The sequence below is a fragment of the Macaca mulatta genome, chromosome 3 (assembly GCF_049350105.2).
Source record: "Macaca mulatta isolate MMU2019108-1 chromosome 3, T2T-MMU8v2.0, whole genome shotgun sequence".
Taxonomy (NCBI): Eukaryota; Metazoa; Chordata; class Mammalia; order Primates; family Cercopithecidae; genus Macaca; species Macaca mulatta.
In genome coordinates, this window is record NC_133408.1 from 188,928,155 (window position 1) to 189,057,828 (window position 129,674).

General features: G+C 48.0%; 4 protein-coding genes across 5 annotated transcripts; 2 read left to right on the forward strand and 2 right to left on the reverse strand.

The window, feature by feature from the left end:
- Positions 1–1,335: 1,335 nt before the first annotated feature.
- On the reverse strand, positions 1,336–24,057 carry ZNF425 (zinc finger protein 425). The gene is made up of 4 exons (XM_015135224.3): positions 22,426–24,057; positions 13,956–14,082; positions 8,718–8,876; positions 1,336–4,140 (listed from the first exon to the last, which is right to left on the reverse strand). The coding sequence occupies exons 1-4, from the start codon at positions 23,473–23,475 to the stop codon at positions 2,186–2,188; spliced, it is 3,291 nt and encodes a 1,096-aa protein (XP_014990710.3). The 5' UTR covers positions 23,476–24,057; the 3' UTR covers positions 1,336–2,185.
- Positions 24,058–41,268: 17,211 nt separating this feature from the next.
- LOC144340013 (uncharacterized) lies at positions 41,269–45,171 on the reverse strand. The gene is made up of 2 exons (XM_077997641.1): positions 43,483–45,171; positions 41,269–42,710 (listed from the first exon to the last, which is right to left on the reverse strand). The coding sequence occupies exon 1, from the start codon at positions 44,548–44,550 to the stop codon at positions 43,624–43,626; it is 927 nt and encodes a 308-aa protein (XP_077853767.1). The 5' UTR covers positions 44,551–45,171; the 3' UTR covers positions 41,269–42,710; positions 43,483–43,623.
- On the forward strand, positions 43,834–73,883 carry ZNF398 (zinc finger protein 398). 2 transcript variants are annotated; one of them, XM_015135226.3, is made up of 6 exons: positions 43,834–44,144; positions 51,253–51,648; positions 63,106–63,232; positions 63,765–63,878; positions 67,586–67,699; positions 69,777–73,883. In XM_015135226.3, the coding sequence occupies exons 1-6, from the start codon at positions 44,121–44,123 to the stop codon at positions 70,928–70,930; spliced, it is 1,929 nt and encodes a 642-aa protein (XP_014990712.1). In that variant the 5' UTR covers positions 43,834–44,120; the 3' UTR covers positions 70,931–73,883. The 2 variants fall into 2 exon arrangements, with proteins under 2 accessions (XP_014990712.1, XP_014990716.1); XM_015135230.3 differs by having other exon boundaries at positions 51,253–51,625.
- Positions 73,884–86,552: 12,669 nt separating this feature from the next.
- LOC710270 (zinc finger protein 282) lies at positions 86,553–117,511 on the forward strand. The gene is made up of 8 exons (XM_001098866.5): positions 86,553–86,761; positions 89,337–89,756; positions 97,746–97,872; positions 98,414–98,533; positions 101,856–101,975; positions 103,942–104,055; positions 105,280–105,393; positions 115,081–117,511. The coding sequence occupies exons 1-8, from the start codon at positions 86,597–86,599 to the stop codon at positions 115,914–115,916; spliced, it is 2,016 nt and encodes a 671-aa protein (XP_001098866.4). The 5' UTR covers positions 86,553–86,596; the 3' UTR covers positions 115,917–117,511.
- Positions 117,512–129,674: the final 12,163 nt, after the last annotated feature.

Sequence of the window (129,674 nt, forward strand, 5' to 3'; positions counted from 1 at the left end):
TACTCAGCCCCATGCTTTTGCTTCAGCCACTCAAGGTAATATCTCTCAATGACATTTATAATCCTTTTCTTCTTCGACCTCTTTCTGTAGCATGTGGTACCGTTAGGTACTCATTATCTTTTTTTTTTTTTTTTCATTTGTTGAGAGACGGGATCTCACTCTGTCACCCACGCTGGAGTGCAGTGGTGCGAACATGGCTCACTGCAGCCTTAACCAGCCTGGGCTCAAGCGATCCTCCCACCTCAGCCCCCAAGCAGCTGGGACTGCAGGCACACACCACCATGCCCTGCTAATTCTTCTATTTTTTGTAGAGATGGGCTTTCGCCATGTTGGCCAGGCTGGTCTCGAATTCCTGACCTGACCTCAGGTGATCCACTCACCTTGGCCTCCCAAAGTGCTCAGATTACAGGTGTAATGTCTTTATTTTCACATTGTTTTATTTTTAGTTCTGAATCTACCTGTTAAACTGTTGGCATTTCATTTATCTGATCACTGGCACTTTTTGTTTTTTGAGGTGTACCACATAAATAGCAGCCTATTCCCTACCCACAGAACTGTCCCAACTACAGGTGGCACCTTTTTCCTCTTCGTATACATGCTGTGATTCTTGTAATGACTTTGATCCCAGCAGATTCTGACTTCGGTAACTGGGGACCACGTTTTGTGCAACACACAAGATTTATGAAGGCACTCAAACTTTAAGGAAGACTGTAAGTTCTCTTAAGAGTAATGTCAAAGGCTGGGCGCAGTGGCTCATACCTGTAATCCCAGCACTTTGGGAGGCCGAGGTGGGCGGATCATGATATCAGGAGATGGAGACCATCCTGGCTAACGTGGTGAAACCCCGCCTCTATTAAAAATACAAAACATTAGCCAGACGTGGTGGCAGACGCCTGTAGTCCCTGACACTCGGGAGGCTGAGGCAAGAGAATCGCTTGAACCCAGAAGGCAGAGTTTGCAGTGAGCCAGATGGCACCCCTGCACTCCAGCCTTGGTGACAGAGCAAGAATCCATCTCAAGGAAAAAAAACAAGAGTAATGTCAAAGATTGACAGTCTGGGAGACAGATGAGGGTTTGCCAGAATAGCCTGGAAAATTATCTTATAATGTTAGATTGGGCCACAGGGCAAAAAAAATAGAGTGATACCACAGACTGACAGTATTTTTTCCTTTGGTATTTTCCTCAGAGACCCTGTTAAGTACAGTTCTTTGAGAACTGACGTAACACTGTCAAAAATGTAGGGGGGTTAGATAAATAACACTGCCTGTTACTCACAATGGTGGATTTTTAGGTGATTTAAGTAAAATTCAGAAGGAAAGAACACATGGGTAATCGTTTTAACAAACGAGATAGTGGAAGACATTTATTTTTAGCATTATGGAAACATTCCAAGAAGCAGATGCCCTCTCACCATCTGAGAGAAAATGAAAATCCACTATGAGAGAAAACTGAAGGCTTTAATACAGATTTAAGTAAAATGGCGTGGTAATGGAAAAGCTGACTGAGGAGTATGTTCCTGCCTGTAACATTTCTTCACTCAGGCTGTGGTTTCTGAATTTAATGAAGGGATTAGTGGATGACACTGAAGAGATCTGTTGGACTAGCAGATCAGTATAAATGTTTCCTCCATGACTGGCAGGTCTTTCCGATGAGCATTATTGAGGGAGATGTCTCTTTGACTGTCTTTGACCGGATTATTTGCAACTTTTGTCAAGGAGCTATCGGGGGGTTCTGCAGACCACACATCCAGCCAGTGTGTCTATAGCCAGTATTTTGTGATTTTTTTTTTTTTTTTTTTTTTTTTGTGAGACAAGGTCTTGCTGTGTCACCCAGGCTACAGTGCAGTGGTGTGAGCATGGCTCACTGCAGCCTCTACCTCCTGGGCTCAAGCGATCCTCCTGCCTTAGCCTCCCAAAGTAGCTGGGACCACAAGCATGCACCATAACACCTGGCTGACTTTCGTATTTTTTGTAGAGAGGGAATCTTGCAATGTTGCCCAGGCTGGTCTCAAACTCCTGGGCTCAAGCGATCCTCCCCCCTGGGCCTCCCAAAGTGCTGGGATTACAGGCGGAAGCCACTGTGCCCCATCTTACCCTGTGAATCCTTCAACCTGCCTCAACTCAAGCCAACAGAGCTGCTGGCACCACCTGAAAGCTGTGGTTGCCTGACTACCGCATGGCCTGACCTAGAGGCTGGAGGGCTTCTCCTTGGCATGCACCGCAATGTGGGTCTTGAGCGCCCCCACGTACGTGAAGCTCCTTCCACACTCATCACAAGAAAAAGGCCTCTCCCCACTGTGAAGGCACAGATGGGCCTTCAGGCTTCTCTTCTGGAGGAAGCCTTTGCCACACTCAGGACACTGGAAGGGCCTCTCTCCACTGTGCGTATACAAGTGGACCTTCAAGCTGCCCCTGATGCAGTAGCTCTTGTCACACTCCGGACACTGGAAGGGCTTCTCACCGCTGTGGACTCGAATGTGTTCTGTGAGCCGGTACTGTTGAGTGAAACTTTTGCCACACATCACACAAGAGAACGGCTTTTGACCACTGTGCTGCAGCAGGTGGCTTTTCAGATTTCCCTTGAGGCGGAAAGTCTTCTGGCATTCAGGACACTGGTAGGGCTTCTCGCCGCTGTGCAGCCTCTGGTGCTCGGTGAGCTGAGACTGATGCGTGTAGGTCTTGCCGCACTCACTGCACGCGAAGGGCTTCTCGTCCCTGTGCATCCGCTGGTGGAACTTCATGGAGGCCTTCCAGGAGAAGCTCTTGTCGCACTCGGGACACTGGAAGGGCTCCTCGCCGCTATGAAGCCTCGTGTGCTCTGTGAGATGCGCGCGCCGGCGGAAACTGCGGCCGCACTCGGCGCAGGAGAACGGCTTTTCCGTGTTGTGGACCTTCAGGTGCTGCGTGAGCCGCGACTGCTGAGAAAAGGTCTTTTTGCACTCACCACAGGGAAACTCCTTCTGCCTGTCGTGGACTCTGGTGTGGCAGGCGAGCTTGGAGGGCCGCGTGAAGCGCTTGCCGCACTCGGCGCAGGGGAAGGGCTTCTGCTCGCTGTGCAGGCGCTGGTGGGCGCGCATGGCGTTCCTCCAGAAGAAGCCCCTGCTGCACTCCGGGCACTGGAAAGGCCTCTTCCCGCTGTGCTGCAGCCCGTGGGCTTTCAGGCTTCTCTTGAGGCGGAAACTTTTGTTACACTCGGGACACGAAAAGGGCTTCTCTCCCGTGTGAACTCTGATGTGCTCGTCCAGCTTAATCTTGTAGATGAATTTCCTGCCGCATTCATCACAAGAAAACGGCTTTTCCTCGCTGTGCGTCCTCTGGTGGGTCTTCAGGGCAGCCTTCCGGGAGAAGCTCCGGCCACACTCGGGACAGTGGAAGGGCCTCTTCCCGCTGTGCTGGGACAGATGGACCTTCATGCCCCTCTTCAGGCGGAAGCACCGGTCACACTGCGGACACTGGAAGGGCTTCTCTCCGCTGTGCAGCCGCAGGTGCTCCGTGAGCTCGCACTGCTGCACGAAGGCCCGGCCGCACTCCCCGCAGCAGAACGGCCGCTCCCCGCGGTGCAGACACAGGTGCTTCTTCAGGTTGGCCCTGTACCGGAAGGTCTTGTCGCACTCAGGGCACGGGTAGGGCCGCTGGCCGGTGTGGACAACCTGATGAGTGACGAGGCTGCCCTTCAGGAAGTAGCTCTTCTCACACTCACTGCACTGGAACCGCTTCTTCTGACACAGGAGCCTCTGCGTCCGCCTGAGTTCGGACTTCCCTCTGGACGTGTTTCTGTACTTAGGATATCTGCGGAGCTGGCTCTTGGAGTGGCTCCGTTTGTGCTTTAGCAAATCCCTCCTTACTTGGAAGACTTTCCTACAGACATAGCAGGAGTAGCATCTTGGCCCTGTGGGAATTTCTAAGCGCCCTGGGGTCTCCCGAGGCTTGTGCCGCAGGTCTTTCTTGTCTGGATCAGATGCTGTGATGCTGACTTTTTTATTTGGAATCTCTGTTTCTTGGAGACTTGGAGACTGGAAGGTGTCTCTTCGAGCTGATAAAATCTTTCTCTCCTTCCCTGGTAAGGCAGCACCCAAGTCCTGTTTTTGAGGACCATTTAAACGGCAATCCTCTTCTTTTGTCCTGAGAGTTCCTTCGTGATCTGGAGCGGAAAGAAGTATCACTCTCATCAGTGATATGTCTACCCTATAATTGGGTTTAAGGGCTGCCTTTTAAACTTTTTTTTATTATTTTATTTTATTATTATTTGTGATAGAGTGTCGCTCTGTTGCCCAGGCTGGAGTGCAGTGGCGCGATCTTGGCTCACTGCAACCTCCACCTCCCGGGTTCAAGCAGTTCTCCTGCCTCAGCCTTCCGAGTAGCTGGAATTATAAGCGTGTGCCGCCATGCACGGCTAATTTTTTTTTTTTTTTTTTGAGACGGAGTCTCGCTCTGTCGCCCGGGCTGCAGTGCAGTGACGCGATCTCAGCTCACTGAAAGCTCCGCCTCCCGGGTTCACGCCATTCTCCTGCCTCAGCCTCCCAAGTGGCTGGAACTACAGGTGCCCGCCACAGCGCCTGGCTAATTTTTTGTATTTTTAGTAGAGATGGGGTTTCACCGTGTTAGCCAGGCTGGTCTCGATCTCTTGACCTCGTGATCCACTCGCCTCAGCCTCCCAAAGTGCTGGGATTACAGGCATGAGCCACGGCACCGGCCTAGTCTTCTCTGTTTTCTAAATGTGATGGATTTGTTCCTACCTTTGAGCTTCAGTTTATGTATGACCCCTACTGATTCTTTTTTTCTAACCAAATCTGCCCATTTTTTGCTATTTATATCCTAATTCCTTTTAGAGTCCTCCTGGGATATTGCTGTCTTTCCCCTGCTCCTCTCCTCTAAATCTCTATAGCACTGAAGTAGGGATTACTTACTATTTTATTAACTCATATGCAACTTTTTTTTTTTTTTTTTTTTGAGACGGAGTCTCACTCTATCGCCCAGGCTGGAGTGCAGTGGCGCGATCTTGGCTCACTGCAAGCTCCGCCTCCCAGGTTCACACCATTCTCCTGCCTCAGCCTCCCGAGTAGCTGGGACTACAGGCACCTGTCACCATGCCCGGCTAATTTTTTTTGTATTTTAGTAGAGACGGGGTCTCACCGTGTTAGCCAGGATGGTCTTGATCTCCTGACCTCGTGATCTGCCCATCTTGGCCTCCCAAAGTGCTGGGATTACAGGCCTGAGCCACTGCGTCCGGCCGCAATCTCATTTTATAGTTGACTAATTCAACTATGTATAGTTCAATATAATTGGCTAACTTAATTGCCATGTCAGTAAGATGATCAACATCTAGAGTATAACAATTGTTTTATTCATATGTATACATACACATACATTATATAAAGATTTTGCCCTCGCCTAAAGTAATATTAACGTACTCCTATGACTGTGGTAGGCATTCAATATTGGTTAGATGAATGAATGGACGGTGGCAGTGAAATGAAACTCTTGAGAATTCTTTATTTACTTTTTTTTTTTTGAGACGGAGTCTCACTCTGTCACCCAGGCTGGAGTGCAATGGCACCATCGTGGCTCACTGCAACCTCCGCCTCCAGGGCTCAACCAATTCTCCTGCCTCAGCCTCCTGAGTAGCTGGAATAACGTGCCTGCCACCACGCATAACTAATTTTTGTATTTTCAGTAGAAATGGGTTTCACAATGTTGTCCAGGCTGGTCTCAAACTCCTGACCTCATGTGATCTGCCCTCAGCCTCCCAAAGTTCTGGGATTATAAGTGTGAGTCACCGTGCCTGAACAGAGAATTCTTTTATCCTGTTGTTGGGGCTTGGACACACTTCCTGGGCTCAAAGTCTCCTTCTTCAGAGGACTCCTTGACTCCCAAGAACTTAGAAAAGCATTCACGCAGCTGGGCCCAGTGGCTCATGTCTGTAATCCCAGCACTTTGGGAGGCCGAGGTGGATGGATCACCTGAGGTCAGAAATTCAAGACCAGCCTGGCCAACATGGTGAAACCCTGCCTCTACTAAAAATGTAAAAACCAGCCAGGCGTGGTTGTGGGCGCCTGTAATCCCAGCTACTCACGAGGCTGAGGCAGGAAAATTGCTTGAACCCAGGAGATGGAGGTTGCAGTGAGCCCACACGGTGCCACTGCACTCCAGCCTGGGTGACAGCGTGAGACTCCGTCTCAAAAAAAAAAAAAAAAAAAAAAAAAGGAAAGCATTCACGCACTATAAAAAGTGAAATACTGGCTGGATGCAGTGGCTCACGCCTGTAATCCCAGCACTTTGGGAGGCTGAGGCGGGTGGATCACGAGATCAGGAGATCAAGACCATCCTGGCTAACACGGTGAAATCCCGTCTCTACCAAAAATACAAAAAAATTAGCCGGGCGTGGTGGCACATGCCTGTAGTCCCAGCTACTTGGGAGGCTGAGGCAGGAGAATTGCTTGAACCCAGGTGGCAGAAGTTGCAGTGAGCCGAGATTGTGCCACTGCACTCCAGCCTGGGCGACAGAGCGAGACTCCATCAAAAAAAAAAAAAGGCCGGGCGCGGTGGCTCAAGCCTGTAATCCCAGCACTTTGGGAGGCCAAGACGGGCGGATCACGAGGTCAGCAGTTCGAGACCATCCTGGCTAACACGGTGAAACCCTGTCTCTACTAAAAAATACAAAAAACTAGCCGGGCGAGGTGGCGGGTGCCTGTAGTCCCGGCTACTCGGGAGGCTGAGGCAGGAGAATGGCGTAAAAACCCGGGAGGCAGAGCTTGCAGTGAGCTGAGATCCGGCCACTGCACTCCAGCCTGGGCGACACAGCGAGACTCCGTCTCAAAAAAAAAAAAAAAAAAAGTGAAATATTCCCTTATGTTACAAGGAATTCAAAAGGAGTTTTTTTTTTTGTTTGTTTTTGTTTTTGTTTTTTGAGATGGAGTCTCACTCTGCCGCCCAGGCTGGAGGTGCAGTGGTGCAATCTTGGCTCACTGCAAACTCTGCCTCCCGGGTTAATGCCATTCTCCTGCCTCAGCCTCCCGAGTAGCTGGGACTACAGGAGCCTGCCACCAAGCCTGGCTAATTTTTTGTATTTTTTTAGTAGAGACAGGGTTTCACCATGTTAGCCAGGATGGTCTCGATCTCCTGACCTCGTGATCCGCCCACCTCGGCCTCCCAAAGTGCTGGGATTACAGGCGTGAGCCACTGCACCTGGCCTCAAAAGGAGTTTTAACCCAAGTTTTAAAGTTCTGTACAATAAAAAAATATTTTGTAGAAAATTAGAGGGTTTTTCATTTCTGTATATTCAAATGGACATGGCAGTGTGACAAGGAGGTGGTTTTTCCTCTCAGGGTTTTGACAAATGGATCCCTTGCTCTTTTCTTTTTTTTTTTCGAGACAGAGTCTCACTCTGTCACCCAGGCTGGAGTGCAGTGGTGCAATCTGGGCTCACTGCAAACTCCGCCTCCTGCATTCCAGCAATTCTCCTGCCTCAGCCTCCCAAGTAGCTGGGATTACAGGCATGCGCCACCACCCCCAGCTAATTTTTGTATTTTTAGTAGAGAGGGGGTTTCACCATGTTGGCCGGACTGATCTCGAACCCCTGACCTCAGGTGATCCACCTGCTTTGACCTCCCAAGGTGCCAGGATTACAAGCATGAGCCATCACACCCGGCCATCCCTTACTTTTACAGGAATTCTCATCTTCTTCCCAGGATTTGTTTTTTTTTTTAATAACATATATCACCATACCAGGCATGGTGGCTCACGTCTATAATCCCAGCACTTTGGAAGAGCAAATGGGTGGATCACTTGAGGTCGGGAGTTCAAGATCAGCCTGGCCAATATAGTGAAACACCATCTCTACTAAAAGTATCAAAAAATTAGCTGGGTATCGGGCGCGGTGGCTCACGTCTGTAATCCCAGCACTTTGGGAGGCCGAATTGGATGGATCACAAGGTCAGGAGTTCGAGACCAGCCTGGCCAATATGGTGAAACTCCTTCTCTACTTAAAACACAAAAAAATTAGCCAGGTGTGGTGGCAGACACCTGTAGTCCCAGCTAGTCTGGAAGCTAAGGCAGGAGAATCCCTGGAACCCGGGAGGCAGAGGTTGCAGTGAACTGAGATTGCACTGTTGGGCTCTACCCTGAGTGACAGAGCAAGACTCTGTCTAAAAAAAAAAAAAAAAAAAAATTATATATATGTGTATATAAAACTTCTTTCTGTATGAAAGTAATACGTAATAAAGTCTCACATTTGCTACCCTCTTTTTTCTTTTTTTTCTTTTTTCTTTTTTTTTTTTTTTTTGAGATGGAGGCTCGCTCTGTCACCCAGCCTGTAGTACAATGGCACGACCTTGGCTCACCACAACCTCCTCCTCCCAGGTTCAAGCGATTCTCCTGCCTCAGCCCCCAGAGTAGCTGGGATTACAGATGCCCACCACCACACCCGGCTAATTTTTTTGTATTTTTGGTAGAGATGGGGTTTTACCATGTTGGCCAAGCTGGTCTGGAACTCCTGACCTCAGGTGATCCATCCTCTCAGCCTCCCAAAGTGCTGAGATTACAGGCGTGAGCCACCGTGCCTGGCCACATTTGCTACCCTCTTGAGTGAAGAAAACTAACACTTTCCATCAAAACAACTTTTCTTATTGACTAGATCTAGCCAGGTATCCGAAAAGAAAGATTCAAGAAACAAGGCTAGGAAAATTAAATAATTCATGACTTTAAATCCATCTTACTCACCAAAACATGGCAACTTTCCAGTATCCTTCATGTCCAACTGTTCATCAGTAGGAGGGCTAGTTGTCCTTCTTGTTTTATCTAAGCATCCCTGTTCTCTGATGAATAGCATTCTCCCTTGTTCCATCCATGTGATCAAATCTGGCTTGGAAAAAGCATACCCTGCAAATAGAGTCCACACAGACTTTAAGTTTACTGCATACTTAAATAATTTTTTTGGCCAGGCGTGGTGGCTCATGCCTGTAATCCCAGCACTTTGGGAGGCCAAGGCAGGCAGATCTCTTGAGGTCAGGAGTTAGAGACCAGCCTGGCCAACATGGCAAACTACGTCTCTACTAAAAATACAAAAATTAGCTGGGTGTGGTAGCACATGCCTGTAAAACCAGCTACTCGGGAGACTGAAGTGCGAGAATCACCTGAACCTGGGAGATGGAGGCTGCAGTGAGTAGAGATCGTGCCTCTGCACCACAGCCTGGGCAACAGACCGAGATTCCGTCTCAAAAAAAATTATTTTAAAAAATTATTATTTTTTTATTTTTTATTTTTTTATTTTTTTTGAGACGGAGTCTTGCTCTGTCATCCAGGCTGGAGTGCAGTGGCCAGATCTCAGCTCACTGCAAGCTCCGCCTCCCGGGTCTACGCCATTCTCCTGCCTCAGCCTCTGGAGTAGCTGGGACTACAGGCGCCCGCCACCTCGCCTGGCTAGTTTTTTGTATTTTTTTGGTAGAGACGGGGTTTCACCATGTTAGCCAGGCTGGTCTCGATCTCCTGACCTTGTGATCCGCCGGTCTCGGCCTCCCAAAGTGCTGGGATTACAGGCTTGAGCCACCGCGCCCGGCCTTTAAAAAATTATTATCATTATTATTTTGTTTTTGAGATAGGGTCTCACTCTGTCACCCATGCTGGAGTGCAGTGGCACAATCTTGGCTCATTGCAACCTCTGCCTCCCAGGGATCAACTGATCCTCCCACCTCAGCCTCCTGAGTGAGTAGCTGGGACTATAGGCAAGTGCCACCATGTCCTGCTAATTTTTTATTTTTATAGAGATAGAGTTTTGCCATGTTGCCCAGGCTGGTCTCAAACTCCTGGGCACAAGCGGTCTGCCTGCCTCAGCCTCCCAAAGTGCTGGGATTACAGGGGTGAGCCACCGTACACAGCCCTGTGACCCTTTTTTTTTTTTTTTGAGACGGAGTATCACTCTGTCTGTCGCCCAGGCTGGAATGCAGTGGTGGGATCTCGGCTCACTGCAGCCTCCACCTCCCAGGTTCAACCAATTCTCCTGCCTCAGCCTCCCGAGTAGCTGGGATTACAGGTGCACGCCACCATGCCTGGCTAATTTTCATAATTTTAGTAGACAGGGTTTCACCATGTTGGCCAGGATGGTCTCAAACTCCTGACCTCAAGTGATCCGCCCACCTCAGCCTCCCAAAGTGCTAGAATTACAGGCATGAGCCACCATGCCTGGCCTCTGTCTCTCTCTTTTACCATTACCCACAATAAAAATCATTTTCATAGTTGACTTTGATTCCTAGAGACATGAAATCAAAATTAAGTCAAAAAAATGAAAGCCGTTGAAATTACATGAATGACAATAGAATACAGCCTTACCAAGACTGTTTAGTTCAGGCCAGGCGCAGTGGCTCCTGCCTGTATACCCAGAGCTTTGGGAGGCTGAGGTGGGAGGACTGCTTGAGCCCAGGAGTTTGAGACCAGAATGGGCACCACAGGGAGACCCCATCCCTACAAAAATTTTTAAAATTAGCCAGGTGTGGTGGCATATGCTTGTGGTCCCAGCTACTCAGCAGGCAGAGTTGGGAGGATCACTTGAGCCCATGAGTTTGAGGCTGCAGTGAGCCGTGATTGTGCCACCACACCCAGCCTTGGAGATAGAGACTCTGTCTAAAAAAAAAAAAAAAAAAAAAAAAAAAAAGACTGTTCAGTTTAAATATCCTCTGCAATATTTTTTTGAGACAGAGTCTCACTCTGTTTCCCATACTGGAATGCAGTGGTATGATCTTGGCTCACTGAAACCTCTGCCTCCTAGGTTCAAGTGATTCTCCTGTCTCAGCCTCCCGAGTAGCTGAGATTACAAGTGCGTGCCACCACGCCTGGCTAATTTTTGTATTTTTAGTAGAGTTGGGGTTCGCCATGTTGGCCAGGCTGGTCTCGAACTCCTGACCTCAGGCAATCCTACTGCCTCGGTCTCCCAAAGTGCTGGGATTACAGGTGTGAACCACTGTGCCTGGCCCAATATTTCATAAAATTAAAGGAAGCAGACAAATTAAGGATGATGAGGATTTTAAAAAGTAATCATTATGAGAACACTGTGAGTAAAAAGAAAGAAAAGAGAAGAAAAGAAAACTTATAGGGAGTTAAGGAGGGAACTTCAATCACTAAACTTTTCTGATTAGATGGCTCACATCCAATCCTCACTACTGAGGTACCAAAATTCTTTTTTTCTTTTCTTTTTTTTGAGACAGAGTCTCACTCTGTCACCCAGGCTAGAGAGCAGTGTTGTGATCTCGGCTCACTGCAACCTCCAACTCCCAGGTTCAGGCAATCCTCCCACCTCAGCCTCCTGAGTAGCTAGGATTACAGGTATGTGCCACCACGCTGGCTAATTTTTTTTTTTTTTTTTTGAGACGCAATCTTGCTCTGTTGCCCAGGCTGGAGTGCTGTGGCACGATCTCGGCTCACTGCAAGCTCCGCCTCCCGGGTTCACGCCATTCTCCTGCCTCAGCCTCCCAAGTAGCTGGGACTACAGGCACCTGCCACCACGCCTGACTAATTTTTTGTATTTTTAGTACAGATGGGGTTTCACTATGTTGGCCAGGCTGGTCTCAAACTCCTTACCTCAAGTCATCTGTCCGCCTCAGCCTCCCAAATTATTGGGATTATAGGCGTGAGCCACCACACCTGGTGAATATCGAGGTACCAACATTTTTGATCAGTGAAGTGATAGAAACAGGAGGTTGTTAAATAACAGTGATTAAGAGGTAGAGAGTAATGCAGTCTAGTGGTGTAAGCCTAAAAGAAGGGGTTTTGCCAGGTGCGGTGGCTCACGCTTGTAAACTCAGCACTTTGGGAGGCCGAGGCGGGCAGATCACCTGAGGTCAGGAGTTCAAGACCACCCTGGCCAACATGGTGAAAACCTGTCTCTACTAAAAATATAAAAATTAGCTGGGTGTGGTGGCATGTGCCTGTAATCTCAGCTACTCAGGAGGCTGAGGCAGAATAGCTTGAACCTGGGAGACTGAGGTTACAGTGAGCCGAGATCATGCCGTTGCACTACAGCCTGGGTGACAGAGCGAGACTCCGTCAAAAAAAAAAAAAAAGGGTTTTCATAGATCAGTAGAGGGTCTTCAGAGTAGGCAGCAGGAAGCCTCTTCCTCTGAGCTTTTCGTGGTGTCTGCTACAGCTCAGCCCTCACATCAAGGCTTCTTCTCCGAAGTGGGTACCACTACCATTAGCAGCACCTCAAATACTTGTGAAAAATGTAGATCCCTGGGCCTGAGCTCGAATCTGCTAAATCCTAAGATCTGGGGCCTGGATCTGGATGTTCTATACAGAAAATCATTGGCAGGTAATACCATTTGATTTTTTTTTTTTTTTTTTTTGAGACAGAGTCTGGCTCTGCCGCCCAGGCTGGAGTGCAGTGGCCGGATCTCAGCTCACTGCAAGCTCCGCCTCCCGGGTTCACGCCATTCTCCTGCCTCAGCGCCCGGCTAGTTTTTTGTATTTTTTAGCAGAGACGGGGTTTCACCGTGTTAGCCAGGATGGTCTCGATCTCCTGACCTCGTGATCCGCCCGTCTCGGCCTCCCAAAGTGCTGGGATTACAGGCTTGAGCCACCGCGCCCGGCCATTGATTTTTGAAATTTGGAAAAATCAGACTAAATTTTCCAAGTTCAAGGACCCTAATTGTGATACCTCAAAACAACACTGGATCAGCACACAGCTCTCATCTGTCCCACCCTGCTGGCTACTGGGCCTCAGTGTCCTCAGGTTAGCCTCTAAATGAGGGCCTGTCCCAGGTCTCTTTCTGTTCTGTCTACGCATTCTCCCTAGATGATCCCAAACCAGCCCCATAGTTTAAAATACCATCACTATAACGTCTTCCAATTCTGTAAATCCAGTCCTGACCTTAACATGGAATTCCAGTTTCACATACTTTATGTTTCCATGGAAATGTCTATGAGCATCTCAGATGTAATGTGGCCCAAATGTGCGACCTCCCGACCCTTCCTGCTGTTGGTGAACAAAGCCACTCGCCATCAGGATACTCAAACCAAAAATCGAGGAGTTGATTCTTTTTTCCACATCCAATCCATCAGCAAAATCTGGGATTCTGCCTCCAAAGCCTATCTGGAGACCACCTTCTTCTGTCTTAATTACTACCTACCTGGTTCAGCTGCCATGAAATCGCACCAGAACGGCCAACACTCTTGGCTAGTCTCTCTCCTTTCATTGCTATCCACTATGATTCATTCTCCACATGGCAACCCAAGTAATCATTTTAAAAGTAAATTACTCCCCTCTGTTTAAATCCCCCCATAATCTTCCCCTTGTGTTGAGAATAAAATCCAACTCCTTATCTTGTCCTATGGGGCCCTTCCTGCCTCGGCATCACTTTCTCACCAGCCCTCTGTGCATGTCCTACCACAGGCTCAGTGCGGGTCCCAACAAACTGAGCCCAGGCACTCCTATCCTGGGGCCTTTGCCCTAGTTTTTCTCTGCTTAAAATTCTCTTCCCCCTAATTTCACATGGTTGACTCTTGTCATTCATATCTCACACAACAAACAGGGAATGAGTCCTTCAGGCTAGACTGAGATCACTTATTATAGCGATACCAGCAGAAATGGTTTTAATGAGGCCAGGTTTAAGATGAGAAATTTGTCTTATTCAGGCAACACAATAAGGAAGCATGAAAATATTAAAGAAATAAAAGAATACACTTTTTTAAAAAACGGGCAATTAGATTACTAATTCTAATTGTGGGAGAAATGGGGGAGGGTTAAGGTGGGAGACAGAGAATTCAGAATATTAATAATACTGAAGGCAAATATACCACCGGATAAAAAGGAATTTCATATTTCCAGGCCATTATAGGAAAGGGAAGAGACATTATGAATGTAAACTGGGCCCAGTATCATTTTCAACCAGCCCACGGCTCATACAGGGAAGGAAGCCTGGCACTATTAGGTTGGTTCCTAAAACATGATTCCTTAGAAGCCCATCTTACCCAGGGAATCAAGGGTCTGGTAATTGGTCTTCATCTCTTGCTTATACATTTGCTTCTGCCACTTCTCCAGGATCTCCCACTCTTGTTCCGAAAAATATAAGGCCACATCATCAAATGTCACAGTTACCTGGAATCACAAATAGTATACACATACATTTTTACTTTACGGCTACTTTGTTTTTCAATGTCCATTACTTTATTGAGATACAGAAAGAAAACATGTTAATTATTTCTGGATGGTGCCATATTATATAATAAACAACAAAGGGGTCACAAATGTCTATTGAAGCCAAGTAAAATGAATGAACGGGCCGGGCGTGGTCGCTCGCTCCTGTAATCCCAGCACTTTGAGAGGCCAAAGTGAGTGGATCACCTAAGGTCAGGAGTTCAAGAGATCAGCCTGGCCAACATGGCAAAACCTCATCTCTACTAAAAATAAAAAAATTAGCTGGGCGTGGTGGCACATTCCTGTAGTCCCAGCTACTCGGGAGGCTGAGGCAGGAGAATTGTTTGAACCTGGAAGGCAGAGGTTGCAGTGAGTTGAGATCCTGCCACTGCACTCCAGCCTGTGCTACAGAGTGAGACTGTCTCAAAAATAATAAAAATAAACGAAAATGAATGAATGGGCCGGGCGCGGTGGCTCAAGCCTGTAATCCCAGCACTTTGGGAGGGCGAGACGGGTGGATCACGAGGTCAGGAGATCGAGACCATCCTGGCTAACACGGTGAAACCCCGTCTCTACTAAAAAATACAAAAAACTAGCCGGGCGAGGCGGCGGGCGCCTGTAGTCCCAGCTACTTGGGAGGCTGAGGCAGGAGAATGGCGTAAACCCGGGAGGCGGAGCTTGCAGTGAGCTGAGATCTGGCCCCTGCACTCCAGCCTGGGCAACAGAGCGAGACTCCGTCTCAAAAAAAAAAAAAAAAAAAAAAAGAAAAAAAAAAAGAAAAAAAAAAGAAAATGAATGAATGAATGAATAGCAGGTCTTTGAACACAAAGACCATCTAAAGAGGGATGCTTTACTTAGCAGCAACCAGTTATTGCTGTGGAAGACTGGGTCCAGTATTGTTGGATGTGTCAGTTTTTGAAAAATGTTTTACTTTGAAATAATTACGTAGATTCACAAGATGTTGCAAAAACAGCACAGAAGGCTTCCCTGTAAGTGTGCCTATAGTCCCAGCTACTTGGGAGGCTGAGGCAGGAGGACTGCTTAAGTTCAGGAGTTCAAAACCAGCCTGGGTTTTTTTTGTTTTTTTGTTTTTTTTTTTTGGAGATAGAGTCTCACTCTGACGCCCAGGCTGCAGTGCAGTGGCACAATCTTGGCTCACTGCAAGGTCTGACTCCCAGGTTCAACTGATTCTCCTATCCCAGCCTCCCAAGTAGCAGGGATTACAGGGTGTGCCACCATGCCTGGTTCGAGAGACCAATCTGGCCAACATGGCAAAATCTCATCTCTACTAAAAATACAAAAATTAGCAGGGCGTGGTGGCACGCCTGGATTATAGGCGTGAGCCACTGCACCTGGCCAAAAAATTATTTTTAAAAAGGTTCCACGTACCCTTCACCCAGTTTACCCTAAAGGTCATACTGTACATTATAGTACTATATCAAAACAAGGAAAAAAACTGACATTGGTACAATGTGTGCATATAATTCTGTTATTTCATCACATGTGCTCACTCATGTAACCACCACTGCAATCAAAAAACACAACTACAGTCAGCCTTTGTATTCGCAGGTTCCACATTCACAAATTCGACCAACCTTGGATCAAAACTGCTTTACAAATAAAAGCCAGGTATGGTAATCCCAGCACTTTGGTAGGCTGAGGTGGGAAGAGTGCTTGAGCTCAAGCTTGAGACCAGCCTGAGCAACATAGCAAGACCTCTTCTCTATTAAAAAATAAAATAAAAATTTAAATAATGTATTTTAAAACGCAATAATAAAATATACTACAAAATTTTTTAAATCCAGCGTAACTATTTACATAGCATTTATGTTGTATTAGGTATTATAAGCAATTGAGAGATAATTTATATACAAGAAAATGTGCACAGGGTATATGTAAATTCTACCATTTTATATAAGGCACTTGAGCGTCCATGGATTTTGGTATCTGTGAGGGGTCCTGGAACCAATTCCTTGAGGATACTGAGAGACAACTGCATCCCATCACCACAAACAGCTCCCTTGTTCCAACCCTTTATAATCACACCCACAAATCTATTATCCATCACAATTCTGCCATTTCAGGAATGTTGGCTGGGTGCAGTGGCTCACATCTGTAATCCCAGTACTTTGGGAGACCAAGGCAGGCAGGAGTTTGAGACCAGCCTGGCCAACATGGTGAAACCCCGTCTCTACTAAAAATACAAAAGTTAGCTGGGCATGGTGGCACATGCCTGTAGTACCAGCTACTCAGGAGGCTGAGGCAGGAGAATTGCTTGAACCTGGGAGGCGTAGATGGCAGTGAGCCATGATTGTGCCACTGCACTCCAGCCTGGGAGACAGAGTGACACTCTGTCTCAAAAAAACAAACAAAAAAAGTTATATAAATGGAATCACATGGTATGCGACCTTCTGAAATTGACTTTTTTCTCTCAGCATAATGTCCTTGAGATCCATCCAAGTTGTCATGTTTACCAATATAGTCATGTGCCACATGATGCTTCAGTGAGAGACCACATATAAAACAGTGGTCCTATAAGGTTATAATATTGCATGTTTACTGTACGTTTATGTTTAGATACACAAATACTTATCATTGTGTTACAACTGCCTATAGTATTCAGTACAGTAACATGCTGTACAAGTTTGTAGCCTAGGAGAAATAAGCTACACCATATACCCTAGGTGCGTAGTAAGCTATACCATCTGTTTTTGGAAGCACACTCTGTTTGCACAACCACAAAATTGCCTAACAATGTGTTTCTCACAACGCATTCTTGTCGTTGAGCAACCCATGACTGTATTTCATTTCTTTTTTATTGCTGAGTAGTATTCCATGGTATGGATGCACCAGTTTGATTAACCATTCACCTACTGAGAAATATTTTGGTTTTAACTTTTTGGATATTAACAAAAGAGCTGTTATGGACAATCATGTACAGGATTTGGGGTGGGCATGTTTTTATTTTTCTGGGATAAATGCCCAGGACTACAACTGCTGTGTCATATGATAAGTATACGTTTAGTTTTTAAAGAAAATGCCAAACTATATTCTAGCGTGGCTGGGCCATTTTACATTCCTTTTTTTTTTTTTTTTTTTGAGAGGGAGTACCGCTTTGTTGCCCAGGCTGGAGTGCAGTGGCGCGATCTCAGCTTACCACAACCCCCACCTCCTGGAATCAAGTGATTGTCCAGCCTCAGCCTCCCGAGCAGCTGGGACTGCAGGTGTGCCACCATGCGCAGCTAATTTTTGTATTTTTAGTAAAAACGGGGTTTCACTATGTTGGTCAGGCTGGTCTCGAACTCCTGACCTTGTGACCTGCCCACCTCGACCTCCCAAAGTGCTGGGATTACAGGCCTGAGCCACTGTGCCTCGTCACCATTTCACATTCTTACCAGCAATCTGTAAGACAGCATTTCTTAGCACCCTCACCAGCATTTGGCAATGTCACTACTTTTAACAGTTCTAATAGGTGTATAGTGATATCTAACTGTGGCTTTATTTTGGTTTTCCTAATGAGTAATGATGTTAAACATCTTTTTTTTTTTGAGACAGAGTCTTGCTCTGTCGCCCAGGCTAGAGTGCAGTGGTGCGATCTCAGCTCACTGCAAGCTCCGCCTCCCAGGTTCACGCCATTCTCCTGCCTCAGCCTCCCGAGTAGCTGGGGCCACAGGTGCACGCTGCCACGCCCGGCTAATTTTTTGTATTTTTAGTAGAGACGGGGTTTCACCGTGTTAGCCAGGATGGTCTCGATCTCCTGATCTTGTGATCCGCCGGCCTCGGCCTCCCAAAGTGCTGGGATTACAGGTGTGAGCCACCATGCCCGGCCAAACATCTTTTTATGTGTTTTTTCCCATGCATATATTCTCTTTGGCGAAATGTCGCTTTATATTTTTTGCCCATTTTCTAATTGGATCTTTTTTAACTGTCCAAGGAAGATTCTTAATTTTTAAAATAGAGATGGTGTCTTGCTATGTCACGCAGACTAATCTGAAACTCCGGGGCTCAAGCAGTCCTCCTACCTCAGGCTCTGAAAGTGCTGGGATTATAGGCGTGAGCCATCTTGCCTAGCTGAGCTCTTTATGTAGTCTAGATAGGAGTGCTTTGTCAGATAGGTGGTTTGCAAATTTTGACCCCAGTCCGTATCTTTTCACCCTCTTAACAGGATCCTTCAGAAAGCCAAAGTTTTCAGTTTTGATTATGTCCAATTTATCCCTTTTTTCCCTTTATTGATTGTGCTTGTGGTGCAACATCTAGGAACTTCCCACCATGCCCTAGGTTCTAAAGATTTTCTCCAGTGTCATCTTCTACAGGGTTTGTAGCTTTGTTTTACACTGAAACGTGTTTTTTGTTTGTTTTTTTTGTAGACATGTGATAGCCTACCTTGTTTTAACCTGATTCTCTCTTAGCTGAGGGAGCCAGACAGACTCCATTTTAGTTCCTTCACTTACAGCCCCTTTACCTCCCTCCCTTAAGGGCATAACTAGTGGAAACTGACTCAAAGCACGTCCAGGAATGCACTTACTGATAAGATATGAGGCAAGCTGCACCAGCAGCTCCTGGGGACGCGCTCGGTGGATGGCACCCAAAGCCCCTGCATTTATCTCTTTGTGATAGTTTAAGCCCCTGCACCTGGAACTGTTTATTTTTTGTTATAGCTTTTGTAACCAATCAATTTTTTTTAACTTTTTGCCAGTTCTGCTTCTGTAAAAATTGCTTCAGCTAAACTCCCCCCTCCCCCATTTAGACCACAGTATGAAAACAAAACTAGCCCCTTCCTCAGGGCCGAGAGAATTTTGAGCGCTGTCTCTCGGTCACTGGCTAATAAAGGACTCCATAATTTGTCTCAAAGTGTGGCGTTTCTCTATAACTCGCTTAGTTACAACAGATGGAGTCTCATTCTGTCACCCAGGCTGGAGTGCAATGGTGCAATCTCGGCTCACTATAACCTCTGCCTCCCGTGTTCAAGCAATCCTCCTGCCTCTGCCTCCTGGTGGTAGCTGGAATTGCAGGCATGTGCAACCACGCCCGGCTAATTTCAGTATTTTTAGTAGAGACAGGGTTTCACCATGTTGGCCAGGCTGGTCTTGAACTCCTGACCTCAGGTGATCCACCCACCTCGGCCTCCCAAAGTGCTGGGACTACAGGCGTGAGACACCACACCCGGCCTGGGATTTTTTTTTTTTTTTTTTTTTTTGAGACGGAGTCTTGCTCTGTCGCCCAGGCTGGAGTGCAGCGGCCGGATCTCAGCTCACTGCAAGCTCCGCCTCCCGGGTTTACGCCATTCTCCTGCCTCCTGAGTAGCTGGGACTACAGGCACCCGCCACCTCGCCCGGCAATTTTTTTTTTGTATTTTTCAGTAGAGACGGGGGTTTCACCGAGTTAGCCAGGATGGTCTCTATCTCCTGACCTCGTGATCCGCCCGTCTCAGCCTCCCAAAGTGCTGGGATTACAGGCTTGAGCCACCACGCCCAGCCATGTCATTTTCTTAAAAGACAAACTGGAAACATAGATCATTTTATGTGAACTCATGTTGGCAACTAAAATTCACAATTTTAACAGGGGTGTTTCAAACAAAATGTCTGCAAGCCATGATTGGCTCGTGGACCATTAATCTACAATCTCTAGTATGGACTGAACTAACCAGGGCTGCTCTTCCTGGGTGTTTGAGGACAGATCCGCTGTGGCAATAGGGAAGCAACAGAACATGTGTTAACTTTTGAAAATTCCATTTTCACTCCTTTCAGATTCTGTGCTATAAATATACATGACAGCCTACAAGAAAAGCACTGGACATTTTGAAAGATGGCTGAGGCTCTTCCCAAGTGTCTAGAAAATGTTGGTCAGGAGCACAATTCTCCCAATAAGGGAATCTAGGAGACCTGACATTTGACACTTAGGATTTTGGAGATAAAAGTTTTAAAGCTAAAATTCTATCATCAAAACTATCATGGCCGGGCGCGGTGGCTCAAGCCTGTAATCCCAGCACTTTGGGAGGCCGAGACGGGCGGATCACGAGGTCAGGAGATCGAGACCATCCTGGCTAACACAATGAAACCCCGTCTCCACTAAAAATACAAAAAAATTAGCCGGGCGTGGTGGCGGCGCCTGTAGTCCCAGCTACTCGGGAGGCTGAGGCAGGAGAATGGCGGGAACCCGGGAGGCGGAGCTTGCAGTGAGCCGAGATCGCGCCACTGCACTCCAGCCTGGGCGACAGAGCGAGACTCCGCCTCAAAAAAAAAAAAAAAAAAAAAAAAAAAAACAACTATCATAAGCCCTGAAAGCTGAAGTATCAGCTATTATGACAAACAAGTTCAAACTTGTTTTATTTTTATTTTTTTTGAGGCGGAGTCTCACTCTGTCCCCAGGTTGGAGTGCAGTGGCACGATCTTGGCTCACTGCAACCTCCACCTCCCAGGTTTAACAGATTCTTCTGTCTCAGCCTCCCGAGTAGTTGGGATTACAGGCGACAGGGTTTCGCCATGTTGGCCTGGTCAGTCTGGAACTCCTGACCTCAGTTGATCTGCCCGCCTCAGCCTCCCAAAGTGCTGGGATTACAAGCGTGAGCCACGGTGCCTGGCCTTGTTATTCTTATAATGCGACTTAAACCAAAATCCTCTACAGTTTTCTTGTACCTCACCCATGTGTTTTTGTTGTTGTTGTTTTGTTTTGTTTTTGAGACGGAGTTTCGCTCTTGTTGTCCAGGCTGGAGTGCAATGGCACGATGTCGGCTCACTGCAACCTCTACCTCCTGGGTTCAAGTGATTCTCCTGCCTCAGCGTTCCCAGTAGCTGGGATTACAGGCATGCACCACCATGCCTGGCTAATTTTGTATTTTTAGTAGAGACGAGCATTCTCCATGTTGGTCAGGTTGGTCTCGAACTCCCGACCTCAGGTGATCCGCCCGCCTTGGCCTCCCAAAGTGCTGGGATTACAGGCATGAGCCACGACGCCCAGCCACCCATGTGTTTTCCACCTATAAAATTCCCATTTATGACCATATTTACAATTAGCATTAAACTGCTACAGTGGAAAGGAAAATCAAAAAAAGATTTCTCCTTGCCTATCCCAAATAATACATTAGCCAAGAAACTGTTATCACATTTTCTATGAACTCAAATGTACAGTCAAAGAAGAGCTACCACAAACTTTCCCAGAGAGGAATATTCCAGGAGGTTCCCAATCATTTAAAGAGGAGAGAAAAAAAGAAAGCCTGGCTGTAGAAACACAGCTTGAAGAAATCAGAAAAAGAATCTGTACTTGCCAAGGGAGGCTGGGGAAAAGGAGTGGGAGGCAAAAGGGAAGAATCAAATATAAATAAGGAGCATTACATTCGTAAGATTATAAAATTTCATTGGGGGCACAAGAAAAACTTGCACATATAAGAAGGTTATACTTAACTGAATGTAACAGAGTTTCCTGGATTAAGCCTCAGGATATGCCTTTCAAACTCTAAAACCGGTGCTCAAATTTTCCATTACAATACTACAGCATTTACGGTAAATTCGATTTCCGCTAACCACCCAATTCATTTTAAGTTTTCTGTCCTTTCCTAGAGGGAGCAGTCTCCAATTTCTCTCAGTTCCAGTTCTCCTTCTCCTTTTTCTCATCTGCTTAACACAGATGTGCTTCTCTGAAACTACCTTCAGCAGGAGAGCACGGGCCCCAGAGACACCCCGAGGTTCAGAGTCCCGACACTGAAGGCAGGGACAGCGTTGTTGATCTGAGCCGACAACAAGCCGAGAAACAGATCTTTCCCACCCGGATTCTTTCTCCCAAACCGACTTTTATTTATTGATTAAACAGACGGGGTCTGGCTGTTGCCCAGGCTGGACGGCAGTTGCTATTCACAGGCGCGATCCCACTAACGATCAGCACGGGAGTTTTGCTCTGCTTGGCTTCCGAGCTGGGCCGGTTCCCCCTCCCTGGGGAACCTGGTGGTCCCCGCTCCCGAGGTCACCACACAGATGCAGAACTCGGAGGCACCGCGCGATGGACACAGCGCATATACAGCGCAGAGCTCCCGGGCTCAAGCACTGCTCCCGCCTCAGCCTTCCGAGTGGCCGGGGCCACAGACTCGCGCTGCCAAGCCCGGCCAGACCAGCTTTTCCCCAGGTCAATTCCAGAACAGCACACGCAGCAAGACTGCGCCTTCTCCAGCCCGGCCCGGAGCTCAGTCCGTGGGCCACTGCCAACCCCCAGACCCAGGCCCCCGCCGCCCCACTCCCTGGACGCGGACCCCACTCCAGCTGCAACAGGGACCCGAGTTTCGACAGTCCTGCATCCTCCATCGGCCCCTCTTACCGAAGCCGGCTCGGCCATGGCGGTTCCGCACGAACCGGCCCCGCCTGGCACGGCCTCCCCTCCGCTCCGCCCCAACCCGACTCCCAGGCACAGCCTGGGTTGCCCCACAACGCAGCGCCGACCGGGCGCGGTGCATGCTGGGACTCGGCGCCCGGCAATGGCTGGGGCCGCTCCGCCCCATAGCGACCCCTGCGGGCTGGAGGAGCGCCGCCACCCGGGGGGTCGGTCCTCAGAGGAGGGGCCCGGGAACCCTCCGTGCAGGCCGCAGCACGCCGATGTTTGAGGGAGCCTCGGGCTCCCGGGATCTGCAAGCGAGGGAGGCGGTCGGAGACCAGATGAGGGAGCTGACGGGAGGGGAAATGGAGGGGCAGGTGAACATGGAGAGAGCAGGAACAGAGAGAGAGAGAGAGTAGGGACAGCGACTGGGAGACGCGCTCCACAGAAACCCAGACTGAGAGGCAGCAAGAGGGGAGCGTCCGGTGCGGTTCCTTCCAAAGCCGCCCCCGAGTCAGGGATGAGCTCGAGGGCTTCGTCCGTGAGGAGGTCCCGGGAATCCAGCGAGGCCGGATAGGTGGTGGGAGGCGCGCGGTGGCCTGAGGGTGTCTGTTCCGTCGGGGGCGCGGAGGCCGTGGGGGCTCTGGGTTTGTCCCTTCGGGGACGCGGAGGAGGGGTCCGCCCACCACGTCCGATCCCCGTGGGTCCAGGGGCCTTCTGGGCTCCCCGAGCGGCCACGCTCCCTCCTTGGCAGAGAACGGCCCCGGGCAGAGACCCCATGCAGAAGCCACCCCGGTCTCGGGGCCGCCTGCGGGGACTCAGGGTCACCCAGGGATGCGGGCCGGGCACCCTCGGCCCCCGGCGGGAGACTGTGACAGAGCGAGAGGAGACAGACGGAGACCATGATACAGGGCGTGAGAAACACGGGGATGCAAAAACAAGGGAGAGGTGGGAAGGCAGTAGGGGAAACCAGGGAGAGACAGAAAGGAGAGAGAGGGCAAGGAAGAGGGTGGCGATTGTTCCCAGAAAATCAACCTCGCATTCTGTCCCAGTCATGTTTAAGGTGTCAGGCTAAATAAAGTAACAAATGAAAATGACTGGTTCTGTCAGGAAAGGCGGGACAACTCCAAGCGGTGCTAACAGGTTATAGGAGGATTCAGCGATTTTCTGATTGGCAATTGGTTATCGGAAGACCAGGTTCATAGAAAGGAGTGTCTGGGTTAAGATAAGGAGTTGTGGAGACCAAGGTTCTTAGGATGTCTCATAGTGACCGGCTTTAGATGGCAAAAATGTCCTATTTAGACCTTTAAAAGGTGCTAGATTCTCTGGCCGGGTGCCGTGGCCCAAGTCTGTAATCCCAGCACTTCGGGAGGCTTAGGCAGGAGGATTGCCTGAGCCCAGGAGTTGAAGACCAGCCTGGGCCACATGGCGAAACCCCATCTCTACAAAAAATACAAAATTTTGCCGGCACAGTGGCAAAGACGTTAATCTCAGCTATTTGGGAGGCAGACGTGGGATTACTTGACCCTGGGAAGCGAAGGTTGCAGTGAGCCTAGATTGTGCTATGACACTATAGCCTGGGTGACAGAGGAAGACAGAGGGAGACTCTCTCAAAAAAATTAAATAAATAAATAAAATAAAAAATATATAGTTTGTTTTTTGGGTTTTTTTCGAGACGGACTCTTGCTCTGTTGCCCCGGCTGGAGTGCAGTGGTGTGATTTCGGCTCACTGCAACCTCTGCCTCCCAGGTTCAAGCGATTCTCCTGCCTCAGCCTCCCAAGTAGTTGGAATTACAGGCATGTGCCACCACGCCGGGCTAATTTTTGTATTCTTAGTAGAGATGGGATTCTGGGATTCACCATGTTGGCCAGGCTGGTCTTAAACTCTTGACGTCATGATCCACCTGCCTCGGCCTCCCAAAATGCTGGGATTACAGGCATGAGCCACCGCACCCGGCCCTATATTTTTATATAAATATATAATATATATGGCAAAGGAGGCTATTTGGTGATAAAATATTTTGATTTCCTTCTTTGTCATGCAATGTTATGCCACAGTCAGGTTGGAAACTAAGCTGGTATATAGGGTTAAATAAAACCCTTCTGGTGAGATTTTTATGGTTTGTAGGGCGTGACTCCCTAGGTCTCTTAGTTAGAAATTTGGACAAGAAAGGAAAAAAGGTCACAATTTAGTTGGTATCCATATCATTGTATGTGAAAAGTTTATTTATTTTTTATTTTTATTTTTTTTGAGACAGAGTCTTGCTGTGTTGCCCAGGCTAGAGTGCAGCAGCTCGATCTTGGCTCACTGCAACCTCCACCTGCCAGGTTCAAATGATTCTCCTGTCTCAGCCTCCCGAGTAGCTGGGACTACAGGTGCATCCCACCATGCCTGGCTAATTTTTATATTTTTAGTAGAGACAGGGTTTCACCATATTGGTCAGGCTGTTCTCCGACTCCTGACCTCAGGTGATTCACCCACCTCGGCCTCCCAAAGATTACAGGCATGAGCTACTACACCTGGCCTACAACAGTTTTATTTTAATTGCTGATAGTATTCCATGGTGTGAATATACTGAAGAGTATTTACCCATTGAAGGATATTTGTATTTTTGCCCGTTTCTTATTTTTTTATTTTTTTATTTTTGAGATGGAGTGTTGCTCTGTCACCCAGGCTGGAGTGCAGTGGCGCAATCTCAGCTCACCACAAGCTCCGCCTCCCGGGTTCACACCATTCTCCTGCCTCAGCCTCCCGAGTAGCAGGGACTACAGGCACCTGCCACCACGCCCGGTTAATTTTTTGTATTTTTAGTAGAGATGGGGTTTCACCACGTTAGCCAGGATGATCTCGATCTCCTGACCTCATGATCCGCCCGCCTTGGCCTCCCAGAGTGCTGGGATTACAGGCGTGAGCCACCACGCCCGGCTGCGTTTTGTTTGTTTTATATTTATTTGTTTGTCTATTTATTTATTTTTTTAGATAGAGTTTCGCTCTCGTTGCCCAGGCTGGCATGCAATGGCGCAATCTCGGCTCACCGCAATCTCTACCTCCCAGGTTCAAGCAATCCTCCTGCCTCAGCCTCCCTAGTAGCTGGGATTACAGGCATATGCCACCATGCCCAGCTATTTTGTATTTTTAGTAGAGAAGGAGTTTCTCCATGTTGGTCAGGCTGGTCTCAAACTCCTGACCTCAGGTGATCTGCCTGCCTCGGCCTCCCAAAGTGCTGGGATTACAGGCATGAGCCACCATGCCCGGCCTATTTATTTATTTTTGAGATGAAGTCTCACTCTGTTGCCCAGGCTGGAGTGCAGTGGCAAGATCTTGGCTCAGTGCAACCTCCGCCTCTGGAGTTCAAGTGATTCCCCTGCCTCAGCCTCCCGAGTAGGTGGGATTATAGGTGCACACCACCACACCTGGCTAATTTTTGTATTTTTAGTAGAGAAGGGGTTTCACCATGTTGGCCAGGCTGGTTTCAAACTCCTAACCTCAAGTGATCCTCCTGCCTTGGCCTCCCAAAGTGCTGGGATGACAGGAATGAGCAACCGTGCCCGGCCTTTTCCAAGTTTTGGAATTCTGAATAGAACCACTATAAATGTTTGTGTACAGGTTTTGCGTGAAGATAAATTTTTATTTCTTTAAGGTAGATACCCAGGAGTGGGACTGCTGAGTCATGGTAAATATGTATATTTAATTGTACAAGGAACCAGCAAACCATTTTTAAGAGTCACTGTGCTGTTATGTGTTCCCCTTATGAACTTATGAGAGTTCAGTTGGTCCACGTTCTTTATTTGGTATTTTTAGCATTTTAAAAAACTGTTAGACATTCTAATCAATGGTGTTGTTACTGAAACACCAGGGTTTGGGTCTAGGTGCTGCTGTTTGTGGCTTAGAAAGCCAATCAGGGAGACAGTAAGTGTTACCAAGGAAGAAGGCTTTAATTGGGTGTTACTGCTGAGGAGATGGGAGATGGGAGATCAGTCTCAAATCCATCTCCCTGACAGACTAAAATCAGTGGCTTATATTGCTGGGAAGAAATGTAACCATATGTGGAAAAACATGAATTGGTGAGGGGTAAGGAAGAGGGGTTGGTGAACAGGAAGTAGGTGGTGGGTTATGCAATCATGATAGGTGAGGGGTCTGACTTTCATTGTCCAAATGCAGTGATCTTGTGAGTTTCAACTGGTTCATACTATCTGGGAGGCCTGATGGTTTCCTGAGAAAGGAACTCAGATAAGACAAATGTAACTGTCTCAAGTTTTAAAAGGATCAGTTACTGTGTTTATTCAAAGAAACCATATACATCAGCTCTATAGGGCAATTGGATCTGTTTCAGTATAGGGGTATCTCGATGTAGTTTTTATTTGCATTTCCCTAGTTGCTAATGATATAAAAAAAATTATTATGTGCTAAATTGCCAACTTTTAGTTAAGTTTTTGTTCTTGTTCCTTGCCCATTTTTAAATTGTATTTTTCTCAGGTTGATAAATATGGACTTTTTATTAAGGAAAGATTTTATTATAGGCAATTCTTTTAACGTATTTAGAACAGGCTGGGCGTGGTGGCTCACACCTGTAATCCCAGCACTTTGGGAGACCAAGGCTGGTGGATCACGAAATCAGGAGATTTCCTGGCCAATACGGTGAAACCCTGTCTCTACTACAAATACAGAAATTAGCTGGGTGTGGTGGTACACGCCTGTAGTCCCAGCTGCTGGAGAGGCTGAGACAGGAGAATTGCTTAAACCTGGGAGGCGTAGGTTGCAGTGAGCCAAGATTGGGCCACTGCACTCGAGCCTGGCGACAGAGTGAGACTCCGCCTCAGAAACAAAACAAACAAAAAACATATGCAGAACAATATAATAAGCCCCAGCCATAATCCAGCTTTGGAAACATTTAAAAATATATATTTTATTTAGCATTTCTATTGAATTTGAAGTAGGGGGGAGGGTTTCGTGTTTTAGCTTAGTCTATTATCCTAGTGGAAAATTATTTGCTTTTGACACTTTTAAACAGTTTTAGACATTTTAAGTATGTTCACACCTTTAATAGCTATGCAGCATACCAATTTACCACAACTTATTCATCCAGTCCTCTACTAGACATTTTGTTTATAGTCAAGTTTTAGTTTATAGTCAAAAAGCATCAAATACTGCTTTCGATGAGTCTTACATTTGCAAATATATTTATGGAATATATTACTAGAAAAGTAATTGTTTGATCAAAAGGTCTACTTATTTATAATTGACACACTACTAAGTTGCTCAGAAGAGGTTATATCAATTTATAGCTCCACCAACTTCCTTATATTCTCTCTCTCTCTCTCTTTTTTTTTTTGAGACAGTCTTGCTCTGTTGCCCAGGCTGTAGTGCAGTGCCACGATCTTGGCTCACTGCAACTTTCACCTCCTGAGTTCAACTGATTCTCCTGCCTCAGCCTCCCAAGTAGCTGAGATTACAGGCATGCGCCACCACGCCTGGCTAATTTTGTGTTTTTAGTAGAGAGGGGGTTTCTCCATGTTTGTCAGGCTGGTCTCGAACTCCCAACCTCATGTGATCTGCCCGCCTTGGCCTCCCAAAGCGCTGGGAATACAGGCATGAGCCACCCCGCCTGGCCCAGAGAACCAACTTTCTCTCTTTCGAGACAGAGGGGCACCCGAATGGGACCTCCAGACCTCAGTGGAGTGCACCGGATTTTGTAGGCAGGCTTGAGGAGACAGTGTCTGATTTACCAGGGGCCCAAAGATGGGTTGGACCAGGTGTGACATCTACATAGCATGAGAGGAAGCTGGCCACCCACCCTAATCTTCTTAATGCAGATGGGCTTGCCACTGGGCCAGTGCCTTGTTGTCTGCTCCCCACTGCACAAGTGGTTGGAAAGAAAAAGAGAAGATGGAGTTGCCATTTTGAACACGCCTAGTCTCTGGTAGCCTTTTCTGATTGGCACAACTGCCGGCATTCACCCGTGCAAGCTTCCACTTGCTTATGTATGTCTGCAGCTCAACTTTACAGGCTCCTTGTTAGAAATAAAATTTGGGGGCTGCTTTTTATTAAAAGGAAACCCTTACTGAGGACTTTCTTACCCTCACTATCTGCCTAAATAATTTCTTTTTAACTCCTATATCAGCAGTGAGGACAACCAGAGGTCACTTTGATAGCCATGTTGGTTTTGTTAGGTTTTAGGCTGGCTTCTTTAGTGCAACCTGTTTTATCAGTAAGGTTTTTTTTTTTTTTTTTTTTCTGATAGAGTTTTGCTCTGTTGCCCAGGTTGGAGTGCAGTGCCACGATCTTGGCTCACTGCAACTTTCACCTCCTGAGTTCAACTGATTCTCCTGCCTCAGCCTCCCAAGTAGCTGAGATTACAGGCATGCGCCACCACGCCTGGCTAATTTTGTGTTTTTAGTAGAGAGGGGGTTTCTCCATGTTTGTCAGGCTGGTCTCGAACTCCCAACCTCATGTGATCTGCCCGCCTTGGCCTCCCAAAGCGCTGGGAATACAGGCATGAGCCACCCTGCCTGGCCCAGAGAACCAACTTTCTCTCTTTCGAGACAGAGGGGCACCCGAATGGGACCTCCAGACCTCAGTGGAGTGCACCGGATTTTGTAGGCAGGCTTGAGGAGACAGTGTCTGATTTACCAGGGGCCCAAAGATGGGTTGGACCAGGTGTGACATCTACATAGCATGAGAGGAAGCTGGCCACCCACCCTAATCTTCTTAATGCAGATGGGCTTGCCACTGGGCCAGTGCCTTGTTGTCTGCTCCCCACTGCACAAGTGGTTGGAAAGAAAAAGAGAAGATGGAGTTGCCATTTTGAACACGCCTAGTCTCTGGTAGCCTTTTCTGATTGGCACAACTGCCGGCATTCACCCGTGCAAGCTTCCACTTGCTTATGTATGTCTGCAGCTCAACTTTACAGGCTCCTTGTTAGAAATAAAATTTGGGGGCTGCTTTTTATTAAAAGGAAACCCTTACTGAGGACTTTCTTACCCTCACTATCTGCCTAAATAATTTCTTTTTAACTCCTATATCAGCAGTGAGGACAACCAGAGGTCACTTTGATAGCCATGTTGGTTTTGTTAGGTTTTAGGCTGGCTTCTTTAGTGCAACCTGTTTTATCAGTAAGGTTTTTTTTTTTTTTTTTTTTTCTGATAGAGTTTTGCTCTGTTGCCCAGGTTGGAGTGCAGTGGCACAATCTTGGATCACTGCAACCTCTCTGATGGGTTCAGTCGATTCTCCTGCCTTAGCCTCCCGAGTAGTTGGGATTACAGGCCTGCCACCACACATGGCTAACTTTTGTATTTGTATTTTAGTAGAGATGGGGTTTCACCATGTTGGCTAGGTTGGTCTCGAACTCCAGGGCTCAAGTGATCTGCCCACCCCAGCCTCCCAAAGTGCTGGGATTATAGGCATGAGCCACTGTGCCAGCATGGTCTTTATGACCTGTATATTGTGAGGACTTCCTATCTCATCCTGTGATTTAGAATGCCTTAACCATCCGGGAATGCAGACCAGCCTCATTTTACCTAGCCCCTATTCAAGATGGAGGTGCTCCAGTTCAAAGGCTTCTGACAAAGTGATCTGCCTGCCCCAGCTTTCCAAAGTTCTGGGATTACAGGCGTGAGTCACTGCACCTGGCTTTTTGGTTATTTTTGTGTTTTTTAAATATATGTATATTTTTGTTTTTTGTGACCTTCAGATTTTTTTTTTTTTTTTTTTTTTTTTTGAGACAGAGTTTTGCCCTTGTTGTGCAGGCTGGAGTACAATGGTGTGATCTTGGCTCACCACAACCTCCGCCTCCCGGGTTCAAGCGATTCTCCTGCCTCAGCCTCCCGAGTAGCTGGGATTACAGGCATGCACCACTGTGTCCGGCTAATTTTGTATTTTTAGTAGAGACGGGGTTTCTCCACGTTGGTCAGGCTGGTCTCCAACTTCTGACCTCAGGTGATCTGCCCACCTTGGCTTCCCAAAATGCTGGGATTACAGTCGTGAGCCACCACGCCCAGCTGTGCTGTTTTTGTCTTTTTTTTTTTTTTTTTTTTTTTCTGAGACGGAATTTTGCTCTTGTTGCCCAGGCTGCAGTGCAATGGCGCAATCTCGGCTCACTGCAACCTTTGCCTCTCAGGTTCAAGCAATTCTCCTGCCTCAGCCTCCCAAGTAGCTGGGATTACAGGCGCCTGCTCCCACGCCCAGCTAATTTTTTTTTTTTTGTATTTTTAGTAGAGACGGGGTTTCACCATGTTGGCCAGGCTGGTCTTGAACTCCTGACATCAGGTAATCCACCTGCCTCGGCCTCCCAAAGTGCTGGGATTACAGGTGTGAGCCACCGTGCCTGGCCCATTTTTGTCTTTTTGATATCAGATCTCATTCTTTTGCCCAGGCTGGAGTGCAATGGTGTGATCATAGCTCACTGCAGCCTACACCCTCTGGGCTCAAGATCCTTCCGCCTCAGCCTTCCAAAGTTTGGATCTTTGGGGACTACACGTGTGAGCCACAGCATCCCATCCATTATATTCTTAATGATCTTTCTGTACAACCTAAATTTTATTTTTTCAACTCTGAGTACTTCTAAAGATATATTAACTAGACATTAGGTAATAGGTAAAAGAGTAACACCTAATCATGTATTATTTATTTACTTATTTATTTAGAGATGGAGTCTCACTCTGTTGCCCAGGCTGGTTTTTTTTTCCTTCAGCACTTTTATTTTTATGTTTTTGGACAGAGTCTGGCTCTGTCGCCCAGGCGGGAATGTGTGGCGCAATCTCGGCTCACTGCAACCTCTGCCTCCCTGGTTCAAGCAATTCTCATGCCTCAGCCTCCTGAGCAGCTGGGACTACAGGCACACACCACCACGCGTAGCTAATTTTTGTATTTTTAGTAGAGAAGGGTTTCACCATGTTGGCTAGGCTGGTCTGGAATCCCTGGCCTCAAATGACCTGCCCAGCTCGGCCTCCCAAAGTGCTGGGATTACCACCTGACCTCATTTATTATGTTAAAGACTCTTAGAGATAATGCTGATTGCAATAACCACATTAACAAAGCCTAGTTGAAGAAGGCAGGCATTTGAAAGTAGTTTATTTTCTTATTGTTCAGTTTTGACAGTTCTTAATTTATTCTGAATGTAAGTCCTTTGTTGGATATATGATCAATAAGTATTTTATCCTGGCCAACACGGTGAAACCCTGTCTCTACTAAAAATACAAAAAAAAATTAGCCGGGCATGGTGGCGGGCACCTGTAGTCCCAGCTACCCAGTAGGCTGAGGCAGGAGAATGGCGTGAACTCGGGAGGCGGAGCTTGCAGTGAGCTGAGATCGAGCCACTGCACTCTAGCCTGGGTGACAGAGCGAGACTCTGTCTCAAAAAAAACGAAAACAAAAACAAAAAAACAACAAAGAAAGCTTTAATTTTAAGTGGGAGCTAAGCTATGAGGACACAAAGTCGTAAGAATGCTATAATGGACTATGGGGACTTCGGAAGAGTGGGAGCGGGAGTGAGGGATAGAAGACTACACATTGGATGCAGCGTACACTGCTCCAGTGATGAATGCACCAAATCCCAGAAATCACACCTGGAGAACTTACCCATGTCACTAAACACTACCTGTTCCCCCCAAAACTATTAGAATAATAATAGTCCCGGTGCGGTAGCTCAGGCCTGTAGTCCCAGCACTTTGGGAGACTGAAGGAGATAGATCACTTGAGGTAAGCAGTAGTTGACGATCAGCCTGGCCAATATGGTGAATCCAGGTCTCCACTAAAAATTCAAAGATTAGCTGGGTGTGGTGGTGCGCACCTGTGGTCCCAGCTACTCAGGAGACTGAGCATGAGAATCACTTGACCCCGGGAGGTGGAGGTTGCAGTGAGCCAAGGTCATTGCACTCCAGCCTGGGAGACAGAGGGGGGACTACGTCTCAAAAAAAATAAAATTAAAAAAAAATAATAATAATAATGAAGTTTTAATTTTGATGAAGTCCAATTTGTACTTTGTAGCTTTTTGTGGATTGGGCTTTTGGTGTCGTGTAAGAACTCTGCCTAACTCAAGGTCATAAAGATTTATTTTTTTTTCTAGAAGTTTCCTAGTTTTATGTTTTAAATTTATTTACGTGTATGTTTATATTCCCGTATTTAAAACTTTAAATTTAAAAGTAAAATTTATTGTCAAAAATGCAAACTTGGGGAGGGCATAAAGATCACACACAAGGCTGCCACTTCAGATTTAGAGGGTTGCACAGCGGCCAGGCAAAGGCGCTCCTCACTTCCCAGACGGTGGGGCGGCCCAGCAGAGGCACTCCTCACTTTTTAGACAGTGCGTCTAGCAGGCAGAGGTGCGCCTCACTTCCCAGTTTAAATTTATATCTATGATCTGGTTTTTTTTTTTGTTTTGTTTGTTTTTTTTTTTTTTTGAGGCGGAGTCTTGCTCTGTCACCCGGGCTGGAGTGCAGTGGCCGGATCTCGGCTCACTGCAAGCTCCGCCTCCCGGGTTCCTGCCATTGTCCTGCCTCAGCTCCCCCAGCAGCTGGGACAACAGGCGCACGCCGCCATGCCCGGTTAATTTTTTCGTATTTGTAGTAGAGAGAGTTTTTCAGTGTTAGCCAGGATGGTCTCTATCTCCTGACCTCTTGATCCGCCCGCGTCGGCCTCCCAAAGTGCTGGGATTACAGGCGTGAGCCACCGCGCCCGGCCATGATCTGTTTTTATTTACTTTGCGTAAAAAGTGTGAGAGTTGGGTTGAGGTTCATTTATTTTGCATATAGAAGTCCAACAGTTGAGATACAATTTGTTGAAAAACTTATTCTATCTTCATGTAAGTGCTTTTTTTTATTTTTTAATTTTTTTGAGACGGAGTCTCGCACTGTCACCCAGGTTGGAGTGCAGTGGCATGATCTAGGCTCACTGCAACCTCTGTCTCTTGGGTTCAAGGGATTCTCCTGTCTCAGCCTCCCATGTAGCTGGGATTACAGGCGCCCGCCACCACACCCAGCTAATTTTTTTTTTTTTTTTTGAGGCGGAGTCTCGCTCTCTTGCCCAGGCTGGAGTGCAGTGGCCGGATCTCAGCTCACTGCAAGCTCCGCCTCCTGGGTTCACGCCATTCTCCTGCCTCAGCCTCCCGAGTAGCTGGGACTACAGGCGCCCGCCACCTCGCCCGGCTAGTTTTTTTTTGTATTTTTTAGTAGAAACGGGGTTTCAATGTGTTCGCCAGGATGGTCTCGATCTCCTGACCTCGTGATCCGCCCGTCTTGGCCTCCCAAAGTGCTGGGATTACAGGCTTGAGCCACAGTGCCCGGCCCCCAGCTAATTTTTTTATATTTTTAGTAGAGACGGGATTTCACTATGTTGGCCAGGCTGGTCTCAAACTCCTGACCTCATGATCTGCCTACCTTGGTCTCCCAAAGTGCTGGGATTACAGGTGCCCACGAGCATGCCTGGCTAATTTTTGTATTTTTAGTAGAGACGGGGTTTCACCATGTTAGCCAAGCTGGTCTCGAACTCCTGACCTCAGGTGATCCTCCCGCCTCAGCCTCCCAAAGTGCTGGGATTACAGGTGTGAGCCACCATGCCTGGCCCACTGAATTGCTCTTACACCTCTGTAAAAAGTCAGTTGTCCAAATTTATGTGGGTTTATTTTTGGATTCTTGTTTTATTGATCCATGTGTCTATCCCTTCCCCAGTATGACATGCTCGTGATTACTGTAGCTTTGGAGGAGTATTGAGAGTAGACATCCTTGCCTTTCTCAGTCTGAGGGGAAGCCATTTAGTCTTTCACTATTGAGTATGACGTTAATTGCAGGTTTTTGTATATACTTTTAAGACAGAGTCTTACTCTTTCCCCTAGGCTGGAGTGCAGTGGCGTGATCTCCCTCATTACAACCTCTGCCTCCCGGGTTCAAGCAATTCTGCTTCAGCCTCCTGAGTAGCTGGGATAACATGCGCATGCCACCATGTCTGGCTAATTTTTGTATTTTTAGTAGAGATGGGCTTCCACCATATTGGGCAGGGTGGTCTCGAACTCCTGACCTCATGATCCACCTGCCTTAGCCTCCCAAAGTGCTGGGATTACAGGTGTGAGCCACCCCACCTGGCGTGTAGATACTTTTTAGCATGTTGTGCTAATTCCCTTTCATCGCTAGTTTTGTGAGAGTTTTTATTGTGAGTAAATGTGAGTATTTGTTTTGTCAAATTATTTTTCTGCATTTATGGGCAAGCATAATCACATCTATTTAATTGTGAAAAACTGGAACCTAATCATGTAAATAAGTCGGAAGCACCCATAAGATGAAATATGTAGACATTAAATTTATGTTTTCGAAAAATATTTGGCCGGGTGCAGTGGCTCACGCCTGTAATCCCAGCACGTCGGGAGGCCGAGGCGGGCAGATCACCTGAGGTCAGGAGTTCAAGACCACCCTGACCAACATGGAGAAACCCCATCTCTACTAAAAATACAAAATTAGCTGGGCATGGTGGCACACGCCTGTGATCCCAGCTACTCGGGAGGCTGAGGCAGGAAAATAGCTTGAACCCGGGAGGCAGAGGTTGTGATGAGCTGAGATCAGGCCATTGCACTCCAGCCTAGGCAACAAGAGCGAACCTCTGTCTCAAAAAAGAAAGGAAAAAAAAAGAAAAATATTTAATGCTATGGAAGATATTCAAGTATATTAAATAACAAAGGCAGGTTTCAAAACAGTATTTATGGCTGGGTGCAGTGGCTTACGCCTGTAATTCCAACACTTTGGGCGGCCGAGGTGGGTGGATCACCTGAGGTTAGGAGTTTGAGACCAGCCTGGACAACATGGCGAAACACCATCTCTACTAAAAATACAAAAATTATCCGGGCATCGTGGTACACGCCTGCATCCAGCTACTCTCAGGAAGCTAAGGCATGAGAATTGCTACAATCCGGGAGGCAGAGGTTGCAGCGAGCCGAGATCGTGCCACTGCACTTCAGCCTGAGTGACAGAGTGAAACTCCATCTCAAAAACAAAACAAAACAAATCAAAAAACAGTATTTACGGTTTCAACTGGATTAAGAAAATAAATAAATAAATAAATATTTTGTGTGTGTGTGTGTGTGTATTTATATAAAATAAGCTCAGAAAGATAAGAAACAAAATGCTTTGAGTGATTATCTCTGGATTGTATGATTATATGTGGCCTTTGTCTTTATACATCCCTGTATATTTCAAATATTCTGCAAAGCACAGAAAAATAATAATAAATGTGCTCACTGCAGCTTCAACGTCTGGGGTTCAATTGATCCTCTCATCTCAGCCTCCAGAGTAACTGGGACTACAGGAGCACACCACCACGCCCAGCTAATTTTTGGATTTTTAGTAGAGACGGGGTTTCACCATGTTGACCAGGATGGTCTTGATTTCTTGACCTCCTCATGATCCACCCGCCTCGGCCTCCCAAAGTGCTGGGATTATAGGCACGAACCACTGCGCCCGGCCATTTTTTTTTTTTTTAAAGTTTTAATTTTTTTTTGTAAAGATGGGGTCTCACAATGTTGCTAAACTGGTCTCAGACTCCTAGGCTCAAGTGATTCTCTCATCTGGGCCTCCCAAAGTGCTGGGATTATAGGCGCAAACCAGTGTACCTGGCCTATCGTTACTGTGTGAATACCTGCTTTTAAATTTAGGTATTCTAAATTCCAAATGTAACTTGAAGTATAAAATCTAATGATGTGCCGGGCATGGTGGCTCACACCTGTAATCTCAGCACTTTGGGAGGCTGAGGCGGGCAGATCATGAGGTCAGGAGTTTGAAACCATCCTGGCCAACATGGTGAAACCCCGTCTCTACTAAAAATACAAAAATTAGCTGGGCGTGGTGGCACATGCCTGTAGTCCTAGCTACTTGGGAGGCTGTGGCAGGAGAATCACTTGAACCTGGGAGGCGGAGGTTGCAGTGAGCGAGATCACACCACTGCACTCCAGCCTGGTGACAGAGAGAGACTCTGTCTCAAAATAAATAAATAAATAAAAATTAAAAAATAATAAAAATCTGATGATGTGCTTTAATGTTCAAATCCTGGCAGTCAGTAGAATTATATATGAATATATATTTAATACTACAAAAGTAAAATACTATAATTATTAAGGATTATGAAAGATGTTATTTTATGTAATAAACAGGAACTTTCAAATAGTTACACTGACAGTATGATATTAAGAGTGTGTTATCTAGATAACTTTAGAAAGAACATTATGTTCTTTTTGAGCCTACAGATATTTATAAAAATACAATCGTACCATGGGGAAAAAGAATGAACATTCGATACAATAATTCTAGTTACTATGGAATTATTTTGCACAGTTGCATTCATAACAGTACATAAAATACTTATTTTTTTTTGAGACAGAGTCTCGCTCTGTTCCCCAGGCTGGAGTGTAGTGGTGTGATCTCGCTCACTGCAACCTCCGCCTCCCAGGTTCAAGTGATTCTCCTGCCACAGCCTCCCAAGTAGCTAGGACTACAGGCATGTGCCACCACGCCCAGCTAATTTTTGTATTTTTAATAGAGACGGGGTTTCACCATGTTGGCCAGGATGGTTTCAAACTCCCAAACTCAGGTGATCCACCCGACTTGGCCTCCCAAAGTGTTGGGATTACAGGCGTGAGCCACCAAGCCAGGCCCATAAAACACTTTTTAGAAACAAATGTTTAACAGTTTTGTTCCATTCCCTCCCCTCGAAAAAAAAAAAAAAAAATCCCTGGCTGTGCATGGTAGCTCACACCAGGAATCCCAGCACTTTGGGAAGTCAAGGCAGGAGCATCCCTTGAGCCCAAGAGTTGGAGACCAGCTTGGGCAACATAGCAAGACCTCCTCTCTACTAAAAATTTAAAAGTTAGCCAGGTGTAGCAGGGCGGGTCTGTAGTCTCAGCTACTTGGGAGGCTGAGATGGGAGAATTGCTTGAGCCAAGGAGGTCAAGGCTGCAGTGAGTCACGCTTGTGCCACTGCACTCCAGCCTAGGCGACAGAGAGAACCTGTCTCAAAAAAAAAAAAAAAAAAAAAATTCTTATTTGGTAATTTTTCACACATTAGGGAGAAAAAAGCACAGTGTCAACTTGGTCACCTCAAAATTTCACAAGGAGGGAGAATCTCATGTACAACACATATATGATAAATCATCTTTGAGACATGATTAAAAAATTTTTTTTACAGAGCGTATGAAGAAAAGGAGAAAGTTTAGATTAAAATGGGGCACTCCAAATACAATTGTTCTCTCTAATCCACAGACTTTTCTTTTTTTTGAGACGGAGTTTCATTCTTGTCACCTAGGCTGGAGTGCAATGGCACGATCTTGGCTCACTGCAACCTCCGCCTCCCAGGTTCAAGCGATTCTTCCGCCTCAGCCTCCCGAGTAGCTGGGATTACAGGCATCGCCATCATGCCCAGCAAATTTTTGTATTTTTGTAGAGATTGGGTTTCATCCTGTTGGCCAGGCTGGTCGTGAACTCCTGACCTCAAGTGATCCGCCTGCCTCGGCCTCCCAAAGTGCTGGGATTACAGGCATGAGCCATGGCACCCGGCCCTAATCCACAGACTTTATAAGCATGCTTTTAGTAAGACAGGTTATCATAGGTTGGCATCCATGAAGGCTGCTTTTGTTTGAGACAGGGTCTCGTTTTGTCACTCAGGCTGGAATGCGATGGTGCAGTCATGGCTCCATACAGCCCCCAACTCCTGGGTTCAAGCAGTCCTCCCACCTTGACCTCCCAAAGTGTTGAGATTACAGAGGTGAGTCACCATGCCTGGACTAATGATTTTAGAGCTTGTAGAGATAACTGCTATAGACTGGTAACCATTTTCAGTTGCGATTTCCCCAATACCTTAATTCTAAATATTATTTTAGGAAACATTCCTAAAATATTTTTCCTGATTCATTTTCTGCTGTGCACAAAAAGGTTAATGAAACTTAATTATGCTGCAACAATATTAAAAATGTCTTATATACCAGATATATACAGTATATAATTGTATATATACCAGATACTGTATATATCTGGTATATATTTGGATATGAAGAATGAAGCTTAATTTTTTATGTTTGACCCCACAGCGACCAATTATTAATTCAACTGTTTCCATTTTCCCTACTTTATGAAAAATTCCTAGGTCTCAGTGAATCTGACTTTGAGAAAAATTTATGGAATGTAAACTCAGTAAACAGAAATGCATGAAAGTCTAATTTCCCATGGAAAAATACAGTAAAGGCTACGAGCACAAGCACACTATAGTTTGTTCCCATCTTCAGTTTTATATTCACAAAATAGGTATAGCTTAATGTATGTTATTTTATTGATTGATTGATTGATTGGTGTAGTGGCATGATCTCGGCTCCCTGCAGACTCAACCTCCCAGGCTCAGGTGATTCTCCCACCTCTACCTTAATGTATTAATGATGTAATACAAAATTACTGGCCAGGTGTGGTGGCCAGAGTGAGACTCCATCTCAAAAAAGAAAAGAAAAGAAAAGAAAATTACTGGCAGCAAGCAGAAACATTGTAGATTTTTTTTTTTTTTTTTTTTTTTTTTTTTGAGACGGAGTCTCGCTCTGTCGCCCAGGCTGGAGTGCAGTGGCGCGATCTCGGCTCACTGCAAGCTCCGCCTCCCGGGTTCACGCCATTCTCCTGCCTCAGCCTCCCGAGTAGCTGAGACCACAGGCGCCTGCCACTTCGCCCGGCTAGTTTTTTGTATTTTTTAGTAGAGACGGGGTTTCACCGTGTTCGCCAGGATGGTCTCGATCTCCTGACCTCATCATCCGCCCGTCTCGGCCTCCCAAAGTGCTGGGATTACAGGCTTGAGCCACCGCGCCCGGCGAAACATTGTAGATTTTGAAATTGTCTCGTTTTACAAGATACTTAAGCAAGGTGGAGCAGTTATTATGTCTTTCTAAAGCTGATCGGATAAAGGCTTTAATTTTGTAATTTTCAGAGAATATTACCAATGTAGCAAGATTTACCAATAACCAATGGTTGCTTGCAGACAAAAGAGTTTGTTGGAACTTGCTGAATAAATTTATGTGCCATGAGGGTACTTTTTACAGGATATACGCTGAAAAAAATCTGTCCTTGATTCTATGCAAGGGAAGATGCTGAAATTGGTGTGCATATACAGGGAAAGTCAAGATGCAGATGGAAACTGTGATTATTTTGTTAACTCAAAAACCAATTGGCAGGGCGTGGTGGCTCATGCCTGTAATCCCAGCACTTTGGGAGGCCAAAGTGGGCGGATCACCTGAGATCAGGAGTTGGAGACCAGCCTGACCAACATGGAGAAACCCTGTCTCTACTAAAAATACAAAACTTATTTGGGCATGGTGGCGCACATCTGTGGTCCCAGCTACTTGGGAGGCTGAGGCAGGAGACTTGCATGAACCTGGTAGGTGGAGGTTGCAGTGAGAAGAGATCATGCTATTACACTCTAGCCTCGGTGTCAGAGACAGACTCTGTCTCAAAAAAAAAAAAAAAAAAAAAAAACCCAACCCCAAAACAAACCAATTAAGGCTGGGTATGGTGACTCATGCCTGTAATCCCAGCACTCTGGGAGGCCAAGGTGGGCAGATCACCTGAGGTCAGTAGTTCAAGACCAGCCTGGCCAACATGGTGGTACCTCGTCTCTACTTAAAATACAAAATTAGCCTCCATGGTGGCGCACGCCTGTAATCCCAGCTACTTGGGAGGCTGAGGCAGGAGAATCACTTGAACCTGGGAGGCGGAGGTTCCAGTGAGCAGAGATTGCGCCATTGCACTCCAGTCCGGGCAACAAGAGTGAAACTCCATCTCAAAAAACAAAGAAACAAACAACCCCTAAAAAAGCCAATTAAATTGTTTCATAGTCACATTTCTAGATCCAAACTTTTAGGACAATTTTTTCTCTAGTGATTATGTATAGCAGCAAGAGCAGACAAAAATATTATAAATTAAAAATAAGTTAGTACAACAACCTTAAATCTGCTTCTGAAAATACTGTGCATCTTCTTTAAATAGTACACAAGAAGCTTCAGTCAGTGAAATTGCTTAATGAAATGCCAGTACCCTCCAAAGAATTTTTAAGGCCAAGAATTAAATAGGAAGAATTTCTTGTCTTAGTAAATTCCTATTCAAGGAAGGAACATTTAATAAATTGGTGGTAATATTACCATATTAAAGCAGAGAGGTAGCCTTGCTTTCCATGGAGCTCAGTTGAAGGTGTCTTATTTAGTAATACAAATGTCCCTGTGAAATGGCCATAGGAGCATCTGACAGAAATTGTTCTTACGTTATAACATCAAACTTGAAAACTTTACTACGTTTTTTTTTTTGGAGATGGGATGTCAGTCTGTCGTCCAGACTGGAGTGCACGGGTGTGATTACAGCTCACTGCAGCTTCAACCTCCCTGGCTCAAGTGATCGTACCTCAGCCTCGCGAGTAACTGGGTCGACAGGTGTACATTACCATTCCTGGCTAATTTTTGTGTTTTTTGTACAGACAGGGTCCCACCAGGTTTGCCTGACTGGTCTCAAATTCTTGGGTTCCTGCCTCGGCCTCCCACTGTGCTCGACTACTACTTTTTTTTTTGAGATGGAGTTTCATTCTTATTGCCCAGGGTGGAGTGCAATGGTGCAATCTTGGCTCACTGCAACCTCTTCCTCCTGGGTTCAAGTGATTCTCCTGCCTCAGCCTCCTGAGTAGCTAGGATTACAGGCACCTGCCACCATGCCCAGCTAGTTTTTCTATTTTTAGTAGAGACGGGGTTTCACCATGTTGGTCAGGCTGGTCTCAAACTCCTGACCTTAGGCGACCCACCCACCTCAGCCTCCCAAAGTGCTGGGATTATAGGCGGGAGCCGCCGTGCCCGGCGTCTCGGCTGCTACATTTTAAATAATAAAATTACACAACAGAATTTTCCTTCCAAGAAAATTCAGATTATTATTTTTTTGTAACCTGGTCATATTGTGATTCAAAGAATGGTAATTTTCATTATTAAACATTCACCATCTGACCAATATGTATATTCAGGTAAATCCCAAATTACAGACTGCATATGTAGCCCCAGGCTAAAAGTAACTTAGTCTGCTCAAGAGTAGTTGCCCCAACAGGATAGTTCTCATACTTTTGTGATTTACAGATAGTTATACTGTTACGGGCATTGACTCATTCATGTGTTGAAATACAGGTTTGGCAGGGTTTGATTCATCCACGTTTGAAACGAAGACTTACTGGAAAACCAGGGGCCTGCGCTTATCCTATCAAGACACACATGAAACTGCCCCTACAGGGTTGACAAAAACTGCATGCAGGTTCTGGACAGAAATATAGTTATAATTAAGCATTAATCAGGCTGCACTTTGGCCTACTTCCTTGTTGCTAATAGTCACAAGGCACTAGATACTGACATTTGCATGTCTATTGTTCCTATAGATAGGATTTCAGACTTCAGACTAAGCATTGATTTGCATCCCTGTTGTTCCTGTAGACAGGATCTCTGACATTAGAATCATAAGGCTTTTGTTTAAGGATCGCTTAAGATGTTTTTCAGACCACGAATTCCAGTGAAACAGTTGATTTCAAGCAGTTTGAAGACCCCCCACAGAGGAATGGCAAGAGCATGAGAATGTAGTTTCCTCATCTCCTTGTACCATCATTTCACCCAGCACTCTCCCACCAATCAGTCATCTCCATTACCCTTACAAACCCCAACCCCAAATTCCTAGGGGAGATAGATGTGAGGCTTCTTCCTGTCTCCTCCTTAGGTAGCCGTATGATTAGACCTCTTTCTCTGCTGCAACCTGGTGTCTCAGCATATAGACTTGCTATGTGCATTGGGCAAGGAACCTATGGCAGTTACACACACTCTGTTGACTTAAAACACAACCTCCCCAGGTAACACTTTGTTCTCGCAGGTCCTTTTTTTTTTTTTTGAGATAGAGTCTAGCTCTGTCACCTAGGCTGGAGTGCAGCGCTGCCATCTCTGCTCACTGCAATCTCCGCCTCCTGGGTTCCAGCAATTCTCTTGCCTCAGCCTCCGGAGTAGCTGGGATTACAGGTGCACGCCACCACGCCCGGCTAATTTTTGTATTTTTTAGTAGAGACGGGGTTTCACCATGTTGGCCAGGCTGGTCTGGAACTCAGGTGATCTGCCCGCCTCGACCTCCCAAAGTGCTGGAATTACAGGCGTGAGCCACCACGCCCGGCCTGTTCTCGCAGGTCCTTTAGCTCAGACGCAGCAAACCGTAACCCCAAGCTCGATCTCTGCTGCTCTCAGGAATTCCACTTCCTCCAGCTTGGGCAACATAGCGAGACCCTGGCTCTACAGAAAAATAAATAAATAAATAAATAAATACAAATAAATTAAACATTAGCCGGGCTTGGTAGCTGCGCCTGTAGTCCAACCTGCTCGGGAAGGGTGAGGGGAAGGATCGTTTGAGCCGAGGAGTTTAAGGCTGCAGTGAGCCTTGTTTGTGCCACATGCACTCCAGCCTGGACGAGAGAGGGAGACTGTCTCTAAATAAATAAATCAATAAATAAGGCCGGGCGCTATGGCTCACGCTTGAAATCCCAGCACTTTGGGAGGCCAAGGCGGGTGGATCATTTGACGTCAGGAGCTCCAGACCAGCCTGGCCAGCATGGTGAAACCCCGTCTCCACTAAAAATCAAAAAAAAAAAAAAAAAAAAAAAAATTAGCTAGGCATGGTGGTACGTGCCTGTAATCCCAGCTACTTGGGAGGCAAAGGCAGGAGAATCACTTGAACCCGGAAGGCAGTTGCAGTGAGCCGAGATCCCGCCACTGCACTCCAGCCTGGGCGACAGAGTGAGACTCCTTCTCTAAATAAATACATAAACAAAAATTAAGAATCCCATTTCCAGACAGGCCCCGGAGAGTCAATAATCCGAGATGTGAAAGAAACCTTAGAATATTATTTGATCCCAACACGGGCCGCATGGGACGTGAACCGCCTCACCTCGGCAACCACGTTTGTAATTTCCGCAAATGATCTATATCTTCTTCATCCCAAAATTGTGCCTCCCCGTCACTCATTCCACCCACAGGCTCCCTTCAGCCCTGTCCCCCTTACTCTCACCCTGCACATTTCCGCTGTTTTAAATACCGCTGCACTTCAGCAGAAGCCGTTCCCTGCACAGGGCGCCTGCGTATCGAGCCTCGGTGAAGAAAATCACTCCCCAGAATGAACCCGGCTTTGCGGCTGGGTCCTAAACTGCGGTCAGCTGAACCTTCTCGTGGGAATATGAGAAAGCGGAACACTCGTGGGCCCCAAATAACAATCCTCCCCACACCGAAGCCCACAAGCCGGAGGAGGGGGGGTGGAGGTGACGCGGGCGGCGCTGGCCGCGGGGGCCGGCAGGGGGCGCGCTGGCCGCGGCTGGCGGGCAGCGCGAGCCTGCGGCGCGTCTAGGCCCGCGCGGTTCCCGGTGCACTCGCTGCCCACAAAGCGCCAGCTGAGGGGCCGCTGCGGGAGGAGTGCGGCGGAGCCTGCCTCGCGACCGCAGCTTGACCCGCCGCCTGCCGCCCCGCGTCTCCGCCGCGTTCCTGCGCGTCCCGAGCCCCGACGGCCGCGTGAGTCCCGTCCGTGCGGGGAAGGCAGGGCCGGGTCGGCGCCGCCTGTGGAGAGGACCCGGCGGCCAGGCCTGCGTGGGGCCGAGCGCGGCGGCAGTGGCGGCGGCGGAGACTTCCGAGGCCCGGGCCAGACATCGCAGGGCCATGGCTGAGGCGGCCCCGGCCCCGGTAAGAGAGGCCGCGCGCGAGTGTTGTGAGCCCCCGAGACCCAGACCCCGAGGGAGGAAGGCGGGAGGGTAGGGAGCTGGCAGGCACAGGCGCCGTTCTCAGGTCCCACGGGCCACGTCGCCCGGGCTTGGCGGCTGCAGCCTCGCGTGAAGGGACTTAGCGGGTGGGTGTGAAACCGCCCACCCGGGGACACCAGGCTGGGGCGCGGGTCTGAGGGGAACTCGCAGGCAGCTGTGAGACCCGGGGCCCTGCAGTTGGTTTGAAGCCGAGGGGTTGCCCGCTGCGTGTCAGCCCCACTCCTACCCGCCAGACGCTGGCAGCGGAGTTGGGCTGGGGAGCCGTCAGCCATTCTCGCGGCCACGGGAGCGGTCGTCATCGGCAATCTGAGCGGTGGCGCGGGCGGCATTTAGTGTGCGGAGGCGCCTTCCCGCCGCGCTGCGTGGCGCCCGGCACCGGACACGGGACACGGGGGAGGCCCTCTCGAAATATCTGCCGAATGAATGGTGCGGACCCGGAGGCTGGAGTGGCCGGCCTTGCGTGCGTGGCGGTTCATTCGCGGGTGTTTGCCAAGGCCTGCGGGGGCCGGCAGCGGCCAGTTGCCAGGGCGACCGAGGAGACCTGGCCGCGCCTGCACGCAGCCCCGTAGAATGAGAAGGGGACGGTCAGGCCGCGGGGAAAGCACTGATCGCATTTGCCCCCCAAGAGGCCTTTGGTCACCTCTAGGATAGCCATTGTACTGGGTCAGGAGCCACACTGGCACTTGAGGGGTGACTGGGAAAAGGAGGAAGAGCAGCGATGGGTGGGGGATAGAGCAGAGGGAAGTGCTACCTCCACTCTTGGACCTGTTTTTCTTTTTTCCAACCTTTTTTGTGTGTGTGTATAGGTGGGATGGTAGACATGATCCTGTCTCTGTGCCAGCCCTGGCTAATAGAAATATAAGGGAAGCCACATACAAAACTCTAAATCAAACTTGTCCAACCCGCAGCCCCCAGGCCGCGTGCGGACTAGGACTACTTTAAATGCGGCCCAACACAAATTCGTAAACTTTCTTAGAACATTATGAGATTTATGCACGGACCTTTTTCTTTTTCTTTTTTTTTTTTTTAAAGCTCATCAGCTATCATCATCAATATTTTATGTGTGACCCAAGACAGTTCTTCCAATGTGGCCCAGGGAAGCCAAAAGATTGGACACCCCTGCTTAAATTCTCTAGGCGTCACTTTTAAAAAGTAAAAAGCCAGGCGCTGTGTTGTGCGCGCCTGTAGTCCTAGGTAGGCTGGGGGTTGAGGCGGAAGAATCACTTGAGGCCAGTAGTTCGAGGCAGTCCACACCGTGTTTCTTTTTTTCTTTTTTTTTTTTTTTTGAGACGGAGTCTCGCTCTGTCACCCAGGCTGGAGTGCGGTGGCCGGATCTCAGCTCACTGCAAGCTCCGCCTCCCGGGTTCACGCCATTCTCCTGCCTCAGCCTCCCGAGTAGCTGGGACTATAGGCGCCCGCCACCTCGCCCGGCTAGTTTTTTGTATTTTTTAGTAGAGACGGGGTTTCACCGTGTTAGCCAGGATGGTCTCGATCTCCTGACCTCGTGATCCGCCCGTCTCGGCCTCCCAAAGTGCTGGGATTACAGGCGTGAGCCACCGCGCCCGGCCCCGTGTTTCTAAAATAAAAAAATTTTTTTGAAAAAAAATAAGGATAGGCCGGGCGCGGTGGCTCAAGCCTGTAATCCCAGCACTTTGGGAGGCCGAGACGGGCGGATCACGAGGTCAGGAGATCGAGACCATCCTGGCTAACACGGTGAAACCCCGTCTCTACTAAAAAATACAAAAAACTAGCCGGGCGAGGTGGCGGGCGCCTGTAGTCCCAGCTACTCGGGAGGCTGAGGCAGGAGAATGGCGTGAACCCGGGAGGCGGAGCTTGCAGTGAGCTGAGCTCCGGCCACTGCACTCCAGCCTGGGCGACAGAGCAAGACTCCGTCTCAAAAAAAAAAAAAATAAAAATAAGGATAAATAGATGAAATTAATTTTAATGATATATTTATTTAACTCAATATATGCAAAATATTATTTCAACATGTAATCAATTTACTTTTTTATTTTTTTGAGGTGGAGTCTCACTCTGTCGCCCAGGCTGGAGTGCAGTGGCGCCATCTCGGCTCACTGCAACCTCTGCCTTCCCAGTTCAGGCGATTCTCCTGCCTTAGCCTCCTGTAGCTGGAACTACAGGTGCGTGCCACCACGCCCGGCTCCTTTTGTATTTTTAGTAGAGATGGGGTTTCACCGTGTTTGCCAGGATGGTCTCAATCTCCTGACTTTGTGATCCGCCCGCCTTGGCCTCCCAAAGTACTGTGATTACAGGCGTGAGACACCGCGCCCGGCCTCATGTAATCAATTTAAAACATTAATGGCCGGGTGTGGTGACTCAAGCCTGTTATCCCCAGCACTTCAGGAGGCAGTTGTGGGAAGATGGCTTCAGCCCAGGAGTTGAAGACCAGCCTGGGCAACACAGGAAGACTCCATCTCTACAAAACAAAAAAAAAAAAGTTGTTTTTTTTTTTTTTAATTAGCCAGGCGTGGTGGCATGCACCTGTACTCCCAGCTACCCAGGAGGCTTAGGTGGGAGGTGTTTGAGCCAGGGAGGTGGAGGCTGCAGTGAGCTGTGATCCTACCACTGCCCTCCAACCTGGCAACAAAGCGAAACCCTGTCTCAAGCAAACAAACAAATATTTTTTTCATACTAAGTCTTCAAAATCTCGTGTATTTTATACTTACAGCACATCTCAATTTAACTAACCACATTTCAGGTGCTCAGTGGCCACATGTGGGTAGTGGCTACTGTATTGAACAGTGCCAGTCTACCTTATGGAGAAGAATCAGGAGACAGATTGACACTAAGAAAGGAACAACCTCCCCAAAAAAGTGGAAGGGGTTGGCATAAGTGAAGCTAATGTGGAGAGTTAAGATTTAAATAGGATGCAAGTTCCTTACTAAGTAAAGAAGAAAACTTAGATTCAGTTACTGATAAGTTTGAAGCGAGGAGTATAAAGAGAGTTGAATGAATTTAGGTCTGATTAATTTTTGTCTCAAAGTAAGAGGACATGTCATCTTCTGAGAGTGGGGGACTGCAGCAGACAAGTCTTACTACTCAGTGTCAGCATTACCTGGGAGTTTGTTAAAAATACAGAATCTCGGCCGGGTGCGGTGGCTCAAGCCTGTAATCCCAGCACTTTGGGAGGCCGAGACGGGCGGATCACGAGGTCAGGAGATCAAGACCATCCTGGCTAACTCAGTGAAACCCCGTCTCTACTAAAAAATACAAAAAACTAGCCGGGCGAGGTGGCGGGCGCCTGTAGTCCCAGCTACTCGGGAGGCTGAGGCAGGAGAATGGCGCAAACCCGGGAGGCGGAGCTTGCAGTGAGCTGAGATCCGGCCACTGCACTCCAGCCTGAGCGACAGCGCCAGACTCCGTCTCAAAAAAAAAAAAAAAAAAAAAAATACAGAATCTCAGGCCATGTACCGTGGCCCATGCCTGTAATTCCAGCGCTTTGGGAGGCTGAGGCAGGCGAATCACTTGAGCTGAGGAGTTTGAACCAGCCTAGGCAACATGGTGAAACCCTGTCTCTACCAAAAATACAAAAATTAGCGGGGCATGGTGGTGTGTGCCTGTGGTTCCAGCTACACGGGAGGCTGAGGTGGGAGAATCGCTTGAGCCCATGAGATGGAGGTTGCAGTGAGCTGAGGTTGCACCACTGCACTCCAGCCTGGGTGACAGTGAGACCCCATCCCAAAAAAACGAAAACAAAACCCAACAGAATCTCAGTTTTCCTCACAGACCTACTGAATCAAAATCTGTGCTTTGACAATATCTCCAGGTGATTCTCCCCAGGCCCCCCCACCCCGCCCACACTGTCTCACTCTGTCCCAGGCTGGAGTACAGTGGCACAATCTCAGCTCACTGCAACTTCCGCCTCCCGGGTTCAAGTGATTCTCTAGCCTCAGCCTCCCGAGTAGCTGGAATTACATCGCTTGCCACCACACCCAGCTAATTTTTGTGTTTTTAAGTAGAGATGGGGTTTCACCATGCTGGTCAGGCTCATCTCAAACTCCTGACCTCAGGTGATCCACCTGTCTCGGCCTCCCAAAGTGCTGGGATTACAGGCGTGAGCCACCATGCCCAGCTGGCCCCTCCAGGTGATTCTTATTCATGTTAGTTTGAGGACAACTGTACTAAAAGCTGAAGGACTGTGCTGAGGCTTTATAGTAGCCACTTTATGGAATGGGACAAGCAGCATGGAGGGCACGAGTCAATGTTGAGGTCCCCACAAAGCTTAGAAACCATTGGTGTGTGGTGACAGCAGTTTACCTGGTGGTTTCCTCTAGGCGTGCTTACTAATCTGCTTACAGGAATGGGAGAAAGAATGATTGGACTGATTCAAGGCTGGAGGTTAGCTGAGCAGGTGAGGCAGAAAGACATGAGAGAAGGGGGTTTGGAAGTGACTGACATGATCAACTAGAGAAAAAAACAAAGCCAGGAATAGGCAGATAAACTAGGAGCAAATGGAATGGTCAAAGAACTAGGTGAAATGAGAATAAGGTAATGGGCAAGCTGGAAAGATGGCTGGAAAGATGAAGAGAGTGGCTTATCAGTTTCATAGAGTTAGAAGGCTTTGTATACGTCATCCTAGTCCAACTTATTTGTTGTGGAAATTTTTTCCTTTTATACTACTCTTTGTTTCAAAGCAAATTATTTCGGAGCAGCCTTTTATTTTCTTGGAAAGATCAATAACCCAGGAGTTATAGGATGCAATGAGCTATTGTCATGCCACTGTACTCCAACCTGGGTGACCCTGTCTCTAAAAATAAAAAATAATAAAATAAAATTGAGCTATAGAAGACACTCTGAGGCAGCTGGTTTGCATGCTAGCCTGTTTATTTATTCACTCATTCAACAAAAATTTTTTTTATTTTTTTTATTTTTGAGACTGAGTCTCATTCTGTCGTGTAGGCTGGAGTACAGTGGCACAGTCTTGGCTAACTGTAACCTCCACCTCCTGGGTTCAAGCGATAAGTGGATAACATTTAAACTATCCATCTTAGACTTTAAAATCATATAAAATAACGTGGCCCGACGCGGTGGCTCACGCCCGTAATCCCAGCACTTTGGGAGGCCGAGGAGGGTGGATCATGGGGTCAGGAGATCAAGACCATCCTGGCGAACACAGTGAAACCCCGTCTCTGCTGAAAATACAAAAAATTAGCTGGGCCTGGTGGCACCCTCCTGTAATTCCAGCTACTTGGGAGGCTTAGGCAGGAGAATCCCTTGAACCCGGGCAGCAGAAGTTGCAGTGAGCTGAGATGGCACCACTGCACTCCAGCCTGGGTGACAGTGTGAGACTCTGTCTCAAGAAGTAAATAAATAAATAATAAATAAATAATGTGATTTCCCTTAAAGACTTTTTTTTTTTTTTGGTGAGACGGAATCTCTCTCTGTCACCCAGACTGGTGCGATGTCACTCACTGCAAGCTCCACCTCCTGGGTTCACGCCGTTCTGCTGCCTCAGCTTCCCAAGTAGCTCGGACTACAGGCGGCTGCCACCATGCCTGGCTAATTTTTTGTAGTTTTAGTAGAGACAGGGTTTCACCATGTTAGCCAGGATGGTCTTGATCTCCTGACCTTCTGATCCACCTGCCTCAGCCTCCCAAAGTGCTGCGATTACAGACATGAGCCACTGCGCCCGGCCTAGATTTCTTTTTTTTTTTTTTTTTGAGTTTTGCTGTTGTTGCCCAGGCTGGAATGAAATGGTGCGATCTCAGCTCACCGAAACCTCTGCCTCCTGGGTTCAAGCGATTCTCCTGCCTCAGCCTCCCGTGTAGCTAGGATTACAGGCATGCGCCAACATGGCTGGCTAATTTTGTATTTTTAGTAGAGACAGGATTTCTCCATGTTGGTCAGGTGGGTCTTGAACTCCCGACCTCAGGTGATCAGCCTCTCAAAGTACTGGGATTACAGGTGTGAGCCACCCACCACACCTGGCCTCTTTTTTTTTTTATTTTAAGAGACAGAGTCTCCCTCTGTTGCCCATGCTGTAGTGCAGTGGCATAATCTTGGCTCACTGCAACCTCCAGTTCTCAGGTTAAAGTGATTCTCCTGCCTGGGCCCCCCGAGTAGCTGGTGTTACAGACGTGCACCATCACCTGGCTAATTTTTGTATTTTTAGTAAAGATGGGGTTTCACCATGTTGGCCAGGCTGGTCTCGCACTCCCAAACTCAGGTGATCTGCCCACCTCGGCCTCCCAAAGTGCTGGGATTACAGGCATGAGCCACCACGCCAGCCAGAATTTCTTTTTTTGAATAGTTCAATAATTATTTATTAGTGGGTCACAAAGGCACACACCTGTAGCCCCAGCTACTTGGGAGGTTGAGGCAGGAGGGTTGCTTGAGTGAGCCAGCCTGGGCAACATAATGAGACCCCCAAGACCTTGTCTCTAAAAAGAAACAAAAAATGTATTTATTGTAGGCCAAAGTTTGCCTGTCTGAAAATTTCGTTATGTTGGTTTTAGTTCTGCCCTCTGGAGTAACATAGTGTAAGATGAAATAAGTCTATTCTGCCTTCTGTTTTGTAACCCTCATTATTTGAAAACAGCTCTCATGTTTTCTTCAGATTCAAGATTCTTAGCTTATTCAGCCATTACTGAATGGTGTGGTTGTAGTTTGTAAACAGGGTGATTGACAGGTCTAGAGCATAAGTCTATAATGGATTTATCAGAGGGCACTAGGTTCAGTGAGGCCTGGAAAGGATCCCTGTACACATTTGCCTTTTCCAGAGACAGAGGATGCTGCAGCAACCTAAGCTGGGCCTTATATTGGAGGAAATATACCAGACTAGTTCAAGAGCCAATTTCATTAATTCACTGTCTTACCCAATCTATCCCAGAACCACCACATCAGGTCTCTTGGCTGTTGTTGCCAGTGAGCTTCAGAAAGATGAGACAGTACTAAAACTATATTCAAATTAATCTCTGCTGGACAGTTAAGCAGTCCTTATCTGATTTTAGTTTGGAGTTAGGGTTCCTTCTAATGCTCAGTGTCTTGTTCCATCTTTCCACTGCATGCAGACATCTGAATGGGACTCCGAGTGCCTTACATCCCTGCAGCCCCTTCCTCTTCCTACACCCCCAGCAGCAAATGAGGCACACCTGCAGACAGCAGCTATCTCTCTGTGGACGGTGGTGGCCGCCGTGCAGGCTATAGAGAGGAAGGTGGAGGTCCACAGCCGGCGACTCCTACACCTAGAAGGTCGGACAGGGACAGCAGAGAAGAAGCTAGCCAGCTGTGAAAAGACAGTTACCGAGCTTGGGAACCAGTTGGAGGGCAAGTGGGCTGTGCTGGGAACCCTGCTGCAGGAGTACGGGCTGCTGCAGAGGCGGCTGGAGAACTTGGAGAACCTGCTGCGCAACAGGAACTTCTGGATCCTGCGGCTCCCTCCAGGTATTAAGGGAGATATCCCAAAGGTAATACCTTCATTTCCAGATGTAAAGTGGTACCACTAAAACTTATACTAGTAGTAGTCTTGGTCATTCAGTTACTTAGATATTTTTATTTCCTTTTAAAGTTTCTTCAAATGTCTCAGGCTGAAAGAATCATGAAAGTGTTTTATGTTTGTCTATTTGGGAAACATTTTATATTTAATTTAGTACCCATTTAGAGTGCCAAGATTCAGATTGGAAACCTCTTTCCGGACCAAAGTTGGCTATCTGGTAGATGGATTTTTTTTCTCTTTTGGTTTATCCTACCCATTACCTATGAACCGCTTCTTTCTTCGTTAACTTGTGTGCCAGAATCTTGGGGAGGAGACTACATAAATATTCATTGAAATCAGTCAATTTGAGGCTGGGCACGGTGGCTCATCCCAGCATTTTGGGAGGCTAAGGTGGGCAGATACCTGAGGTCAGGAGTTCGAGACCAGCCTGGCCAATGTGAGGAAACCCTGTCTCTACTAAAAATACAAAAATTAGCCAGGTGTGGTGGTGCACGCCTGTAATCCCAGCCACTCGGGAGGCTGAGGCTGGAGAATAGCTTGAACCCGGGAGTTGGAGGTTGCAGTGAGCTAAGATCACGCCATTGCATGCCAGCCTAGGTAACAAGAGCAAAACCTTCTCAAAAAAAAAAAAAAAAAAAGCCTGGCGAGGTGGCTCACGCCTGTAATACCAGCACTTTGGTAGGCTGAGGCAGGTGGATCTGCTGAGGTCAGGAGTTTGAGACCAGCCTGGCCAACACAGTGAAACCCCATCTCTACTTACAATACAAAAATTGGCCAGGCGCGGTGGCTCATGCCTGTAATCCCAGCACTTTGGGAGGCTGAGGCGGGCGGATCACAAGGTCAGGAGATCGAGACCATCCTGGCTAACACGGTGAAACCCCGTCTCTACTAAAAAATACAAAAAACTAGCCGGGCGAGGTGGCGGGTGCCTGTAGTCCCAGCTACTCGGGAGGCTGAGGCAGGAGAATGGCGTGAACCCGGGAGGCGGAGCTTGTGGTGAGCTGAGATCCGGCCACTGCACCCCAGCCTGGGCGACAGAGCAAGACTCTGTCTCAAAAAAAAAAAAAAATAAATAAATAAATAAAATAAAAATACTAAAAATTAGTTGGTTGTGGTGGCACATGCCTGTAATCCTAGCTGCTTGGGAGACTGAGGCAGGAAAATCGCTTGAACCTGAGAGACGGAGGTTGCAGTGAGCCAAGATTGTGCCACTGCACTCCAGCCTGGGCAACAGAGTGAGACTCCGTCTCCAAAAAAAAAAAAAGAAGAAGAATCACCTGGTAGGCTTTTAAAATTTTGATGAGCATCACATCCAGATTCTGACCTAATAGGTCCAGGATGGAGCCTAAGCATGAATAATTTTTTTAAAAACCTCCATAGATGATTCTAATAAATGGCTAGGGATGTGTAGGGTGTTTAAGACCAAGGAAAGGAATTTGGATTTTTAACTAAGGTGTAATGAGGAGAAATTGGAGGGTTTGAAGCAGAGGAATTATATTTGGTTTTATAATTTGAAAGAATCCCTTTGGCTGCTTTGTAGAGAATGAATCGTGGAGGCAAGAACTGAAGAAGGGAGGGAGGAAATACTAAGGCAAGGAGGGATATAGGTGGCTTGGATGAGGGTAGCAGTTGCAGAGATGGAGAGAAGTGGACAGATACAGGATGTTTGGTGGTAGAACTGACAATAAGAGTTATTGATGGGAAGGCCAGGTGCAGTGGCCCATAACTGTAATCACACCACTTTGGGAGGCCAAGGTGGGCAGATCATGAGGTCAGGAGTTTGAGACCAGCCTGGCCAACGTGGTGAAACCCCGTCTCTACTAAAAATACAAAAAAAATTAGATGGACGTGGTGGTGGGCACCTGTAATCCCAGCTACTTGGGAGGCTGAGGCAGGAGAATCACTTGAACTTGGGACGGAGAGGTTGCAGTGAGCCGAGATCGCGCCATTGCACTCCAGCCCCGGTGACAGTGTGAGACTTCATCTCAAAAAAAAACAAACAAAAAAAGAGGTACTGGTGGGAATTAGGAAATAAGGCGTTAGGAACAGTAATTTTAGACCAGTTGCGGTGGCTCATGCCTATAATCCCAGCACTTTGGGAGGCTGAGGCAGGTGGATCATCTGAGGTGAGGAGTTTGAGACCAGCCTGACCAACATGGATAAATCTCTACTAAATATTCAAAAAAATTAGCTGGGCGTGGTGGTACATGCCCGTAATCCCAGCTATTTGGGAGGCTAAGGCAGGAGAATTGCTTGAACCCAGGAGGTGGAGGTTGCAGTGAGCTGAGATTGTGCCACTGAACTCCAGCCTGGGCAACAAGAGTGAAACTCCATTTCAAAAAAAAAAGAACAATAATTATAAATTTACTGTGTGGTAATTTAGTTAGAATTTACTATTCTAAGTGTTCTACTTATTTTAAGGCATATGAGTCTCATAATAACCCAACTTGCCTGAGATCACATAGTTACTTAATATAAATAACAAAGTTGTGTTTTAACTAGGTTGGTTCCAGAGCAGATGCTCTTAACCACGTCAGGTTTACTGACTCAGGCTTTTGGCTTGAAGAACTGAGTAGATGGTGTTGGCGTTTCCTTGAGAGGAATAACTTGGGGAAGTGTGGCCTTGGAGGTGGGAGGAAATTAGGAGTTCACCTTTGACAATGTTAGGTTTGAAATGCCTGTGATACTTTCAGGAGAGACGTTTAGTAGACTGAGAAAGTCCGGGACCAGCCGGGCGTGGTGGCTCACGCCTGTAATACCAGCACTTTGGGAGGCCAAGGCAGGTGGATCACAAGGTCAAGAGATCAAGACCATTCTGGCCAACATGGTGAAACCCCATCTCTACTAAAAGTACAAAAATTAGCTGGGCGTGGTGGTGCTCGCCTGTAGTCACAACTACTCGGGAGGCTGAGGCAGGAGAATTGCTTGAACCCGGGAGGCAGAGGTGGCAGTGAGCAGAGATCGTGCCACTGCACTCCAGCGAGACTCTGTCTCAAAAAAAAAAAAAAAAGTCCAGGACCACGCTCCTGGGGTAGGAGGAGCCAGCAGAGAAGATTAAGAAGGAAAGGCTGGGCCAGCACCATGGCTCATGCCTGTAATCCCAGTACTTTGGGAGGCTCAGGTGGGCGGATCATGAGGTCAGGAGTTCGAGACCAGCCCAGCCAATATGGTGAAACCCTGTCTCTACTAAAAATACAAAAAAATTAGCCAGGCGTGGTGGCAGGCGCCTGTAGTCCCACCTACTAGGGAGGCTGAGGCAGGAGAATTGCTTGAACCCAGGAGGCGGAGGTTGCAGTGAGCTGAGATCATGCCATTGCACTCCAGCCTGGGCAACAGAGCAAGAGTCCGTCCCCCCCAAAAAATAAAAATAAAAATAAAAAAGAAGGAAAGGCTGATGAGGTAGAGGAAAAAACAAACAGGAAAGTATGTGGTGTCACGGGGCCAAGGAGAATAAAAAGCATGCCAAGTAGAGAGTTGTCATTTGTGTTAACTATGTTACTGGGAGGTTTAGAAAGATGAGGACAGTGAGTATGATTTGTCTACGTAGATGTCACTGGTGGCTTTTACAATAATTGCTTGTGTGGACTGGTAGGATAGAAGACTGAATGGAGCAGGTTTTGAAGAGTGAATGGGAAGAGAGAAAATGGAAAGATGATCAACAACTCTTTCAGATTTTTCTGTGAAGTGTGGTGGAGGATGAGGAAGTACCTGGGAAGGATATTAGAAACATTTCTCATAGAGAACCTTCTCCATAGTACATTTTATTTGTGTATCTGGAGCTCCTCCAGAAGTTCTTGGGATAATTTAAATTTAGTATTCATGGCCGGGCGTGGTGGCTCACACCGGTAATCCCAGCACTTAGATTAGAGGAATGTGCCACCATGCCCAGCTAATTTTGTATTTTCAGTAGAGACAGGGTTTCACCATGTTGGTCAGGCTGGTCTCGAACTCCTGACCTCAGATGATCCGCCTGCCTCAGCCACCCAAAGTTCTGGGACTACAGGTGTGAGCCACCAGGCCCAGCCAGTGTGATACTTTGATACATTTGTATAAACTGTAATGATAAAATGAGGGTAATTAGCATATCCATCACCTGAAGCATTTATCATTTCTTTGTGTTTGGAACACCAAAAAATCTCTTCTAGACCGGGCGCGGTGGCTCACGCCTGTAATCCCAGCACTTTGGGAGGCCAAGGCGGGTGGATCATGAGGTCAGGAGATCAAGACCATCCTGGCTGACACGGGGGTCTCTACTAAAAATACAAAAAATTAGCTGGGTGTGGTGGTGGGCACCTGTAGTCCCAGCTACTTGGGAGGCTGAGGCAGGAGAATGGAGTAAACCTGGGAGGCGGAACTTGCAGTGAGCCGAGATTGCGCCCCCACACTCTAGCCTGGGCGACAGAGTGAGACTCCATCTAAGAAAAAACAAAAATCGGCCGGGCGCGGTGGCTCACGCCTGTAATCCCAGCACTTTGGGAGGCCGAGGCGGGCGGATCACAAGGTCAGGAGATCGAGACCATCCTGGCTAACACTGTGAAACCCCGTCTCTACTAAAAATGCAAAAAATTAGCCGGGCGAGGCGGCGGGCGCCTGTAGTCCCAGCTACTCGGGAGGCTGAGGCAGGAGAATGGCGTGAACCCGGGAGGCGGAGCTTGCAGTGAGCCGAGATCGCGCCACTGCACTCCAGCCTAGGCGACTAAGCGAGACTCTGTCTCAAAAAAAAAAAAAAACAAAAATCCTCTCTTTTAGCTATAAGTTATTGTTAACTATAGTAACCGTACAATACTATATAACACTAGAACTTACTCCTTTAATCTAGCTGTACTTTTTTGTCTGTTAACTGACCTTTTCCTATCTCCTCCACCCACTACCCTTCCCAGCCTCTAGTAACCACCATTCTACTCTCTCCTACTGAGATCAGCTTTTGCCCCGACTGGTCTCTAACTTCTGGGCTCAAGCGGTCTGCCCACCTTGGCCTCCCAAAGTGCTGGGACTGCAGGCGTGAGCCGCTGTTCCTGGCCATGGTGTTTAACTTTCTGTGCCAGGCTTATTTCATTTAACATAATGTCTTCCAGATTCATCCATGTTGCTGCGAATGACAGGATTTCATTTTTTATTATGGCTTCATAGTATACCATTGTGTGTGTGTGTATGTGTGTGTGTGTGTGTGTGTATATACATATATATATATATATATATATATATATATCACCTTTTTCAAGTCCATCCATTGATGGGCACTTAGGATGATTCCATCGCCTGGCTGTTGTGAATAGTGCTGCTATAAACATCGAAGTGCAAATATCTCATCAGTTACTGATTTCCCTTCCTTTGGATATATACCCAGCAGTGGGACTGTTGGAACCTAGGGTAATTCTGTTTTTAGTTTTTTGAATCTCCATACTGTTTTACATAACGGCTGTAATAATTTACATTCCCACCAATGGTGTATCAGAGTTCCCCTTTCTGTGCATCTTCACCAGCATTCATTATTCTTTGTCTTTTAGATAATTGACCATTCTAAGTGGGGTGAGATAATACCTAATTGTGGGTTGTTGTTTTTTTTTTTTTAACAGAGTCTTGCTCTGTCACCCAGGCTGGGGTGCATTGGCACAATCTCAGCTCAGTGTAATATCTGCCTCCTAGGTTCAAGCATTTCTTGTGCCTGAGCCTCCCAAGTACCTGGGATTATAGGTGTGTGCCACCACGCCCAGCTAATTTTTTTTTTTTTTTTTTTTTTGTATTTTTATTAGAGACAGGCTTTCACCATGTTGACCAGGCTGGTCTCGAACTCCTGACCTCAAGTGATTAGCCTGCCTTGGCCTCCCAAGTGCTGGGATTACAGTGTGAGCCCCTGCGCCTGGCCTCATTGTGGGTTTTTTTTGGTTTGTTTTGCTTTTTTAATTTTTGTATTTTCAGTAGAGACAGGGTTTCACCATGTTGACCAGGCTGGTCTTGAACTCCTGACCTCAGGTGATCCACCTGCCTTGGCTTCCCAAAGTGCTGGGATTACAGGCATGAGCCATTGCACCTGGCCGAGTACCTTAATTTTCCTAGAAAACTCTGGGATTTCTTCACAGAATAACTTTCCAGTTTTTGCCTAGGGATAAGTGCCTAGCTTTAGACCAGTCTATACTAGGAAGTGGGATTCTCTTCTGCATATGGTCATTCCCTACATGCACTCTTAACCCCAACGAGGCAGAATTCACAGTCCTCCTCTGAATGCACTCTTCAGTTTCCCTCACTTGAATGTTTTCTCCATCCCCATTAGGACTAGCCAAAGTCACATCTCTTTTAGAGTCATGCCAGCCCCATGTCTTGTCCATGTCATTCATTTGCAGATAGTCAAATTCCCCTTTGGGGCAGAAACCATATTTTAATTATCTCAGTGCTTAGGGAAAACCTTGTATGTAGTGGATACTCAGAATGATTTCTCGTGTGAATTAAGTACACTTTGTGTTTGTATCTAACTCTGAGTAACTGTTTAGAAGTAATGTCCTCCACCCTCCTGAAGCTCATAGCTTTAGATTATCACCTTTCTTCTTGAAAACATTGTGAACTCCTAGAGATTGGTCTGTGTCTTATTTTTCCTGTATCCTTTCAGTACCCCATATAGTTTTTTGCAGTCAGAAAACACTTAGTAAATAGTAAAGATTTTTAGACTGAGGGGGCTGGAGTGGGGGTGGGCTGCTGGCTGAGATGGTGTCTGCTCCGCACCCCAAGCAAGCCTGTCAGGAGGGGGGCTTTCTCCAACACTGCCCTCTTCACCCTTGGAGCTTTCCCAGGATTCCTCAGATTTCCCCAGCGCCCCTTTGGCACTGTGTCTTCTCCTCTTTGCCCTGCCTCCTCCCTGTCCCACCACCACCTCCTCACCCTGTCTCTCCCTTCTCCTCTTTGCTCTGGCTCCTTGCCACCAGGATCTTTTCCCAACTTTTTTTTTCCTACTAGAGACAGTGGGCTGACAACCTGACTTCCAAAAAATATTAACTGAGGAAAGGTAAAAACTAGTTTTTAGGCCAGGTATGGTGACTCAAGCCTGTAATTCCAGGGCTTTGGGAGGCTGAGCTCAGAGGATTGCTTGAGGCCAGGTGTAGGATACCAGTCCAGGCAGCATAGCCAGACCCATGCCCACAAAAATTGTTTCTAAAGATTGACTTGCCATAGTGGCGTGTGCCTGTCATCCCAGCTACTTGGGAAGCTGAAATGGAAGGATCACCTGAGCTCAGGAGGTCGAGGCTATAGGGAGCCATGATCACATCACTGCACCCCAATTTGGGTGACAGAGTGAGACCCTGTCTTAAAAACAAAACAAAACACAAAAACAACTAGTTAACAGATTCTGAATGCCTAACATACAGGCATACAAGGTGGCAGGATGAGTACATAAAGATGCCAAAACTACTCAAGCACCTATTAAATGAAAAGCAAATATACCAGGAAAAACTTCAGCACCTGCTTGAAGAACTAAGAGGGGAATTAGTAGAAAAGCTAAGGACTTTGAAGAAATGAAGCTTCAGGTATTAACTCAAAAAAAAAAAAGGGGGAATTGTTAAAAGCCCAAATAAAACAAGAATTAGAAACTCCAGTGTTTTTGCAATTGGGATGAAGAAGTGGAAAAGTATAGAGATGAAAGCTTTGCTATAAACATAAATTTCTTCAATCAGAATCTGAAACACTAGGAAGAAGAATTTGCATGTAGTTTAGAAAAAAACCCTAAAATTTGAATTAGAGATTTATTTTTATTTTTATTTATTTATATTCTCTTCAAGACAGGGTCTTGCTTTTGCCCAAGCTGGAGTGTAGTGGTGCTATCTTGGCTAACTGCAGCCTTAAGGCTCAAGTGAGCCTCTTGCCTCAGCCTTCCAAGTGGTTGGGACTACAGGTGTGCAATACCACAGCTGGCTAATTTTTTTTTTTTTTTTTTTTTTGGGATGGAGTCTCGCTTCATCGCCCAGGCTGGAGTGCAGTAGCGCGATCTCGGCTCACCGCAAGCTCTGCCTCCCAGGTTCACGCCATTCTCCTGCCTCAGCCTCTCAAGTAGATGGGACTACAGGCGCTACTATATATATATATATATACACACACACACACACACACACACACACACACAGAAGCTAAAGTAGCAGATTTAGGGGCTGAAAAAGAGAATTCTGGTGCTCAGTTAGAAAATGTCCTAAGAACACAGGTGTGGCAGTTGGCTGAGATGCGGTTACAGTCAGGTCCCAGGAGGCCAAAAACGTCACCTAAACTATAAGTTAAATGCTCGGAAAAAGAGCCACAATCAAACAATGAACAAAATACCTGGTTTTTTTGTTTGTTTGTTTTTAAGATGGAGTTTTGCTCCTGTCGCCCAGGCTGGAATGCAGTAGGGTGATCTCAGCTCACTGCAACCTCTGCCTCCCAGGTTTAAGCGATTCTCCTGCCTCAGCCTCCTGAGTAGCTGGCATTACAGGCATGCACCATCATGCCCAGCTAATTTTTTTTTTTTTAAAACAGAGTTTCGTTCTTGTTGCCCAGGCTGGAGTGCAATGGTGTGATCTTGGCTCACTGCACCCTCCACCTTCTGGGTTCAATCAGTTCTCCTGCTTCAGCCTCCCGAGTAGCTGGGATTACAGGCATGTGCCACCACACCGCCAGCTAATTTTGTATTTTTAGTAGAGACGGGGGTTTCTCCATGTTGGTCAGGCTGGTCTCAAACTCCTGACCTCAGGTGATCCACCTGCCTTGGCCTTCCAAAGTGCTAGGAGCCACCACGCCTGGCCAGAATACCTTTTTAATCATTAAAGATTACATAAAACTGAACAAGAAAGAAATACCCTGACCAGGCTGGGCATGGTGGCAGTGGCTCACGCCTGTAATCCCAGCAGTTTGGAAGGCTGAAGTAGGTGAATTTTTGGTTTTGGTTTTGTTTTGTTTTTTGGTTTTTTTTTTTGAGATGGAGTCTTGTTCTGTTGCCTAGGCTGGAGTACAGTGGCGCAGTCTCAGCTCACTGCAAGCTCCGCCTCCCAGGTTCACACCATTCTCCTGCCTCAGCCTCCTGAGTCGCTGGGACTACAGGCGCCTGCCACCACGCCTGGCTAATTTTTTGTATTTTTAATAGAGACGGTGTTTCACCGTGTTAGCCAGGATGGTCTAAATCTCCTGACCTCGTGATCTGCCCGCCTCGACCTCCCAAAGTGCTGGGATTACAGGCGTGAGCTACCACGCCCTGCAAGGTGAATCATTTGAGGTCAGGAATTCAAGACCAGCCTGACCAACATGGTGAAACCCCGTGTCTACTAAAAATACAAAAATTAGCCAGGCGTGGTGGTGTGGACCTGTAATCCCAGCTACTCGGGAGACTGAGGCAGGAGGATTGCTTGAATCCAGGAGACAGAGGTTGTAGTAAGCTGAGATAGCGTCACTGCATTCCAGCCTGGGTGACCAAGCAAGACTCAGTCTTAAAGAAAGAAATACACTGACCACTAAAGTCAAAAAACGAAACTTTCAAACATACTAGAAATAACAGCCATGAAACTAGAGGCAACAAGAGTCAGCTAGAAAGGGAAAGGAAAAAGATTCAAAGTGAACTGGATGGTTTACAGTTAGACAATGAAATTCTCAGACCAGCTATTGAACACCACAAAGTGGCCGGGCGCGGTGGCTCAAGCCTGTAATCCCAGCACTTTGGGAGGCCGAGGCGGGTGGATCACGAGGTCAGGAGATCGAGACCATCCGTGGCTAACATGGTGAAACCCCATCTCTACTAAAAATACAAAAAACTAGCCGGGCGTGGTGGCGGGCGCCTGTAGTCCCATCTACTCGGAGGCTGAGGCAGGAGAATGGCGTGAACCCAGGAGGCAGAGCTTGCAGTGAGCCGAGATCGCGCCACTGCACCCCAGCCTGGGCAACACAGCGAGACTCTGTCTCAAAAAAAAAAACAAAAAAAAACAAAACAAAAAAGAACACCACAAAGTGCCCTTAGTAAAAAAAGATCATGTGTTAATATGTAAGGCACCAGATGCCAAGGAAGAAGGTTGTAAAAGATTTGTGGTATTACAGGAAGAAAAGCTAGAAGAATTTGAGAACAAGTTAGCAGACAGAAAATGAAAGTGGAGCACGATGTCTGGAAGCAATCTGAAAAGCATCAGTGTGAAAAGAAACTGTGGGAGGCCGGGTGCGGTGGATCACGGGTCAGGAGCTCGAGACCAGCCTGACCAACATGGTGAAACTCCATCTCTACTAAAAATACAAGAATTAGCGGTGTGTGGTGGCAGGCGCCTGTAATCCCAGCTACTCGAGAGGCTGAGGCAGGAGAATTGCTTGAACCCGAACCCGGGAGGCAGAGGTTGCAGTGAGATGAGATCGCGCCACTGCACTCCAGCCTGGGTGTACAGTGACACTCTGTCTCTAAAAAAAAAAAAAAAAATGCAGAGGAAGAAAAAAATGAAAATTTTGACCTGGAATAGTAAATCAGTAGTTTTCAGATCCAAGCTACCTCACTTTCAGAGTTCAAACCAAATGCTGAAGGAAACGATGGAAACATTAAAACAGGAATGCTGAAATATAAGAAATCAAGCTGAAAAAGTCTAACTAGAAGTCAAAAAGACATTGGAAAAAGAATAGACACAGCAGTTAGAAGAAAAGCATCTCAGAGAAATGTGTAGTCAAGCTAAAGAGAAATTGCAGTGAGCTGCAGTTGCCCAGAAAAAGAGGAAATCTTCCCCTGAAAATAATTGAAGAGATGGCAGGACAAGGTGTAAATCTGGGAGGCAGGTAGAGAAGAAATGGAAACAAAATTGAGTTTTAAATAGACAAAATGTTCCATTTGAAGAATATGCAAAGCTTCAGAAAAGACTAAAGGATACACACAGAAGACATAATGAATTTTGAAGTTTAATTTTGGTTCCTAACATGCCTCCAAAGTCAATCCTGTTTGCTCTCAGTCATCAGCCATGGTATTATCCTTTCCTCCTCATGTGCAGGATGAACAGCATCAAAGGGAACTCTGTACTTGGCAAAAGACTGGAGGTAATAGAAACAACACAAAGAAAACAAATAGAGGAATTTTGGATCTCCTGGAGAGTGATGTTCTTAGAGAAAAGGCATTTTAAAAGGGGTGAAATCAAAGACTCAATAAAGCCTGAAGTTTTAACATACATGGTATTTAGATATTTTATTACTGCTTACCAGAATACTGGAATGTGCCTCAAGAAAAGGTCCCAGCTTTATTTAAGGTACTCATGCTGTATTGCATGAGTACTGGGATTTTAGGATTTACTAATGACAAGTGAAGCATTAAAAGAAACTGTTTCAGAGATATTTAGAATATTTATTGACCACCCTTTGAAAATGTAAAATAAAATAAAAGGAACTAATTGGGGGAAAGAGATTTATTGAATGACTGAATTATAATGGGAGGAACTAACCCATGTGATTGTAATTTTAGGTGCCTGTGGCATTTGATGATGTCTCCATCTACTTTTCCACTCCAGAGTGGGAAAAATTAGAAGAATGGCAAAAGGAACTTTACAAGAATATCATGAAAGGCAACTATGAGTCTCTCATCTCCATGGGTGAGGCTGAGTTGACACCTTTTGAATGAAGTGACAGCAGCTCCAAGAGGGCTCAAAACAGTCCCTTTTCCTCCAGTGACCTCATTCTCACTCTGTCTTCACACACTTCGAATTCTGGTTTCAAGCCAAAAGATGACCAATTCATTCTTGCTAAATAGGAATCATAATCTCTCCTTTTACCAAATTTTAGGGCAGAGAATGAAGTTCAGGGTTATGGGTGTGACAGCTGGTGGTTTCCATGGGTATCCTTCACTTTGAAAGGAGCTTGACTTCTCCCCCTTGAGGCACACTGTCACTCTGAAAGCAGTGCTAACTTAGCACATGTGCTTTCCCCACACATTACATCTCCACTGCCTGCTTTCCTGAATAGATATCCACAGTTGAAGGTGGATAGATGGGAAGAAGTGATATGAAGTCTAAAAGAAATTGCCTGGGACTATGACCACAAAGCTTCAGCTCAGCCTTGATGGCAATTAGTTGTCTTCCTCATTTATCTTTTTGTCATACCCTCTCTTCCTTTTTCCTCTCCTAGATTATGCTATAAATCAACCTGATGTCTTATCTCAGATTCAACCAGAAGGGGAACATAATACAGAGGACCAGGCAGGGCCAGAGGAAAGTGAGATTCCCGCAGACCCCAGTGAAGGTAAGTGGGTGAAGAGATTCCTACTTCTCGTCTCCCTTTCCTGGTCAGAGATGGTGGCTCAGAACTAAACAGGGCTTAGGGGCTTCTAGAGCCATTCATTGCTAAAGCAACTAGATTTTCAATGTGTCATCAGGCATTTAAATATAAAAGGGAGCTTAGAGGTCACCTTGTCCAGTATCTTCACTTATCAGTACTACACATCTAACAGGTACTAGTTGCATTCCCTGACAGAAGTACTGACACCTAGCTGTTTAGTAAAATAAACATGTCCTTGCATGATGAAGGAGGCAGTCATGCTCATCTGGACTAAAGTGGCTTGAGCAAACGTAAGCGTGGCCCTTCATGAGTGCTGAAGGGACTAGGAGTCTGCATGGTCCCTCCAAGATGCATGGAATCAGTAGACACTGATGACATCCACCTGGGCAACATGGATTTTCTCAGGTCTGGAAAGCTGGCTATCATGAACTCTTCCTAACTTTTTGGTTGGCAGCTGCTTAATATTGTGTGGGAAAGACTGCCAACCAAAGTCCAGTTGTATTGTTTCTCTCATGCCTCACCTTTGCTGTCAGAAAATTCTCATACACTTTTTTTTTTCTTTGTTGGATAGAAGCACACAGTTCATCCTCCAGGCATCTCTGTTACATGAACTTCTCTTACAACCCACCTGCTGTCCCATACAGTTATTTTTTTCTTTTTCTTTTTTTTTTTTTTTTTTGAGACAGAGTCTTGCTCTGTTGCCAAGACTGGAGTGCAGTGGCGTGATCTTGACTCACTGCAACCTCTGCCTCCTGGGTTCAAGCGATTCTCCTGCCTCAGCCTCCCGAGTAGCTCAGATTACAGGCATGCACCACCACACCCAGCTAATTTGTGTGTGTGTGTGTGTGTGTGTGTGTGTATATATATATTTTTGTTGTTGTTGTTAGAGATGGAGTCTCACTGTCGCCCAGGCTGGAGTGCAGTGGCGCAATCTGCTGGGAATACAGGTGCCCGCCACCATGCCCAGCTAATTTTTTGTATTTTTTCAGTAGAGACAGGGTTTCACCATGGTCTGAATCTCCTGACCTTGTGATCTGCCCACCTCGGACTCCCAAAGTGCTGGGATTACAGGCGTGAGCCACCACGCCAGGCCAGATTTATTTATTTATGTATGTATGTATGTATGTATGTATATATGTATGTATGTATTTATTTGAGAGGGAGTCTCGCTCTGTTGCCCAGGCTGGAGTGCAGTGGCCAGATCTCAGCTCACTGCAAGCTCCGCCTCCCGGGTTTACACCATTCTCCTGCCTCAGCCTCCCGAGTAGCTGGGACTACAGGCACCTGCCACCTTGCCTGGCTAGTTTTTTGTATTTTTTAGTAGAGGCGGGGTTTCACCGTGTTCGCCAGGATGGTCTCGATCTCCTGACCTCGTGATCTGCCCGTCTCGGCCTCCCAAACATTTGGTAGTTTTTAGAGCACTAACTCATCATTCAGAATTTTTTTTTTTTTTTTTTTAAGATGGAGTCTCGCTCTGTTGCCCAGGCTAGAGTGCAGTGATGCCATCTTAGCTCACTGCAACCTCCACCTCTGGGGTTCAAGTGATTCTCCTGCCTCAGCCTCCTAAGTAGCTGGGATTATAGGCGCCCACCACCGCAGCCAGCTGATTTTTGTACTTTTAGTAGAGACGGGGTTTTACCATGTTGGGTCAGGGTGGTCTCGAACTCCTGACCTCATGACCCGCCCACCTCAGCCTCCCAAAGTGCTGGGATTACAGGCATGAGCCACTGCACCCAGCCCATTCACAAAATTTTTAAAAACAAGCAGGTAAGTGTTTTAAAAGTCAGGTTTTTTGGCTAGGCATGGTGGGTCATGCCTATAAACTCAGCACTTTGGGAGGTTGAGGCAGGTGGGTCACCTGAGCTCAGGAGTTCAAGAACAGCCTGGGGAACAGAGTGAGACCCCATCTTTACCAAAAATACAAAAAATTAGCTGTGGTCCCAGCTACTAGGGAGACTGAGGTGGGATAATCGCTTGACCCTGGGAGGCAGAGGTTGCAGTAAGCCGAGATCACGCTGCTGTAGTCCAGCCTGGGTGACAGAGTGAGACCCTGTCTCAGAAACAAACAAACAAAAGTTAGATGTTTTGAATGGAAAGTTAATCCTCTGGATATCGGTTAAGAGGTCTTCTTCCTTATATCCAGTCTTTCCCCCTCTGCCTTTTCCCTTATAGGTTTGTATGTGTATTACATCTGGAAGAGAACGAAGATAAGATTAGACTATGTTTAATACACTTCAGCTTTGCTTTTAGGTTGGAAGGCAGCTGTTGCATATGCTAAAATCTATTTTCCAAATCTCTCCCCATAACCTGATGGTCTTTTGGGCTGTAGTCTTATCCCAGCCTCTTATTTCTGCTTTGAGAACACCTTTAGTTTTCAGTGGCATCTAACTGATTTAAAAGACATTGGGGTTAAAGTAGTGAGTTCTGTTAATTTGCTGTGAATTTAACCATATTCTGCTCACAAGGCTGTGTTTGAGAAATAACCATGGAGAGCTTCAGGGTACTCTCTGGAGCTTGACAAGCTCTCTTGTCAGCTTGACAGCTTGTCCATTTAGTCCAAAAAAAAAAAAAAAAAAAAGGCAATATAGGCTGTAATAGCTAGCACGGCTGTTTTGGTACTGATCAGATGAGGCATGTTGTGTGCAAAGCCTCTATAGGCTGTGCACTTTTTCTTTCAGAAAGAACCCCCAAGACCTGAAGGACTTGCCAATACTATATTCTTCCCCCTCCCAGCATTTAGGAAGCAATGACTTGTATCATTTAATAGACAAAGGTAACATATCTCTTAGAAAGAGCCCAGAATTGGGAATCTGAAAAGAGTGTTTCTAAGGAGTTGGATTCTGTGTCTGTACTGACCTAACTTTGTAATTCTGGAAATTGATTTGGTTTTTTGTTTGTTTGTTTGTTTGTTTTGAGATAGAGTTTTTTTGCTCTTGTTGCCCAGGCTGGAGTGCAATGGTGCGATCTTGGCTCACTGCAACCGCTGCCTCCTAGGTTCAAGCGATTTTTCTGTCTCAGCCTCCTGAGTAGCTGGGATTACCAGCGCCTGTCACCACGCCTGACTAATTTTTTGTATTTTTAGTAGAGACAGAGTTTTGCCATGTTGGCCAGCTGGTCTTGAACTCTTGACCTCAGATGATCCACTTGCCTCGGCCTCCCAAAGTTCTGGGATTATATGCGTGAGCTACCACACCCAGCCTGTATGCATTTTTTAAAAGGCTGGTTATGTGTTATTGTTATAGTTATTTGGAAATAAATATTTGGGGCCGGGCGCGGTGGCTCAAGCCTGTAATTCCAGCACTTTGGGAGGCCAAAGTGGGTGGATCATGAGGTCAGGAGATCGAGACTATCCTGGCTAACACAGTGAAACCCCGTCTCTACTAAAAAAAAAAAAGAAAAAAAACTTAGCCGGGCGTGGTGGTGGGCACCTGTAGTCCCAGCTACTCAGGAAGCGGAGGCAGGAGAATGGCATAAACCTGGGAGGCAGAGCTTGCAGTGAGAGGAGATTGCACCACTGCACTCCAGCCTGGGCGACAGAGCCAGACTCTGTCTCAAAAAAAAAAAAAAGAAAAATATTTGAGCAAAATACAGTATTCGACAAACCAACATGATTATCTCACCTTCTTATTCAAGTTCATGAAGGCCATTTTTTTTTCCCTCCCATAAATTAGAGCCTGGTATTTCAACATCAGATATTCTGTCTTGGATTAAACAAGAAGAAGAGCCTCAGGTTGGGGCCCCACCGGAGTCCAAGGAAAGTGACGTATACAAAAGCACTTATGCTGGTGAGTAAGAAATTAAAGAGGTGTTCATGTCCATATCTAGCTCATGCCAGGACTGACTGAAGAAACAGCAGGTGAAATTTGTAGAGGCAAATGTGTAGGAAAAGAATGAGGGAAAGAAACAAAGCCATGCTCAACATTATGAATGAAACCAAACAGTCACTAAAATAAATTTTAAGTGAGTGAGAAAATATACTCCTACGTGCAAAGACAAATGAGAATTGTCAGAACAAGAAAAATAAGTGCATACAGACGAACCAAAATTATGGGGATGGGGAAAGACAGAAGAACATGTGAAAATCATGTAGAAAGGGTAGAAAAAGTGGGAGTGGGGTGGGGAGACAAGCTCTGGAGACAGAAATGGCGGTGGAGAAGTATAAATGGGAATGTTAAGTAAGGGCCCTCCCTCAGAATGTTAAGTAAGGAAAAATCAATGATGGGAGAAGAAATAGAAGTATCTTCCTTCTAAGATACTTTTGCCATTTGTATTGTAGAAGAGAATCTCAAGATCAGAAGGGTCGCAGTCATTTATACAGCTTAATGCAGTCTGTGTTTTTAGTATTTTCTGTGCTCTGTGTTCTTTTAGACTGGGAAACACAAATGAAAAATAAGACAGTTTTAGCTCTTGAAGAAACTTATACTAGGGACATACATATCAGTACTAGGCAAGCCTGTTAAGTATCAAGGATGAGTGGGGTGGATGACTTACATAAACGAATGAGAAGTTTCAGGAACATGCATCAGGTTGGGCTTGGTGACTCATGCCTGTAAGCCCAGCATTTTGGGAGGAAGTTGAGGTAGGTGGACCACTCGAACTCAGGAGTTCAAGACCAGCCTGGGTAACATAGGGGGATCCTGTCTCTAAAAAAAAAAAGAACATGCATCAGTTTTAGTTTAGGTATTTAGATAAGACCTAAGGAAGGGCATAAAGCCACAATTGTACCTTAGAAGATTGGTATGATATGGTTGGGTATAATTTGGGAAGATGGGGAGAGAGGGGTAGCATTCTGCAAAAGGGAGGACAGAATAAGTAAAGATGCATAGCAGAAATGTGTACTCTGTTCTCAGGGGACGTAAAGAGACAGCTGACCACAGTGATGGGTTGATCTGATAGAAATAGGAATAGATGATTATGTGATTTTAGGCTTTGTCACAACAGGCAATAGAGAAAGTTCTTGAGTAGAGGTAAACTATGGTGAAAGTGACATTGGGAAGATTGATGCCAAGGATTTTCTGTTTCTTAACAGATAGCATAGAAGAGGTACAATGTTAAATTTTCTGATGAGGGCTGGGTGTGGTGGCTCATGCCTGTAATCCCAGCACTTTGAGAGGCTGAGGCAGGTGAACCACTTGACTCCAGGAATTCAAGACCGCTGGTCAACATGTCAAAACCCCATCTCTACTAAAAATATAAAAATTACCTGAGCATGGCTGGACACGGTGGCTCATGCCTATAATCCCAGCACTTTGGGATGCCGAGGCGGGTAGATCACGAGATCAGGAGATCGAGACCATCCTGGCTAACACGGTGAAACCCTATCTCCAGTAAAAATACAAAAAATTAGCTGGGCGTGGTGGCGGGTGCCTGTAGTCCCAGCTACTCAGTAGGCTGAGGCAGGAGAATGGCGTGAACCTGGGAGGTGGAGCTTGCAGTGAGCCGAGGTTGCGCCACTGCACTCCAGCCTGGGTGACAGAGCGAGACTCTGTCTCAAAAAAAAAATTACCTGAGCACAGTAGTGCATACCTGTAATCCCAGCTACTTGGGAGACTGAGGCAGGAGAATTGCTTGAACCCAGGAGGTGGAGGCTGCAGTGAGCCAAGGTCACGCCACTGCACTCCATCACGGGCGACAGAACGTGATTCTGTCATAAAATAAAATAAATTTAAAATTTCATTTCATTTCTCTGATGATTTGTCACAGAGACCACTGTTGTCTTGGTTATTATTGCAACCTTCTGCTGAGTTTCTGACCTGAGCTAGTTGAGAGCTTGGAGTGATCTGTTAGAGCTGGGTAGGAATGCATGAGAGTTGCTAGTGAGACAGTTATTGATAGGTATAACTCTGGAGTCTTTTCTTTCAGATGAAGAGCTTGTCATCAAAGCTGAAGGCCTTGCTAGATCCTCGTTGTGCCCTGAAGTTCCAGTCCCTTTCTCTTCTCCACCAGCAACAGCAAAGGATGCTTTTTCAGATGTGGCTTTCAAAAGCCAGCAGTCTACATCCATGACACCTTTTGGACGTCCAGCCACTGACCTGCCTGAAGCCTCTGAGGGACAAGTGACTTTTACTCAGTTGGGTAGCTATCCCCTCCCACCTCCAGTTGGCGAGCAGGTGTTCTCATGCCACCACTGTGGCAAGAGTCTCAGCCAAGACATGTTGCTGACCCACCAATGTAGCCACGCTACTGAGCACCCCTTACCCTGTGCCCAGTGCCCTAAGCACTTTACTCCACAGGTGGACCTCAGCAGCACCTCCCAGGACCATGCCAGTGAGACGCCCCCCACCTGCCCACACTGTGCCAGGACTTTTACTCACCCATCAAGACTTACCTACCATCTTCGGGTCCATAACAGCACTGAGCGTCCTTTCCCCTGTCCTGATTGCCCCAAGCGCTTTGCTGACCAAGCTCGACTCACCAGCCACCGGAGAGCTCATGCAAGCGAAAGGCCCTTCCGCTGTGCCCAGTGCGGCAGGAGCTTCAGCTTGAAAATCAGCCTCCTGCTCCACCAGCGGGGTCATGCACAAGAGCGCCCTTTCTCCTGCCCTCAGTGTGGCATTGACTTCAACGGCCACTCGGCCCTTATCCGTCACCAGATGATCCACACAGGCGAGCGTCCTTACCCCTGCACTGACTGCAGTAAGAGCTTCATGCGCAAGGAGCACCTGCTGAACCACCGGCGGCTGCACACGGGCGAGCGGCCCTTCAGTTGTCCTCACTGTGGCAAGAGCTTCATCCGCAAGCACCACCTCATGAAACACCAGCGCATCCACACCGGGGAGCGGCCCTACCCCTGCTCCTACTGTGGCAGGAGCTTCCGCTACAAGCAGACACTCAAGGACCACCTGCGTTCGGGCCACAATGGAGGCTGTGGCGGTGATAGTGACCCATCGGGTCAGCCCCCCGACCCACCAGGTCCCCTCATAACTGGGCTTGAAACTTCTGGCCTGAGTGTCAACACTGAAGGTCTAGAGGCCAACCAGTGGTATGGGGAAGGGAGTGGAGGGGGAGTTTTGTAAATCCAAATCTCTGTGGCTTCATGGTTGTATATGCTCACAGTAGGGTACAAAATCCAAGAGAAAGTCTGTGAGCCCCATCCAACACCCACAGTAATTATTACCTGGTACATCACTGAATTTGGGGTCCTATACACTTGACTAGAGACATGGTTGTGGTTTGGAATTTCACACACTTACAAGAATACCACATTTTGAAACCCAGAAAGACCTGGAAAGGGGCCCAGGACCTCCATCTTTTCAAAGATACAACAAAAGCAGAAGTTACAAGAATATTGTGGAGAGGTTGGAAAGCAGGATTTAACCTCTGGTTCTCTTGTTCTCAGAGAACAGCAGGTTGATAGTAGATTATGTCTCTAGGTAGAGACAGGTACATGGGAAGAGTCTCCAAAACTGGAAGCCCATCATGAGGCATGAGAATGTTTAACCATAAAGCCCTTTAATAGCTCCTTGATAGCTAAGATGGTTGTTGGAGAAAGTGCTTAAGCCACTGTTGATGTTGCTGCCTCCTGTCTGAAAACCAGCCAAGATCTGTTCACAAGCCTCTGTGGCTACCTTTCCCTGAAACATGGTAACTCAAGACTGCCTGCCTAGGTTTCTTAGATTAATTCTTCACGTACCTTTTGTTTAATATTGGTTGAATATGAAATCTGACTTTAAAAGATTATTAAGGAGAACATTCCTTAACTATACTGGCTTGATTTGAAACAGGCTCTTATTGCCATTTAAAGTGCTAGAAACCTTTGGCAAAGTCCTGGTTAAAAAATTGGCAACAGTTTTCTCAGTCCCAGCTTTAAAAGCTAGAGACCTCAGAGAAATAGCTGGCTTAACAATGATAGAACGGCCTAAAATTTGTGCCTACACCATGTTCTGAGAGTCGTTCACATCCAATTCTTCCTTATCTTTTCCAAGCCAGTAAGTTGGCTTCTCCATTCCTGGTGTGTGATATTCTTGACAATCATCAACAACAAAGATCACAGCACTTTCCGGAAGCATGGAGCTTCCAGAAAGTGAACTCTTCATCCTCAGTAGTGAGATGATAACAGTGTTGTAATGCAGCTTTCTTGAGTCATCAGAGAGAGTGTATGTTCACCCTATCTGGCTGTATCCCATTGACAGTGGACAGATTGAGGAACTTCCTAGATCACTGAGAACTAAGCACCATGCATTGACAACAACAGTTTGTTCTTGCCTGTATTGCTTTTAGGGGCTTTGACTACCATTCGTTCTTTTCTTGGGGTGATTTAATCACCTGGGAGCATCTGAGTCTGCTGCTAAGTGGCTTTGCAGCTGGGCCTAAGTTCTGTTTCCTTTATGGATCTCAAATTTTCATCTGCAAAATGAGGCTGTTGAAAGGAAAAAAAGTGAGCCTCTAGGAGTTACTCAAAAAAAAAATCTTGTGATACATTGCTTTTCCTGCCAAAATTCTGTCTCTGTCTTTGGCTTCTGTCCAGGCAAAGCTAAATAAGACAGCAAAATCAAAGCAGATAAATTCCTGCTGAAACTTGACTAAAATTTATTTGATTTGTTGTTTGACTCCCACTTGGAAGCCTGAGGTAGAAGACAGAATGCAGAAGTCCTACATCTTGGGCAGAAAATGTTCATTCCTATACTCTTGTTTCCTCTGCTTCTTCCTGAGGTGCCTAGAACAAGGTCTGGAAATGTTTAGTCAGGATATTTTCTTGATGAAGTGATAAGGGAAGGACCCAATTTTTTGCTTATCACCTAGCCCAACCTTCACTCTCTCTAGTTATGCATAACAACACTAGGAAAAGGTGTTAGCCCAGCTAACTTGGCTTCTGGGAAGGCTGTGTCTGAACATGTTGCTCTGTAGGATAATCACATTTACAAAACATCTGCTCTGTGACATTCACAATACCAGGGACCGTGGGAGACACAAGAAATGTGTGCCTGCTGTCATAACTTACAGTGGAAAAGCCCAATAACACAGAACAAGACATGATGGGCAGTACCGTAGCATATTGGGATTAAGAGCTTTCTAGCCAGAATCTGGACCTATACCATGGGAAGATTTAGGGGTTCTGGGACTCCCTAAGCCAGGGTTCTGGCTTCATTGGCAACCCACTATGAACTTGAATGTGAGATTTAGCTCTAGTTTGCACCTTGATTTCCCCAGTGAAAAGGGAGAAGAGCCAAAGTATTGTCTGGGTGCTGAGTTCCTTTTCTGAATGGATTTCAAGCATTTGCCAGGGTATGCTGGAGGAGGGACTCCTACAGTAGGTGAGATGTGGGACTAGGTAACACTTTAAATACTTTTTTACTCAAAGATTTGCCAAGAGCACAGCTTATTAATGAAAGAGACCTGTGGATTGAAGTGCTGCAGATAGATCCCACAGTCCCTTGTGAAAGGAACTCAAATACAAATGAAGCAAGAGCCCTAAAACGGAATGAAAGAGGATGTGTGAGGCCGTCTCAGAGAGATGGAAGCAGGTGTGATACTAATCCTCAGCCCAGGAATAAAGTAGAGAGTTCAACTGTTACTCTTTTCTTTCATCAGTCCCCTATCAGTTAGAACTGCAGGCCAGCTCCAAAGAGTGCTTAAGATTCAGAGTGGATAAGTAAAATGGATCAGTGGGAAGGATAAGGTGTCCAACAGAAAGTGTGGGGGAGAAACTCTTAGCCCATCAGTGCTCCTGAGAGAAACCATGCAATTTAACTCTTCAGTTAAAGAAATACGTGAGAACTGCTTGTCATGACCAGAGAAGATTGGAAAGGGGAAACCCCAGAAACGTGCTCTTCATCTGTCAGCCTTTTGGACCAAGAAGTTGTCACTATTACACATAAGCACCATTCCCTTAGAGTAGATCCAGGTGTTGACTATAACCAGATTTACTCTTTGCTTACTAGGTTTTTCATTGTCACCATTGGATGAACCTCTGGTTTAGCCACAGTTGTGAAAATAAATGGAAGTTGGTTGATTGTCTAGAAAGTGAAAGAAGATGGCCCTGCTCCTTTTCTGCTGACCATTTAGTATTGGAAACTCCTACTTCCCTTTTCATTAATAATAAAGTGTGCAAGGTTCCTATTGGGGGGAAGGTGTGGGGCTCTGCTGGGCTTCTCTTGAGCATATCTGAGAAATGTTCATGCCTGTCTCAACCAGGACCAGACCCTGTGACTTAATAGGTAGTAACAGTCCACAAAAGCCTCGTTGATTAAAAAAAGAGAGAGAGAGAAAGGACCTCATTCCAAATGGAATGGAAATCCCAAATTTCTGCTCAGGTTTTCTCTGAGGAGGGATAGGACACCCGCCCTTCTTCCCATGTCTTAGCTTCTTAAACTACAAAAAGCATCCTCAGTGGCTGCCTGAGGGCAGCTCAGTAGTCACAAGCAAAAGCATCTTTCCCAGACAATTTTCTTATGGACAAGGACCTCTGATGTCACTAAATACATTTTTTTTTCTTTCTTTGGGCCTTATTGATATTTCTAACCCTGTTCTCTTTAGTCTTGGTTTTTTGTTTGTTTTTGCTGAAAAATTCTTTTCAGAGAAGTCTCACTGTGTTGCCATGTTGCTCAGGCTGGTCTTGAACTCCTGGGTTCAAGTGATCCTCCTGCCAAGGCCTCCCAAAGAGCTGGGATTATAGGTGTGAGCCTCCTTGCCTGGCCTAGCTCCGGTTCTTTATCTGTAGCAAAGGAGCAGTCATTTCTCACAGGATTTATACACAGAGGCCGTTCTTTGTTTTTGGTTTTTGGTTTTGAGATGGAGTCTGGCCCTCTCGCCCAGGCTGGAGTGCAGTGGTGTGATCTCAGCTCACTGCAACCTCTGCCTCCCGGGTTCAAGTGATTGTCCTGCCTCAGCTCCTGAGTAGCTGGGATTACAGGCACACACCACCACACCTGGCTGATTTTTGTATTTTTAGTAGAGATGGAGTTTCACCATGTTGGTCGGGCTGGTCTCGAACTCCTGACCTCATGATCCGCTCACCTTGGCCTCCCAAAGTGCTGGGATTACTGTGTCTGGCCCATTCTTTGTTTTAAAATGTTTCAGACTCTTAAAAGCAAAAGATATTACTCTTTTCTTTCATCAGTCTGCTGTCAGAACTGCAGGCCAGCTCCAAAGAGGGTTTGCTTAAGATTCAAAAGTGGTAAGTAAAATGGATCAGTGGGAAGGATAAGGTGTCCAACAGAAAGTGTGGAGGAGAAACTCTTAGCCCATCAAGTGCTCCTGAGAGAAACCATGCAATTTAACTCTTCAGTTAAAGAAATACGTGAGAACTGCTTGTCATGACTAGACAAGATAGATCAGATTGGTGGGGGCAGGGAGTGTGCAGAGCCTTAACAACAATACATCATGTATGTTAGTACAGCTTAATGATTATGAGCAGGGACTCTGGAGTCCTCGATTCAAGTCCTGACATCATAAGTAAGATAACTGATGTGTTATTTAACCATCCTGAGCCTTAGTTTCCTTATCTGTAAGATAGGGATAACAATACCTGTGTCTCAGAGGTGTTAAGGCTGAGGAGGGAACCTATGTAGTGTTTAAAACAGGACCCTGACAGGAGGTGTTCAGTATCAGCTATCAGGAAAGATTTTACAGGACCAACCAGATGGGGGGTCATAAAGCCGGGCTGAACTTGAAGTGAAGGTGCCAAGAACGGAGGCTGCTCTGCAGAACTATCGGGCCAGAGCATATTGTTTCTTGCAGAAAACAATATGGAAGGTTCTGTTTATGTATCTAGAAGGTTCAGTTTACGTATTCTGCAGGAGTCATTTGTCACTTTCTAGGATGTTATTCCTCCCTTCTGGCCTTGTTTTAGTTTCTTTTTAAATGAGTAACTGGCACAATCATATATGTATACACACATACACAATGATTTTGCTCAACTTGGTTAAATTGCCTCTTCAAAAAAAAAAAAATTTACCCTTAAGACCAACCTCTCGTCAAAGGCGGCAGATATTATAGCCCAGAGATGTCTCGAAAGCAGTGTCCTGCAGTGTTCTCAAAAATTGCCAAGTTACATTTCAAATAAAACACTTGATAAAGGCCAGGCACGGTGGCTCATGCCTGTAATCCCAGCACTTTGGGAGGCCAAGGCGGGCGGATCACCTGAGGTCAGGAGTTTGAGACCAGCCTGGCCACCCTGGCAAAACCCCATCTCTGCTAAAAATACAATTAGCCAGGCGTGGTGGCGGGTGCCTGTAATCCCAGCTACTCGGGAGTCTGAGGCAGGAGAATCACTTGAACCCTGGAGGCGGAAGTTGCAATGAGCCGAGGTTGCGCCACGGAACACCAGCCAGGGTGACGAGCGAAACTCCATCTCAAAAAAAAAAAAACATAAAATATTTGATAAAACCTCATTGAGCTATGCGGCTTTATGTTTATTAGTAAAACCAGTATTTACTGTAAAATCTTAGAACTGGTCTAAAACCTAAGCTACCCAAGAACAGAGGCCATGTATTATTTTGTATTCCTCATGATGCCACATGCTTTTAGGCACATGGTTGCTCAATGAATAATTGTATAGTAGGAAGGTCACCAGAAGTAGGAGTTAAAAATGGATGATGGTCCTTGCTTGACATTCTCTACTTGTATGGGGCAAACTACCTTTTACAAAGATCTCATTTTCCTATCTCTAATGTGAAAATAGAACAACATGGTAATGTAAAGTCCTTTCTTCTGGATTAGGATTGTCAGAGTTGGGGAAAAGACCCTTCAATTCTAAAATTACAGAATTTAAGATTTTACTTTTGGGTCCTCTTTCCTTGTCTGGTTTCTTCCTAGATTCTGCCCTTTTGAGTGATTGTTCTGCACAGCAGTATAAACATCTTGGAGAGGTATGTGTTTTTACAGACTAAAGAGTCTCATTCTATCCATATTATTATAACTCCAAAGCTACACAAACTGAAAAAGTTCTAGCAAAAGTAGAAAATTTTGTTTTAAATAGAAAGTATACATTTAATTCACTTTTTCAAAACATAGGAAAACAAAGTAATTCTTTTGCTAGGGTGCTGGGTAATTCAATGATTACTTTTCCCTATAAATTTTGTGTAATGTAAAGCTCTTTGTGTAAACCTTTTTTTTTTTTTTTTTTTTTTTTTGAGATGGAGTTGCCTATGCTAGAGTGCAGTGGCCCAGTGTTACCTCATTGCAACCTCTGGCTCCCAGGTTTAAGCAGTTCTCCTGCCTCAGCCTCCCAAGTCGCTGGGATAATAGGTGCCTGCCACCATGCCCAGCTAATTTTTGTATTTTTAGTAGAGATGGGGGTTTCACCATGTTGGCCAGGCTGGTTTCAATCTCCTGACCTCAAATAATCCACCTGCCTTGGCCTCCCAAAGTACTGGGATTAGAGCCACCACACCCAATTGTGTAAAGCTTTTTTTTTTTTGAGATGGAGTCTCACTCTGTCGCCCAGACTGGAGTGCAGTGGCGTGATCTCGGCTCACTCCTACCTCCGCCTCCCGGGTTCAAGAGATTCTCCTGCCTCAGCTTCCCGAGTAGCTGGGACTACAGGCGTGAGCCACCACACCTGACTAATTTTTTATTTTTAGTAAAGATGGGGTTTCACCATGTTGGCTAGGCTAGTCTCGAATTCCTGACCTCAGGTGATCTGCCCGCCTCGGCCTCCCAAAGTGCTGGGATTGCAGGAGTGAGCCACCGCGCCCAGCCCGCGTAAAGCATTTTTAATGTTTTTGTAAGAATAAGGATTATTGTCATGAAAAAGATCCTGGAAAGCAAGTCAGGAGACCAGAGTTTTAACCTTGCTTTCAGTTTTCTCATTCATAATGGGAGGATAATACCCAGTTTACAAAGGTGTTGTGAAGATCAAATGAGGAAAGTTTTTTTTTTTTTTGAGATGGAGTCTTGTTCTGTCGCCCAGGCTGGAGTGCAGTGGTGTGATCTCAGCTCACTGCAACCTCTGCCTCCGGGGTTCAAGCGATTCTCCTACCTCTGATTCCTGAGTAGCTGGGATTACAGGCGCGCACAGCCCCGCCACCCCCTGGCTAATTTTTGTATTTTTAGTAGAGATGGGATTTCACCATGTTGGTCAGGCTGGTCTTGAACTCCTGACCCTGGTGATCCGCCCTCCTCGGCCTCCCAAAGTGGTGGGATTACAGGCATGAGCCACCACACCTGGCAGGAAAGATTTTGAAGTGCTTTGAAGTCTATATTTCAGGCATAAGAAGCCAGTGTTGATATAGTAGTTGCAGGAGAATTCCTTTGTTAACCAGTTAAACAATATCGGCTGGGCGCGGTGGCTCAAGCCTGTAATCCCAGCACTTTGGGAGGCCGAGATGGGTGGATCACAAGGTCGGGAGATCAAGACCATCCTGGCTAACACGGTGAAACCCCGTCTCTACTAAAAAATACAAAAAACTAGGCCGGGCGCGGTGGCTCAAGCCTATAATCCCAGCACTTTGGGAGGCCGAGACGGGCGGATCACGAGGTCAGGAGATCGAGACCATCATGGCTAACACGGTGAAACCCCGTCTCTACTAAAAATTACAAAAAACTAGCCGGGCGAGGTGGCAGGCGCCTGTAGTCCCAGCTACTTGGGAGGCTGAGGCAGGAGAATGACGTAAACCCGGGAGGCGGAGCTTGCAGTGAGCTGAGATCCGGCCACTGCACCCCAGCCTGGGCAGCAGAGTGAGACTCCGTCTCAGAAAAAAAAAAAAAAAAACAAAAAACAAAAATCTAGCGGGGCGAGGTGGCGGGCGCCTGTAGTCCCAGCTACTCGGGAGGCTGAGGCAGGAGGATGCGTGAACCCAGGAGGCGGAGCTTGCAGTGAGCTGAGATCCGGCCACTGCACTCCAGCCTGGGCGACAGAGTGAGACTCTGTCTCAAAAAAAAAAAAAAAAAAAAAAAAAAACCAATATCGTGGGTCATACTGACGCTTCTCTTCATTCAAGACTGGGCAGAGGCCGGTTGTGATGGCTTACTCATGTTATCCCACCACTTTGGGAGGCTGAGGCAGGAGGATCACTTGAGCCCAGGAGTTTGAGACTAGCCTGAGCAACATAGTGAGACCCCCATCTCTACCAAAAAATTTTTAAAAAGCTGGGTGTGGTGTCACATTCCTGTAATCTCAGCTACTTGGAGGCTGAGGTGGGAGAATCCTTTCAGCCCAGGAGGTTGAGGCTGCAGTGAGCCATGATTGCACCACTTCACTCCAGCCTGGGTGACAGAGTGAGACCTTGTAGGGAAAAAAAAAAAAAAAAAAAAAGCAGTAGTTGTTTGTTTCCAGTTTGCTTTGCCTATGATGAGAAGCTAGCCCAAGATTGCAATTTGGGGAGCAATAGGAGAAGTGTAAGTATGCATGGACAGAGATGAAGAAATTTAATGCGAAAAAATTAGTTTTACATGTATAGTGTGTTTAGCTCTAGCAGCAACTTTTGTAAGATAACCACTTGTATGTATAGGAAGAATTAGAACATCAGGAAGGCAGGCACGTTACTGGAAAGAGTTGACTAAACAAGCAGGATTCAAAATTAAGGATGTACATCAATCTATGTACATCAGGTCAGTTCTTGGCCTTGAGTTTATAATTTAAAAAAATTGTATAAGACGATACCTACAAGCCACCCTCAGTGAGTAAAGAGCAGGATAAAAGCAAGAATAATTACACCAATCATATTTATGTTATTAGCTAAGAAAGTAGTCATTTAGGGTGTTTATTTGCCCAGATGGATCTTGTGGGGCTGAGACAAGGAGATGAGGAGTAGGAGGAAGATTCTGTTGCACTAGTTTGTTTTTGGCTGAACTTTAGAATAACCTGGGGAGCTCAAAAAAATATTTATGCCAAGGCCCACCATGGCATGATTTAATTGGTGTGTGATGAGGCCTGGATGTTTTGTGTTTGAGTTCCCCCAAGTGATTTTAATGTGCCTACAAGGTATAGAAGATCAGACAGAAAGTGAATTATTGGACTGGAAATGGCTACTTAGCCTGCTTTATTGGAGCAGGGAGCTGTGGACTGGAGATTAATAAAGGGTCTTTGAATCCACAATGGGAAGTCATAATTTGATTCTAGAGGCAGGACTCAGAAGGATATAAAACTATGGGAATGGTGGTTGAAAAAGTTCTGACCTCAATAGTTAGGAGCTCTAGAGTCTGTGGGAAAAGCAGCATTCACTTCAGACTGCAGAGCTGTGTCCAGAGCCTCTGATTCAAAAACAGTTGGCAGGACCAGGTGAGCACAGATGAGACTGGTACCCCATACCTATGCTGTAGACCTAACTAACTTCCAGAATGGTGAGGCTAGTACCTCCTCATAAGAGCAGTTTAGTGAAGAGCAAAAAAGGACTTTAGTGACATCCTTACCAACTTGGATTTAACAATAATACTTTTGTTGTTGTTGTTGTTTGTTTTTTTGTCTTGAGACGGAGTCTTGCTCTGTGGACCAGGCTGGAGTGCAGTGGCGCGATCTTGGCTCGCTGCAAGCTCCGCCTTCTGGATTTGCGCCGTTCTTCTGCCTCAGCCTCTGGAGTAGCTGCGACTACAGGCGCCTGGCAATTTTTTTTTCTTTTCTTTTCTTTTTTTTTAGTATTTTTAGTAGAGACGGGGTTTCTCTGTGTTAGCCAGGATGGTCTCGATCTCCTGACCTGGTGATCCGCCCACCCGGCCTCCCAAAATGTTGCGATTATAGGCGTGAGTCCACGCCCGGCCAGCACTTGGTTTTATTACCTTATTTTTGAATTTAGAAGAACTAGAATGTTTCTTTATGAGCACTAGACTTTATTTTACATGAATTTCGGCCATTTTTAGCAATCAAATCTGCACTTAAAAGTTGAAAGGTTGCTGGGCGTGGTGGCTCATGCCTGTAATCCTAGCACTTTGAGAGGCTGAGGTGGATCACTTGAGGTCAGGAGTTCGAGACCAGCCTGGCCAACATGGCGAAACCCCGTCTCTACTAAAAATACAAAAATTAGGCCGGGCGCGGTGGCTCAAGCCTGTAATCTCAGCACTTTGGGAGGCCGAGACGGGTGGATCACAAGGTCAGGAGATCGAGACCATCCTGGCTAACACGGTGAAACCCCGTCTCTACTAAAAAGTACAAAAAACTAGCCGGGCGAGGTGGCGGGCGCCTGTAGTCCCAGCTACTCGGGAGGCTGAGGCAGGAGAATGGCATAAACCTGGGAGGCGGAGCTTGCAGTGAGCTGAGATCCGGCCACTGCACTCCAGCCTGGGCGACAGAGTGAGACTCCGTCTCAAAAAAAAAAAAAAAAAGAAAAAATACAAAAATTAGCCAGGGGTGGCGGTGCACACCTGTAATCCCAGCTACTTGGGAAGCTGGGGCAGGAGAATCGCTTGAACCCAGGAGGCGGAAGTTGCAGTGAGAAGATCATGCCACTGCGCTCCAGCCTGGGCAATAGAGCCAGACTCTGTCTCAAAAAAAAAAAAAAAAAAAAAAGGTTTAAAGGTTGTCTACTGAGGAGATTCACGAGAACATATAGCAATTACCAACATGAAACCTGTCATCTGCATAAAGGGTTTCTAAGCCCTAGGTGTCTGTTGTGTTAGTATGTTAGTAGCATGCTCAGTTACCTGAGCAGTGGAGAGGTACCATGGAGCCACTAAGAACTGACGAGAAGCCAGTCAACTTTACTCATCTACAGTCAAAACTTGTAAAGGTAATGAAATGCTTATTTGAAGGAGACTGAGAATGAATTCAAGAGGAAAAAAGTACTTTCTCCAAACGTTGCATATGTGTAAAGGAAAAATTTTCAGAAATAAGAGAAAGAGAACGTGTATGTGTTTGGGTGTTTAAGTTTGAAATAAAATGTTGCCAAAAGGTGGGTCTGTAAAGGGCAGAAATGTTAAAAAATGTCTTTGCAAGAGCAGATTGCCCTAAAACTTTATAATACAAAATATTTGACTGTATTTCTCCCCCACCCCCACATTAATACTTTCTGCCCCTTTAAGTGGCCTGGGGCTTTGTCACCTTACTCCTAGTGCCCATCCCCTCCATAAAGCCCTGTCTCTGATTTTTTATCACACTGAGGCTGTCACTGATATTGTAACCTAATTTGTTGCTCGGCCCAATGCAGTGGCTCATGCCTGTCATCCTAGCACTTTGGGAGGCCGAGGCGGGCAGATTGCCTGAGTTCAGGAGTTGAGACCAGCCTGGGCAACATGGTGAAACCCTGTCTCTACTAAAATACAAAAAAATTAGCTGAGTATGGTGGCATATGCCTGTAGTCCCAGCTACTCGGGAGGCTGAGGCAGGAGAATCACTTGAACCCGGGAGGCGGAGGTTGCAGTGACTGCCACCGCACTGCAACCTGGGTGACACAGCGAGACTCTGTCTCCAAAAAAAAAAGAGTTGCTCTTCCTTGGAGGTTGGCATAACTAGGCACAGTGTCCTAAAATGAAGGTGGAAAACTGTGACCAGAGACATGCCAGTGGCGGAGGAAGCCTGAGAAACTGAGCTGCCTTCCTTTCCCTATCCCGGTGACCACATTGGTACTTCATAGCCTGCTCATTAAATTAGGTATGGGGCGAAAAACCAAGATAGGAGTGCAAATTTGGTTACCCTCTTCACTTAGCTAACAGTTAGTCTAGAAGTTTTCTTCCTCAAATAAAGCTTTATTGCAGTTGTTGAAAAGACGCAGAACACCAGAAATCTTTAGGAAATAGTAGACATAAATGTTCTGGCGTTGATGCATCTCCTCTCCATTGGCCTCTCCTGTGTTCTTTAGTTCAGCATCTATCACTTCAGATATCCTGTCCAGAGCAGTAACAATAAAATTTCTAGGGGTGTAGATGAAAAGCAATCAGTTCCCACCTGAGAGACTGAGGGGCCAGGCCTGGGTCCTTCCCTAATAAGAAACGTGTATTAACTGTGATACGTGGCATTTATAATCCACTTTATTCAGTTGCTCATTCTGCTCCTCAGTACGTTAGATAACTGTCTCCTAGTCACCCAGTGATTCCTGGAAATCAGTTTTATGCCTGGACACCTCTCCCAGTGCAGGATCTCTCCCACTCTTGGGGATCTCTCTGTCTCATCCGCCGGTTGATCATGGAAGGACCTGTAATTGGGCCCACAGTCTATGCAGCTACAGCAGCTTCCTCCTCATTCCCTGCTTGTTTTCCTTCTGGGACGTTCTCCTTAATCACTCCCTTCACTACCTTCCTGCTGGTATCCACTACGGCCTTTTATGGCCTGTGGTTGCTAGGCTTGGTGGTTATAAAATAATGTTAGTGGCCAGGTGTGGTGGCTCATGCTTGTAATCCCAACACTTTGGGAGGCTGAGGCGGGTCGATCACGTGAGGTCAAGAGTTTGAGACCAGCCTGGCCAACATGGTGAAACCCCACCTCTACTAAAACTACAAAAATTAGTTGGGCATAGTGGCAAGCACCTGTAATCCCAGCTACTCAGGAGGCTGAGGCAGGAGAATTGTTTGACCTCAGGAGATGGAGGTTGCAGTGAGCCGAGATTGAGCAACTGCACTCTAGCCTGGGTGACAGAGTGAAACTTTGTCTCAAAAATAAATAAAATAAAATAATGCAAGTACAATGAAGCCTGTGCATTTAAATTCTATTTGAGTTGAGTAGCTTTGCCCATGTGTGTGTGTGTGTGTGTGTGTGTGTGTATATATATATATATATTTTTTTTTTTTTTTTTTTTTTTTGAGATGGAGTCTTGCTCTGTCTCCAGGCTGGAGTGCAGTGGCAGGATCTCAGCTCACTGCAACCTCCACCTCCTGGGCTCAAGTGATTCTTCTGCCTCAGTCTCCCGAGTAGCTGGGACTATAGGCACCCGCCACCCTGCCCGACTAACTTTTGTATTTTTAGTAGAGATGGAGTTTCGCCATATTGGCCAAGCTGGTCTCGAACTCCTGACCTCATGATTTGTCCGCCTTGGCCTCCGAAAGTGCTGTGATTATCTTAACAATGAATGGGACCTCTAGCTCTGGGCTAAAGGGTGAAAGTGTTGATGGCTGCATGAAAGTCCACCCTCCGTGAAGGAGAAATGTGAAGTAGACACACTACAGTGATGTCTTATTGTGTAACAAGGGACATCGTTATAACTAGTTAAGTGCTTAGGAACACAAGTCATTTTAAAGGCTTTATACTGAAAAGATAGCATAAATGTTTGGGACTAACCTAGTCCTGCCTTTATCACCTCTAGGAAAGAGGAAAGATAGTTGCTACTCTGTAGTGCAGAAGATGTGTTCTGAAATGTGGCTCGCTGGTGGAAATGAATTTGCCTAGAGCTTTTCAGACTTGACTTGCCTGGTTCCTCTAATAAAAGTGGACGTGGCCGGGCGCGGTGGCTCAAGCCTGTAATCCCAGCACTTTGGGAGGCCGAGATGGGCGGATCACGAGGTCAGGAGATCGAGACCATCCTGGCTAACACAGTGAAACCCCATCTCTACTAAAAAATACAAAAAACTAGCCGGGCGAGGTGGCGGGCGCCTGTAGTCCCAGCTACTCGGGAGGCTGAGGCAGGAGAATGGTCTAAACCCGGGAGGCGGAGCTTGCAGTGAGCTGAGATCCGGCCACTGCACCCCAGCCTGGGCGACAGAGCAAGACTCTGTCTCAAAAAAAAAAAAAAAGTGGACGTGATGTTTACAGTCAGGGCCAGGAAGCAGGGAAGGAAATCACTGACTTCTGGGAGTGTGGACTTTACTAGCCTATAAGCTCCTTGAGGATAATCTTAAGTCTGTGAAGTACTCATTTCTGTGTCCTGGAAGTGTGCTTAGCAGAGAAAGTACTTGGTAACTGTTCTTCTGGATATGGCCCTCTAAGCACATGTCTCACGTAGGCCAATAATGTCCTTTATTTTACGAAGTGCAGTGGAACTTAAAGGTACTAGCAGGTCTGCCTCCACACAGGGTGATGGGCCTTAGAGACCTCTGCCTTAACAAGACAGGGACTGGCCCTTTAGGAAAACAAAGTAAATACTATTTTGAGAATAATTACAAAAACACCTTTGGGGGGTAACTATCTTTGCAGAATGCTCACTATGTGCTAGGCACGATTCTCATCTAACTTTACAACATTAAAATAGAGTTGCCAATATTTTCTTCATTTATATATGAAGAGAGTGAGGCTCAGAGAAGTTAAATAAGTTGCTCAAAGTCATAGCTAGTGAGTGGTGATTTCGGGATTTAAACTCGGGTGTATGCAACCGCAAAGCTCACCCTCTTCCTAAACAGTACCTGGCACACAGTAGGTGTTCAATAAATACATTTGGAATGACTGAATTTTCCCCTCCTCCATCTTTGTCAGCTTACACTGGCCTCTCCTTGGTTCCTCCTCTGACCTGGCCTGATGTTTCAAAGTGACACTGACCTGCCCTTAAAGGGTTTTATTTGTAGAGAAGGGGTCTTGCTGTGTCACCCAGGCTGGTCTTAAACTGCTGGCCTCAGCCTTGGCCTCCAAAGTGTTGGGATTACAGGTGTGAGCCACCATGCCTGCCCGATTTAAAGGTTTATTTATTTATTTATTTGACACAGGATGTTTTCTATGCCGCCCAAGCTGGAGTGCAATGGCACGATCACAGTTCACTGCAGCCTCCAACTCCTGGGCTCAAGCAATCCTCCAACCTTAGCCTCCTGAGTAACTAGGAGTACAGGCATGAGCCATCATGCCCGGGTAATTTTTATTTTTTATTTTATTTATTTATTTTTTGAGATGGAGTCTTGCTCTGTCGCCCCGGCTGGAGTGCACTGGTGCGATCTTGGCTCACTGCAACATCTGCTTCCCAGGTTGAAGCGATTCTCCTGCCTCAGGCTCCCGAGTAGCTAGGATTATAGGCCCATGCCACCACGCCCGGCTTATCTTTTTGTATTTTTAGTACAGATGGGGTTTCACCATGTTGGCCATGCTGGTCTGGAACTCCTGACCTCAGTTGATCCGCCTGCCTCAGCCTCCCAATGTGCTGGGATTACAGATGTGAGCCACCGCGCTCGGCTGATTTTTATTTTTTGTAGGGATGGGGTGTCAGTATGTTGCTCAGTCTGGTCTCGAACTCCTGGGCTCAAGCCATCTTCCTGCTTCAGCCTCTCAGAGTGCTGAGATTACAGGTGTGAGGCACCGCGCCCAACCCAATTTCAAGGTGTTTGAAGAGGCCAGTGTTAAAATGCACTGCACCTTACCTGGGAGAAAGAGCTCAGCCCTTTTTTGACACCTCAGCATGAATCACTTCTCTATCATCCATAACAGTGCAAAAGCTCTGGGATGGGACCAAGTAAATCTGGACTGGGAAGAAGGGGAGTGGGAGGTAAAGTCTGCAAAGGAGTGAGAGAAGGCAGACGGCCAGAAGAAAGTGTCTGAAGACAGAATTACTCTTGCAAAATTTTCAAAAGGGTCAGGCACTATTTTCTCCCAGGATGCCCAATACATTTGCAGAATTAACAGTAATCAAGCCCACAGTCCAGGTCCTCGCATAGTTTGGGTCTTTAAGGTCGGCCATCCCAGACTGAGGGGGCCTGACCCCTGGACCAGGCCGCTGCCTCTCAGCTTTGGGGCGGCGGCGGCCCCAGCCCGGGAGTGGCCCCGGCTGGTCCCCGCAGGCGGGCAGGAGCTCCGAGGCCATTGGCTGGCGCGCGGGCTGCGGAGGGGCGGGGAGCGCCGCCGAAGGGGACTGTTTGCTCCTACGGGCTGTAGATGGAGCTGTCCGGCCCCGGAGAGGGGGAAGGCGCCTGGAAAACGTTCTTCTTCTCCCTGGCCGGCCCGAGCGGGGAACAGCACTCCCAGGATGCAGTTTGTGTCAACACGGCCGCAGCCTCAGCAGCTGGGCATCCAGGGCCTGGGGCTGGACAGCGGGAGCTGGAGCTGGGCCCAGGCTCTGCCCCCGGAGGAGGTCTGCCACCAGGAGCCGGCGTTGCGCGGGGAAATGGCCGAGGGAATGCCGCCCATGCAGGTGGGAGAGCCCCGCCGGCGCCATGGCCGCGCTGCCGTGGGGGCGGGGCGCGGGCTGGGCCGCGGGACCGGGCCGCGCCGTCCTCCGGGAGCCTTGCGGCGCCCTCCCAGCTCCCGCGCCCAGACGAGGCCCGAGGCGGGCGGGGCACGGCCGGGCTGCGCGGCGGGCAGGGCGGAGCGGGCCCGACGCAGGCCCGGAGCGGCAGGCCTGGCCCGCGCGGCGCGGAGCAGCGATCGCCGGGCCCGAGTGCGGAGGCCCCGCGGGGCGGGGGCCGGGACAGTCCTTTCCGGGACCTGGCGGAGCTCTGACCCGGTGGCTGAGCCCTGGCTCGGGGCTCCCTTTGCGCCCGGCCGGCGGAGGGCTTCGAGGGCAGTGCTTCCGCCCGGCCGCTGGAGTGAATGCCTCGTTGGTGTTTACACGGTGGCCAATCTGACGGAGAGATTTTTAAAATGTTTGATTACCACCTTTCACCAAGTGTAATGAGTAATTCACTCTTCCCCTGCACCAGCTGTGATCCAGGGAAGGGGCCATGGAGAGGTGACTTTGGGGTCTTTGCTGCGGTTGACAAACTTGGCCGCATGTTGGAATGGCCTGGGCAGCTTTTAAGACTCCCGAACCCTTGCCTCGTCGCAGAGCTCAGGGTCTTTGCCGGGTGAGAGTAGCACCAGGCATTTCTTCAGGCTTCATCGATGATCTCCGTGGGCAGAACCAGTGCTCCAGAATTGGGTATAAAACCAGGGGAGGTGGATCTCAGAGAGGCCTGAGAGCTTCTCCAGGGAAGAGTCTCTGGGCCGACCCTGGGGCTGGGCTCCTCAGGGGCGCCTCTTCTCACCACCGGGTGAGCACAGCCAGGTGCTAACGAGGGAGCCAGGAGCTGCTGTGCTGTGTTTGATCATTTGCAGAGTTAGGGCTTCAAACCTGAGAAAACTAAACTGGGCCCCGGGACTTTCTTAACTTCTACTGTGGACTCTGTCCCCTTCTGTGGGCTAGGGCGGAGTGGAGCCTCCGTGATGGAGGAATGGGTGCTTTTGATGGAAATACCAGCACCTCTTACTCAGCAGGGCCTGGCAATCCTAGGGCCCTGCTCTCCACTCTGCCCTGTCCCAGAGCAGGTCTCAGGAAGCTGGGGCTGCTCTGAGTCAGAGAGGGGGGCTGGTCTGCCCAGATCGCCCCAAGCAGCAGGCCTCCCCTTTTCCTAGCCTGAGGGCCTCTTCAGCAGCCATCAGGAGGACAGAAAATGACACCTCCTCCTGTCCCAGGTGTGAAGGAGAGTCGGCTGCCAGCCCATGCGGTGCAGTGAGCCCTGAGTCTGACACCAGGTCCCAGATGACCAGTGAACTGTCACCAGCCGCAACCGGCCCCTCTTAGCCATAGGTCTCAGCCCTCAACTGCACCAATTAGTCTACCCTTCTGGGGTGAGGGCTCTGTGCTGGAAGATAAAAGGGGGAGTCCCCAGGCCATGGGGCACCCCTTCCCCAGGAAGCAAGGAGGGGTCCCGGAGGAGTTTTTCTTTCTCTTAGTCCTCTTGGGTGTGAGGGACATCGCCTCTTCACCTTTAATGAGTGACCTTTTTTAGTGAACCTATTTTCAATTTGGAAAATATTTATGAAACAATAGTTGTATATGGAGGGGGGAAGCTGCTTTTCTGCCCTAGCTTAGGCTCTCCCGTCTTTCCCTTGACCGCAGCCCTGGTAGGAATCTGGTGGGTTTTTTGGTTGTTCGTTTGTTTGTTCCGAGACGGAGTCTTGCTCTGTCACCCAGGCTGCAGTGCAGTGGCACCATCTTGGCTCACTGCAACCTCCGCTTCCCAGGTTCAAGCGATTCTCCTGCCTCAGCCTCCCGAGTAGCTGGGATTACAGGAGCCCACCACCACGCCCGGCTAATTTTTGTGTTTTTAGTAGAGACAGGGTTTCGCTATGTTGGTCAGGCTGGTCTTAAACTCCTGACCTCAAGTGAGCTGCCTGCCTTGGCCTCCCAAAGTGCTGGGAAGGTGTGAGCCACTACGCCTGGCCAGGAATGTGTTTTTTGTTACCTGCAGCACCTAGAGCTGCCCCAGCTGGCAGTGCAGGGAGGTGCTGCAGAGTGACCAGCTGCCTCCTTGTGCTTCAGTTTCATCATCTTTAAGGCAGAGATCATCATTCTTGCCCTAACCTGCTGAGAGATTGCTGAGAAGATTAGCGTCAGATAACTTACATCAAAGTTCTTGGAAACATAAAACACTAGGCAAATACGAAGTTCGTCATTAAGCCTAGCTCTTCAAGAAATCAGTTGGTCTATTCAGAGAAAGTGGCCTGTGACATTTTAGGCAGGGGTCACAGCCTTAACTTGCTAAGGGTCAATGTGGGTGAACTAGTGACCAGCCTGACTCACCTAGGCAGGAGATGGGAGAGTGGTGAGTTGGTTGGTGGGTGGGTGGATATCTATTGCTGGGAGAATTAGTGTATCCTGAATTACGGGGGCTTGGCAGAAGAAAGACAACATGTAGCATTTGATTAGTTGACCCGTGTTCCCAGCTGACTTCCCCCACTCACACAAGGTCTCATCCTGGGTTGTCACTTTCTCCCTCTGCATACAGGCTCAAGAATGGGACATGGACGCCCGGCGGCCGATGCCTTTTCAGTTCCCACCCTTTCCAGATAGGGCACCTGTCTTCCCCGACCGCATGATGCGAGAGCCCCAGTTGCCCACAGCAGAGATCTCACTCTGGACTGTGGTGGCTGCCATTCAGGCTGTGGAGAGGAAGGTGGATGCCCAGGCCAGCCAGCTGCTGAACCTGGAGGGGCGCACGGGGACAGCCGAGAAGAAGCTGGCCGACTGCGAAAAGACGGCCGTGGAATTTGGGAACCACATGGAGAGCAAGTGGGCCGTGCTGGGAACCCTGCTGCAGGAGTACGGGCTGCTGCAGAGGCGGCTGGAGAACTTGGAGAACCTGCTCCGCAACAGGAACTTCTGGGTCCTGCGGCTGCCCCCGGGCAGCAAGGGGGAGGCCCCCAAGGTATGTGGCGGTCCCCGGGGCAGGGATGGAGGTGAGGAACAGCACAGGTGAATAAAATCCTTGGTTTCATTTTGTCAGCCCTTCTCATAAACTTCTCTGGCTCCCTGTTTTCCAATTTCAATGTTCTTAAAGCCTGTTTCCACTGAAACAACCTGGTCTTGAACATTCTACCCCAGCAAGGCTCACTCTATTCATTCCCCATAGTCTGCATTTCTGTCTGGTAGTCTTTGCTCTCACTGTTCCTGGACTCCTCTGAGTTGTCTGATTGCAAGTTCCTGCAGCTCTTCACTCCTGGGTTTTCCCGCTTGACACCTACCAGTGACCATGTGTCATTGGCTGCCTTGGTATATGCTCACCGGAATGTGGCTGGAGTTGCACCTCAAACCAGGCTGCCTGGAATTGCTTTCAAGTCATGGTCACTGACCTCAGGGGGGCCCTTCTTAAAGTTCAGAACACACACTCTGTTTCTTATTCCATTCCCTCTCCTGCTTTCCTCCCGGATCCTCAACACTGCTTTTCCTTTCACTGAGAGAACGGAGTCACTCAGAAGAGGCGTCCACATTCAGCCAGCTTGTTCTTCCGTCTGCTGCTCGGTGGCCACAGGCTCTGCTTTCCCTTGTTCCTGTGGCTTGACGTCCCCTGCCCACCCAGGAGGTCACCCCGGCGTCTCTCTCCTTTCTCCTCTGAGTCATCAGCTCTCCCCTCTCTGCCGGGCTGTTCCCACCAGCATGTGACTGTTCTGTCCTGCTCTCCATCTTTTACAGAAAACCTCCCTGGGCCCTGCATCTACCTGCATTGGTGCCTCATTTCTCCACTCCTCTTTTTTTTTTTTTTTTTTTTTTTGAGACGGAGTCTCGCTCTGTCGCCCAGGCTGGAGTGCAGTGGCGCTGTCTCGGCTCACTGCAAGCTCCGCCTCCCGGGTTTACGCCATTCTCCTGCCTCAGCCTCCCGAGTAGCTGGGACTACAGGTGCCCGCCACCTCGCCCGGCTAATTTTTTTGTATTTTTAGTACAGACGGGGTTTCATTGTGTTATCCAGGATGGTCTCGATCTCCTGACCTCGTGATCCGTCCGTCTCGGCCTCCCAAAGTGCTGGGATTACAGGCTTGAGCCACCGCGCCCGGCCTCTCCACTCCTCTTTAGAGCAGAATCCCTTGAAAGAATTGTCTATACTTGTTATCTCCAATTATTTCTTCCCCATTTTCTCTCCTTCCCTCCCTTTTCCACTTCTCTTTATTATAGAATATTCAAATAAAAGTAGATAGAATAGTATAATGGGTCCCCATGTACCCAACTTCCAGCTTCATTAGCTGCCAACTCTTGGCCAGTCTTGTTTCCTCTAAATCCCTGCCCACTTCCCCACTCGCATTTTATTTTGAAGCAAACCCCAGACATCAATCATTTCCTTTGCAAATACGTCAGTATTAGCTCAAAAAGTAAGGACTCTTTTTTTTTTAAGTGATAACCTCAATGTTATTACCACCAACACCATAGTAAAAGCTTCAGCCTAGATCACTATCTAGTCAGTGATTAGATTTTCAGTTGTTACAATTAAAAAAAATTTTTTTTTTAGTTTGAATTAGGATTCAAGTAATGTCCACACATTGTGTTTGAGATGTCTCTTAAGTCTTTTTTAATCTACAGGCATCTCTTCCATCTATTATTTTTCCTTTCAGTTTATCGGGAATGAATTGGGCCATCTGTCCTGTTTTGCATCTCATTGTCTGGATTCCATTGATTGCGTCCCCTGTGGTCTCGTTTCACATGTTCCTCTATTCTCAGTATTCCAGTTGATTGGTAACTGGATCTTTCTGGAACGCACTCTGATCAGGCTTTTGCACACTAATGATGTCTGTGGTGTCACAGCCAGTGGTCGCTTCTCAGTCTTCATCCTCCCTGCCCCATCAGCAGCATTGTGTGTAGGTGACCAGTCTCTCCTTGAAACCCCTTGCTGTGGCTTCTGGGACACCTCTCTCTGTTGATTCTTTTCCTACCTCACCAGCTGCCCTGTCTCACTGTTTGCCAATTTTGCCTCCTTTGGCCAGCTTTCTAATGCATGGAGTGGGCCAGACTTCTGTCTTGGCCTTTTGCTCTTTATTCACTCTCCTCCCTCATGACTGCATCCCACCTCACAGTCTTTATTTTTTATTTATTTATTTATTTATTTATGTTTGAGACACAGTCCTATTCTGTCACCCAGACTGGAGTGCAGTGGCATGATCTTGGCTCACTGCAACCTCTGCCTCCGGGGTTCAAGTGATTCTCCTGCCTCAGCCTCCCTAGTAGGTGGGATTACAGGCACCTGCCACCATGCCGGGCTAATTTTTTGTACTTTTAGTGGAGATGGGGTTTCACCATGTTGGCCAGGCAGGTCTTGAACTCCTGACCTCAGGTGATCCACCTGCCTCGGCCTCCCAAAGTGCTGAGATTACAGGTGTGAGCCACCGCGCCCAGCTAGTTTCACAGGATTAAAAGCAGTCTGTATGCTGTCACCTCCCAAACAGATGCTTTCTCTCCCCTGCCCCCTTTCTTTCTATATGTTGCCCAGCTTTCTTTCTGGAATGCCAGATTCACATTCCTACCTATTAATTCATTTGGATGTCAGTAAGTCTTAGATTTAACATGTCCAAAGTGAACTGCGGGCCACCTGCCTGGGACCTGTTCTACCTGCAGTTGTCCTCATCTCCGTTGATGACGGATGGTTCCATCCTTTCAAGTGCTCAGGCCAAATCCTTGGAGTCATACTTGTCTCCTCTCTTTCTCACACCCTGCTTCCAATCTATTAGTAAATACCCTGAGTTTTCTTCAGAATATATCCACAACCTGGCCACTCCTCACCACTCCACTCCCATCGCCATCGTCTGGTCCCAGGCCCCATGGTCTTTCATCTGATTTTTGCCATGGCCTCCTGGTGGGTCTCATTGTCTTCATCCTTGTCCCCCCAACCCATACAGTCTATCTTAACACAGCAGCCAGAGCGATCCTTTGAAAATGTGAAGCAGTCACCTCACACCTCTGCTTAAACCTCCCAAATGGCCGGGCACGGTTTTGGCTCACGCCCGTAATCCCAGCACTTTGGAAGGCCAAGGCAGGTGGCTCATGTGAGGTCAGGAGTTCAAGACCAGCCCAGCCAACATGATGAAACCCCACCTCTACTAAAAAATACAAAAATTTGCTGGGCGTGGTGGCAGGCGCCTGTCATTCCAGCTACTCAAGAGGCTGAGGTAGAAGAATTGCTTGAACCTGGGAGGCAGAGGCTGCAGTGAGCTGAGATCTTACCACTGGACTCCAGCCTGGGTGACAAAGTAAGAATCTGTCTCAAAAAAACCAAAAATCACCTCCCAAATGGCTTCCCATCTGATTAGAATAAAAGCGCATGTCTGTTTATGGCCCACGCTCTCCCTGCCTCTCTGACCTTTCCATCCACTCCCTCCTGCCCGCTCCCATCTGTGCTGTTCTGCCAGCACACCACGCGCACCCCCAGCTCAGGGACTCTGCTGAGAAGCTCCTGCCCTGAATATCTGCATGGCTGTCCTCACCTCCTCTTCCATCAGGGTCTGCTCAGGTGCCACTTCATCAGCGGGCCCTTCCACAACCATCCTATATAAAAGAACTACGTCCCCTCAGCACGCTCTTCTCTCTGCCCTTACTCGAATTTTCTCCAAAGCCCTTTTGCCATTGACATCTTAAATATTTAAGTTATTCTTCTTCTTCTTCTTTTTTTTTTGAGACAGAGTCTTGCTCTGTCGCCCAGGCTAGAGTGCAGTGGCGCAGTCTTGGCTCACTGCAACTTCTGCCTCCCGGGTTCAAGCGATTCTCCTGCCTCAGTCTCCCAAGTAGCTGGGATTACAGGCACGTGCCACCAGACCTGGCTAATTTTTGTATTTTTTAGTAGAGACAGGGTTTCACCATGTTGTCCAGGCTGGTCTCGAACCCCTGACCTCAAGTGATCCATCCTCCTCAGCCTCCCAAAGTGCTGGGATTACAGGCGTGAACCACTGCACCTGGCCTTAAGATATTATTCTTCAGCATAATGTTCCTTTTTTTGTCTTCTTGGTTGGTTTTCCCCAACCAGAGTGTAAATTCTGCTCGGTTGCCTGCTGTATCCCTGTGCCTGGAATGGTACCTGGCTTAGGCTGGTATGCAAAAAATGTTTGTGGAGTGCCTCTCTCCAGCTGGAGAGCTCACAGCTTCCTGGCAGGGACCGGGTCTTGTATGTCTCCGTGTCTGCTGAGGCAACCAACCCAGTGACTTTGCCAGAGAAGTTGTCTGACGTTACTCATTGAGGCTTCACAGACCTGAGTTGTAATAGTGGCTCTGGTTCCTCTGCAAAACATTTCCTGGCACTGCAGCCCAGAGGCTGGTTTTCAGTATGGTTTTGCATACGTCGCTTGTCTAGCACAATCAGCATCTACGTACACACTGCCCTTTTCTTTTGTCTGTACTGTGTGTCTCAGCGCATAGCCTTGTGTGGCACTGTGATGTGTTCTGTGCGTTGGATTAGGCATTAGAGTAGACTTGACTTGACAAGGGCTCTTACAGAATAATGAAATGGTTTTGGGGTCTGGAATCAAAGGACTTGCGTTTAAATCCTGACTTCGCCACATACTGGTTTTGCTTTTTATTTTTCTGGAACGGTCTCACATTGTCATCCAGGCTGGAGTACAGTTATACAATGACAGTTCATGTAACTTTGAACTCCTGGGCTCAAGCAATCCTTCCACCTCAGTCTCTCAATTAATTAGGACTACAGGCACATGCCACCACACCCAGTTAAGTTTTTTATTTACTTTTATTCTTTGTAGTGACAGGGTCTTGCTCTGTTGCTGAGGCTGGTATTGAACTTCTGGGCTCAAGCTGTCCTCCTGCCTCGGCTTCCCAAAATGTTGGGATTATAGGCTTGAGCCACTCCATGAGGCCTGCTTGTACTGATTTTCCTGTCATTGGTCAAAAGTGTTTTTTGTTGTTTCTGAGCCTCCTCAATTCCTCTTTTGAAGAAATATAAACAATTCAGTAAATTCCCAGCTGGTTTCTCTGAGTTTCAGGGTTATTGTCAATAAAATGAAGATGATAATATGCTTACTTCATGGAGTTGTGAGGATTAATTAACTTTATTTGTGGGACGACACTGTGTATAGATTGTTGTGTTAGTTACCTGTTGCTGTATAACAGATTACCCCAAAACATAGCAGCGCAGCCTAAAAAAATAATTATTTATTATCTCACCATTTCTGTGGGTCAGGAACTGGGGAGCAGCGTAGGTGAGTGGTTCTGGCTCAGAGTCCCATGAGGTTACGGTCAAGCTGTTGAATGGGGCAGCAGTTATCTGAAGGTTTGACTGGGGCTGAAGGGCCTGATTCCAGCGTGGCTCACTCACTTAGCTGTTTGGGGGAGGCACGTGGTCTTGGGGGAGGAAGGAAAAAGTAAAGAAGACATGTGCCAGATGGACGGGAGGCAACATAGTTACAGGAACCAAGCAGGATAAAATTCTAGAAAGATGATCTGACCTTTCAAAGAGGTCAAAAATGTTGAGAATTTCAACAGAAGGTCGCTGATGATCTTCCAGAGTGTGGTTTCAGAGAAGGGAGGGTACAGAGGCAGACAGAGTCTAAGGGGGTGAAGAATGCGTAGATGGTAAAGAGGGAAAAACAGAATGTGTCTCTTGGGAAGTTCCCAGTGAACAGAGAGGGCAGAGTGACCTGAGCGAGCAGCATTTTGCGGGAAGTTTTTTCTGAGGTTGGAACGACCCTGAAGGGACGGAGCCAGTGGAGAGGGAGAAACTGATGATGTCGATGAGAAGGATTATTTGGATTAAGCTTCACAGGCAGGAGGTGGAGGAAGAGGTGAAGGGCACATGCTGGTGGCCTTGGATTGGCAAGGAGAGGGGCAAGGAAGGAGCCTGCCGGCGCCTACCTGAGATCAAAGACAGAGAGATGTGGGAGGTCACTTAAAGGTCTGGGAGAATGAAATGTTTGAAACAAGCCTCCCGGGGAACATAGCAAGGTGTCAGCAAGAGACAAACAAGAAGCTTCTGAAGCAACCATGGGACAGCAGTATGAATTGGTGGTGGATGTCTTCTGTGGAGTTCTAGTAACAGAGAATTAAAATGAAGAAAGGGGACTGGGTGCGGTGGCTCACACCTGTAATCCCAACACTTCGGGAGGCCAAGGCAGGCAGATTATGAGGTCAGGAGATCGAGACCATCCTGGCTAACATGGTGAAACCCCGTCTCTACTAAAATACAAAAAAAAAAAAAAAAAAAAAAATTAGCCCGGTGTGGTGGTGCGTGCCTGTAATCTCAGCTACTGGGGAGGCTGAGGCAGGGGAATCGCTTGAAACTGGGAGGTGGAGTTTGCAGTGAGCTGAGATCGTGCCACTGCACTCCAGCCTGGAGACGGAGCGAGACTCCGTCTCAAAAAATAAATAAATAAATAAATAAGTAAGTAAAAATAAAAAAATAAAACGAAGAAGCCGGTACAGTGGCTCATGCTTGTAATCCCAGCATTTTGAAAGGCTGAGGCAGGCAGATCACAAGCTCAGGAGTTCGAGACCAGCCTGGCCAGTATGGTGAAACCCCGTCTCTATTAAAAATACAAAAATTAGCCGGGCGTGGTGGCAAGCGCCTATAATCCCAGCTACTCGGGAGGCTGAGACAGGAGAATCACTTGAGCTCGGGAAGCAGAGGTTGCAGTGAACTGATACCATGTCGTTGCACTCCAGTCTGGGCGACAGTAAGACTCCTTCTCAATAAATAAATAAATATAAAATGAAGAAAGGGATCTGTATTAATTTTCCCAGGTTGGGGCTTTTCCTGCATCTGGTGGAAGGTCCAGGAGTTAAAGGTTCTAGTTCTGATTGTAAAGATGGACAGTGAGTTGTCAGTCCATAGGGATGGAGCATGGCACTGAGGTGTAGACATCACACCTACACGTGGCATTCTCAGAGTTACAAGCACCTGGTAAAAGGGCTGACATTTCTAACTTACATAAAGGTGCTGCCCACTCACCACGCTGAGTAGCGGTAGCTGTGCTCTTGACTTTGGTGTCTTTTTGTAACTCACCCCAAGGTGCCATACAGGCCAGTTTTGGCCCTGTAAATGAGATATGTAGACGAATGGACTGTAATCACGGGATGGGGGAGGATCGAGGGGTTAGATTTCAGACTGAAAGGCTGGTTCAGTCGGAATGTGAAAGTGGTAACAGGGAAGGCTGTGTGTCCAGAGAAGAAAGTTCAGTTATCAAAGTCATGGGAGTGAAACGATTTTGGACAATCGGTCCAAGCTGAGGTCGTGCGGGTGAGTGGCCGAAGTGAGTGACTGCAAACTGAAATCAGCTTTCTGTAACAGATCCGAACATACTTGTCATCAGTCTGACAAGTGACTGACACCACGCGATGACTCGGGCTGCAGTGGAGCTTCCTGGTATTGGCACCCACTGTGCAGCACACTCAAGTATTTATTGATTCCCTACTGTATGCTCCTGGATGATCAAGATAGAGTAGTGAACGAAGTGGACCAAGGTTCTGAACCTTAGCACAGGCCTCAGATTTTACATGCTTTGCTGACAAAGAGGTAACTGTGTACACAGAGGTGACCTGACCTGAAATACAGGTTTGGTAACCAGGTTTTACTCTACTTGGCTCACGGATACCCACTCTGAGAACCTGCCACCCCTCTGTCACCCTGAATACCAAAAGAAGCATATTGACTGCTCTTTACCCTCAGGTATCCAGTTGACCTAAAAGTGAAATAACAGTAGATGTAGCTAAATGCTATTTCTAAAAAGGCAGGGTTGACCATCTGTGTTATTGAAAGCATGAGAAGGTCCGGGACAGAGAGGACTGACTCCACTGAGATGGACGTTGGGGACTGGGGAACCACGGAGAGCAAAGGCCAGGCTTTGGTGGGGAGTGGGTCCTGTGGCCCGCAGGAATGGGGAGGTGGTGGGGAGGAGCAGGCAGGAGGTGCTAGATTAACCGCTTGTTGGCTCAGGTTCCAGTGACTTTTGTCGACATTGCTGTGTACTTCTCCGAGGACGAGTGGAAGAACTTGGACGAATGGCAGAAGGAGCTTTATAACAACCTTGTGAAGGAGAACTACAAAACCCTCATGTCCCTGGGTAAGGACGCCTTCTCTCCTCTTTGGTGAGCCATCTCTGCAGAGGGTTGTGAAATGCTTATTCGTCCACGTTAGCACCGCCTAGGCAGGTTGTTCCGTTTTTATGTAATGGAAACTCAGGAAACCATTTGCTTATAATGCTAGTAAAATAGAACAGTTTACAATAGGATAAAAATGTAAAACCCAGTAACAGGGCCCATTACCATAGAACTCAACGTTACAACACCACCACGTTGGATTACAGTAAAACAGCGCCATTCACACCTCACCACGCCCCACATCCCAGCAGTCAGGGGTGAGCCATAGCTGGTCTCATGTTGGCTTTCAGAGGCCAGCTTTTCCTGCAGTAGAAATTTGGGAATCTATCGACTCGTTTTCAAGGTTCTTCATAAGAGATTACCTGCCTAACTCGCATAACTGCTGCCAAAGAGGGACACCCAGGTGGAGAGGGGGAGATCGGGTAGTGGAGAGTTCTCGTGTCCCCTTGCTGGATGCGTTAGTCAACTTCACTCACTCTTTCCCTCCCTCCTCCTCACTTCCAGACGCCGAGGGCCCAGTCCCGAAGCCAGATGCTCCGACCCAGCCTGAGCCCAGGGAAGAGCCTTGTGTGTGGGAGCAGCGCCACCCTGAAGAGAGAGAAATCTCAATGGATCCTGATGCAGGTGATGGCAGCAGAAGAGTGCAGGGTCCAGGGAAGGGCAAGAGAGGACAGCCGGCAGCCTGCGCCACTGTGTATGCACTATGCGGCGAGGCTCTTGGGTGGCTCTCAGGGGCCAATTCGGCCACAGTTGAAATTTGGCGATCACATACAGGAAGAGATCTCAGGACTCAGAATAGCACCCTAGATATTTGCCGTTTGGTTTGTTAAAGCCGCATAGCTCTGGACTCACAGGTAAGCTTGGTGGAGAGATGAGGAAGGGCTTAGGCTTACGCTACTGCCCGGGCCTGACGTGGAACTACAGAGAGAGGCCCCAGGCCTGGGCTCAGAGACGCTGACAGAGGAGAGCAAGAGGAGTCTGCGGCACATGCGGGGTTTCGCCCCAGCCCGTCCGGTCGCTTATTGCTCAGCCTAATGTGCAGCGTCATCACCTCATTCTTTGGCCAACACACGCGGCTTACCTGCAGGCTTGCCCTGCAAGGCACTTGACTCACTCAAGAAGGATTCTTAAGCCTGAGGAAATTGGGCCTGTTGAACACATCACACTTGATGAGCTCTTGCTGGGGTGGAAGGCCTAGGGTTCTAGGCCTGCCTCTGCCTTGGAAATCCTTCCCCAGGGCCAGCTTTTCTGAGCATTGTTGGACTAGGTGAAATCTGGTGCTCAAACTGTGTTCTCTACTTCATTGGAGGAACTTTTGCCAGTCTGGGCCCTCTGTCCTCTCTTGTTTTTTTGTTTTTTGTTTTTTGTTTCTTTGAGACGGAGTCTCACTCTGTGGGTCAGGCTAGAATGCAGTGGTGCAATCTCAGCTCACTGCAACCTCAGCCTCCTGAGTAGCTGGGACTACAGGCATACGCCACCATGCCCAGCTAATTTTTGTATTTTTAGTAGAGACGGGGTTTCGCCATGTTGGCCAGGCTGGTCTTGAACTCCTGACCTCAAATGATCCACCCGCCTCAGCCTCCCAAAATGCTAGGATTACAGGCGTGAGCCACCGCGCCCGGCTGTGTCCTCCTTTGTTTTTAAGTGGAGAACGTTTTCCTGAAACTCACCTTAGAAGGCAGCTCTCAAGGCCACTCTCTCCCCTCCTCCCATTCCCAATCTTTCCTTTTTATTGAGATGTGATTTACAGACCATAAAATTTACTGTTTTAAAGACTGCAATTCAGGCCGGGCGCGGTGGCTCAAGCCTGTAATCCCAGCACTTTGGGAGGCCGAGACGGGCGGATCACGAGGTCAGGAGATCGAGACCATCCTGGCTAACACAGTGAAACCCCGTCTCTACTAAAAAATACAAAAAAACTAGCCAGGCGAGGTGGCGGGCGCCTGTAGTCCCAGCTACTTGGGAGGCTGAGACAGGAGAATGGCGTAGACCCGGGAGGCGGAGCTTGCAGTGAGCTGAGATCCGGCCACTGCACTCCAGCCTGGGCAACAGAGCGAGACTCCGTCTCCAAAAAAAAAAAAAAAAAAAAAAAAAGGCTGCAATTCAGTGGCTCACAAAGTCATGCAACCAAAATCATTATCGAATTCCAGAACATTTCTACCATAAGAAACCCTGCACCTGGCAGGGCACAGTGGCTCACGCCTGTAATCCTAGCACTTTGGGAGGCCGAGGCGGGCGGATTAGCTGAGGTCAGGAGTTCAAGACCATCCTGGCCAACAAAGAGAAACCCCGTCCCTACTAAAAAATACAAAAAATTAGCCGAGTGCAGTGGCATGCACCTGTAATTCCAGCTACTTGGGAGGCTGAGGCAGGAGAATCACTGGAACCTCACACCCACTAGCAGTCCCTCCCTTCTCCCTTTTACCCCCAGCCCCTGGGAACCACTAATCGACTGTCCATGTCTATGGATTTGCCTGTCCTGGACATTTCCTCTAAATGACTCCTTCCCTGTCTTCATCAAGCACTGCAGAAGTTTGAGGTCAGCAGTGGTAGTAACAGCACCTAGTCTTATGAGGTAGTTTTTTACATTTGAAGCACTGTAATCTCAACAGTTTCAGTTGGTTATCAAACCACCACTGAGCATGAGATAGAACAGGGATCACTGTGTCCCTTTTGTAGATGAAAAAGGTAGACCGGAACCCAGAGAAGCTAAATGACTCATCTGCTGAGTTGGTGCAGAGTTGAAGCCAGGATCCCAGTCTTCAGATTCTTTGTCTTCTCTCTTTGCTGGTGCCTGAGCCTCCTCTTGCACAGGGGGCGCCATCAGAAGAAAAGGCCCTGTTTGTTTCATGCTGGGCTTCTATGTAGAGGCTGTGTCATTGTCTTTTATGCACAGCGAGTCCTCACTTAATGTCACTGATAGGGTCTCAGAAACTGTGGCTTTAAAATGACATATAGGCCGGGCGCGGTGGCTCAAGCCTGTAATCCCAGCACTTTGGGAGGCCGAGACGGGTGGATCACGAGGTCAGGAGATCGAGACCATCCTGGATAACACGGTGAAACCCCGTCTCTACTAAGAAATACAAAAAACTAGCCGGGCGAGGTGGCGGGCGCCTGTAGTCCCAGCTACTCGGGAGGCTGAGGCAGGAGAATGGCGTGAACCCGGGAGGCAGAGCTTGCAGTGAGCTGAGATCCGGCCACTGCACTCCAGCCTGGGCTACAGAGCGAGACTCCGTCTCAAAAAAAAAAAAAAAAAAAAAATGACATATAACACAACCAATTTTTCTTTCTCATCAATGTTATAACTAAACACCATGGGAGGAAGTGACGTTATTCGAGGATCTGCTGTGTCATTTCACTTGAACTCACTGTTTCCAAGAACCTGTTGATGACAGCGAGACTGACTGTATAAGGAGGTTGTGCACTATCTGTCCAACAATAGAGCTTAGTTGTGCCTTTTTGCCCAGCCTGGCTTCTTACAAATCATATATATACACGTGTGTGTGCATCTGGCCTCAGCCTGGCCAGGTCTTTCTGATTGGGGTGACAAACAAGGACTAATGACTCCCACAGAAAGGTCCAACTTGTGGCCCAGTCCTGATTAGGACCCAGCCAGTTACGTAGCTCTAGGGTATTTCTGAATTCTCTCGTCAGCCTCATCACCCCTCATTTTGCTGCTTGCCTAGCCCTTTTTCTTGAATGTTGACTCCCTCTCTGCTCCTGAGACCTTCTGCTCCTCAGGGTCCCCCATGGCTCCGACAGGAACCCAAGACCCCTGTCTTCTCCCCTGGCAAGTGCTGTCAGCCATGCTTCTGAGCCCAGAATGTCCTGGTGACCAGCACGCAGGAAAAAAGACACAAAGCAATGTCATTCTCTCTTCCCAGGAGCAGAGCTCCTGGCACCTGTGGAAAAAAAGACACAAAGCAATGTCATTCTCTGTCCCCAGGAGCAGAGCCCCTGGTGCCTGCGCAGGATGCGTCTTCCCAGGTGAAGCGTGAGGACGCCCTATGTGTCCGGGGTCAGCGGGGCCTGGAGGAAAGAGCCATCCCCACAGAATCCATTACTGGTGAGTGACCAAGTAGCCATCCACACCAGAGACGGGAGGGGACAGGGTTAGCATGGTCTCCCAGCCCCCAGAGTTAGCTGTCGCGTGTGCCAGGCCAGAGGGCTGAGCTTGAAATGGAAGGGCTGTGCATCCAGGGCTGGGCTGAGCCAGGATTCCTCCAGGGGACACAGACGTGGCAAACAGCATTGACAATTTGCTGGTACACCTGGGCTCAGCGTGTTCTGTTTCCTCTCTTCCTCATATTATCTGTTTTTAACGATTCCATCTTCCCCTTTAGAAACAATATCCTGGCAGAAGTACTAAGTGTAAGGCTTCATGGGTGGGGGAACAGGCAGGTCAGGAAGACCTGTTGTTCCCTGACCAGGAAGGCCTTTCATTGTTTTAAACAAGTGTTTATGGGCTGCTGCCTCTGTGCCAGGCACCCACATACCTGCGGTCCTGTGAGGGACCTCCTCTTAGCTGGCATTGCAGCTGGACTCTGTCGTAGGTGAGAACTCTGTTAGAGCAGATGTATGTATCAATCAGAGTTCTCCAGAGAAACAGGACCCGTAAGGGTGTGTGTGGAAAAGAGAGATTTATTTTATTTTAAGGAATTGGCTTGTGATTGTGGAGGCTGGCAAGTCCAAAATTTACAGGGCAGGCCAGCAGGTTAGAGACCCAAGGAAGCGCTGATGTGGCTGCTCCAGGCTGCAGGCAGAATTGCCTCTTCCCTGGGGCCTTAGGCCTTCAGCTGGTTGATGAGGCCCGCCCACATCATAGAGGGCAATCTGCTTGACTCAAGTCTGCTGACTTACATGTTCAAATCTCATCTAAAGAAATACCTTCATAGAAACAGCTAAATAATGTTTGACCAAATCTCTGGGTACCATGACCAAGCCAAGTTGACACATAAAATCAACAATCATGAGACATATTAACATACTGTAGCCCTTTACTTATTCACAGGTTAGAGCTCCACAAACCTCATCCCCCCCTTAGTCAGAGCCTCACACCCATAGGTAAGTGCTCACAGTGTCTGGGTAGAGGAAAGCCTGTTCACTTGTCATCAGGCATGACCCTTGAAAGCATCACAGTATTAGGATCTTTAAGGAGATCTTTAAGAGATAAGAAGGCAATAAGTGTAAATTAGGTTTGAGACTCTGAGGAAGAAAGAAAATATAGGGTCTTTTTCTTACATCTTAGAAAAATCCCATTCAACAGCTTTAAAGGCTTCTCGTAACATTACTTTATAGCCTATAAATATATACAACTATAATTTGTCAATATATAATTTAAAAAAAAAGGCTTTCTAGAAGTTGTCATCTTTCCAGAGGAAATACCTCTTTCCATGGTGGTCTCAGCACCAGAATAGGAACCGTATTCTTTTTTTAAAATTTTTAAAATTTTTTTTTGTTGTTGTTGTAGAGACAGAGTCTCGCTCTGTTGCCCAGGCTGGAGAGCAGTGGCGCGATCTCAGCTCACTGCAAGCTCCGCCTCCCGGGTTCACGCCATTCTCCTGCCTCAGCCTCCCGAGTAGCTGAGACTACAGGTGCCCACCACCACGCCCGGCTAATTTTTTGTATTTTTAGTAGAGACGGGGTTTCACCGTGTTAGCCAGGATGGTCTTGATCTCCTGACCCTGTGATCCGCCTGCCTCGGCCTCCCAAAGTGCTGGGACTAAAGGCGTGAGCCACCGCGCCCAGCAATAGGAACCTTATTCTAAGGAGATTTAAGTTCCTGCAGCACAGAAAGACTCTTTCTTAGAGACTGTAGTGTCACTCCCCTACAACATCCTCTTATTTGCAGCAAAAGCTCCGTTAATTGGGGCCTAGTTGACTTCAACCTTTAGTTAATGAGACTTATGTAATTGTACCTGATGTTTAGGGGAAATAGATAATTGCATGAAATCAGAGATTTACTCAAAACACAAACTTGCAGGCAATTTCTCATCTTCTAACACCTTTGCCGCTCTTGTTCCCGAGAGTAGACTCCCCAATTTCTGCCCAGGACCTCTTGTCCCGGATTAAACAGGAGGAGCATCAGTGCGTGTGGGATCAGCAGGATTTGGCAGACAGAGATATTCCCACGGATCCCAATTCAGGTGAGAACAGGGCCAGAATGAATATTGAGGGCAACCAGCGCTTTTCCAAAGGAATCATTAAATTAATAATTTATTGTGTCTATGCAACCAATACTAAAATTACTTCAGCACTGATGTTTTGTTTTTTGAGATAGAGTCTTGCTCTGTCGTTCAGGCTGGAGTGCAGTGGTGTGATCTCAGCTCACCGCAACCTCTGTTTCCCGGGTTTAAGCAATTCTCCTGCCTCAGCCTCCTGAGTAGCTGAGATTACAGGCATGTGCCACCACACCCGGCTCATTTTTTGTATTTTTAGTAGAGATGGGGTTTCACCATGTTGGTCAGGCTGGTCTTGAACTCCTGGCCTCAAATGATCTGCCCGCCTCAGCCTCCCAAAGTGCTGGGATTACGGGCATGAGCCACCGCGTCCAGCTATTCAGCACTGATTTTTGAACGATAAAAACAACCAAAAAGCATCTAAAAGCTGCATATAGTTCTGTGTCAGAAAATTGTTTACATTTTCTGGAATTTCTCTGGGGTGAATACTAGTTAGAAGTTTCCCAAGAAACTTGTAGGGAGGGTCTAGGCATTCAGGGAGGCATAAAAGAACAATGGAAGCCCCACCTGCCCACGACCTATGTGTGTGTCCGTGTGTTTGCAGAGCTAAGTCCAGTGTCATCGCCTGGTAGTTAGGACACAAGTCTCATCCTACCCACCATCCCAGGGAGAGAGGATGAGAAGTTGAATCTAGGATTCCTTGTGCTTTGTCACCTTCACAACAGAAATTGAGGGGACCCAGGGCAGAGGGAAAGCGGGGCCTTCCTGCTTCACTGTGGTTCTTATCAGTGACCTCTGGTTGCAGCCTCTGCCATCGCTGGTTTCTAAGTCATACCCGTTAGCTATGGCCCTGTGGGCCATTATCTGGGGCTTTCTTCTGGCCTGTCCTGGCCCCATGAGTTCCTCTGGGGCTAAGCGGTAGAGCTGGGAGGTCTGGGTTTTAATCCTGGCCCTGCCTCTGCACAGACCTTGGGCTAAGCCTCTTTCTGGCCAACTTGAAATGCAGTGAGCAGAGAGAGTCCCTTTAGGAAGGGGCTTACGAGGGTAAGGAGGATGGCCTGGAAATGCAACACCGATACCAAAACATGCCCTGCAGGCTGCAGCCGCGGCGTGGGATGGTTTTCAAATCTTTGATGGGAGGCCGAGTGGAAATGAACAAAATCTAAGACTGCCTTCTTTCCATGACAACAGAGTCTCTCATCTCAGCACATGACATTTTGTCATGGATCAAGCAGGAGGAGCAGCCATACCCATGGGGACCACGTGACTCAATGGACGGCGAGCTTGGATTAGACTCTGGCCCTAGTGAGTAGTGCCTACCTGGGCCCCGGGGTTTCTCCTCTGGAGCTGTACAGCTGAGGCCTGGAGGAAGGCTGCTGCTTTTCTCAGCTCACCCCTCGTAGGGCGATGTTCTGTTGATGGCAGCCTTTCAAAGTTCTGCACCAAAGCGCCCCCATTCTTTGTGGAGTGTGATATTGTATTAGTCCCCCGGGGCTGTCATAACAGGGTACCACAGGCTGGGCAGCTTAAGCAATAGAAATTTATTCTCTCACAGTTCCACAGGTTGAAAGTCCAAAATCAAGGGTGGGCTGGGCCTTGCTCCCTCTGAAGTCTGTAGGGAATTCCTCCCTCGCCTTTCCCAGCTTCTGGTGGGTGCTGGCAACCTCTGGTGCTCTGTGGCTTGTAGATGCGTTGCTCCAAGCCTCTCTTGTCACATGGCGTTCCCTTGTGTCTGTCCTCACGTGCCATCTTATAAAGATACCAGTCATATTGGATCAGGGCCACCCTACTCTAGTATGACCTCATCTTAACTAACTACATCTGCAATGACCCTGTTTCCAAATAAGGTCACATTCTGAAGTCCTGGGGGTTAGGACTTCAACATACTTGGCAGGGTGAGGGGGAGGGCACAATTTAACCCTTCATGGCAGGGAGGGGAGGAAGGGAGAGGGGCCGGGAGAGAGCTGAGCCAGTGTGCCTGAGGCAGTCGACAGCAGCAGGTGGTTCACATGCTGGAAGACACTAGCCAGGCTGCTCATGGCGGCTCATACCCAAGATCCCAGCACTTTGGGAGGCTGAGGCAGAAGGATCTCTTGAGCTCAGGAGTTTGAAACTAGGCTGGGCAACATAGTGAGACCCACAGAGTCTACAAAAAAAGTAATAAATTAGCCAGGCGTGGTGACTTATGCCTGTGGTCCCAGCTACTCTGGAGGCTGAGGTGAGAGGATCGCTTGAGCCTAGGAGGTCATGGCTACAGTGAGCCATGCTTGCACCACTGCACTCCAGCCTGGGCGAGAGCGAGATCCTGTCTCAAAAAAGCCAAACAACAGTAGCCGAAGTACCCCAGGCATCCCTGAGCTACCATCCCGGAGTAACTGATGAACACACTGAAGCTCAAAGAGAAAGCGAGGATTGTTTTCCCCAACAGTTATGGAACCGAATGTCTCACCAGACTTGAGTCTCTCGGGTCTTTCTGAAGCTCTGCTTATTGAGCTATGACCCTAAGCGTATGTTTATGGATTATTGAACACTCTTAGCTCAGGCTAATATTCCTCGCTAAAACCCAGTACCATCCTCTTGCCCTCAACATGGCTGACCTAGTGTCTTTTGGCTGGTCGAAGTGTTAACAGAATAGCTGAATGTGTGTTCCCTGTCCATATTCCTGACATCTTTTTTTTTTTTTTTTTTTTTTTTTGAGATAGTCTCTTGCTCTGTCACCCAGGCTGGAGCGCAGTGATGCGATCTCGGCTCACTGCAACCTCCGCCTACCAGGTTCAAGCAATTCTTCCACCTCAGCCTCCCCGGTAGCTGGGATTATAGGCGCCCGCCACTATGCCCGGCTAATTTTTGTATTTTTAGTAGAGACGGGGTTGCACCATGTTGGCCAGGCTGGTCTCGAACTCCTGACCTCAGGTGATCCTCCTGCCTTGGCCTCTCAAAGTGCTGGGATTACAGACATGAGCCACTGTGCCCACAGCTGACATCTTGAAAGAGCTTAAACTCCACATAAGAGCGGAGGACATGAGTTGTTTCTGGTTCTGAACAGCCATTTCAAACTCAGGCGAGCAGATCACACTCTCTATAAGACAAACTTAGTTCTAGAAGAGCCAGTGTGGGCCTGGAGGAATTGGCAGGAACGAGATAGGAACAACGTATGTCCTTATTTCAAATAGAATTGAAAGCGATCCTCTTTATAACGGCTGGCTTGGTGGGATGAGATGGGGGAAGCCAGGACACTGGTGCTGAGCACCGGAAGAAAGCCAGCTCCACCGCTTCCTCCACAGCTGTAGGCTACCATTGCTAGCTCTGGCCCTGAAGGCATAGGAACTAGTGCATGTGACCTGGGGCCAGCAAATTCTGCCCAAACCCTTCCTTATCCCTCAATGCTATATTCTGATTCTTCCCAGTTGGCTAGGAGCATGTGGGCCTTGGGGAGCCTGTTCTTGGGGACCTGTACTGTGGGGAAAGCAGTCTAGGAAGGCCCATGGAGAATTTGCAAGGATTTGCAAAGGACCCAACCATTTTCCTACTTAAGTTTGGATATCATAGAATGATTTTCCTCATGTTGTTTTACCTTTTTTTTGTTTGTTTAAAGACAGGGTCTCACTCTGCTGCTCAGGCTGGAGTGCAGTGGTGTGATCATGGCTCACTGCAGCCTCGATCTCCTGGGCTCAAGTGATGCTCCTGCCTCAGCCTCCCAAATAGCTGGGACTACAGGCATGCACCACTGTGCCTCACTAATTTTTTAAAATGTTTTGTAGAGATAGGGTCTTGCTATATTACCCACGCTGGTCTGAACTTCTGACCTCAAGCAGTCCTCCCACCTGGGCCTCCCAAAGCTCTGGGATTACAGGCAGGAGCCACCAGGCCCAGCCTATGTTATTTTATATTTGAGAGACCTTTGAACCCTAGCATTTGGGAGGAAATGCACAGAATTTGGAAGACAGGAGTATCTGGAAATGGTTCTCTTGCCTTTCTAGTCATGACAGCCTCTTACCAGAACCTCTGTTCTTTCTCCCAAAGTGAGCCTGCTTCCTATTTATCAGTGTTGGAATTTGACACTGGCATCTCATCTGTGGTTTCTTTGAGGTTTAAAACCAACCTAGTACTGTGGTTGCCAGGGACAGCCAGATGGTAGACATGCTATTATGTGGAAGAGTCTTCTGGAAAGGGGATGGAGGGGAGAAGAGTCGGGGTAGAGAACACAGTGCAGACACGGGATACCTGTCCCTGCCAACTTCCTTCTCCAGCCCTGGGATATGTAAGAGGGAAAGAACTGGTATCCGTTTGACTCAAAGACAGACCTCAACCCAATTGGATATTACATTCTTGTAAAAGGGACTCCTGAATTTATTTATTAATGAATGTGTACTGAGACTGCTCTCAGCCAGTTAGTGTAAGACAAGAAGAAGATTCAGTTTGCCCAAAGTTAATGTGCATCAGTGCCTCCACTTAAGCAGGAAGCGTAGCTAGGACTCTGGAGTCCAGTGGCTAACAGGTGCTTCTGGAGTGAGAGGTGGTCAGGATCTGGAAGCCGGGCCACCACTCTCAGATGCCAACACCCACAGAATATGACATGAAAGCACCCTCTTGAAATTCCCACATTATTCACTGCATTGGGTTAAAACAGTGGTTCCAACCTTTCATAGTTTCTATTTTTTTTAGCAGGTATTTACTTAGTGCCTGCCATGTGTTACACAATATTGTAAGCACTTAGAATCGGCAGTGAAGGGCCAGGTGTGGTGGCTTAGGCCTGTAATCCGGCACTTTGGGAGGCCAAGGCAGGTGGATCACCTGAGGTCAGGAGTTAGAGACCAGCCTGGCCAACATAGTGAAACTCCATCTCTACTAAAAATACAAAAAAAAAAAAAACTAGCCAGGTGTGGTGGTGGGTGCCTGTAACCCCAGCTACTTGGGAGGCTGAGGCAGAAGAATTGCTTGAACCCGGGAGGCGGAGGTTGCAGTGAGCAAGATTGCACCCCTGCACTACAGCCTGGGTGGCAGAGTGAGGCTCTGTCTCAAAAAAAAAAAGAAAAAAAAATTGGCAGTGAAGAAAGACCTTTTGTGGAAAGAGGATGAATAAGCAGGCCAGCAAGCAGGCAAGGTAAAGCCAGGGTGCAGCAATGCTCTGAGAACAATGGCAGGGAGAACAGGAAGGAGTGCAGACATGAGGCAGAGCAAGGGCAGAGTGGTCAGGAAAGACCTCCAAGGGGAAGCTGTGCCTGACTGAGTGTGCCCTTGGCAGCAGGAAGGAGCTGGCCATGGGGCTGCAGGGGAAAGAGAAGACCAAGAAGAGGGAAGTGAGGGCAGAGGCCATGGAGGCTTTGGGGAGGAGGATGGAGCCGTAGACTGAGGCACCTGAGCATGTATGACCTATGGGCCAAGTTAGAGTTTGGATTTTATTCTTATAAGAAAGGAGACTAGGCCAGGTGTCATGGCGGGCACCTGGAATCCCAGCTGCTCGGGAGGCTGGGGCATGAGAATCCCTTGAACCCAGCAGACGGAGGTTTCAGTGAGCAGAGATCATCATGCCACTGCACTCCAGCCTAGGCAACAGAGCGAGACCCTGTCTCAAAAAAAAAAAAAAAAAAAGAAAGACTAATAAAGGGTATGAAATCGGACATGATCTGGTTTACATTTTTATAGGTTTCAGGAATGGATTGGAGTGGGGTGCAGAGCCATGTCTGAGGCTCACGCATTTGATGCAGACCAGGTGGGGAGATGCAGGTGGTCAGAGCTGGGGTAGCAGCAGTGCACAGAGAGAGAAAGGACAGATTCAGATGCACTTCGAGAGTGTCACTCATGGGTTGCGTGTGGGGGCTGCGGAATCAAGAAAGACTCCTGCGTCTGGGTCCTACAGAAGTGAGTGAACGGTAGTGCTGTTTGCTCAAGTGCCAAGCCCTGGAAAAGAACCTGTGTTGCTGGTTCTAGTTTGGAGTCAAGAGTTCTAGTTTGGACCTATTAAAATTTGAGGTGACACTCAAGTAGCAGATGAAGTAGGTGAATATAGGAGTCTGAAGTTTAAGAGAGAGCTTGGGGGTAGACTGATTTGGGAGTTACAGGTTGCAGTGACTTCCAACATCAGCGACCTGGAGTTGGCCAAACCTCACAGGTTGAGGGCTCAGGCCCCCACAAGACTGTTCTCTCTTCACATACCAGGCATAAATTTGGGGGTTCTAGGCCACCCTCACTTCTGACCAGCTGGCTATAAATTCTGGGTTTCCCATCACCCCCTTGGCTCATAGAACTCAGGAAAGTGCTATATATATCATTATAGTTTTATTACAGCAAAAGGTTTCAAATCAGAACTAGCCAAAAGGAGACCCAGAAGGCAAGGTCTGGGATGGTCCTAAGCATGAAGTTTCCATTGTTCCCTCCCTGTGGAGTCAGGATGTGTCACCCTCCCAGCATGTCAATGTGTGAAAATATGCAGAGCATTGCCAACCAGGGAAGTTCACTGAACTGTGGCGTTCCGAGTTCCTGTTGGAGCTTCTTTATATAGGCATGATTGATGGACTCATTAGCCATGAGGTTCAGCTCAGTCTCCAGCCCCTTTCCCTCCCCGGAGGTTGGGCCTCAAACCCTAACCCTTTAATCACGTGCTTGGTCTTTTTGGCATGGCAGCCCCACCCTTTGTCATCTCCTTAGCTTGAACTCTCTAAGAGACCACCATGGATAACAAAGACACCCCCGTCACTCAGGAAACCCAAAGATTTAGAGGCTTCTTCCCAGGAACCGGGGACAAAAGCCAGTCAAGTTATTAGGCTTAGGTTGTTGAGGACTGTATGAGTTCTAGGGACAGTGTAAGCAAAGAATTAAAGAGATCTTAGCTCTGAGCCTGGCAGAAAACCAGAGGAGCAAGGTGTTACAGAGGCTGGGAGAAGAGAATCTCTCAGGGCGGGTTCACTACGTGAGACGCCCATGAGTGGCTGCATATGCAGGACAGGGAAGAGGCTGGTGGATTTGGCAGCTTGGAAATTATTGGTGATTGTGACAAAAGTTTTTGGGTGTGGTGGCTCACACCTGTAATTTCAGCACTTTGGAAGGCCGAGGCAGGTGGATCATTTGAGGTCGGGAGTTCGAGACCAGCCTGGCCAACATGGAGAGACCCTGTCTCTACTAAAAATACAAAAATTAGCAAGGCATGGTGGCGGGCACCTGTAATCCCAGCTACTTGGGAGGCTGAGGTAGGAGAATTGCTTGAACCTGGGAGGCTGAGGTAGGAGAATTGCTTGAACCTGGGAGGCGGAGGTTGCAGTGAGCAGAGATTGTGTCACTGCACTCCAGCCTTGGCAACAGAACAAGACTTGGTCTCAAAAAGAAAAAGTTTTTCAGTGGAATGGCAAGGGTGTGTGCCTGACTGGAATCATTTAAAAGAATGGGAGGTGAAGAAGTGGTAAGGGCAAGCACAGTGACTCTTGATGAGTCTTGCTATAAAAAGGAACGGAAATGACATGTGAGGAGCTAGGGCAGGGGCCATGCGGGTCTAGGGAGGGGGTTCTTTTAAGGTGGGAGATAACTAGACCATTGTCTCAGGTCAGATGCTCCCAACTACTTTAGAACCCTGATTCAAACTGCCTTAAATAATAAAGAAATGTCTTCTGTTACGTAACTAGAAGTCCTAAGGTAGGTCAGGTTCAGGCTTAGTTGATTCAAAGACTCAGCATGTTTTCAAGGACCTAGGTTCTTTCCAACTCCTTGCCTGACCATCCTCGGTGTGGCTTCATCCCCAGGCTGGTAGCATGGCAGCTGCCGCTGTCCCAAGCGTCACATCCAGACGTGAGTGCACAGGAAAGCCCATCTTTTCCTGCACACTCTAAGGAGTGAGGAAATCCTTCCAGAAGCCTCCCAGCAAACTTCCCATACCCCACTGACCATGACTAGGTCACATGCTTTCATGTGAATCACTTACCAGCCAGTGACTGGAAAGGAAAAGCCCTCATGGCCATGCATGGGGCGGGGAGTGGGGGTGGGGTGGGGGAGAGGAGGAAGGATGATGTAATCGTTTCAGAGTGGAAAAGTAAAACCCACTAGAGATGTGGGCCAGGATGCTGGGCTGTGTGGAGGCCCCTCAAGGGTTTTTTTTTTTTTTTTTGAGACAGGGTTTCACTCTGTCACCCAGGCTGGAGTACAGTGGCGCGATCACGGCTCACCGCAGCCTCGACCTCCCAGGTTTAAATAATCTTCTCGCATCAGTCTTCTGAGTAGCTGGGACCATAGGCGTGTGTCACAGTGCCTAATTTTTAAATGTTTTTTTTTATAGAGATAGGGTCTCCCTAGGTTGCCTAGGCTGTCTCTCAAACTCCTGGGCTCAAGCAATCCTCCTGCCTTGGCCTCCCAATGTGTCAGGATTACGGGCATGAGCCACTGTGCCTGACCAGCTTGTGCAGTTTTTCAGCTGTCTGGGTGCAGTCACAGGACTGGAGTTCTCCAGGCAAGCACAATAGAGGAGCAAAGGCAGTCACGGTGCCCTAGCAAGTACCTGGGCTGCTGGGCCTGGAGAGCCAAGTTGGGTCAGGAAGACAGAAAAAGGCTGGAGGTGGAGGGCATGGCGGGATGGTGAGAACGTGGATTGAGGCTCACACTGGGTTGGAAGAATGGTCAGAGTAGGACTGTCTTAGGTTGGCTTCCTGGGAGACAGCCCCTGGGAGTTTATGTGCATATGGTTTCTTTGCAAGTCCTCTAGGAATAACACCTGGGAAGGAGTGAGAGTAGCAGGACTGGGTAGACAGAGAAGCCAAGACCCTCAGTGCCATGGCCACAGAGGCCACAGCGATCTCCTGGGATGCTCTGGAGCTGGGATGACCCTTCCCAGGCATCCTGCACTGAGGTGAAGAGAATTCTTTTGGCCTCTGCACCTGGCCAGTGTCCTGCAGAGATGGTTCTCTGCCAGGTCAATTTTGATTGAGACAGAGAGGGAGGGTGGGCCCAGTCTATTTAAGAATATCATGTAAGGACAGATCTCAGTCAAACACCAATGAATACAGGAGGGCTGGATGGAAACATGGCAGATATGGCCTGAGAAGCGGCCTCCGGGGAGCAGTTGGGCCCTGGGCAGAGGGGTATGAGCATGGAGAAGAGAAAAGAATGCTGAGAAGAGGTGGGAGGCAATCCCTTTCTTCAGAGATCTTCCACAGCCTTCCCCTAAATTGGGGAGCAGGGCTCCTCTAGGGAGAAAGGAATTCGAACTGAAGACCAGGGAGGTGATGGAGTGTGAGGCATAAGAACCACCGGGTGGGGAGGGTGGGGGGTGGTGGGAGGGGGAAGGACTGGGCCTGATGTCACCATTCTGATGCTCAGAGCCTGGGCTTTGTCTCCCACTGCCCCCCAAGGCACAAGAACTGTGCACTGGGAGGAAAGGGGGTAAGAACCGCATCTCCTGGGGTGGTAGGCTGGGTGGCCACTGCCATAGGTGCAAGGAGGGCCTGTCACTGTGCTGCCAAGGTCCAGGTGGGTCAGGTGCCAGGGTGGGACTCACATGTCCCAGCTGCCCACACCTGCCCAAATCAGATGCCCCACATGCTTAGTGGAAACATGATTGCCAACCCGTCTGATGCTTATGTTTCCAGCTCCCTGCATTCCATTCTGTGGGTCTCTAGATGGTTTTCACCTTGGATAAAATTCTTTCCTTCCCATTGAGAGATTGTCCTGAGATAAAAGTGAGCATTGTCAGTGTCTGTGCTGGCTCACATCTGTAATCCCAGCATTTTGGGAGGCCAAGGTGGGAGGATTGCTTGATCCCAGGAGTTGGAGACCAGCCTGGGCAACATAGTGAGACCCTGTCTCAACAACAACAACAAAATTTGTATTTTTTATTTGTATTTTTATTTTTTTTTGAGACAGAGTCTCGCTCTGTCGCTGGGCTGGAGTGCAGTGGCGGTATCTCAGCTCACTGCAACCTCTGCCTCCTGTATTCAAGTGATTCTCCTGCCTCAGCCTCCCAAGTAGCTGGGACTACAGGTGTGTACCACCACACCCAGCTAATTTTTGTATTTTTAGTAGAGACGGCATTTCACCATATTGGCCAGGATGGTCTCGATTTCTTGACCTCATGATCCACCCCCCTCAGCCTCCCAAAGTGCTGGGATTACAGGTGTGAGCCACCGTGCCTGGCCTTTTAATATTTTATGTTATGTTATGTTATGTTATGTTATGTTATGTTATGTTATGTTATGTTATTTACTTTTTTGAGAGATGGAGTTTCGCTCTTGTTGCCCAGGCTGGAGTGCATGGCAAGATCTCGGCTCCCCGCAACCTCCGCCTCCCTGCTTCAAGCGTTTCTCCTGCCTCAGCCTCAGCTGGGATTACATGCATGCGCCACCACTCCCAGCTAATTTCATATTTTTAGTAGAGACGAGGTTTCTCCATGTTGGTCAGGCTGGTCTCCAACTCCCAAACTCAGGTGATCTGCCCACCTTGGTCTCCCAAAATGCTGGGATTATAGGCATGAGCCACTGCGCCTGGTGGAAAAAAATTGTTTTTTTAATTAGCTGGGCCTGGTGGCACATGCTTATGGTCCCAGCTCCTTGGGAGGCTGAGGTGGGAGGATCAGTTGAGCGCAGGAGGCCAAGGCTGCAGTGAGCCATGATCTCCCCAGTGCACTACAGCCTGGGCAACAGAGCCAGACCCTGTCTGGAAAAACAAACAAAAACCATCGTCCACCAGACTGCAAGTAAGTCTTATTTTTTCTGAGCAATTCTATCTTCCAAAATGATTTCTGGACAGCAGGTCCCTACCCCTTAGTCCTCAGCGTTCTGGAGGGACTTCCTGTCCTTGCCGTGTGCCACCTGCTTGACCCGTTTCTGGGCTCCACAGCAGGGTGGCTTCGGGAAGGTCGAAGGGCCATGTAGATCGTGGCCCAGCACCTTGTGCAATCCCTCATAGTTAGTGGAACTGAGGCTCAGATAGCACGCTCCCTGGACCCCGTTGGGGAGCAGTGTGGGGTCTGGTCGAGAGCCCCTGTCAGCATGTTACTTCTTCCTCTCTCCCCAGGTGACAGCCTGCTGATGGTGAAGAACCCACCCCCAGCCCCGCCACAGCCCCAGCCCCAGCCCCAGCCACCGCAGCCACAGCCGCAGTCGCAGCCCCAGCCGCAGAGCCTGCCCCCGATCGCGGTGGCCGAGAACCCGGGTGGCCCCCCGAGCCGAGGGCTGCTAGACGACGGCTTCCAGGCGCTGCCCGGGGAGCGTGTCTCGGGCGAGGCGCCGCTGGGTGGGGACCGCAGCACTGGGGGCGGTGGGGGCGATGGGGGCGGTGGGGGCGGCGGCGCGGAGGTGGGGACGGGGGCAGGCGGCGGCTGCGGCAGCTGCTGCCCTGGCGGGCTGCGGCGGAGCCTCCTCCTGCATGGCGCCCGCAGCAAGCCCTACTCGTGCCCCGAGTGCGGCAAGAGCTTTGGCGTGCGCAAGAGCCTCATCATCCACCACCGCAGCCACACCAAGGAGCGGCCCTACGAGTGCGCCGAGTGCGAGAAGAGCTTCAACTGCCACTCGGGCCTCATCCGCCACCAGATGACGCACCGCGGCGAGCGGCCCTACAAGTGCTCGGAGTGCGAGAAGACCTACAGCCGCAAGGAGCACCTGCAGAACCACCAGCGGCTGCACACTGGCGAGCGGCCTTTCCAGTGTGCACTGTGCGGCAAGAGCTTCATCCGCAAGCAGAACCTGCTCAAGCACCAGCGCATCCACACGGGCGAGCGTCCCTACACGTGCGGCGAGTGCGGCAAGAGCTTCCGCTACAAGGAGTCGCTCAAGGACCACCTGCGCGTGCACAGCGGCGGCCCGGGCCCAGGCGCCCCACGGCCACTCCCGCCGCCACCCGAGCGAGACTAGGGCCCGGCTGGGGGAGGGCAGGGCCGGACAGAGTGGGCTGGGAGGCGACCCGAGGGCGGTCTGAGCACCAATCACCCTGCCCGATGTCCTTGGCCACCGTCTGGAAATCGGCAACAGGCATTGCACTCCGGTTGGGGGTCTCCCGGGGTGGGGCAGGGGTCCCCCAGATCTATCTGGTCTGAATGGACGCCCAGCTCATCTCTAGGGTGGACCCAGTGGCCGGGGAAGGGCCAGGGGGACCGCGAGGAGCCAAGCGTCCTCGGGCACCGCCCTCACACCCCCTCGGGTGCCCTGGGACCACTGGGCCACAGATGGTCATCAGGGGAAGCCACCAGGGAGTCCCGAAGCCCTTCTGAGATCAGGAAATCAGGTCCCAAGGTTAGGAGACACCCTGAAAAAAAGCGAAGGCCGAGGGATGTGCTAAGGGTAACACCATGATGACAACACTGCCTCGCGTTTCAGTAGCGCTTTATACTTTTTTAAGTGTTTTCTATCCGTTATCCATTTCACCCTTGGCCTATCCCTCTAAGATAAGCGGGGTAGGATTTTCCTGGTGACTGAGGAAAGTAAGAGGCAGGTGAGACGGTTCACCCAATCACACGGGAAGGGGCGTGCGTGGCCCCGCCACGCTCACCGCCTACCTCCACTGCCCGGGAAGCTGCCGGCCTGTCCCTCCTGGTCTCTTCCGTTCCTCTCTCTCACCCACGGACAAAACCAGAAGCGACGGGAGGCCAGCTCCTGGGGTTCCTGGGAGCGGGGAACAGATTGGCTACAAAACGCCCCAGGTTGTGCATCCAGAGGGTTCTTTTTCCATGGGAGCTCCTGGTGCCCCCTCGGCCCCAGCCTGTCCCTCCCGCCTCCAGCCCCTCAATTTCGTGCAGCAGCATCTTGTCACTGCACAACAGTGGCCTGGTCCCCCAGAGGCAGCTAGGGCCCCAGGTCAGACCTCACCGTGATGATTCGTTCAGTTTTCCCAGGGCAGAGAGGCGAAGGAGAGGCTTTCGCTGAGAGAGCAGCCAAAAGCCTCTTCCCAGGAGCGTCGGGCAAGTGGGTGCTAGAGTCTGAGCCTCAGGCTCTCCTGCCCTGGGCCTCCCAATTGGTGCTATCTGTTACTGCCCGTGTTCACGGACATGGATACAGACCCTGCTATGCTCCATACCCTGCAGGCGCCTCGGGAAGCGCCCAGAGGACTCCCCTTCACGTTGGTGCACCTGCTCCATGGCTCTGGGCAGTGTCCCGAGGGGCCACAGTCTCCATTTCAGCGTCTTGCATGGCCTGGCACCGGGTGGGGTGGCATGCCCCAGGACCCTTGTTTGTGTCAAAAATGACTTTCCCTGCCCCTGCCGTGAGTCTGGCATTCTTCCCAGCCGGGAGCACATTGGGCAGCCGGCACCCAGCACCACTTTGGTGAGCGCCCTGCTTCTGCCCTCACCCTCATCTACGCTGCTCCGCTTTCCTCAGACCCCTTTTTGCCGTGCAAAGGGAATTCTTGACATTAAATAAAAGGTATCCAGATTGCAGACTGCATGTTCACAGAGCTGGGGGTTCTCCAGCTTGCCTACAGTAAAGCCTCAATGAACTGGAATCCAATTCAATGGGGTATTTTTTTTGGTCTTCATTCTGCTTTTAAAAGGAGACAAATAAGAAAGCAAATTGAGATGAGAAATTAGACAGGGTTCAGTAGAGTTTTTTTAGAGTAGAAGGGGACCCTCCAGTGATCAGTTGCTGGGGGATGGGGTAGTGTGCCACTTTTCAAAAGCATATGCAGAAAGGATTTTCCTAATCTAGATCATGGAAAGGTCAGAATGCTTTTTGGTTGCCAGGAGTGTGAGGAGAGGGGAGGCGTCATTGTTGAGATATGGGTTTAAAACATCTGGCCGGGCGCGGTGGCTCACACCTGTAATCCTAGCACCTTGGGAGGCCGTGGCGGGCGGATCACAAGGTCAGGTATTTGAGACCAGCCTGACCCAAATGGTGAAACCCCGTCTCTACCAAAAATACAAAAATTAGGCGGGCGTGATGGTGCGTGCCTGTAATCCCAGCTACTCAGCAAACTGAGGCAGGAGAATCGCTTGAACCCAGGAGGCAGAGGTTGCAGTGAGCTGAGATCGCACCACTGCACTCCCACCTGGGCGACAGAGCAAGACTCCGTCTCGAAAACAAAACAAAAACACCTGAGCACGAGGCTGTCTGACCCCTTTATTTTACCTTCAAGGGGCAGATTCCCAAGAAGGCCTAGTGACTGAACTAGTGAGAGCCAAGCCTCTCTGCTTTCCTGTATCATAGGCTGGTGGATGCCACGTCACCAGGTACTCCTCAGCTACACCATGAGTCGCCCCAAGCCCTGGCACAGGTTGCTGGAGAGCCCCATAGTGAGCCTCATCCCCAGAACTGATTGGAGATGGTGACACTCAGGATGTTGGCCTCTGCTGGCTCCCAGGCAGCGAAGATCCTCAGTGAAGACTCTGGAGTCCACCTCCTGAAGCAGGACTGGGGCCTTGCTTTGGGGGTGGATTTTTATTTTCCTTCTGAGGAAATGTAGTTTATGTATGTATTTAGAGACAAGGTCTTGCTCTGCCATTCAGGCTGAGTGCAGTGGTGCAATATTGGCTTACTGCAGTCTGGACCTCCAGAGCCAAAGCAATCTGGTTGGGCGTGCTGGCTCATTCATGTAATCCAAGCACTTTGGGAGGCTGAGGTGGGAGGATTGCTTGAGACCAGGAGTTTGAGACCACCCTGCCAACATAGCGAGACCCCTGTCTCTAGAATAAAGAAACAATTTTTTTTTTTTTTTGAGACGGAGTCTTGCTCTGTCGCCCAGGCTGGAGTGCAGTGGTGCCATCTCAGCTCACTGCAAGCTCCGCCTCCTGGGTTTACACCATACTCCTGCCTCAGCCTCCCGAGTAGCTGGGACTACAGGCGCCTGCCACCTTGCCCGGCTAGTTTTTTGTTTTTTGGTTTTGTTTTCTTTTGTTTTGTTTTGAGATGGAGTCTTGCTCTGTCGCCCAGGCTGGAGTGCAGTGGCCGGATCTCAGCTCACTGCAAGCTCCGCCTTCCGGGTTTACGCCATTCTCCTGCCTCAGCCTCCCGAGTAGCTGGGACTACAGGCGCCCGCCACCTCGCCCGGCTAGTTTTTTGTATTTTTTTTAGTAGAGACGGGGTTTCACCATGTTAGCCAGGATGGTCTTGATCTCCTGACCTTGTGATCCACCTGTCTCGGCCTCCCAAAGTGCTGGGATTACAGGCTTGAGCCACTGCGCCCGGCCAAGAAACAATTTTTAAAAACAGAAAGGCCGGGTGTGGTGGCTCACGCCTGTAATCCCAGCACTTTGGGAGGCCAAGGCAGACAGATTGCCTGAGCTCAGGAGTTCGAGACCAGCCTGGGCAACTCAGTGAAGCCCCATCTCTACTAAAATACAAAAAATTACCTGGGTGTGGTGGCGTGCGCCTGTAGTCCCAGCTACTTGGGAGGTTGAGGCAAGAGAATCATTTGAACCCGGGAGGTGGAGGTTGCAGTGAGCCAAAATGGCAGCACTGTACTCCAGCCTGGGTGACAGAGAGAGACGGGATTTCACTGTGTTGTCCAGGCTGAAGTGCAGTGATTCAATCATGTCTCACTGCAGCCATGAACTGCTGGGCTCAAGCAGTCTGTTGCCTCAGCCTCCCGGGTAGCTGGGACTATAGGCATCCATGCATCACCACACCTGGCTTTATTTATTTATTTATTTATTTATTTATTTATTTATTTTACTTTTTGTGGAGATAGGGTTTTGCTATGTTGCCCAGGCTGGGCTTGAACTCCTGAGCTCAAGCAACCCTCTCTCCTCAGCCTCCCAAAGTGCTGAGATTATAGGTGTGAACTGCTGCACTCGGTCTGTCTTTTGTTTATTTATTTTTTAGATGGAGTCTCACTCTGTTGCCCAGGCTGGAGTGCAGTGGTGCCATTTCAGCTCACTGCAACCTCCGCTTCCCGGGTTCAAGTGATTCTCCTGCCTCAGCCTCCAGAGTAGCTGGGATTATAGGTCCCCACCACCATGCCCGGCTAACTTTTGTGTTTTTAGTAGAGATGGGGTTTCACCATGTTGGCCAGGCTGGTCTGTAACTCCCGACCTCAAGTGATCCGTCCACCTCGGCCTCCCAAAGTGCTGGGATTACAGGTGTGAACCACTTCGCCCAGCCCAGCCTATTTTTTTATCTTTTTTTTTTTTTTTTTTTTTTGAGACGGAGTCTCGCTCTGTCGCCCAGGCTGGAGTGCAGTGGCCGGATCTCGGCTCACTGCAAGCTCCGCCTCCCGGGTTCACGCCATTCTCCTGCCTCAGCCTCCCGAGTAGCTGGGACTACAGGCACCCACAACCGCGCCCGGCTAATTTTTTGTATTTTTAGTAGAGACGGGGTTTCACCGTGGTCTCGATCTCCTGACCTTGTGATCCGCCCGCCTCGGCCTCCCAAAGCGCTGGGATTACAGGCGTGAGCCACCGCGCCCGACGCCCAGCCTATTTTTTAAATTGACTTTTAATTTAAAAATCAATGCAGGCTGGACATGGGGGCTCACGCCTGTAATCCCAGCACTTTGGGAGGCCGAGGCAGGTGGATCACTTGAGGTCAGGAGTTCGATACCAGACTGGCCAACATGGTGAAACTCCGTCTCTACTAAAAACACAAAGATTAGCCAGGTGTGATGGCACACAACTGTAATCCCAACTACTCAGGAGAATCGCTTGAACCTGGGAGATAGGGTTTGCAGTGAGCCAAGATTGTGCCGCTGCACTCCAGCCTGGGTGACAGAGTGAGACTCTGTCTCCAAAAAAAAAAAAAAAACACAATGCATGCAATGAAAATTCGAATAGTTAAAAGAAAAAGAAAAAGAAAAGAGGACCCAATAAAGAGTGAAACTCTTTCCCAACAGACTTCCTGGAAGTATGAGAGCTGCATCTGTGTCCTTACAGACCTGTGTTCAACTTCTCAGGCATTCAAATTCCTTCCTCATTTCAGGATATGCTTTTCTGGGCTTTCTGTCCCCATCAGCCTAGGAAGTTCTAACAGGGACATCTGGATTGTAGCATTCCTTCCTCAGCACTGTACCAGATGATCGGGTACAAGCAGTGCTCTGCAAAGGTTGCTGCTCCAAAAAGTTCAGAGAGGTGGAACAGATCCTGAGGTGGGTGGACAGCTCAGGTAACTTCATGCTCATGGCCTCAGTTTGTGCCTTACTTTATGGAAAGGGGAAGGCAGGGCGTTAGGAGAATGAGATTGAGGATGGATGGGTGGCTGCGTTGTTATTGTTTCATGAACACCTATTAGGGAACAAAGAAGTGTAAGACCTAGTCCTTGCCCTCTGGGAGCCCAACGTCTAACAGGAGAGAAGGTATTTGTGAGAACAGCACTACTAGAAAGCATATGACTACATGAGGGTGGGGGCTTGAGAAATACACGCCTGATCTTCCGGAAGACTCGCCACAGGACATCCCACTGAGAAGTTGGGAAAATACTGGTCTATAGAAGCCATACTGAGCTAGTGATGGCCAAGGGTAAGTCTCTGGTTTCCTGGATCCTGGGCTGGGGGATCCTACTGCACTAGTGCCCCTTAGCTACGCTATGAGTCACCCCGGTCACTAGCACAGGCCCTAGGAGAGTCCCATAGGGAGCTCTAACCCCAGAGCTGATCAAAGATAGTGACACTCAGGATGCTGGCCTCCGCATTTTGTTCACTTAATTACCTCTTTAGTATTTAGCACGTTTCTAGCCAGGATGGGCACCATAGGGGGTACAAGTGATTGGAGTTGAGCGACAGACATGAACAGGAAACTGGCAACCTAAGGCAGTACAATTTGCTTGACAGCAGAGTTGATGGGAGGAGTCGGAGCTCCTGATACGATAAGCATGAGATGAGACTTCATGGAGAAGTCAGGGATTGGAGGATGAATTGGATGGGGCAGAGGGAAAGGAGGGAGGAGGCAATGTGGGACGAAGGTGAAACACACTGGGGAGACAGGAATTGGGATTGTAAGGCAGGAGACTGGCATAGCCAGAGGCCGTGGACCAGCTGCTGGTGGTCTGGGCCCCACAGAGCTGCAGCCCCTTTGGAACTCCTCAGGAACAGGAATGCATAGCGCTGAAAGGAGGCCAGAGAGGATGAAATGGAAGTCTTGAGAAGGTTGGTTTAAGTCAGACACCATCAAAAATGAAAAACACCCCAAAACACACAGGTAAAGGCAGTTATGATCAAGGATTTGGGCACCATGACCGGCTCTCTGACATCTGGGCCCTGGGTATTGGGTGTTGGCAGGGAGTAAAGGGGAAAAGTAGGAAACTTCATACCAGGCTCAGGATGAGCCAGCCTGTGCCTGTAATTTCACAGCATTGGTCCATCCAGCTGTTACTGTAAAAACATGGAATAGAGCATCCTAGAGGCCCAGAACCCTGTTTTGGAAGAGCACAGGACAGTTTGGGGGAGGCGTGGCTGTCATTCCACCCCCCACTGACTCCTAGGGAGTCATTAGGGAGGCATATCCTTTTTCTTTCTTTCTTTCTTTTTGAGGCAGGCTCTTTCTCTGTCGCCCAGGGTGGAGCGCAGTGGCACGATCTTGGCTCACTGCAACCTCTGCCCCCAGATTCAAGCGATTCTCCTGACTCAGCCTCCTGAGTAGCTGGGATTACAGATGTGCACCACCCAGCTCGGCTACTTTTTGTATTTTTAGTAGAGATGGAGTTTCCTCCATATTGGCCAGGCTGGTCTCGAACTCCTGGCCTCATGTGGTCTACTCACCTCAGCCTCCTACAGTGCTGAGATTACAGGTATGAGCCACGGTGCCTGGCTAGGGAGGCATATCTCTAAACTGGTAATTCTTGAGATGAGAGATCCTAAATATCTGTTCAGAATCATACACAGCCCCCAGCCCACCCTGATAAGGGTTCCAGATGTCTCCTTCCAGAAGAATCACTCTGCTCGTGAGATGCTGGCACTGTATCCCAAAGGTTGGGAACCTCTGTTCAAACTTCTTTAGACAAAATTTAATTTAATTTAATGTGTTATTTTTTGAGATAGGGTCTCGCTCTGCTGCTCACTCTGGAGGGCAATGGTGCGATCATGACCCATTGCAGCCTTGAGCTCCTGGGCTCAAGCGATCCTCCTGCCTTGGCCTCTCAAAGTGCTGGGATTACAGGTGTGAGCCACTGTGCCTGGCCTAGACATATTTTAAATCCACATCACCCCTCAGATAATTATATACCCCTCAAATAATAAAGCATGATAATTTCTATAGGTTTATCATAAGACTCTCTTTGTTATAAAAGACTACCTTTGGGCTGAGTGCGGTGGCTCACACCTGTAATTCCAGCACTTTGGGAGGCCAAGGTGGGTGGATCACCTGAGGTCAGGAGTTCGAGACCAGCCTAATCGACATGGAGAAATCCTGTCTCTACTACAAATACAAAATTAGCCAGGTATGGTGGTGCACGCCTATAATCTCAGCCACTCGGGAGGCTGAGGCTGGAGAATAGCTTGAAGCTGGGAGGTGGAGGTTGTGGTGAGCCCAGATCATGCCATTGCACTCTAACCTGGGCAACAAGAGTGAAACTCTGTCTCAAAAAAAAAAAAAAAAAAAGACTCCCTTTGATGTCTCCCATTCAAGATTCAAGTCCTGTATCTGGTATTAGAGGTGTAAGCCAGTGTTGACTATCTGGGTGTCCCCACACCTTTCATTCCAATGGTGTCAATATCCTTTAACTGAAAAATGGCTGCTTCAGACCCCATCCTACATATAGTGTCAAAGCCAGTGCCCCTGCCCCACACTTCAAGGATTTGGGGATGAGAAGTGGTTCTCTTTTTTCTTTGGAGATGGAGTTTCACTCTGTCGCCCAGGCTGGAGTGGAGTGGTATGATCTCAGCTCACTGCAACCTACGTCGCCCAGGTTCAAGCAATTCTCCTGCCTCAGCCTCCCAAGTAGCTGGGACTACAAGAGCGTGCCACCACGCCTGGCTAATTTTTGTATATATATATATATGTGTGTATATATAGACACACACACACACGTATATATATATATATTCGAGACGGAGTTTTGCTGTTGCCCAGGCTGAAGTCCAATGATGCAATCTCAGCTCACTGTAACCTCCATCTCCTGGGTTCAAGTGATTCTCCTGCCTCAGCCTCCCGCATAGCTGGGATTACAGGTACCCGCCATCACACCCAGCTAGTTTTTTGTATTTTTAGTAGAGATGGGGTTTCACCATGTTGGCCAGGCTGGTCTCGAACTCCTGAGCTCAAGCAATCAGCCTGCCTCGGCATCCCAAAGTGCTGGGATTACAGGCGTGAGCCATTGTGCCCAGCTGCCACCCTATTTTATTTTTATTTTTTTTCTTGCCTTATCACTCAGGCTGGAGTGCAATGGCACGATCTCAGCTCACTGCAACCTCTGCCTCTCAGGTTCAAGCGATTCTCCTGTCTCAGTCTCTCAAGTAGCTGGGATTACAGGCACCCGCCACCATGCCCAGCTAATTTTTGTATTTTTAGTAGAGACAGGGTTTCACTGTGTTAGCCAGGATGGTCTCGATCTCCTGACCTTGTGATCCACCCGCCTTGGCCTCCTAAAGTGCTGGGATTACAGGCGTGAGCCACTGTGCCCAGCTGCCAGCTTTGTAGTTTTCATTGACTGAACCTAATTTATTTCACTAGGTCCCTAATGACCGCCTTTAGTTTTTATTTATTTATTTATTTATTTATTTTTTTGAGACGGAGTCTTGCTCTGTTGCCCAGGCTGGAGTGCAGTGGCGCGATCTCGGCTCACTACAAGCTCTGCCTCCTGGGTTCATGGCATTCTCCTGCCTCAGCCTCCCGAGTAGCTGGGACTACAGGCGCCTGCCACCATGCCCAGCTAATTATTATTATTATTATTTTTTGGTATTTTTAGTAGAGACGGGGTTTCACCATGTTAGCCAGGATGGTCTTGATCTCCTGACCTCGTGATCCACCTGCCTTGACCTCCCAAAGTGCTGGGATTATAGGCATGAGCCACTGCGCCTGGTGACTGCCTTTAGTTTTTAAAGGAGCATTTCTTTCTTTACACTGCCCCATGATAGCAATACAGACATTTAGCCTGTCAGTGGAAGCTCTGTCTGCTCTATTGCCTGCTACCCAAACTTGCCTGGCTGTGCTCAGTCCTTCCTCCCTCCTTCCCTCTCTCCCTCCTCCCTCCCTCCCTCCCTTCCTTCCTTCCTCTTTCTCTCTCTTTTCTTTCTTTCTTTTCTTTCCTTCTTTTTCCTTCATTTATTCTTTCTTTCTTTCTTTTCTTTTCTTTCTTTTCTTTCTCTTTCTGTATAGGGTTTTGCTCTATGTATGTATGTATGTATCTATCTATCTATCTATCCATCTATCTATCTACTATCTATGTATCTATAGGGTTTTGCTCTGTCACCCAGGCTGGAGGGCTGCAGTGGTGCAATCATAGCTCACTGCAGCCTCGACCTTCCAGGCCCAAGCAAGCCTCCCACCTCAGCCTCCCAAGTAACTGGGACCACAGGTGTGTGCCACCATGCCTGGCAAATTTTTAAATTTTACGTAGAGAGGAGGTCTCCCTATGTTGCCCGGACTGGCCTCTAACTCCTGGGCTCAAGGGATCCTCCTATGTCAGCCTCCCAAGGTGCTGATATTACAGGCTTGTCTCCTGACCACTTCCAAGCCATGCCCTGTTTTTTCCCAGTTTTGTTCTCCAGGAGTCCTGGGCCAGGGGACCTGTGTCCAAGTCCTGGTCTCTCAAGCCCCAGCTCTGGTCCCACTTTGTCCCTGAAGACTGCTTCACCACTCTAGGCCACACCCTCCCCTGACTTCCCACAGAGCTTTTAGAAGTATCTCTAAGTCCAAGAAACTGTGCGGCTGAGAAAGACACAAAGACAGGATGGGAGGCACTCCTTGCCTTCTGGGACTTCCCATTCGGTTTGGGTATACAGAGAGCCACCATTCCTTCACTAGTCAGTGTGCTTCTGGTTGCAATCAACAGAAGCTGACTGACCAACCAGGAAGAAAAGGGAATATTCTGGAAGGAACCTGGAATCATTCACAGACTCAAAGGAACTGATGAAGAGCCAGTCTTGGATACTGACAAAAATGTGTCTGTCATTTCTGCTCCTTTCACTGTATTGGGATCATTCTTTCAAACCAACTTACTCTAAAAAAATGGAGGATGGCCGGGTGCGGTGGCTCATGCCTATAATCCCAGCACTTTGGGAGGCTAAGGTAGGTGGATCACTTGAGGTCAGGAATTTGAGACCAGCATAGCTAACATGGTGGAACCCCATCTCTACTAAAAATACAAAAATTAGCCAGGCGTGGTGGCGCATGCCTGTAATCCCAGCTACTCAGCAGGCTGAGGCACAAGAATCACTTGACACCGGGACACAGAGGTTGCGGTGAGCCGAGATCGCGCTACCGCACTCCAACCTGAGTGATGGAGTGAGACTCTGTCTCAAAAAAATTTATAAAGAAAAAAATGGAGGACAAGATTATTCCTGACTCATATAGTTATAATTCACCAGAGAGGAAATTAGCTTTTTCCCTCAACTCAGTTAGAAGGATCCCAGGGGAAAGCTTGGATTGGTCCAGCTCAAGACACATCCCACCCTGGCTTAATGACTGTGCTATGACTGGGCCCACAGGGTGCTGTGATTGGGCTGGCTTGAGTCAAGTGCTCACCCTTCAAGCAGTTACTGAGACCAGGCTGGAGTTGCTATGCAAGAAGATGGCAACACACATTTGAATTACATGGGTAGGACCTAGGAAGGCGCATTTCCCAAAGTGTAGGAGGTGTGATGCTCAAGGAAGAAAGGAGACATGCTGGGCTGAAGAAGTTCGTGGGTGCGCACCACAGACACATAAACAGCAGGGGAGGCACCTTGAGCCAAGGCGTGTTTGTTCCAGGATTCTCACTGACCTGCAGTCTAGCAGGGCATGCTCTCCATAGGATTATTAGTGTGAGGGAAGGAATACAAAAGACATGGTTTGGCCGGGCGCGGTGGCTCACGCCTGTAATCCCAGCACTTTGGGAGGCTGAGGCGGTTGGACCACTTGAGGTCAGGAGTTCGTGACCAGCCTGGCCCACATGGTGAAACCCTGTCTCTACCAAAAATACAAAAATTAGCCAGGTGTGGTGGGGCATGCCTGTAACCCCAGCTACTCGGGAGGCTAAGACAGGAGAATTGCTTGAACCCTGGAGGCAGAGGTTGCAGTGAGCCGAGATTGCACCACTGCATTCCAGCCCAGGCAACACAGCGAGACTCAGTCTCAAAAAAAAAAAACAAAAAAACAAAAAACACATGGTTCACGCCATGTAGGGACTTGCAGGATGGTAATGGCAGTGGTACAGAAAGAGCCTTTTTTTTTTTTTTGAGACGGAGTCTTGCTTTGTTGCCCAGGCTGGAGGTGCAGTGGCCTGATCTCAGCTCACTGCAAGCTCTGCCTCCCGGGTTCACACCATTCTCCTGCCTTTGCCTCCCTAGTAGCTGGGACTACAGGCGCCGCCACCACGCCCGGCTAATTGTTTTATATTTTTAGTAGAGATGGAGTTTCACCATGTTAGCCAGGATGGTCTCGATCTCCTGACCTCGTGATCCGCCCGCCTCGGCCTCCCAAAGTGCTGGGATTACAGGCATGAGCCACCATGCCCGGCCCAGAAAGAGTCTTAATGAGTGGAATGAAGCCATGGATTATAAACTTTTTTGAGGAAAAAACAGGCATACATATATGTACTTATATAGGCTAATATGTATGCTATAAATCATACACATGATACAAATTTAAAGGATAAGATAATTTTTTTTTTTTTTTTTTTTTTTTTTATGAAACAGAACCTCATTCTGTCACTCAGGCTGGAATGCAGTGACGTGATCACAACTCACTGCAACCTCGACCTCCTGGGCTCAAGTGATGCTCTTACCTCAGCCTCCAGAGTAGCTGGGACTGCAGGCACGTGCCACCATGCCTAGCTTTTTTTTTTTTTAATTTTTTGTAGAGATGGGGTCCCATTATGTTGCCCAGGCTGGTCTCCAACTCCTGGCTTCAAGCAATCCTCCCACCTCAGCCTTCCAAAGTGCTGGGATTACAGGCATGAGCCACTGCACCTGGCCAAGATAAATATTATTAAAACATTATTTTAACAGTGTATGTTATTTGTTCAGATAATACTTTTTTCTTTCACTAAAAATGAGGGTCTGGGGGTGAGATGATGTCTAAGGTAATTTTCAGCTCTGCATGTTGCATTCATATTCTACAAATGTGGAGATCATAGGCTACAAGTACTAAATGTCTGTTTTCTTGATTCTTGAGATACCACTGCCACTAATGGGAATAACGGTGAACTTCATTTAAAAGTTTTTTAAGCAGGGCATGGTGGCTCACACCTCTAATCCCAACACTTTGGGAGGCTGAGGCAGGTGGATCACGAGGTCAGGAGATCAAGACCATCCGGGCTAACACGGTGAAACCCTATCTCTACTAAAAATACAAACAAACAAACAAACAAACAAACAAACAAAACTTAGCCGGGCATGGGGGCAGGTGCCTGTAGTCCCAGCTACTCAAGAGGCTGAGGCAGGAGAATGGCGTGAACCCAGGAGGCGGAGCTTGCAGTAAGCTGAGATCGTGCTACTGCACTCCAGCCTGGGTAACAGAGCGAGACTTTGTCTCAAAACACACACACACACACACACACACACACACACACACACAGTTTTTTAAAATGGACTGGGCGCAGTGGCTCACACCTATAATCCCAGCACTTTGGGAGGCCAAGGTGGGTGGATCACTTGAGGTCAGGAGTTTGAGATCAGCCTGGCCAACATGATGAAACCCCTTCTCTACTAAAAATACAACAATTAGGTTGGCGTGGTGGCACACACCTGTAATCCTGGCTACTTGGGAGGCTGAGGCAGGAGAATTGCTTGACCTGGGAGGCGGAGGTTGCAGTGAGTCGAGATTGCGGCACTACACTCTAGCCTCGGAGAGAGCAAGATTCTGTCTCAAAAAAAAAAGTTTTTTAAAACAGCATATGTCAAGATTTGAATGTCAGTGGGAAAAAACAAACGGGTAGCTTCTAAGAGACACAACAAAGCCACATTTATCCTGCTGAATTCATTGCAATACAAGGCTTGGGCCTTGCAAAAGTAAAGCAGAGAGAAGAAATTGCCTGTCATCAAGTGCTTGCTGTATGCCGGGCACTTGACTACATAAGCACTTTACATAACAAGGTTGTTGTTCCATCAACAACCTTAGGATGAGGTGTTCACATTCTCAGCGGAAGACAAGGATACTAGGGCAGAGTGAGCATGAGCCACAGCACTTAGTAAATGAAGGATCTGGGACTAAACAACAATAACAATCATGAGTACTTCTCGATCTCTTCCTCTGTGCCAGGTACTGTTCTAAGTACTTGACTTGAATTCACTCATTTAATTCACACAACTGTGATCTAAGTACTGTTTTCTATTCACCAATAATAATGAGGAAACAAGTACTAAGAAGTTAAAGACCTGACCAAAGTTCGTATCTAGTAAGTGGCTGTGATGGTGAATACTGAATCAACTTGGTCGTATTGAAAGATGCAAAGCATTGATGCTGGGTGTGTCTGTGAGGGTGTTACTCAAAGATTAACATTTGAGTCCGTGGGCTGGGAAAGGCAGACCCATCCTTAATCTGGGTGGGCACCATCTAATCAGCTGCCAGCACAGCTAGAATATAAAGTAGGCAGAAAAATGTAAAAAGAATAGAC

Bases quoted from the DNA above. Each gene is read 5' to 3' on its own strand.
- ZNF425 (XM_015135224.3), bottom strand. From the start codon at position 23,475: ATGACTGGGACAGAATGCGAGGTTGATTTTCTGGGAACAATCGCCACC. The intron at 14,083-22,425 runs GTAAGAGGGGCC...TTGTGATTCCAG, and splicing joins CCATGGCCGAGCCGGCTTCG to GTAACTGTGACATTTGATGA. The intron at 4,141-8,717 runs GTGAGTAAGATG...TTTCCGCTCCAG, and splicing joins TGGAAAGTTGCCATGTTTTG to ATCACGAAGGAACTCTCAGG.
- ZNF398 (XM_015135226.3), top strand. From the start codon at position 44,121: ATGGCTGAGGCGGCCCCGGCCCCG. The intron at 44,145-51,252 runs GTAAGAGAGGCC...CACTGCATGCAG, and splicing joins CTGAGGCGGCCCCGGCCCCG to ACATCTGAATGGGACTCCGA. The intron at 51,649-63,105 runs GTAATACCTTCA...TTGTAATTTTAG, and splicing joins TTAAGGGAGATATCCCAAAG to GTGCCTGTGGCATTTGATGA.
- LOC144340013 (XM_077997641.1), bottom strand. From the start codon at position 44,550: ATGCCGCCCGCGCCACCGCTCAGATTGCCGATGACGACCGCTCCCGTG.
- LOC710270 (XM_001098866.5), top strand. From the start codon at position 86,597: ATGCAGTTTGTGTCAACACGGCCGCAGCCTCAGCAGCTGGGCATCCAG. The intron at 86,762-89,336 runs GTGGGAGAGCCC...CTCTGCATACAG, and splicing joins AGGGAATGCCGCCCATGCAG to GCTCAAGAATGGGACATGGA. The intron at 101,976-103,941 runs GTGAGTGACCAA...TCCCGAGAGTAG, and splicing joins CCCCACAGAATCCATTACTG to ACTCCCCAATTTCTGCCCAG.